Below are 123,152 nucleotides of genomic sequence, written 5' to 3'. Positions count from 1 at the left end.
TTAATGGTGAATGATACTCGTAGCAACAACCAGCAAATCAATGATCAATTGCCTTACTTGAATGGCAAAATGGATCCTATCGATGACATTCAGTTCGAGTGAAAATTTCATGGTTTCCTTTGGGATCAATATCAGTTGTTGCATGTTTAGAAACTTTAGTAATGCAAGTTCTCCTTTCTTGCTAGTATAACTTTTACTAGTGGTTTTATATGAAATGAAGATGTTTTCTTCTTTCATTGTTGTAATAGCTATCAACTAATAACTTAATAGTTTTCCCTTTTGCACCGAGTGCATCAACTTTCTTTAAAGCTTAGGTCTTTTTGTTTTCCAGTTCTCTATTATTATAGTACTTCGTATTTTAAGTCCAAAATGTGGATATTATTAGGTCTATGATTATCACAATGTATAAATTACTATAATTACATAATAATAATATTTAACTCAAGTTGGAGCATGAGGAATACGAATGGTAAATTCAACATCTAGGAGGGTAAAGACTATCAAATAACAAGTTCAAGGGGTAATCAACACTATTGATAGTTTTGAGGGATCTGAATGAGACACACCAAACATAAGATGATCATTAGGTATTTTGCCTTAAATTTATACTTGTTTGGTTGAAGATATATGATAAGTTCTTATGTTCCTTGATGTTTTGATGATCTCTTCACAAGTGCAGGGACCTGGTCCTCTGCAGAGTATGAATACTCATCCAGTGGTCAAAGTGCTGTACAACTGAAAAGTTGTTTGCGTCAGAAAGTTGGTGAAGCTGCAGAGTGCTCCACCAATCAGAAGCGACGAGGTTGCTTGTTTATTGGATAATAACTTTTCATGTCTAAATATCTCCAAGGAAAAACAACAAACTAATTCATTCATTCAAAAGGTGAGAGCCAATGTCACGCCCCGAGCCCACACCCTGGGCGGGACCGGCACCCGGAGACCATTCCTGGCCCCAAGCGAACCTTTGGCCTGGCTTTCTTAACTCAGCAGAAACCTAACTCAACAGAATAACTCAATGCGATGCAATAATGCAAAACAACTTAACGTAAAAAGTACAGCCATGAGGCAACCCGAGTCTCAAAATAGGATATTTACATATATATATATATATAAGAGACTCAAACTAGCTGACTGACTGTCTGTCTATGAAGCCTCTAAAATACTGAGATGGATGTTGGGACAGACCCCGCAACACCCTAATAAAACCAAAAACTAAGAACACAAAATAATTGAGTCCTCCGGAATGCAAGGAGGCTCACCACTGACTCTGGAGTGCTCAGCTGGATCAACGACGTGCCGGAAGCTGATCTGGGGTACCTGAATCTGCATCATCAAACGATGCAGGCCAACTGGCATCAGTACGTGGAATGTACGAGTATGCGAGCTGGAAAACTAAGCAACAAAGGCTAGAATGAAATCTGGAAGAAACTGAATAGCTTACCTGGCTCAACTCAACTCAACTCAACCTGGCTGACTTCTTTCAATATAAGGCAATTCAAATCAAGTGCGATATAAAGAAAGACTGTTTAAAACATGCTATAAACTCTGTGTATGAAAATACAAATACTGCTGTGGGAGTTTCTCTAACCGACAACCATCACATAAGAGCTATAGTGATGATACATCGATCGACCTCACGCTGCCAGAGCATCTTATACCCGGCCAAAGGTATAAGACCTGAACTGCCTAATGGATCCACTAGTCTAATATGAAAAGGATTCATCTAAAAAGTATGATCCTTTTCTACCCATGGTGGCTAACATGGTTCTATGGGGGCTGTGGGTTCTTTGAACGCTCCCCCAATTCGGTGCTCGATACTACTCCCAAAATGGACTGGCTCTTATGTTTTTAAAACATATTTATTCCTGCTGATTTGAGGTAATTACTCAAAACTAGCCCGAAGGCCCCTTTGGAAATCTCAGTCTCCAACCTTATTCAAATGTAAAGACATTTCTTTAAAATTTCTTTGGGAATACATAGTTCCCTAATAACTTGAGGAACGAACTCAACTTTAAACTCATGGCTTAACTTGAAACTGAGGCTCTTACTCGACTTGAAACTTGAGACTCTTTTTCTTGACTTCTAACTTCACTTGACTTGGAACTATCTTTCCTTGAATCGGAATTTATGAATTCAAGGTGTTTGATCACATGTTATGGAGGGATTCTTAAACGCTTAGACGTACTTTGGAGTGTCGGAAACAACTGTAAAACATAGGCATAATACTTTGGAACATGCATGAGAAAGGGATGAGGAAACTTGGCTGAGACTTCAGATTTCTGGGGACACAGGTGGAACCTACGGGCGCCATCGACGGACCGTAGATGGACTTACGGTCCGTCCTGCAGGTTCGTAGATCGCGTCAGAGACTTTCCCCAGAATTCATTTAAGAAAAAAAATGACTAAGTGTTGACCTACGGTTCTGACTTACGGTCCGTAGGTCAGGTCACGGACCGTAGGTCGCGACCGTAGATCGAAGCCCCAAAACCCAACTCCTGATCCGATTGACGGTTGACCAGCATGGACCGTCAATCGATCTACGGTCCGTAGGTCAGGCCCGTAGATGGGTATCGACAGCCCAGAAATTTCTGCGAATTGATGGTGGATCAACTTTAAAAGGGGCATACCTCTTAGAATCAAAAATTCCTCAACATACAATAGGTTTCAACTAAATTACACGACTCAATCATGTCTCACAACGAACAATAACCTCAACCACACCACCAACAACATCAACAGCAACTAACAACTTCAATAGTTCAACAACAATTTCCAATCCTTTCTCAAACCATAGAATAGACTTGGTGCGTGTGAGGGAAAGAATAACCCACACAAAAACTCACATACCTAATAGGGATCACCCCCGACGATAATCCACGACGGAAGCTTGTTGATCTCCTTTCTCCTCTTTCTTCTCTTCTTCTTCTTCTCCTTCTTCTCTTCTTCACTCTCAAGAACCCTAACTCTTTCTCTTCAAAAAGGGGCAAAAATGATCCAAGGATCATTCTAAAACAACAATATGAGCTCAAAATAAATAATTTGTGAAAGGACCAAAATGCCCTTAAATTTCCGGATGGATTTCCCTTCCAACTGCCCAACTGCCCAACTTCTACAGGGTATAACTCCCTCATACGAACTCAGAATTGAGCAAACTCAGTGGCGTTGGAAAGATTGTTCCAAGGGATTCGCAACCATAACTGGAATTACTCCTAACTCATCCTGAGCTAGGAGTTACGACTACTCAAAATTGGCCAAAAACTCATTGATTTCCACACTTGGCCAAATTTCCAGATTCGTCATTTTTTTCAAAAATGACTATTCCCGAATTTCAAGCTCCTTCTAAGCCACTTCAAATTGTCGGATGTTACAGCCAACACGTATTCTCAAGAACTTCTAAGAGAAGTTTGCAAAGGACCTAGTCCCTGCAAGACTGCGATGTGAAAGGACGACAAGACAGTTGTCAGAAAAGCTGTCACTTCTGATGTGGTAGGTGCACGTCCTTCTAGGGAGGCAGGCTCTCAGCCAATGGGCGGTCCCAAGGAGTTTGTGTTCATTTTGATATATTATCTCTTTCTAACAAACACAAACTTAAGATTTTGGCAAACAAAAACTTACAAGCTTAGAAGGAAAAAGTCATCTTTAAGGTAGAACAATACTCACACTCAACAAAAGGATCTGATAAAGTGCTGAAGCATCTTTGTTGAGTTTGAGTTTTGTGTCTATCATTTTATAGGTCTTTGCATCTTGAAATTTCTCAAGCATAACTATCTTGATGAAGTATTCTCAGGCAAGCACATTAAGGGATCTGATCAATTTCTTCAAGAGCCTCTTGTACCAGTTTTTACCTTGATTGTTTGTATTGAGCTTAACTTGTAAGATTCGTTTCACTCTTGTTAGAAACGTTTCAAAGTGTTGTTTGAGTCTTTGTAAGAACATTGTTAGTGTTAACTTTGTGTCTTACGGTTAAAGTCTATATTAATCAGTGAGGGTTAGTATAGTGGGCAATGGATGCATTGTTTTGTTGAAGTCTAAGTTATCTAGAGTTAGGTAGCTTAGTGGGCAGTGTGGTATCTGCTCTGGCCCATCTAAGTAATAGGAGGTATTGCTTAGAGTTGGGAGTAGCAGGCTAATCTCAGTTTGTAAACTTGCTTTTGCTTGAAGAAGATTAGTGAAAGAAGTTTGAAAAGTCATGGCAGGCCAGGTCGTGGTTTTACTCCCTTGAGCAAGGAGGTTTCCACGTAAAGTTGTTGTACAATCTTTACTTTCAGCACTTTGTTTATTTTCTGTTATTGTAACTGTGCTGAGGACCTGGTCCCATCTAGACTAGTGGACGCATATATTCCAACAAGTGGTATCAGAGCAGGACTTTTCAGTTTGGTTAACACCAAGAAAAGGAACAATCCTGAAGGAATGACTGCTCCACCCAATCTGGAAGAAGGTCAGTCTTCCACCAGGCCACCGCATTTTAATGGGCAATACTATAGCTGGTGGAAGAATCGAATGCATGACTACATCAACACTGATGACACTGAGCTGTGGGACATCATTCTTGATGGACCATATATTCCTACAAAGGAGGTGAAGGATGGAGAGCTCACCACTACAGTTGTCAAAACTAGAAAGGAGTACAATGAGATGGATAGGAAAAAGATAGAGAAGAACTATAAAGCAAAGAAGATTCTAGTGTGTGGGATTGGATCCGATGAGTACAACATAATTTCTGCCTGTGAATCAGCCAAAGAGATATGGGACTGTCTCCAAATAGCTCATGAGGGAGCGCAACGAGTAGAAGAGTCTAAGGTCGATATGATTACGACTCAATACGAGAATTTTTGTATGAAGGAAGGTGAAACTATCTTTGAAATGAACTCAAGATTCACTCCCATCACCAATGAACTAAGGTGCTTAGGTGAGCCCATTCCCTTAAGCAAACAAGTTCGCAAGATTCTCAAGGTTCTCCTTGAGTCATGGGAAAGCAAAGTTGATGATATATCAGAGGCAAAAGATCTGAAGACACTTTTCATGGATGAGCTGATTGGAAATCTCCAAACCTACGAGCTGAAGAAAAAGCAGGGAACAAACATGAAGGAGAAATTTGTTGTTCTGAAAATGTCTCAAGGTGAGGTGACTAAGGAAGAGGATGAGATGGCGTATGTCACTCAAAGATTTCATAAGATCATCAAGAAGCATGAAGGCTTCCAAAAGAAAACCTCTGCTAGCAGAACTGCTACTGCAAATGATCTCTGCCATAAATGTGGCAAGCTTGGTCACTTTATGAGGGACTGTCCTAGTCAAAAGAAGGAAACTCATGACACCAGACCGTGCAAAAGGGACCTAGTCCCAGACCATGCTCGAATGAAGGCCCATGCTGATCAGTTAGTGAGAAAAGCCTTTGCTGTGTGGGGAGATGATTCAAGTGGGTCAGAAGAAGATGCAGAAAGTTATGAAGATGTTTCAATGATGGCTATTGAAGATGATGAAAATGTCTTCAACTCCATTTTCTCTTTAATGGCTAAATTTGATGATAAAGAGGATCAAAATGAGGTAACTCTTCTCAATCTTAAAGATGATTTTGATTCTCTTCCCATTAAAAAATTGAGAAAACTTGTTGCTTTATTAATGACTCAGTTGATGAACTGACCTCTGAAAATTTGATGATAAGTGAAAAGTTGAGTCTGTGCGAAGATGAAAACTCAGTTCTCAATGCTCAAATGTCTAAACTGAGTATCAGGATAGGTATCCTTGAGACTGATAGTCTGGAACCCAGTGAGGGACCTGGTACCTCAGTATGTGGAAATAGAAAGCTTAGCATTCTTGAGGAAGAATTGGAAGAAAAGCTTAAAATCCTTGAGTCCAAGTTAGTTGCTTCTCTTGAAACAAATTCTCAACTGAGAAAGGATCTGAGTAAGGTCAAGGAGGAGTTAAGCCACTCTCTAAAATGGACTGACTCCTCTAAGATACTCTCTAATCTGTCTAATCAGAGTTTCAATGGAAAGAAAGGGTTGGGACGCAGACCAATAGAACCCCCATATAATCCTCATAGCAAATATGTGTCTGTATCTGACAACCTTTTGTGCACTCACTGTGGTTGAAATGGTCATTTGAAAGAGAAATGTGAAAGTCTGAGAAAAGCTAAAGAAAGGCATGTGAAATTTGTTAGATCTGAAAATGATGTTAAAAAGGGGCATAAGGGACCTGGTCCCCGTTATCGTTTTAGCAAGAATACTTTACCTCCATGGACAGGAAGGTTTCTCATTAAACCTTTTGACAGTTTTTGGGAACTCCATTTGAAGTGGGTTCCTAAGTCTAATAAGTGATTCTTGTGCAAAAAAGAGGGATCAGTCAACGTTGGTACATGTATAGTGGATGCTCAAGGCATATGACTGGAAATACTCTAAACTTTCTCTCTTTAGAAGCACACCAAGGTGGTGGTGTGTCATTTGGCGGTGGAAAGAAAGGTTTTATTCTTGGTATTGGGAAGATAGGAAGAACTACAGACCATTCCTTAGACAGTGTACACTATGTGGATGGTTTGAAGTTTAATCTCTTAAGTGTGTTTCAAATTTGCGACAAGGGAAATGAAGTCAAGTTCATGTCTGAAGGGTGTGTGGTTACAAACTGTGCAACTAAGAAAATTGTAATGTCTGCAAAAAGAGTCAAGAATGTTTATGTTGCTGATCTTGATTCTATTGAAGGAGACAACTTGTCATGTCTGAGTGCTCAAACTGATGATGCAAATCCTTAGCATAGACGACTGGGTCATGTAAGTACCTCTTTACTTAACAAGCTTGTTGCAGGGGACCTGGTCCGCGGACTACCAAAACTGAAGTTCTCAAATTAAATGACAAAGTCTGTGACGCCTGTGCAAAAGGCAAACAAACAAGATCTTCTTTCAAGGCAAATAAGGGTGTGAGCACTACCAGACCTTTGGAACTTCTCCACATGGATTTGTGTAGACCTGTCAAAATTCAAAGCAGATGAGGTAAAAAATATATTCTTGTGATTATTGATGATTTCTCCAGGTACACCTGGAATATGTTTCTGTGGAAAAATGATGAGACTGTTGGAGTTCTGATTACTTTTGCCAAAGCTATCCAACTAAATGTGTCTTGTTAGATTGTTGATCAAGAAAACTCCCTACGAGTTGTTGAATGGCAGAAAATCCTCAATTGCCCATCTTAAGCCATTTGGGTGCAAATGCTTTGTACTAAATAATGGAAATGATGACTTGGGTCAGTTTGATGCCAGGAGTGATGAATGTGTGTTTGTAGGATACTCTTCTACCAGCAAGGCCTACAGAGTATCTAACAAAAAAAAAAACTCTATGTGTCGAAGAGAGCATTTATGTGACATTCGATGAATCTGAGAAAATTGATGATCAAAGGGAAACCATGAGATGGAAGAGCTGATCTAGGAATGGGAATACAAGGATATCCAAAACCCTGGAAACAAACAGGTTGCAAAGGAAATTGCTGCAGATCTCACATGAGCACCTAGTCCTCTTGATACTACCCAGAAGGTTCCATCTCAAAATCATGAAGATAATGATGCTGAATCTGATGCTGAAATTGAAGAAGAGTTGATCAGAAAGTCCGGATAGAAACATCAATGCAAGAAGAACTCCATCAGTTTGAGAGAAGCAAAGTGTGGCACTTGGTCCCCCAACCTATCAACAGAACAGTTATAGGAACAAGACGGGTCTTCAGAAACAAACTTGATGAGCATGGGATCATTACTAGAAATAAGTCAAGACTTGTGGTACAGGGTTACAACCAAGAAGAGAGAATTGATTATGATGAGACCTTTGATCCTGTAGCCAGAATGGAAGCCATTAGAATCTTGATAGCTTTTGCTGCTCACATGGAATTCAAATTGGTTCAAATAGATCTCAAGAGTTCTTTCTAGAATGGGAACCTGAAGGAAGAAGTATATGTCAAGCAGCCTCTAGGCTTTGAAGATGCAAATCTGCCAAATCATGTGCTGAAATTAGACAAGGCTTTGTATGGGTTAAAACAGGCTTTCAGAGCTTGGTATGAACGCCTGTCAAAGTTTCTTCTCACCAATGGGTTCAAGAGAGGTAAAATTGATAATACCCTGTTCTTAAAATCCAGAGGTAAGGAATTGTTAATTGTGCAGGTAGATGTGGATGATATCATATTTGGAGCCACTTCAGACTCACTTTGCAAAGAGTTTGTTGATTTGATAAGTAGTGAGTTCGAAATGAGCATAATGGGGGAACTCACATTCTTTCTAGGCTTGCAGATCAAATAGTCCTCTCAAGGCACTTCAATATGCCAAGAGAAGTTCATAAAAGAGCTGCTCAAGAAATTCAATTTCCTCGACGCAAAGGTGTTGGATACTCTCATGAGCACAAGTGTGAAGCTTGACTTGTATAAAGGAATCAATGGGTCACTCTTGTATCTCACTGCAAGCGTACCAGACATAGTCTTCAGTGTACGGATGTGTGCAAGGTTTCAAGCTGCACCAAAAGAGTCACATCCAAAAGCTACTAAACGAATACTGAGATACCTGAAAAAGAACTCAGGACCTGGTCCTCTTCCTACTCAACAGGTGACTCACTTGATCTAATTGGTTTTGCAGATGCTGACTATGCAGGCTTTCATGTAGATCGAAAGAGTACATCAGGCATGGCACATTTTCTTGGATCATCACTGATTTCTTGAGGGACAATGTTGAGAAGCAAAATGTGGTGATGAAGTTTTGTAAGACTGAAGACCAGCTGGCTGATATCTTTACAAAGGCATTGAGTAAAGAATGTTTCATTAAAAAAAGGATGAGGTTGGGGATGCACAAGATTACCTGATTCCTTGACAAGTTTGCACAAAAAATCTTTTATTTTGACTATGCTACAGAGGGCAGGTATCTATACTTGTTTCAATGTTGGTCTTAAAAGAATTCACTTTTTGTACCTTAATGCAGATATACACTCATGGTGTGTCAAGCTGAAGGGACGATTTAATCACACTAGGCAGTGTTGCAGATTGAAATGAGGACCTGGTCCTCATAAGGTTAGTATCACTTATACTATACTGTCTAACTGTCAACATCACTGCCACGTGTCCCTTGCCCATTCATCGTGTCAGTTTCAGATGTCTTTTCGCTTTTAAACCAAAGGTTGCTACTGTTGGGGACCCGATGTCTTTTTGGTTTTATATACTACTTCTCTTAGTGAATCAAATTACAAAATCTCATCAAACAATTCTTGTTGAAATTCACTAATCCCCTTTCCAAAGCTTTTCTCTCTTTCTCAAAATGCCTAACTCTAATTCTTCTTCAAAGATCCCTAACTCCCAAGAAGTTGAAAACCTTAGTTCATTCAATTTCTCCTTTTCTACTCCAGAAGGCTGCAAAGAAATCTCCTATGAAAAGGGAGAAAGTTAGAAAACAGGTGGCTGAAAATTAAAACTCATAAATGGACCAGGTTCTAGGGTGCAAAATCAAAGTGAAGAAAAGGAAATGAAAAGGGAGGAGCGGATAACGACAATGGAGAACCAAAAGGTTTTGAATGGCAGAGTCTTTGACCCTGACATCCTAACCAAATTTGGCATGTCAAATATTTTTTATGCTTTCTCCATTCAAGGTTGGAACCATCTCTTTGAACCACTAGTTCTGTATTTGCACGAACATGAGGTGTGTGAATTTTTCTACAAAATGGAACTTCTGGAAAGTGGTAGAATCGCGACTACTGTCAAGAATGTTGAAACATGTCTGGATGAAGAAATATTGGGGATCATTTTAGGGGTTCCTGTGGAAGGAATTCGAACGATCGAAGGTTGTAAACCATCCAGTGACTTCACAAAACTTACCACAAAACGTGGAGATGTCAAGAATGCAGGGTTACCAAAAAGGTTTCTCAAAGGGGAATATCAGTTGCTTTTTGAGTTCATCAACAAGGTGTTAGTGCCCAGAACTGAAAAGAGAACAATGACATTTGCTGCTGATCTTTTTCTCATGGAGAAGCTTGATGAACTTGAAGAGATCAACCTCCCTGCCAATATGCTGGAATGTGAGTGTGTTGAAGAAAAATCTAGGGGCAGATCTCAAGTGGCAGATGTTCTAAAGCAGCAGGCTGCTCTTAAACGGGAAGTGACTGATCTTACTGAGATTCTGAATAACAAGGAGATTGAAATCGCTTCACTGAGATCTGAATTACAGAAGGCGGTTTCGAGGGGACCTGGTACCAACGATGGAAATGAGCAGGTGTTGCAAAAGTTAAGGGATGAAAATGAAAGGCTGCTGAAGACAAATGCCTCACCCAGTGAGGAAGTTAAGGCTCTCAATATGCAACTTATCAAGGCTCATGAGGATGCAAATGAGTGTCTGTCTCTGTTTATGCGCACCCTCAATCCCCTTCCCCTCCGTCCTAAAAGTGTCTTGTTTCCCTAGTTTCCCCCTTTGTTCTTCAATCCTGATTAAAACTTTTGTGGCTTTGTGTTTGTTTTGACTGACTACAATGGTCAGTATTTGTGATCTAACGCTATTTATGTTTCTGCCCTGTTTATGTGTGGCTTAACATTCTCTTTATGCTTACATACACATGTTCTGTGTGGCCCAAGGCCCTGAATTCTTTATTGCCTTGCATTTAACTTGAATATGTTTACTGCTTCACCTTTTCAATGATGTCAAAAGGGGGATTTGTTGTAAAGTTGGTTGTGGAATTGTTGTAAAGAAACCTGTGGTTGTTAGGGGCATTGAACTAAGGGGGAACTGTGGTTGTTACTGGTGCACTAACAAAGGGCGAATTTGTTATGTATTTGAATGAATGTTTGTTCACTCACGTGAGGAGTTATGCAAGTTGTTTGTCATCATCAAAAAGGGGAAAATTGATAAGTTCTTATGTTCCTTGATGTTTTGATGATCTCCTCACAAGTGCAGGGACCTGGTCCTCTGCAGAGTATGAATACTCATCTAGTGGTCAAAGTGCTGTACAGCTGGAAAGTTGTCTGCATCAGAAAGTTGGTGAAGTTGCAGAGTGCTCCACCAATTAGAAGCGATGAGGTTGCTTGTTCATTGGATAATAACTTTTCATGTCTAAATATATCCAAGGAAAAACAACAAACTAATTCATTCATTCAAAAGGTGAGAGCCAACACGAATTCTCAAGAACTTCTAAGAGAAGTTTGCAAGGGACCTGGTCCCTGCAAGACTGCGATGTGAAAGGACGACAAGACAGTTGTCAGAAAAGCTGTCACTTCTGATGTGGTAGGTGCACGTCCTTTCTAGGGAGGCAGACTCTCAGCCAATGGGCGGTCCCAAGGAGTTTGTGTTCATTTTGATATATTATCTCTTTCCAACAAACACAAACTTCAGATTTTGGCAAACAAAAACTTACAAGCTTAGAAGGAAAAAGTCATCTTCAAGGTAGAACAATACTCACACTCAACAAAAGGATCTGATAAAGTGCTGAAACATCTTTGTTGAGTTTGAGTTTTGTGTCTATCATTTTATAGGTCTTTGCATCTTGAAATTTCTCAAGTATACAAGCAAAGACTATCTTATTGTAACTGTGTTGAGGACCTGGTCCCATCTAGACTAGTGGACGCATATATTCCAACAGTATATTTTATGTTACTATTTCCATTGTGCAAAAAAAATGAATGTAAGAAATTCTGCACATTTTTCTTTCAGAAACTAATTGTGTCATGATCATATACAGAAGGAGACTTTGTTCCAATCGTGTATTTTTTCTTTATTTCTCGCATTTACTTGATTCCTTTTTTGTCTAGAATGTTGGATCTGACCCAAAAGAAATAGAGTGGCGTCCAAGCTGGTTACATGAGCAATTATAACAAAGGAGTATACATCTTGTGCTATAGTATTCTGAAACTATAAATAGACAAAGAAATTTTATATTCTACTGACCAAAGAACAGAAGGCTTGATAAGGAATCTTGAACAATGGTGTGGGAGTCATTATCTTCTGCTTTGCCAAAAAAGATACAACAGATTGTTTGTTGTGTGATGATAACAACTAAGCTCACTTGTGCTTCTTCCCACCAGCAAGAATACGTTGAATTTGAAGCCCTCTGCTGAAGGCCTGGTTGAAGAGCAGCCTTGTCTGGAACTCGGAGACAAAAGGGAACCAAGCAAGAACAGCAACCGGTGTGAAGATCACAAGCCCCATTAAATAATCATATCCTCTAGCTAGAGCCTTCACAGATCCCCACATTCCTATGCCCTTCACTACTGGCCTACATGCCTGTGCAATCTGCAGACGACAAAAGTTTACACACAATTATTTGAAGTCTAGGGATAAAATTGAAGATGTGAAAAATATTTACCGAAAGAAGAGCCCATCCAGTTGGCAAGAAGGCCAATAAGCTGGCAAAAATATCTCCAACGGTAAGGCTTAGGAATTTGAACAGCATGACAAATGTGACTATGAAGCCAATGAAAAGGAACAATTTCAGCAGCCTGAACATCAGCTGGAAATCAGCACTGAACTTCTTCCTGCCCAAGGATACAATCTGCAGATAGGAAGTACAGTTTCAGAACACTATGTATGGAAAGACAACCTTCTGCAACCAGAGTTTAAATTAATCTTTTTCTAAATAATGGTATCATGATGAAAAAAGAGGTTCCACCAGTACTAACCTTCAAGACGACCATGACAAACACAATGACCAACCAGGACAAACCATAAACCTGTGATCATATCAAAATGAGGATTAGCATATAAATGGGATGAAAATTACACCTTCCATATATTGTATTGAAGCTGAAAATTCAAGATGTACTAACCATGATACTTTTATCACCATTGGACACATTTAGCTGATAAACAATTCCATACTGGAAAAGTAAGAAGCGCATAGAAAGAAGAACTTCACAGAAACGGCCAATTAGACCAGAGCACTGCAGATGTTCTTGCTCTTCATCCCACCAAGACTCCCAACTCTTGGTTGCCGGAACACCAATGCCTCCATGGTTGCTTATCCACTTGCCCCAATCTTCCCAATCATCAACTATCTTTTGCCACTCAAAGCCTGAAGGATTAAAGAGGAAGGGAGCAAACAACCATGAAACCACAAGGAACCACATTGAGCCACTGAGAAGCAAGAAAGCTACATTATCAGTAACTGCCACACCGAAAATTTGATAAGCTATGAGGCAAATCATAATTTCCAGTGCTTTGGTGAAATGGCTCCTCGAGTACATCCTGTAGTTCTCAGCAAACTTCTCATGTCTCACGACAAAACCACGCCCAGTTGCTCTGTATTTCGCGCCACCATGTAAAATTGTGCGGCCAAAGTAGTGGAGTTTTGTTCCAAGAGAGAAGGTAAAGAAAACAGCAGCCAACTGCAGGTTCATTATGATAATGTCACCTAAAGCAGTCCTGAAGCCTCTTTCGAGCCCAATCTCCATAACCATGGGAAGGGCCATCAATAAACCAAGTTGAACGACAGACTGTGAGGCCATTGCAGCTTTAAGAGCATTGTCACCCTTGGATCTTGCAACTTTGACGATGGACTGTTCCAGTCCACTCAATGCAAGGTAGAGTTTACCATATAAAAATGCATAAACTGTGAGGACTACCAGCTGCAAGGAGTAAATAAAATTGTATCATAGGTATATCTTCCTTTAAATCATCTCGCAAAAGCAAAGTGATTGACGCACATGCTTTATAATTGAATTAATTGGGATACATTGTAATTCTGAAGTAATGAAAGTCCATACCATATGAATTGAAATTTTATATATTAATGTCATCAAATGTTAAACAGGAATTACCATTGAGCTGATATAAAATCCAGTAGTTGTGAAATAACAGGACAGCATACGGAAGAAATCAAATCGATGTCCTAATCTGTATAGATCTCGGCTAAGAGTCTGCTCTCCATTACCACATGCCACTTTTGCCTCAAAGAGAGAGATTTGGTTAAGACCAACATCTCGCCCTTTTCCAACTTGAATGTATTCATGGTGAGTAATATTTCCACGTCGCAATGTTGAATTGAAACCTATAGAGCCAAACGTTATTGAACAATAAAAGTGCTCTGTCTATGCATCAATAGACATATTTCTAAAAGCTACCTGCAAATATGTCCTCACTGAGATTGATACCCCTTGAAGCTTTGCTAATTCCACCACGAGTGATGTGGAAAATTCTGTCAAATACATCTGGATGTCCATAATGGAAGCGGACCCTAAAATCATCAAGGTACAATAGAAAATAAATCTCATGGTCTCGTCCGAAATGAGAATATATCATACATGTAAATCAGTTGGATATAGCAGGTGAACACTAACTGCAAGCAAACCACCAAAAGAGGAAAATGTGTGTTTGTTCAAGAAATGGTCTTGCTCAACTTCACACTAACAATCCAGTATACTAGTTTTTCTACTCTCCATTTCCATTTTGGAGAAGGAGAGCAAGTAACTAACACTATGTTTAGTTCTTAGAAGATTTAAGGCTACGGGGAAATAATGAAACTAACTGGTTATTTGCCCTTTTGCTTTGATATTGGTGATTACTTCCAGTTGGTAGGCCGGAATTTGAGAACGGTCCATCCCACCATAATAGATCTCTCCTACCGCTACCTACGAGTGGACCGGGTCGCTTCCAATGTCAGTAATTGACGATTACACAATTCGAACAATTTCGAATTTACCTCAAATAAACAATGAATAAACCATTACAATTAGGAGGGAAGTAAAACAGATATAATCGCTCTTCCTATCAAGTTTTGGATGGATTGATAAAGCTGACCTGGAATGTTATTCAATTCGTCCATTTTTACTTGACCAATTTATTACTACTTCTTTACCAAATAAGGGAAATGACTTGTACCCCTCCACTTCTCCTTCTACTCCTCCAACCCCTTCCCCCTCTTTTGATCCAACCACAGATAGATGAATAATGCAGGAAAAATAAAATAAAAGTTTAATAGCGCAGCGCTGCAATTGTTTTGCCAAAAAATGATTGATATGGAAATACAGGACTGTCTGTTCAGTAGTTTTATGCATTAAGGAAGAGAATAACATACCTTAAAGGCCTTGCAAGAACTCTCTGACCAATGGTGACAAAACTTGTCTCTTGATTAGACATAAACCAAGCTAATGAAGACACACTGTAATTGAAAGATGTGAGGCCTTATCAGATATGTCAAAAACCTGGATTAGATGAAACTAGGCAGGCTGAAAGAGAAATTATTAGGCAACCTTCCAGTGAAGATATGCTCACGAACACCCAATATTGTAGGTGGACGCACTCCGTGATCTTCATTAAATTCCTCAAGAAGGTTACGCATTTTTAAAGCTTCTTCCAAGTAATTGTCCTGCAAGAGAAAACATTAAGTTATTATTTTCTGATTACCTATCTTTATTTATTTGAACTCTGTCTCTTTTCACCTGATTCATGTCAATGGTTTGAAGAGCTTCCCCACGAGAGAAGATAATGGCATGATTCTGATTTTCAGGCTTTCCTTCTCCTATCTTTGCTGCACCAGGCAACTTTATTCGGTATATTTCCTTCAAACGTAGATCATAGAAGAAATAAGGACTTGTAGCGCAAAGAATCAATTACAGTCAATATTTAATATAAAAGAACTGTGATAACCTGATCAAGATTATCAACTGCTTTCACCAACACTGAATAATAAACCTTCTGAGTTTTTCCACCTTCCCGTTCTTCAACTTCATCAATATATGCTACACGGAGAGAGGGGTTGCTGCACGGAAAAAGGAGAAAGAATGTTTCAGCAGAATTCTAAATACAGTCGAGTATGGGAGAATACAACTTCTTTTGGTTTTTCCTTGTTTCTTTGGAGAAACAGAAACTTACTTGACCATCAAATTCAGAATATCAGTTGCATGCCGATCTCCATTTCGCTTTTGAATTCCATAATTCTGGCAGGTGGCGACATAGGTGAATTTCATATCAGCCACAGCTTCTAATTGAGCATACAACGATCTTTGGCTTTTCTTATCCTCCTCGGATGGTACTGTAACAGCTTTGTATCCTTCGAGAATCGCTGTGTACAAATAGTCACAATGTAGTGCTTTACCAGAAAGGAATTCAACACTTGATACCCTACTTTATGCACCATAGCTGACGTATTGGTAAAGCAAACTAAGCAGCTAAAAATTGTCGTTAGTTTAACAATGTATGTGTTCTCTTCATGTTTCTCAATATAACTCGCTATAATCTTAAACATAACAGATTAGAGTGTTAGTATAAAAAATAGTTTTCTTTCCATTCATCATTGATAGCTCCCATTACCATGCAACAGATCCAACCACCATAAAAAGTTCTGGTATGACAAATTAAGTGATACTCCTGTAAACTAGTATAGAATTCAGCTCTCACACCACACCTGTATCATGATCAGAAGGAAAATACATGTACATAACACTTATGTGGGTCCTTTTGTTGGTTCATATGGCTACTTGTAGGCCATAGCATGCCTGAATAAACTTCAGCTGCCAATTATGTCAAGCACATATCATATGCAAGGGAAAATACTCAGAGCAGATAGAAATTATTTCTTACTAAAGAAAGCTCAGCAGATGTCACTCATTATTCTTTTTATTACAAGAACTGTCAAGGTTCTTAGCCCAAAGATAAAATCTCTGAACAGGAAAATGGCATTAAAAATATTATGGTTTACCTCCTTCTGAAGCCATGTCAAGAAATGCTTGAAGCTTCAAAGCCCTTCTGTAGTACATCATTCCTCTTACTGAAAAGAATAAACAGTAACGATGAATAGTCTATAGGAAACTGTTATGTCCAAAAGTATATTATAAGAAAAAAGTATTTTAAGGTGCCTGTTCTGCAGAGAGTCTGTCCCCTTAATGAGGCCCAATGACGTAGCTGCAAGATGTTTTCTTCATTTTCCCAGACCTCTGGCTCCTTTTTACATCCAAGACGTTCCATGAAGTTCATCCATTCATCTAGAAGGATATAAAGTGGTGTCAATAAAATAGGGAGAGGAACATCACACTGAACGGAAGTTCATTTTCAAGTAGTTGATAATAGAATGAAACCTGGATAAATCTTTTGGAGATAGTAAATGATTGATATGCCGTCTTCATTTTCCATCTCAAGATCACCTTTTGAGTAGACAGTTTCCTCACTGTAGTATGGGGTCATGACACTGCATATGAAAAATTATTATTGCACAACTGAATTTGGGATAATAGTACAATGGATCCATGTGACAAATGAGATAGTTTGAAAATTAATAATAAACAAAAGCATTGGTATTTCTGCCGCTATTTACATATTAATAGTGTGTTCTCATGACTTTAATAATGCAATGTTACTTATTAACTTCATATAATTGATTGTTGACTGACTATAAATCTTATGCTCACTCCAATATTAGCTGCATGCCATAGGTAAGTCATATTTTCAAAGGAGAAAGCTCAAACGCATCAGATAATTCATCTATAAACTTGAGGATGTATGCTGTCGTGAATTATGAGAAGCACCTGAATGAAAGCATTTTGCGCACTCGAGGTGCACGTGGCATTTCCATGAACAATGAATTTGTGAAAAAGGAAACCCTTCTCCGTGCTTCGAGGTTAGTTGGAACTTCAACTGCTGATTCTTTCACAGTCAAGAGAAGATAAAGACGCCGAAGCTGAGAAATAAATCAACATGATGATTGTTTTTCTGTTTATCGATTAATTGAAGATAAATCGTATGATCATATAGATATTAAAAGACCTGTTCTTCCCACTGTGCTGTTACTGGAGGAGGGAATGCAATAGCTGTTCTTGAGTCAGTATTAGCAAAGAGCTGTTTCCCAGAATCCCTTCCACTATGACCAAGTTCTACAAGTTCCCTGAAATAATTATACATGACCAGAACAAATATAAAATTGAATATTTTAAATAACATCAATGCTATGCATTTATTATCTGAAAAGCTCATCCAAAAATGGCACAGAATTCACTAACCCGATTTCATTGACCATCATGTCACGGGTCACTATTTCTAACATATCCTGCAGTGCTATGACAACGTTGTTCCTTTTAGATGGATCGCCATCTCTCTGCAACAAGAAAGAAAGTGAAATATCTGACATATGAAGTTCCACTGCTACAGACATCAGCTAGTGCACTTACCAGTATCTCAAGTAGGTCTACAAATTTCTTGCAAAGGTTTTGCAAAGGTCCTGTTCTGAAACTCGAAAGGAACGTGTTCTTTGAAATGCTGTTTTCAACTTCTTTTATGATGATTCCTATGATCCTAGACACACAAATTAGACAGGATCAAGAACATATGCATGTAATGAAGAAGTATGAAGTGTTACTTGATGCAGCAATTGGAAGGACCACATTAAACAGCTGAAATGGTGCATGAAGGTTGCAACTACTGTAGGTATGTTGAATCACCACTTTATACAAGGTCGCTGATATGAGCTTCCACAGAGGTAACAAAACAATGGTTCAACAGCAAAAATTAAATTGAAGAACAGGTAGAGGAGAAGTGAAGATTAGAGAGAATGCAACTTATTTTTCAAAAGACAAAGAACACAGGTTAAATCAGACAGTTTAATGGATAAAAAGAAAACTCAAAAAATGACAAGAATTAGAAATCTGATTACCCAATTTAAGGACTTAAACGAAGCAAAAAATGTAATAAAAAGACCATTCTTATGAAACCAAAACACCAGTGATATAAACCTAAGGTGATTCAACAAACAATATCACTTTATCTGAAAACCAAGCATTACGGCGTACTACAGCTAGAAGAAGTGCTGCCTGTCTAAATGAACAAAAAAGGGGGTAGCGGAGGGGAAAGAAAAAAGTTCCAAATCATCCTGATGGGTATTCAAGAATATATTTGAATTCAGATGCACGTGTTCATGAAGTTGAATGATGATGAAGTTAATATAATGATTCATAGATCTATGAATCAGCTGAATAAGCAACCTTTTCTCAGTTTCTCCAACAACCAGGGCATTAAGAACAAGTTTAAAAGACTCATAGCATTCAATAACGGCACACTTCATGTATTCATCAGCACATATGCGCTTCCAAAGGTCAGCATCTTTGGAACGAAATTGTAAAGCCATGTCCAATGCAATTGGAATCTGCAAACGGAAGACAATCAATCAGTGTAGAAGAAGAAATTAAAACAGTGGTGCATCAGCTGACAGTCTTTACCTTGCTAGCAAGTAAAAAGGGTGGCCATTGAATAACTTTCAGACTTGGATCCGAGGAATAAGGAACAAGTAATAGGTCCATCTCTCTGAAATAATGTGCACACAGTTCAATTCTTTATGTCAGATGAACCAACTAGAAAGCAAAAAGATAAGTTAAGGGACTATTCCTGTCACTTATAAGATCCTCTTCGCGAAAACTGCATATAAATTCATTCCATAACTGAGCGAACTTTGCAGCTTCACTTCTCTTGCTGGGCGAAACCTAGACATCCAAAAATAATATGTTTTATACGATTTTCACTTTTATAAGTCTTTGGCAATCTATTTCTCTTCATGGCCTGAAGAATGAAAAGCATATACACGACGGAATAGGTGAGGACAAAATAAACCTCATTAGAACTCTTGGAGAGTGAAAATCTTTTTTTGTCAGCTTTATCATTAGGCACCAAGTAAGTGTTGAATGCACCAGGCAGAGACTGAAATCTTGACCTTAACATTCCTAAAGTTCTTATCTGTTTGAGAAGCAACAAAAAGCGCAGATCCATATGTTAATAAAGATTGACAAACTCAACAAATTAACAATAAAAATTTAATAAGATGAAAGCATAGTTTTCAGGAAAGCATAATTTAATTACTTCCAACCTAAAATATCTCAATCAACTCTGATCTTAGATGTAGCAGATTCCAGTAGTGACTAATTTAGTGATGGAACCACAGCTATGCTACCAGAAAAGGAACTACCACTTATAAAAAATTTATACATGGATAATTAGTTACAACAATAATAATAGTAATGCAGCTCACTGACTTTCTAACCAATCTTTATCACTGTCCACAAACATTAAAGTTTGGTCTAAATTTTGCTTCTGTGATTAAAAGAGGACACACTTCAGATATCCATCTGCAATCTACTTATGATCGCTGCTCCTAATACTCTACAACATCCTTCTTTAAATTGGAATTTTTCCAGATCAAAAAGAAACACATTGAAGAAATAAAGTTAACTAACAACACAAAGGTTGTCTCACTTTCAACTATGCTCATTTCTGTCTCCAGCTTACCTGATGTTGGATTGAAATCAGGAAATTATAATTATTGTACAAACACCGATTTCCATTTTTTAATATTTTCCAAGGACCATCACTACTATTGTAATGATGCTCTACCCCAGACGTCATAACGAGCAGCAATAATCAAGTTCTCTCTAAACTAAATTTCAGTAAGATCTATTGACAAGTGATAAGACATCAACCATATATATTGACGGCAAAGTAAATGACAATCAAGATGCATTCTGAAAGTCCTTACCTCACCCAGACGATCAAAGGCACCTATAACACCACCACACAAAGTTGAGAAAATAGCATACCATATTTGAGCATCCATAAAGTAAACCTGTATAAATTTGGAATACAATATTTACAGGTAAAAGATAACCATGAAACATCTACAAATGAAAACAAAGACAAGACATACCATGACAACTGGTGCCCACAGGGCAAGCACAGCCCCATAGTTGCTCCTAGCTGCACAGATAGGATAGATTCATTAGCATCAATTCGCAGATAGAGAATCTGAAAAAAGAGAGCAAAATTTGGAATATATACCATCGGGGAAAAACTCATGCCAAGCATACTGAACGTGATTGATGTCCATTATCATTTTCGTGGGTTTTATAAGAGGTTTTATCTGAAAACACAAATATACCATGATTAGAAGATAAATATAACTACCACGTCTCATTCCAAAGTAGAGCAATGGTATGTACATCCAATTACCTGAATAAAGTAGCTGAATGCAAATTTTGCACAAAGAAGTAGCACCCAGAAGAGAGTATACCTGATACAAAAAGCGGAGCATGCGATAGAGCAAGCGTCGAACACAAATAAGAGAAAGTTGGAAGTAAAAGACTTGTAAACGTACTTTATAAGTGCAAATTGACTTTCATGCATTCCCCTCCCAACATATATTCTTGGCTGCAGAAAAACAAGTAGGCCCAGACAGTTAATAATGTTTGTTATAGAAAATAAAATATTGGCATATCAATACAAAGTAGACAGATGAATGGACAATATGAGCTGTTGTCTTATGGAAACAGATAAATGGATGAACTCTATCCTATTTTTGCAAATGCTAAACCATATGATCAGAGTACACAAGCTTAGTTCACCTAAAATTCGAAAACTTATGAAGTTTCGCATAGATTCATCTTGATATCTAAACTATTTTACCTCTGTTCTTTTCCCAGGATTTTTGTTCTTTCAGCCATCGTTTTTTAAAAGCATGGGATACGTTAGTGTAAATCTTAAAATACTGTGCATTATTTCATATGTAGAAGATCTTCACAATTCGTAAAGGGACTCAAAACCCAAAAGTCTGATGTATTATCGGTGGTTATAACCCAAAAAAAAAAAAAAAACACAATTAAGTCCAGATTTGGTGAAAGAAGAAGCAGAAGCATAGAATATCAATAAAATATTTGCTTTCAGCTCAAGAGATTGATTAACTGGAGATAGCACGTAAGCCTTCTAGACTAACAACAATGGAAAATAAAATGTTCGTAAGAAACTAAGCGAATGCGTTTTCGTGGATCAGAAGGCATATTGTTATTACCTGTGACCACCACAGAAGGAACCTTACAACAAGCCAATCCGAGTTCTCAATCCATCGACGGAGCATTGGGAAGATAAACAAAGCTGTAGTAAGTAAATTGGGTAGTAGATACACAGCCACGGCCATTAGGTACATAGGAGGAATGCCCTTCATCTTGTCTAGAAATGTCAGGGAACTTCGGATCTTCGTAAGTATCTCTGAGTTGCTTTCTTGGAGATAAAATAATGGGAGGATGACACACCATGCAAGACTGACAACTACCTTCAGAACATTCCTCAGTACATCTGTGAACTTCCATCTATGATAACCCGGAAAGTTAAGAAAAAGGTCCAGGATACCTAATGTAAAAATAAGGGATGGTTATTTTTCTACTAAGCTGCTACTAATTAATATGTAAAATGGGAATAATAAGAGTAGAAAATCTTACGAGATATTAATACATCAAAGAAATTCATAGATTTACGTACTTTGGAGGAAGCGAAGCATAGCTGCCGTTATGAAAATACTGGACAGGTTGTATAAAGAATCCTTCTTAAATATATCCAACACAGGAATCCCACTCCATGCAAATATGACCATGGCCTGAAAAAGTAAATTCCAAAAATGGCCCAAAACGGAACAAGTAAGCTATAAGGAGCAAAGAAACAATAGTATATAGTAATATTCACAGTTCGAAATTTCCACCTGCAAAGACAGGAGAAAAAAGGTCCAAAGACGGTCATAGCTTCGGAAGATATGCCAAAATGACCGTGTCTCAACAAAGTATGATTTTCCCATTTTTCCAGGCTTTTTATTAGCAACTCCTTTTCCCTGTAATAGCAGTCATTAGGTAAACAACTCTTCTGCTGATAGAAGCAGAAGCTTTCGATGAAAGTACAAGTCATACTTGTGTGGTGTCACGTGTTGATTTAAAGAAGTCACCATCATCGCGCATTGGCCAACCTAAAGAAAAGCAATCTTGCGACCTGTCAACGTATGTCAAATTCAAAGATTACATATGAAACCATTTGTCATGTTGTTATTTCTCTTATCACAGCACTGAAGTTATTGTTCTAATTAAACAAGTACCAGAAATATTCATTCAGATCATCATAATTGCACCAATTTGAGTACGGTGCTTTTCCATTTTTGCTTTTTTTGGCTTCCTGGAAGAGCAAATCATCGTTACAAACATTCATAAAAAGGAAAATTGAAGTGGAAGAAAATGCAGATATATGAGACATATTACCTTATCAATCACACGGTAAATGGGAGTAATGACCTTTCGCAGGAATGATTCGTCATCCCCACCATAAGAAGGCTTGATATTTTCTCCAGTGACAATGCTCACATTTCCTGCTAAGAGGCCATGGAGTTCATATGCCATCTGCATCAACAATGTAGAAGTTACTTTCGCATTGAAGGAAGGATTCCTCAGCAAATCTGTGTTATTGGAGGAGTACAATTTTGACATCTATAGACTAGAAGTGGTGATATAAAAGAAGATTAATGAACCACTCACATTATGGAAGATGTAACATAGACACTCTGGCATGAAGCGGAGATTAGCTGCTTCACCCCATATTAGAAGGTAAAGGCCCATGTAAAGTATCTTTCTTTGTTGTGCTTCTTGTTGGGCTTGAGGGAGCCTAAATGCAATAAGTTTGTTGCGTGAAAATGTTACTCAATATTTATGGTTTATACACTTCTAAAAGCCAAAAGAGCAAAAGCATAATGTCCGCTTGAAAGAAAGTCTATGTATTGCCAATATCTTACCGCAAACTGTGTTTTTTTCCCAAGTACTTACACCATGTTTTGTAGTTTTTGAACAACTTGTTCATTAGAGCATCCACAGCTCGATCGTCAAGCTACATTGGAAACAATGGTTTATAAGAACAGATTTTGATTTTGTCACTGTCTTGTATAGCCTTGCTTTCTTGCTATTAATACATCCAGACAAATAAAAAAATGCATTTACTCAAGATTCTGGAGTAATCAATTCAGAAGAGATTGATAAGAAAATTAAGTAATACAAAGCATGCGGTTGAGGACTAAACTAGAAGGTCTATTTTAAACCAAGGTAAAATGAATAAGAAAGCCTAGGAGCATCAGATATTAGATATTGAGTATAATGGGGAATAGAGAACACATAGCCTAGCTATATGTGATACATGCCTTGTTAAGTGGCTCAGCCTTGGGGATTAGCCTTATATGAATATTCGCAAGGAGCAAACTCAGATTCTCCCGCTGGTTTCTTACGTTGTCCCTCTGCAGAGAGCACACAGAGGTTAACAAATTCTCATTCTGACCAAAGACCTGAGTAGAGTTCAAGCAATTATAATCTCATTCTTTGAAGTAGGAACTGTTACCTGAAACCCAAACATTGCCCTTAACCAATCCAGCACATCCAGTTCCCCTGTTTTCTGCCTCTGCTGTTCAAATGAAGCTGGCCAATTCAACCCACGTGTATTTGAGAGAGCAGAAACGGCTGCTTTAACCTGGTGAGGAGTTTCAAAGGAAAAGCTAAAGATCTTGACATAATGACATACTATTTCAAACTACATGTGCCTATATTTCCGTATGTATGAGTTTATGTAGTACCTCCTCAAGTTGCATAATGGACTGAGATGCTCCAGCCGAATCCAGGGGAAGAATATTATAGGGGGCATATATTTCCTTTTTGGCCTGAACATCATTTGCTGCAGCAATGATCTGTTCAATAATTCATGCCATTAAGTTCTTGCATAGAATCCTCCAGTGAATGCTAGAAAAATTGAGGACATTTAAGTGGAAGATTCGTAATTGTGAACCTAAGTTTTAATATAAGTACTGACCTCAGGAGCAACTTCTTCAACTTTTTCAGACTTATTAACGGCACAAAGAACTTCAAAAAGCACCCCAGCAGTCTGATATGCTTTACCGAGCTGAGCTCTGTTTTCAAAAGATTCAAAAACCTTGCACCAATTAGTACCAAACCACGGTAACGAATTTATAAAGAGGATATTTATGATACCACGAGAGTTACAGTTACCTGTCTGCTTGTTCTCCCTTGTTAAGAGACACGACATACTGCTCATAGTATTGCTTGTAAAAGCTCTCAATTTCCCGTGCATCAGTCTTTTTCACACGAGAAGCAAGACTCGACGCATTGTCCTGAATGAAAGCAATTCGTTTAGCTAACCCCTATATTTAACGATCGGGCACAAAGGAACTTTGTTGGGAATATTGAGGATCTCCTAAGCAATTGACTCAACCGTACTCTACCGGAAATTGATGGTTATAAAACACCCGAGAAATTCTGGAAAAATAATACCACAATGCTTTGAATCTGAAAAAATATGCTTTGTTGCATACTTTAACTGACAAATTCCATTGAAAATTATCTGTACTAAGTAAAAATTTCCCCATCAAACTGAGGAAGTTATTAAAAACTGAACTGAACCGGTTTAATCTCTCTCTTTCCCAATAATAGTGAAGTAATCCTATTAGATTTCCCAATGTCTAACGCTTGATTTACCCCCTCGAGTTTAAATAATTCTAATTTAAAAACAAATACAAGTAATAAGGGGAAAACAATATATAAAGAGAAAAATAAAAAAATCAAATCAAATCATACGTACACGCTCTAAACGTTGGAAGAGATTGGTTTTGAATTGCCGAACACCACGTCCACCTGAGGTGGGGTCCAATCTATGCGCCTTCTCAAACGCATAGAACCGACCTGTAACAACGACACCAAACAGGAAAAAGAGGGGAAAATAAGAAATTGCAGAGATGAATGTGTATGTAGAGGTTGAATGTAATGGTAGGAGGAGACAAAGACATACAAAGATAAGCAACGCGAGGGCGTTCATTTTGGATCTCTCTGGCGACGCGAAGGATTGGTGCAATGGACTGGAGAGAAGAGGGAACAACCTCGTTGTCAAACACCTCCATAGAGAAGGTAGTGGTGGCGGCACTTCGTGACGGTCGCCGAGTCAGTGACGAGGGCCCTGCGCCCCCGACCGGTGTTTGGGGGGGGTCCATTCCCTCCGCCGGTCTCGCCGGATTCGTCATCCTATTTTTTGTCCTCTCCTAATCAGTGCTGTCGGTAGCTTAGCTAACTAAATGTAGCTCTGGCTTCGACACCACCGCTCTCTTCCAGCTCCTCCAGCTCCTTTCCGTTTCTCCCTCTCTTCCGTTCAATTTCTGTTCAAAAATATCTCCAATTATACATCCATAAGGGCCATAATCATCATCAGAATATACTTCACGATCAAACACGCACCATATAAATCCACATACATACATAATTATCATACATTCACAATCACCATTAAACACATAACACAGGTTATGCAGATGCATACACATGTAGATTCAAGTATTACTAGTCTTAACATTTACAATTGAACCTGTATAATGAAGATCTTCTCTGGTATATAATGCTACATCTATCTATATCATGCTAATCAAACATATGCATAAACCTTCTCCTAAATCCATAATCAAAATCACTCGAATAAACATGCTAGTTCGTTCCTCTCCAGAAAGTAACATACATATACATCCAAATTCATAATTACACACATGCACACTCACTCTACCACACATTCATTATATACATTATCATGTACAAAAACTCATGCATACATTCATACAATTCCAAAAGACTAGAAAACTTACAGCCTAGCATCTTAATTAACCGATTTAAACTTCATCTTTTGTGTACGTATAGTTCTACAGCTATACACATAAATCGTCAAACAGGCTCGTTTCCAATTGACATACATATTACTATACAAGCCAAAACGGATCAATTAATTCACTCCACAATCTGAAAGCTTCTACATAAACTACAGCTATACACATAAACCTTCTCATAAATCCAAAATCATAATCAAACAAGCTCACATTTCGGAAATTAACACATCTATATACACGAATCAATTACGTAATTGATACAATATGAAAAAGTGAAAGCTAAGTACGTACTTACGGTTGAAACTTGACAATGATGAAGAAGAGAATGAGCTTGTGCTGCCTGAAAATAACCAGCAAGTAGGCAGGGAGGAGGAAAAAAAACAAACCGATCAATTAAACTACAAGAGAAATGAAACTAGTTTTAGCTGAGAGAAGAGAAAAAATGATTGTTATGAAAAATGTAATGTAAAGGAAAACGTACCAAGCGGAGACCCAAAAAAGAAGAAAGAGAGAGGAGAAGTGAACGGATAGTGGGAGAGGAGGGAATGGAGGGAAGGATTTAAAACGGAGGGAGAAAGACAGTTGATAGGTTCAGAGCCAACGGACACGTGGAAGGTAGACCGTCATTTACGCTAATTCTGTTACAATTCTCAAACCGGTGGTCCCCATAATTTTCACCTCTCTTTCTTATTCTTCTTGTTGCATGGTTCACCAAATTCTAAAATCCGATAATACATCATATTTATACATAAATATTCCAAAATATTTTTATTATATTTATACGTTAAAGATCAAGTGAAACCAAAGCTTATACATTAAGAATCATTTAAATAATTATTAATAGAAGTACATAAGGGAAGTTCAATGTTTAATCTTTTTGGAAACGGTCTATCCACCTACATGCATGATGTATTAATAAAGTTTGCATACATTTTACTTTTTTCAGGTCCCTTTTAGTACGATTTCACTGACTATGTTGTTTGATAAGTCTAATTGTTTCTAGAATGTTTTGATGATCCTCACAAATGTAGGGACCCGGTCCTTTGCAGAGTGTTCTCGTCCAAGGCAATGTGCTATACAACTGGAAAACTGTCTTGTCAGAGGTTGGTGAGGTCGTCAACGTACTACACCAATTAGAATGGACGAGGTTGTTTGTCCAACGGTTAATAATTCTTTATGCTTGATATATTCAACAAGACAAATAACACATCACTCATTCATTCAAAGAAAGAAAATTCAAGCTTCGAAAAACAGCAAGGGACCTCATTGACTGAAGATTGCTTCATGAACATGTTGTTATTTTGATTGCTTGTATTTGTGCTTACATTGTAGGATTCGTTTCACTTGTGTTAGAAACGTATCAAAACCTTGTGTGAATCACGGTAAGAACATAGTTGAGTGCAACTTTGTGTCTTACGTTAAAAGTCTATATTAATCAGCGAGGGTTAGTATAGTGGGCAATGCAGGCATTGTTTTGGCTCATTAAGTAATAGGTTGTATTACTTAGAATAGAGATTAGGAGGTTAATCTTTTGTGTGGTTGTAAACTGTGTTTTACTTTTGCTTGAGAAGATTAGTAAAAATAGTTTGGAAATCTTGTGAGACAGGTCGTGGTTTTACTCCCTTGAGCAAGGAGGTTTCCACGTAAAGTTGCGTGTGCTATCTTTACTTTCAGCATTTTCTTTTGTGTATCATAACTGTGCTAAGGACCTGGTCCTATCGTAGTTAGTGGACGCATACACTCCAACATTGTTGTTGAGGTATGTTCAATAGTTACTACTTTTATTTAGGTCTTATTTGTTTTTATCAAGATTAAGATGTTTGAATCCTATTATTAAGATTAAGATATTTGAATTGAAATATTAAAATGTGTGTTAGGACTTAATGCAGTAATAAATTAAGATGGTTGTTTACTTGTTTTTATTATTTGATGGTATATAATCTATTTTTATTTATGAACTTTATATAAATCACTAATATTAACATAATAATTATTTTCAATAAATATGATGGTGGGTGGTTGCTGTGATGATGGCTAACGGTGATGGAGTTGGTTGATGGTGATTGTTGAGGGTGGTAGCTAGTAGTTATGGTGGCGATTATGATGGCTAGTGTTGATGGATGATGGTGGTAATCAAGTCTGATAACTAGTAATTGTGGTAGATGATAGTAATAACTAAAGTTGATAGTAACTTCATGTCAATATGCAAAAATGTTTCGGCTTATTCAATAACAGATTGTTGCACATCTTGGGATGCCTATAGGAGAATTACCTATTAGATACCTAGGTGTTCCTCTTAGCACCAAAAAGTTATCTATTATGCGATGTTAGACCCTATTGGACAAAATGCTAGTCAAAGTGACCTCCTCACATCAAAGTTTATTTCTTATGTTGGCCGGTTGCAACTTTTAAAATCAATATTATTCTTAATTTAGATTTATTGGTCGAGTTTATTTTGTTATCCGGAAAAATCATTAAGCTGATAGAAATTGTATGTCAGAATTTCTTGAGGATGGGTGGAGTAGACATATCCATAAAGGCACTCATTGCTTGGGAGAAATTGTGTTTACCAAAAACCGCATGGGGGTTACACTTGTTGAACGTGGCAATCTGAAATAAAGCAGCATTTTATAAACTTCTTTGGAACCTATGTAGAAAAAAAAAAGTGTTTTGGATACAATGGTTCATATATACTATGGAAAAAGTGAACCACTAAGGAGTGCAAGGACAAAGCAAGCATGCTGGATAGTTCAAAAGCTATTAAAGACACAAAAATACATTGAGGAGGTAAATATGATTGAAATTGATTTGCTATAGATACGTACACACATTCTCAATCAAAGTGATGTACCAGAAGTTGATATGTTTCCACCCTAGTGTGCCATGGAGGAGAATAATGTGCAACAATTCAGGCTTACCAAAGTGGTTATTCATCTAATTATACGTGACTATTCATGGTAGACTATATACTAAAGATAGGATGTTAAAATAGGGAATGCAGGTCTGCCATCTATGTCCTCTCTGTGATATCAAATCAGAAAATATAGAACACTTGTTTTTTGAGTGCTCTGTAGCTTCTTACGTGTGGAGAAGAGTATTGCATTAGCAAGGAATCTGTCGACAAGCTATGAATTGAACTAGAGAAATACAGTGATATGAAACTATGCGCAAAGGCAATGACAATATTGCTATTTTTTTCATAATGGTATTTGCGGCATATGTCTATAAATTGTGCATGAATGGAAAGAAATCATAGAATTTTTCAAAATACATATCGTCGCAAGGATAGGATTATGTTTGAGCAAGCATGCATGGAGAGATAACTCGATTTTTAAATCAGCTAAATTACTATCCAGTCCAACAAATTGCATTTAGGATATAGGGAAATATTACATAGTGATTTACTAGGCCTGTCCACAGAGTTGGAGTAAACCTGTTGTACTTTAGTAATAAAATGTGTTTAATTACAAAAAATAACTTATATGATTAGCGATATGTAAGTTGTAACTGTGGTCAATATATCACAGTGGTTGAGAATGGTAATTGATGGTACATAATATTTGATGATAGTATGGTAATAATAATTACGGTGTGTCAAAGTTAAATTATTTCTAATTATAGTAAGTTTACATTATTTTAGGATAAATCATATACACCATTCGTGTACTTTTACTTGTCACTTGTCCCTAAAATAAATTTTCATTTTTACTTTTCACTTTTGACATATAAAGAAAAGACAATAATTATTTTTCATGTTTCACCCTCAACATTAAATACTTATTTTTCAAATTATTTTCTAAGACAGGGAGATAGTTTAGTAAAATACATATATCAATAATTATTTTCTTAATGAATATATCAAGTCAAACTATGACAAGTAAAAGTGAACCGAAAGAGTAAAATGGGACAGGGTTAGTAATTACAAATGTTCTTTTGGTACTCAAGAAATTAATTTTTGAAACTATTACTTCCCTAAAGCTAATAGTATGTCATTTTCCCATTTGCAACTCAGACGCAGTTAAGCTAATAGCTGCTGGTAGGAGAGATGACAAAGGCTATACACGTGAAAAATTGCGCGACAAATCCATCAATTTCCAATTCAATCATCTCCATAGCTCGGCAATTTTTCTCTACAACATGTGCAGTATCAGGCTTAGAATCAGAACCAGAAGGAGTACGCAAACTATTTGGTTCACCTATTGGTGTTTTACAAGATAAAGATCTTCTCAAGAAGGCTCCAAATGGGGAGCTTTTAGTACTATATCTTATTGACAGTGGGGCAATGGATGCAGATGCTAGTTTATACAACCAGCTTCTGAAGAAATGTACAGAATGGAAACGGCTGAAAGAAGGCAGAGTGGTTCATGAACACTTCTTGAGTTCGAGGTTTAGTCATTATACTGTTCCGAATAACACGTTGATTAATATGTATGCGAAGTGTGAGAGTATGGGTGATGCTCGCAAGGTGTTTGATGAAATGCCTGAAAGAGATATGGTTTCTTGGACTGCGTTGATTACTGGGTATTCGCAGAATGAGGATGCTAAGGAGGGGTTGGTTTTGTTTACTGAGATGTTGAGGTTTGGGTTTATGCCGAATCAGTTTACGTTTGGGAGTGTTCTTAAGGCTGCTGGAGCGTTGGAGAGTGGCGGTACGGGTAGGCAATTACATGGGGGATGTGTGAAGTGTGGATATGAAGAGAATGTTTATGTTGGGAGTGCTCTTGTGGATATGTATGCAAGGTGTGGACTAATGGATGAAGGGAAGATTGTGTTTGACAAGTTAAGTTGCAAGAATGAGGTTTCGTGGAATGGTTTGATTGCTGGGCATGCGAGGAAAGGTGAAGGAGAAATTGCTCTGATACTTTTCTGTGAGATGAAAAGAGGCGGTTTTCAGCCGACCCACTTTACATTTTCTAGTGTTTATGCAGCCTGTGCAAACATTGGAGCTCTAGAGCCCGGGAAATGGGTGCATGTTCATATGATCAAATCAGGTTTGGAACTTATTGCTTTTATTGGTAATACTCTGCTTGATATGTATGCTAAGTCTGGTAGCATTGATGATGCCCGAAAGGTTTTTGATCGGTTAGTGAAAAAGGATGTGGTCTCTTGGAACTCGATGCTTACCGCCTATGCTCAGCATGGACTTGGAAAAGAAACCGTAGAGTGCTTTGAGGAAATGCGTAGGATAGGACCTGAACCTAATGAAGTGACTTTTCTTTGTGCTCTTACAGCTTGCAGTCATGCTGGGCTTCTAGACAATGGAATGCATTATTTTGAATTGATGAAGAAATTTAAAATAGAACCTAATATTTCACATTATGTGACCATTGTTGATCTACTTGGTCGATCAGGTCAACTTGACCGTGCTGAAAAGTTCATTAATGAAATGCTAATTGAACCAAATGCAGCCGTTTGGAAAGCTTTGCTTGGAGCTTGTAGGATGCATAAAAATTTAGAGTTGGGTGTTTATGCAGCTGAACGTGTGTTTGAACTTGATCCACATGATTCAGGGCCACATATTTTGCTTTCCAACATCTATGCCTCTGCTGGTAGGAGAAGTGATGCTGCAAGAGTTAGAAAAATGATGAACCAGAGTGGAGTTAAGAAAGAACCTGCTTGTAGTTGGGTGGAGATTGAGAATGCTGTTCATATGTTTGTAGCAAATGATGATGCCCATCCACAGAGAGAGGAGATCCGTAACATGTGGGAGAAGATAACTGATAAAATTAAGGAAATTGGCTATGTTCCAGACACTAGCCACGTGCTTTGGTTTATGGATCAGCAGGAGAGGGAAGAGAGGTTGCAATACCATAGTGAACGACTTGCTTTAGCATTTGCACTTCTCAATTCTCCACCTGGGTCCCCTATCCGCATAAAGAAGAATATCAGAGTTTGTGGTGATTGCCATACTGCATTTAAGTTTGTTTCAAAGGTGGTAGACAGGGAAATCATCTTGAGAGACACTAATCGGTTCCATCATTTTCGCAATGGTTCTTGTTCCTGTGGAGACTACTGGTAGTGCTTAAATAATTCCCATATATGCAATGGTTAACTATCAAAGACTCATTTAAATTATCTGTGGTAACGTGAAATCATTCTGGACTTGACTATTATGTTGGACATTGTTGCAATTGGATGATGCATGTTTTCCTACCAAAATTGGTTGTTGGCTTATACACAAGCATCTTTTATATATGCAGTCATCCATCAAATGGATTAGAGGGCTTTTTTGCCTTATAAGGCTGGTTTTGACTACTTCATTGCTTTCTAGCACATGGTTAGAATCAGGCTACTCTCATGGTCTCTGCCACTCTGAATAGCACAGGAATGATAGCATAATGGCTAGAGGTTCTGGAAAATACTGGTGCCAATTGACGATGATTTTTGCACTTGTAGAAAATCAAGACCATCTTGCAGATTCTCTAGGGAAGCATCTAGGTATGAACTGAAGGGACCTTTATGCAGAAAAACAGTAAGTCTTTGATATTTTATCTACATTTCATGTTCTGAAACTGCAAATATTCATGTACTGACTGTGTACGTAGTTCCTACCATATGAAAGAAAATTTGTTTTGTCCCTAAATTTTAAGTACCTTGAGTTCTACCTTCTGTGTTTTAAGAGCTTGTTACATTTTCTCTTCATGCTCAGGACAGCTACACATATCTTGTTATGTACAATCTTTTAGGTAATAGTGGATGTGATTGCTTCATGTTCAAATTTCTAATAACATGGGTCGAACTACAGTTCTTAAAAAGCGTATATTTGCTCAGAGATCAATCAGAAACTTAAAGTGAAAAGGCCACTTCATTTTTCTGTCTTGTGTATATCCGGGTTTTATGCTGGGTTAGTTCCACATTAATGACGTAAAAATAATGTTACTTGATGCCGCATTCTGACATTTATGGTTTTACCTGTCAAAATAAACAGAAATGAGTTAATGCTTCTCTCTTGAACTTCAGGAACAATACAGTTGAAGAACTTGATAATGGGGTAGCAGTGTAGCAATGCAACTCAGAAATGCTGAAAACCTTCTCAAATTCCTCTGGGATGTGTAGGTAGTCAAAGCCTTGAGAATGGTACAAGAGCATGGATCCATGAAGAAACTATGGCAGAGGCCAAAAGGTTCTGGAAATAATTCCATAGCACTTGGTGAAGCAAACGAAAGTTGAGAATCTTGATAAAAAATGTGAGACTGCAGCGTAATGAGGGTAAGACAATCATCTTGGACCCTGAACTTCGAATTAGGTCAAAGATTGCTAGTTCATTTAACCCTTGTTACTAGGCTGAATGTCACAGAGAACTTAAGATTCTAATGTCAGCAAGTAGAAAGCACCAGTAAGTTCTCAATTCTGTCTTTAATCATTGTACTTTCCAATTACTTTCCCTCGAATGAAAACAAAAACATCGAGATCTATTCTGTGAGAACTTCTTTTATATATTCCTTCTCCTTCCACCTCTCCATTTCCTTCACATTCAATTAGTTTACTCCGCTCGATAAGTTCCAGATCATCTTTGTTAGTCATTATAATAGCATTTTTATCAAATGAAAACAGGACAGCTTGGATTCAGAGAACTATAGTTACAGGTGTAAACTAATGCAACTATGATTTGATCATTTCAATTATGTTTTCCTGGATTATATCTTATGCATTTTGAACGGGGACTGTATTTTGTTGATCGAGATGCAGAGCAGATGGAAGGATGTGGTGAAGAAGATAAGATCTTTCACCTGATCGTGTCAAAGAAGCTTATAACTGAAGTACTTGCAGTGAGAAAGCAAGAAATGTTGTAGACCAACTCAGTCAAGGGATGTCCTTCCTCTCTCCAGCCAGAAATCGCTGAAACCTAGCATGCTCCTGTGAAGTTTTCCAATAAGAACCTTTATTGTTGCTTGAATTCGACGTGGTAGCCAAAGGGGCAAAGCAATCCTTACCCCAGGGGTGTCACGCGACACTCCTTCACTAGAAAATTATATTGTATAGATAGTTCAATATTTTGTTCGTAGTTCTGATAACATGATGATTTAGTATAATTTAAGAGTAATCCAACATGAAAAATTTGTTGAATGTAGGATGAAGTCATACAATTCTATCATGACATTTCTAAAATATAATTCTTCCTTTTATAGCTTTGAATAGTATAAATAGGTTTCATTAGTGAATGAAATGAAATAAATACAAAGAGATGCATAGAAAAGAAAAAAAAAGGGTATTTTGTGAATAATCCAATTTACATTTGATATAACATAAAGTTTGATTAAACTTAATCACAACACCAAGGGACCTGATCTGTTCTCTACAGAGAACTCCTAAGCTCCATGAATGCAAGACAAGCTCAAACTCTGCGTGTATTCGATAGCCTTACGCCCAACACCATTTTAAGCCTCATTTCAAGATCATCAACGCTCTCCCAAACGCAGCAAGTTCAGGCTCATATCCTTAAAACTGGCCATTCCAATGATACCCATTTCACCAACAAGCTCCTTTCCCTCTACGCCAACTTCAACTGCTTTGCTAATGCAGAATCTCTTCTTCACTCGCTTCCCAACCCCAATATCTTCTCTTTCAAATCTCTCATTCACGCTTCTTCAAAATCTAATCTTTTTAGTTACACCCTTGTTTTATTTTCTCGGTTACTATCAGCGTGTATTTTACCTGATGTACATGTACTTCCTAGTGCTATTAAAGCGTGTGCTGGGTTATCGGCGTCGGAAGTTGGGAAACAAGTTCATGGGTATGGTTTAACAACTGGGTTGGCGTTGGATTCTTTTGTTGAAGCTTCTTTAGTTCATATGTATGTGAAATGTGATCAGTTGAAATGTGCACGTAACGTGTTTGATAAAATGCTTGAACCGGATGTGGTTTCGTGGAGTGCTTTAACTGGTGGTTATGCGAAGAAAGGGGATGTTGTTAATGCTAAAATGGTTTTTGATGAAGGTGGGAAGTTGGGTATTGAGCCGAATCTTGTTTCGTGGAATGGGATGATTGCGGGGTTTAATCAGAGTGGATGTTATTTGGAGGCGGTTTTGATGTTTCAGAGGATGAATTCGGACGGGTTTAGGAGTGATGGGACGAGTATTTCGAGTGTTCTTCCTGCAATTAGTGATTTGGAGGATCTCAAGATGGGTGTTCAAGTTCATAGTCATGTGATTAAAATGGGTTTTGAGTCTGATAACTGTATTATCAGCGCATTAATTGATATGTATGGGAAGTGTAGGTGTACTTCGGAGATGTCACGAGTGTTTGAAGGGGCGGAGGAAATAGATTTGGGTGGTTTTAATGCTTTGGTTGCTGGGCTATCGCGGAATGGTCTTGTTGATGAGGCTTTTAAAGTTTTCAAAAAGTTTAAGCTCAAAGTGAAGGAATTGAATGTGGTCTCGTGGACTTCAATGATTTCTTCCTGCTCACAACATGGCAAAGACCTTGAAGCGCTAGAAATTTTTAGAGAAATGCAGTTGGCCAGGGTGAGGCCAAACTCCGTAACAATTTCTTGTTTGCTTCCCGCCTGTGGAAATATTGCAGCACTAGTACATGGAAAGGCAACACATTGCTTCTCTTTGAGAAATTGGTTTTCAGATGATGTCTATGTCAGTAGTGCATTAATTGATATGTATGCCAATTGTGGAAGGATTCAGTTGGCTCGCATCATTTTTGACAGGATGCCAGTACGTAATTTGGTTTGTTGGAATGCAATGACCAGTGGATACGCAATGCATGGAAAGGCTAAGGAAGCTATTGAAATCTTTGACTTAATGCAAAGAAGTGGGCAGAAACCTGACTTCATTAGTTTCACGAGCGTTTTATCTGCTTGCAGTCAAGCAGGCCTTACAGAACAAGGGCAACATTACTTCGATTCTATGTCTAGAATTCACGGACTTGAGGCCAGAGTGGAGCACTATGCTTGTATGGTCAGCCTTCTTGGTCGCACAGGAAAGCTTAAAGAAGCCTATGATATGATTTCCACAATGCCAATTGAACCAGATGCATGTGTCTGGGGTGCTTTACTGAGTTCTTGTAGAACACATCGTAATATGAGTTTGGGTGAGATAGCTTCTAATAAACTATTTGAACTTGAACCCAAGAATCCTGGAAACTACATTTTACTATCCAATATTTATGCTTCTAACAACAGATGGAATGAAGTAGACAAGGTAAGGGACATGATGAAACATGTGGGCTTGAGTAAAAATCCTGGATGTAGTTGGATTGAAATGAAAAACAAAGTGCACATGCTATTAGCAGGAGATGATTTACATCCTCAGATGCCACAGATTATGGAAAAGTTGCGAAAATTAAGCATGGACATGAAGAATTCAGGTGTTTCACATGATACAGAATTTGTTTTGCAAGATGTTGAAGAACAGGACAAGGAGTTGATCTTGTGTGGGCATAGTGAGAAGTTGGCTGTAGTTTTAGGAATTTTGAACACTAACCCAGGGACTCCTCTAAGAGTCATTAAGAACCTTAGAATTTGTGGGGACTGCCATACCTTTATCAAATTCATCTCCAGCTTTGAAGGGAGAGAAATTTATGTTAGAGACGCAAACCGTTATCATCATTTCAATGAAGGTGTCTGCTCATGTGGAGATTATTGGTGATTGAGATTTGTAATCTTGAGAAGTTCCTCAAGCACTGAGAGTACCCGAAGCAGGATGTTAGTGAATCCAGTTGCGGCAGGATGCAACAGAACCAGTTGCATTTGTACAAAAATGGAACTGAGCAGCCAAGTTCAACCCTGGTATCTAAATCTAACAATCCAAGCAGTTGTAATCAACTCTACTTTCATAATCTCATCCAAATTGGCTTGGTTAATCTCTGATGCCCAGAGTCCTTTCCTTTCATAGCAATTGTCGCCTTGGTGTTGTCCCATAAAATGTGGTCTGAGAAGGGTAGAGTGACAGTAATTTGAGCATTTGACAGAACCTGGAAGCTGGATCTGTGAATCCAAAATGTGGGGTGGATACACCAGGACTGTCGCGTTTATGAGAGATTGGAACTCATCAGCCAAGTCTTATTCCAAATGCGAAAATCTAACATCCAAGCACTTGTAACCAGCCTACTTTTAAATGATATTATTTGTAAGTTCTTATCAGCCATTTTTAATAATATCAAGCACTTCTAATGCCATTTTTCTTATAAAAACAAGAAATTTACTTGTTTAACCCCTGATGCATAAAGTTTAATGACCTTCATTCTTCTGAATTGTTTGTTGAGAAAGTTGACAGCTTAAACATTCTTCTTATTAATCTAGTCTTCTGTGCTTCTTAGGGATGATTTACAGGGTTGCAAGTCATTTCTCCCTCTGTGTAGATTCTTTGCAAGGTGCAACACACTCCCTCCTTTTTCTTTTTGATTTTTAACAAGGACTAGCTTTAAAAGAATACAAGTCATTATTAAAGATTACATAAATGGGAAGGCTTTTAAAAGCTAAACCATTCAGTTAGTAAAGTAGTCAAAAGTCTCAAAATCAAACAATGAAGGGCTTTATCTGCAAATAATCAGAAGAAAAAAAAAACTAACAAGTGTACTCATGAAGAATTTTAGGCATCTAAGGGTAGTGATCAATAAAGCGGGCAAGAATTATAAGATCGTTAGGCGAAACAATACTTGGTGATTTATTCTCATAGATAGCATGTACCACATAGAATTAGTCAATGTTGGTGGGAGATAACAAAGTACTTGTAAATAAGTCGAGATGCGTGCAAGCTAGCTTGACCACTACCATTATTAAAAAAGAAAGATGGTGAGCTTTTTGCACGAGTAAATGCACGGAAACTTTAACTTGATACTGTTGGTCGAATAACTTCCACTGTATGGTAGATTGGATTTGAAGTAAAGAAACAATGTGCATGAGAATCTTTCAAAGTAAAATCGACATAACGTCTCAAATAAAACACATTACACGTGATTCACAGCAATGATAAGAGAAACAAAAACTAGCCAGTATTTCAATTTTTAGTTTTCTCTAAATTCTCAAAGATATCTACCTATCTATCCAATTCAACTTTTTAAGTTCCGGTCCCAAGCCCGCACAAAAGACGTGCAATTTTATCTCGTGATTGAAATCATGAGATAAAATCAGCATTTGAATATGAAGTCCATTACAAAAGTACTGTTTAAATGTTAGATCAATACAAACTTAGCTAAGAAGAAACACAATAGAACAAAAGGGAACCATAGACAATACCAATATTGAGACAAGATTTAGGCATTGGTGTTACACTTGCATTAAGTTTTGATAGATGTCCTTAAACTTGTCCATGATTATATGTATATATACAATACTCTTATGTATTTATGCTTGAAGGAAGTAGATACTCTATTATGGTAAAAACATCATATATACTGAATTGGATTCCATTTCCTCTCACAACAATTAGTAAATCTACAGTGTTAATCTACATTATTGACTTCCCAAGTGTTTCAGATTGCCCAAGTTACAGCATTCCCACTAGAAAGAAAACAGGACTAAAAATACAAACATTCTACCTAGATTCACTAGCATGAGTTTCAGAGCCTCTCAAGAACGATCGTCGCCACCATATCTGGAATGATTTGCTAAGGTTAGGGCATTCAGTACCATCCTTTGAGAAACACTTGAACCAATCCATAAACAGAACATATTGTTCCTTCAAAGGAAGAGTAAGGAGTGATTGACCCATCGCTTCCTCCAGTGCCTTCATGTCTAGGCCTTTTTTACATCTCTGTAACCATCCAAAGTCCAATAGCATCGGTCTAAACCATGTCTGAAGAAGCCCCGACCTTGCTTCAGAGCGGCAATGCATTTTCCCAGTGCCCATTGCTATGAATAGCATAGCTGTCACCCGGCTAAGCTCGTATCTGACCAATGGAGATGCGCATTTATGCATTGCAAGCAACTGACTTTGTTTGGTCCATATATCCACCAAGTCCTCCGCCATCTGGTGATCGAGCAAAATTTCAAGCAGCCATATGATGTTGTCAACCTGCTTAGATATGCGGTCAATCAGAGTCCGGTCTTCTTTCTTAGCCAATTTTACAGATGGACTCGTAGCAGTTGCCTCCTCAAGCAAACTAACAAGTGAACTTATACAAGATAGGCATATTGCAAATATATCCACCTTGTTCAGATCAGAGCAGTCCTTTTCATAGACTGAGCTTTTGCACAGGAGACCCTTGACTAAGGACTTTAGCTCGTTTCTTGAATTGGCATCAACGCAGGTGGTCACAGACCAAACAAGCTGCTTAGACAAAGTCTGTTGGGAATCTGTCATATCTAGAGCATAGAGTCTGGCCGAAATGTCTCTAGCTGTTTCATGATCAAACTTCATTTTATTAAACAATCTTCTCAATTTCTCTTCCTCTTCCTCAGTCCAAGGAACAGCTTCAAGGTACTTCAAACATGATAAAACACTCCGGTTGAATTTGATTCCAGCTGATACCTAAACATTAACCAGGGATAGCATGAAACCACCAAGACAAGTTGAAGATAGGGGAGAGAGAGAAGTCAAATACTAGCCAAACAACAAGGGGTGTATTTTATTGGTAGTGTGTATAAGAATAGTGTTGAATAGGCCAATAGGGTGTATTAGTAATACTAGAATTTTCTTATCCACTGTTTGGTTTCGTGTATTACGAGTAGTTCTGTCTTTACCCATGTTTATCCAAGTATTAATAATAGCCCATGTATTGCTAGTACCATGGTTTGCTATGTATTAGTTATACACCCTATAATACTGAATAGTGTGTGTGTATACCTAATATATATATTAGTTATACATAGGCACAAAATCGTACCAAACAAAAGATCAAATAATACCATAACTAATACATATGGTTAGACTTTCTAATGCATCCTGCCATTGATCCCATAGAGTTCATCACACAGTGAACATTTTTCCTTTCATGGAAGATGTAAGGTCAAATTTCTCGATTAAATAAAAGAGGATCTTCAATATATGCACAACAATTCAGTACCCTTGGAAGATGGGGACGAAAAAGCTTAAACTGGCACAACCCAGCCGCCGTGTAAAACCAATGGTGGAACAAGGAAAAAGAGACCCGAAACTCCATGCAGATAAGAACAATTACAAAACAAAGACACTCAGTAGAAGCGGACCCTCTTTCACATTAAATTCAGTAACAGAAATAGCAACCTGCAGCAGTTTTTAATACTTAAAACTAATTCAGCAGAAAAATTAGTAGAATGCAAAACTTGACCAGAGGACTGATTTGATAGGCATTTAGAAGACTAAAGAAACAAAAGGATGCACATGCATTCTGGGAAAACATACCAACCAAAAGTGTTTACAGGTTTTATTGGCCACAAGGCAAAGCTTTTTCCTACATGACATAACTTAGCAGTTCCATTATAACTAATACTTAGAAATTAGAGAAAATTATTACAATTTTTTTCTCCAAGTTAGAGAAAAGTTGAATAAGTTTTTGCTTCCACAATTAGGAAAACGGAGATTCACTCACTTCCAATCCTTTTCTTTATTTTTCATTCCTAGATGAACAACATTACCAGATTTTGCATAACTAAAACTGAAAATAATGCTAATTTCTATTTCATTGCAGTTAATCTTTTCTGAATTTATTCGATAATTAATCTTCCTTGGTCCATTTATTCTTTATCTCCTTGTGGGGGATGGATGGGAGGTTTTGGTGTTTATCCTCTGACCAATTTGTATATATTTGGTCTACTCCATTTCTTGGTAAATTTAAGTGAATGAACAGTACACAGACACAATTGAGACTGCATTTAACACGACATAAATCAGAATCCAATAGCATCATTCTCTTTGTACAATAATGGTCCCTATATCAGATAAATTTCACCTCTTGCAAAGATAATAGAGGTCCATTATAGCTCTCTCTAAGTTGTACCAAGAAAGTCAACAGTGCAAGTTGGTTTGAAGCAACTTGATAAAAAACTTGGAGATGAATAAGAAGATAGGAAATATGGGTAGTAACCAAGCCACAGCAAAGAAAAAAGAGTCATCCAAGAAATGAAGTGAAACTTTTATACTTGTATACCAGGGCATAATAGAAAAGTAACATTGGGAAGAGCAGGAGGTTCTTGGAGTTCTGGGAGTAGAAAGTTAGAAAGATCCACATCAAATACAAAAGTTAAGGGTTTTTTTGCAGGCATCTTACGGAGAACAAACTTGTTCCACTGTTTGTTAAAGCTCTGGCCATTTCAGGCACCTTAGTATGCATCCTGAAAGCTACGGAACTATAGAGCTTCATGAGATTTTGAAAGGTTGGAGATATCAGGAAGAATTTAACTGGATGATGAAAAGAATACAGCAAAGCAGACATGTTAGACGGCAGCATTATATCACACTGAGTAACTGAGGTTGCACCACCTTAAGAGCTTTGCAACTTTCATTGGGCAATTAGAAATTTGTTCAAGAATAAAGAAGAGGAAGTTCACTATAGAACTTTCCCTATAAGAGAATGGTCCCAGCCAAACACTAGACTTAAGGAAATAGTCAGACTTCTATTAAGAACACTGAATTAACCTTGTACCATAAATACGCCGGAAAGAAGCCTTTGGGGTTTCAAGGGACCAGCAGTGCAAGAATTAACCTCGGTAAACTGAACCAACCATGCAATTTCTAATGAGTCTATGTGGTTGTTCCAACCTTAGCAGCTTATCTAATAAGCCTTCAAGCATGGAATATAAGATGCCAACTTCTTCAAGTTCTCTACATATTCTTCTATATTTGATAAAACATATGGGATGTTCCATATTCTTAGATGAACAAGTAATTATTTATGAATAACCGTGCTATTTCCAATTGTTCTGCTAAGGTCTGTGTGCCTAATTAGTGTTCAAACATGGAATATATGTCGCCAATTTCATCACGAATTCTCTACATACTATTCACATTGCTTAAGCCTTAAAAACATGTGAGAAGTTCCACAGTCTCAAATAAACAAGTACTAATTCATTCAGGAATCACCATCAATGCACCCCAATACCTAATAGTCAATTGACAAATTTTCAGTTTTTAAAGTAACTCAACTACCTCCTCTGTCCCAAATTAACTAACCTATATTGACTTGCCAAATTTGATAACCAAATTATCCATATTCTATTTCACCTTTTCGGAAACAAAGCTTAATTAATTCACAGCATTTTCATCTTAGTGTAATAAGAACCTATTAATGCTTTCCAAATAAAAAAAGTTGGGACACTTGAAATGATTGATGAAGTAGTAAAAATTATAGATCTTCAGAAGATTACCTCGAGAACATCAATGGCGCGATAAGCACCGACCCTGAGAAGTTTCCGAGGAATATCATCCTCAAACATAAGCTCAATTGTATCGCGAAAAACACCTAAATTCTCCACATCAGGCACCTCTATCCTACACAAACCCCTCGAATTTTTCCGATAGTCAGCAATCAAATCAGCAAAAACAGAACTATTGGTACTAAGAACCTCAGAGCTAAGCTCCAACACTAAACCACCACCATTCTTTCCCTTCAGATTCAACCTCACATCAAAGATCCCCAAACTACAATCATCCCTAACCCCAACCCCACCACTAGCTTGCTGCTCACAATCAACCGGAGTCGGCGACTTGGGTATCTCAGGGAAACTAACCGGGCCGGTCGGGTTTAGGGTTTCATCGATAGAATCAATCGGAGAGACCCGACCCGGTGAGAGGATCCGACGTGGGTCAATTCGGGTCAGTCTGGAGGGGTTTTGAGGAGAATTAGGGAAAGAAGATAAGGAATTGGAAGAAGACTTCGTGGGTACTTCCGGTTTTAGAAAAGATTGGGTCTTCTTGGGATTTTGAGCCGGAACTACAGCTGGGTTCTCCGGACTATGTGGTGGTACAGTAAATGAGCAACACCAAGCCCGGCGATGATGTGACGGCGGTTCACGGCGGCGATTGTGGTGGTGAGGTTGAGATTTCAGGCGCGTTGGGTCGTGCATTTCGAGGGTAAAAAGCTTAAAAGATACAGAAGTACAGTATGTATGTTTGAAACTTTGAATGGTTCAAGAACTACACAGTCTACAGAGTACTCAGTTTGATCCGATATGTAGAAATGTGGAAACTTTACATTTCTTGGGAAATGGGCGTAACCATGTTCTTCTCTAGGGCGAAGAATTGGTGGAGAAGAGATTCTGATGCTTTGTGAAGCTGACGGCAAAAGCAACAGTATAGATACTGGCAAAGTGAGCTGTGAAATTGAATTTATTTTTTTCCTTTTTTTTTAATGCACTAAGCCTTCACTATGTGCAGAATCCGAAGAAGAATCAAACCAACAACAAATTATTGTATATCATCTTATCTTGCATTTACAAGAGCTATTTTATAGTTACAATATATGACCTCTTGATTACGTGATAATAACTTTATAGTTAAAAAATTTCCTTCCAGCTTATTCAAAATAAGTTGGAAGAGATGTTTAAGTCGTACGGAGTTCAAAAAAATCCAAATTATTAAGAAATTATTGTATACAATCTTATCTTACATTTACGAGAGCTGTTTTTATAACTTAAGCGCATGACCTCTTTAATTAGATGATAATAATTTTACGCTAAAAGTCTCCTTCCAACTTGGCAATAAAGTTTAAAAGTAAAATGAAAATTTTGATCTTAAATATTTTTTAATCATTCATGTAATTATAAATCATATTATTAAAGATATAAAAAAAAATCATGTTAAGTCATTTGAAAAATAATATTTTTTTAAAAAATGAACTAAAAAAGAAGAAGTGCAAAAAAATTGAGATAAAAGGAAGCAAGTATTTATTTCTTTCATCTTCTAATAGAAAAAAAGGGGAAAAGAAGATTTTGAATATTTATTTAATAAAGTAATTGACAGATCCACTTGTTGCCTTTTTGATTTTAAAGCCTAGTGGGTGCATAATGAGTGGGAAGAAGACTATATTCTATTTTAGATTGGATGACAAATGAAATATTTCTAAGAAATAAATTAACAAAATACAATGAATATTATTTAAATAAATTAAAAAGAAAATTGTGTTTTCTTAATAATTATGATGTATAAATTAATTTATGTACATCTTAATTAATTTGATAAGATATTTGTTATCTACTCCAACAAAATGTTAGCTTATATGTCCAAAGGGAAACATTCTCTTCAAAAAAGGGTGGCTTGGATGAATTTTCAAAAAAATAAATGTTCCATACATTTGAATTATAATAAACTTTTGGTAAGTATAACCTTCATAAGTAGTGGTTTAACTTATTCACATAATCACGTTAGTATTTGGTCCTTTTGGAAGTAACTTTCATAAGTAGTGGTTTAACTTATTCACATTAGTATTTGATCCTTTTGAAGAGACTTCAAGGGCTTGGAGAGAACAAGCAAAATTCAACATGTATTCCTTGAAAGGATCAAGGAAGAGACTAATGATTCATGATGTTATATCATAGTTAAATGTTATGGATTTGATTCCTTTAAAAATGTGATCGATCACTCTTTTCGATTGTGATAAGTCAATTTTGACCTATCCTATCATTCACATACCATTTTCTGATTCGCTCATATATCTAATTCGATTTTTAGCTCATAAAATTCATCAAACTCCTTTTTTTAGTTTTTTAGTTTTTTATTGTTTTATTTTTGTCATTATATGTTAATTAAAGAAGAAAAAGAAGCCGTGGAATCTTTAAAGTTATTCAAAATTAGTTAAATTTCTAAGGGATAATTATCTAACGAGACAAGATTATATATCATACTTATCTTTTTTTATCAAACAAAGATATTGTATATATTATATAATATTAAGGAGATATTACATTAGTAGTATATGCACCTGATCCTACAAGGTATGGGGACATAGGATCTCCTTGACATTATACTTATCGTTATAAATATAACTTTTTAAAATTACCAAACATAATTATTTTATGGATTTTCTAGCAAATACTCAATACTCACATTCAATTCATCCTCAACTGGTCCCATATGTTCCTCTCTCTCATTTTCTTCTAACTACAACTTAAGCCCTTATTCAAACGAGTGACAACCGACAATATGTTTGATGAGACTTCAAGAAGAAACTTAGGAGTCGTTTGGTAGAGTATATAAAAATAATGCAAAATATAGTGTATTCGTTATGTTGAGATTTTTCTTATGTAGTGTTTAGTCTAATGTACTAAAAATATCATGCATTGCATAATTATTTCTTAAAAAATATTTGTTTATGAAAATACCCTCCACAAATATAGTGGAAAAGGACGTGAAAAAGTTTTTGAGGGACAATTGTGTCTTTAATCATGCTAATGCATACTGTCACGCCCCGAGCCTACACACTGGACGTGGCCGGCATTCGAAGACCATTGTTGGCCTCAAGCAAACCCTTGGCTTGGCTTACTAACTCAGCGGAAGACTATATGCATATTTATAAAGATCAATAGCACACTACTCAACTTAACTAATGAAATAACTTAGAATGTTTAATAGTCAACATTCAACTTGGCCAAAATGGCAACTTAAATCTTAACATATGAAATGAAAAGTAAAGAAAATTGAATTCACTAATTGACTGTCTGATTATCTATGAAGCCTCTAAACAACTGAGATGGATGTCGGGGCAGGCCCGCGACATCCTAATGAACTAATACTAAAACTGAAAAACAATGTGAAGGAGTCCTCTAGAATGCAAAGAGGCTCACCAACAGACTCTGAACTGCTCACTGGATCAACGAATGCGCCGGATGTCGATCCTAGTTACCTGTGTCTGCATCATAAGATGATGCAGGTCAACTGACATCAGTACATTGAATGTACGAGTATGCGAGTTGGAATGCTAAAACAACATAGGCTCGAAAGAGATTATGAAAGAAACACCTACATTGGCTCTTCTCAACTCTTGAATACTTAAATAAACTCATTTCATTATAAAGCATTTTAAAACAAGTGCAATATAAAGAAAAACTGTTGAAAACATGTTGTCAATTCATAATCATAATATCATAAAAAGACAAATCATGCTCCATCTCAAAGTCTACTTGTGCAATGCATGAATGAAGTCTCATACCCCCATTCACAGTAAGCAGAACCCCTTGAGGAACCATGCTACTATTGTTGTGGGAGTTTCTCTAACCGACAACCATCACTTAAGAACTATAGTGATGACACAACGTTTTACCTCACGCTGCCGAGGCCCATCATATACCTTGCCGTGATATAAGAAGCTAACTCACTAAGTGGATCCACTAGTCTATGCCAAAGGATTCATATAAAAAGTATAACCCTTGTATACCCATGATGACTACATGGTTTATGGGGGCTGTGAGTTATCTGAACTCTCCCCCATATCGGTGCTCAATACTACTCCCAAAATATACTAGCTCTTTATGTTTTAAAAACATACTTCTTCTGTGATTTGAGATTAGTGCTAAAAACTTAGCTCAAAGGCCATCTCAAATATCTCAGTTTCCATGTTTGCTTCATTTAGAAAGCTATTTCTCTTTTCTAAAAACTAGCTCGAAGGCTCTTTGAAAATCTCAGTTTCCGTTCTTATTTAAATGTGAAAACATTTTAAATCTTTTTGGGAATACTTAGTCCCCATATACTTTTGAAGAAATGAACTTCAATCTTTACTCTTTACTCTTTACTCAACTTGAACTGTAAGTCTTAAAACAAAGTTAAAAGCATTTGCAAAAGACTTCTCGAAAAGACTCGAAAAACTTCCTAAATTTGGCTCTTAACTTTCCTTGAATTTGAATTTATGGATTCAAGGTTATGATTCATGTTTTTGGACGATTTCTAGATGTTTAGAAGTTATTTAGAGTAGTTAGAATCAATAGGAAGTGTTAATACACTTTAGAAGGACTTAAATAGTCTAAACGACGAAAACTGGTGAAAAACGACGATTTGGGTGCATTCCGAGTGCGTCGCGCCAACCCCAACTTACTGGGGCTCAAATCTAGCGCACTGCTGGCGCGCCGCCCCTGCCTGCCTGGTGCTATGGGGGCGCGTCGCGCCAGCCTCCCTTCAGGCAAAATTCTGACGAAGTATGATCTTGTTTTCTGATCCTAAATCGTTTTAATTCGATTCTTTTTCTCAAATTCACTTTAGATTCATGTACCCAAATCATATACACAAAATCTAACCCAACAACTTAAAGAAACAACACTTAATCATCAAGAAATTCCTTAATCCCAACTCATGTTCAAGAACGAAATCAATTCAAGAACAACTATCAAGAACATCAAATTCTCAATCTTTTTAGGACGAAAATACGCTGAATTAAACATGCTTGGCGCGTGGTGAACTAAACCAGCGCTATGTGATCTCACATACCTCTTAGGGATCAAACCCATGGCGAAAATCCGCTACAACACGCAAGGATCTCGACGGACGCTTGATCCTCTCTTCTTTTCTCTTTTTTCTCTTATTTTCTCTTCTTTTCTCTTCTTTTCTCTTCTTGAACTCTCAACTAAAACCTTAGGCTAATTTTAGGACTACAAAACTGAACCGAATAGGATTAGACCCTAAAATATTACTAAAAACGAATTAAATCTGATTGGGTAAGGAAAAGACCAAAATACCCCTCACTATTTTCGGCTTAACTTTCCTTAACTTGACAACCTAACTTCAAAAGGTCATATCTCACTCATCCGAACTCGAAACTTAGCAAACTCGGTGGCGTTGGAAAGATAATTCAAAGATCTTTCCTAAGGTACCTGGTAGCACACGTAACACACCCTGATCTAGGAGTTATGGTCGTTTGAAGTTGACCCAAAACTCATACTTAGCTTAACTTGCAAAATTTCAGATTTTGCTATTTCTAATTTAGTTCTTTTTCGAACTCAAGGTGCTACATCTAGTGAACTTAACACTTAAGAAATTTTAATTCCTCGGTAAAATCCTACTCACAACGAAGGATGGTTCAAGTCTTAGCTCAAAAATTTTCTGGGGTGTTACACATACATTAGAACTCATTGCATTGCTAATTAATGTGTAGAAATATATGGTATTGCATATTAATACACTCCTCAATACGCAATAGAAGAGTCTTTGAAGCATAAGTTCAAATAACAAATTTTCGAAATTGTTACTAGTTTTAATGAGTGATGTTTTTAAAAAATTAGTGTATTATTGAGAAGTTCATATCTTGAATTTGAGGATATATTTGTGCCGATTTGAAGTGAATTTGATGGATTTTTCAAAGAAAATTTAAAGGCGAAAGTTGAAGAATTTATTGAAACTGCCTAGTGACGGTATGTGTTGATACAATTAGGTTGAGCAAATAGATACAATTGATATAAAGCGAAAAGATACAAAACAAACAGATACAACACTATGAATCGTAATTACACAAACTATCACTATATCTGATAATTAGACCTCAAACTATCATTGTTGCTAACTTTTAAATATTTTCAAGACTACAACATTTCTTGGCCCAATTTATATTCTTAGCCCAAAACAACCTCAACATTGGGCCTAGTTTGACTTTTCTTTCATCAGCCCAAAAGCTCCCCAATTGTCTGCGGTCTCCGATCAAACTACCAAGGCAAAAACCCTGTGAGTTAAACTCCCTCTTCGTGGCCTTTCTTCTTCCCTACACACATGGCTTCATCGCCACCATTTCTACTTCCATCTCTGTCATAAACCCATTTTTCTTCTCTTACACATGCATACAATATTGATAGATGGACGTAAGAAGATTGAAAATTCCCAAAACCATAGCTATATTTTCACATATCAAACGCCCTTTAACTTGTGTGATTTATACTGCTTCTTCAGATCAAATCAGTGAACCATTACAGAAAGCGCAGTCAAATAAGCCTAACCCCATCTCAGAAAAGAAACAGAAAAACGGATTAGATTTGAATTTGCGGAAGTGGGTTGTTTCAGTTCTTTCAAACCCACCTGTAGATTCGTTAAAGATTAAAGATTTACTGACCCTTTTGACTCCTCAGCAGTTTGATGCTATTTTCTTGGAAATTTATTCGTCTTTGAAACCATTGAATGTTTTGAAATTCTTTCACGTAGCGTCTGGTACTTGTGGTTTTAGTTTTAGTGTTAGATCTTATTGTACTTTGCTTCGTTTGCTTGTTGCTTCGAATCATGATGTTCCAGCTAGGTTGCTTTTGATTAGGTTAATTGATGGGAAACTACCTGCATTGTTTGATACTTCACAACAAAAGCATGTAGAGGTTGCTGTTTCGTTGGCGGAGTTGAGTGGTGTGTCGGATTTTGGTGTTGCTGTTAGGACTTTTGATCTTTTGCTTCATTTGTGTTGTACTCAATTCAAAAATGTCGGTTTTGATGCTGCATTGGATGTGTTCAGGTCGTTGGCAAGTAGGGGGGTGTATCCTTCTTTGAAAACTTGCAACTTTCTGTTGAGTTCTCTTGTGAAAGAGAATGAGCTTTGGAAGAGTTATGAGGTTTTTGGGATTCTGAAGGATGGTGTTGAACCAGATGTTTACTTGTTTAGCACCGCGATCAATGCGTTCTGTAAAGGGGGGGAGGTGGAGGAGGCAAAGGAGTTATTTCGGAAGATGGAAAACATGGGTATTGTGCCAAATGTTGTCACTTATAATAACCTTATTCACGGTCTTTGCAAGAATTGTAATTTAGAAGATGCATTCCTTCTGAAGGAAGAAATGATATTAAATGGTGTAAACCCAAGTATTGTCACGTATAGCATGCTTATTAATTGTCTGATGAAACTTGAGAAATTTGATGAAGCTGATTGTGTGTTGAAAGAAATGTCAAACAAGGGGATTGTTCCGAACGATGTGTTGTATAATACCATCATTAATGGTTATTGCTCAGCAGGAGATATTCAGAAAGCTCTAAAGGTAAGGAATGAAATGCTAACAAAAGGAATTCTCCCCAACTCAGCTACTTACAATTCACTGATCAAAGGTTTCTGCAAGGTAAATCAAGCTAGTCAAGCTGAAGAATTCTTAAAAGAGATGTTATTACATGGATTGGGTGTAAATCCTGGTTCATTCAGTAATGTTATCCTTGTACTGTGCATGAATTCTAGGTTTGTTGCTGCACTACGGTTTGTTAAGGAAATGATATTAAGGCATTTGAGGCCAAATGATGGGTTGCTGACCACATTAATTAGTGGGCTTTGCAAGGAAGGAAAGCATTCAGAGGCAGTTGAGCTCTGGCATAAGCTACTAATGAAAGGGCTCACTGCCAATACAGTGACCTCAAATGCTCTAATTCACGGTCTTTGTGAAGCTGGTAACATACAAGAGGCTGTTCGGCTGTTGAAAACAATGCTAGAAAGTGGTGTTAAAATAGATAGCATGACTTATAACACTCTTATATGTGCATTTTGCAAAGAAGGAAACTTGGATGGCGCCTTTATGTTGAGAGAAGAAATGGTGAAGCAAGGAATCGCGCCTGATGTTTCAACTTACAATGTGCTGCTACATGGGCTTGGTGAGAAGGGTAAAATAGATGAAGCTCTGTTGCTCTGGGATGAATGTCGAAGCAAGGGACTTGTCTGCGATATTTATACCTATGGGGCCTTAATTAATGGTTTGTGCAAAGCTGACCAACTTGAAAAGGGCAGGGACCTTTTCCATGAGATGCTCAGACAAGGCTTAGTCCCAAATTTAATTGTTTATAACACTCTTATTGGAGCTTTTTGTAGAAATGGAAATGTGAAAGAAGCCCTTAAACTTCGTGATGACATTAGAAGCAGAGGCATTCTACCAAATGTTGTCACTTATTCCTCTCTTATACATGGCATGAGCAAAATCGGGCTTATTGAAGATGCTGAGAACCTTATTGATGGGATGCGTAAGGAGGGAGTTCTACCTGATGTTGTTTGTTATACTGCATTGATAGGTGGATATTGTAAGTTAGGTCAGATGGATAAAGTGAGGAGCATTTTGCAGGAAATGTCATCACACAATATACAGCCTAATAAAATAACTTATACAGTCATTATTGATGGGTATTGTCAAGCTGGTAAAGTTAAAGAAGCTAAGGAGTATTTCGCCGAGATGGTACAGAAGGGAAATACTCCTGATTCGGTCACCTATAACGTTTTGACAAAGGGGCTTTTAAAGGAAGGGGAAATAGAAGAAGCCTTTTCACTTTTAGATCATATTTCCCATACAGGAGTTGATTTAGATGAAGTTACATATACTTCTTTAGTGAATTTACTTCCCCAGAGATCAGCAAGTGCAAACCAAGAATGAACTGACCTGGCACAAAGTTCACACTCATCTGGTTGGACTTTTTGCTACCTCACGTTTTTAACGCAACACAGCTATATACTTGCTTGAGTACAGTTGGACATTTGAAAAGCACGTATATCTGCCTGATTTTCTAATGACACAATGGAGTCAAGGCAAAGTCTGCACATTGGGTTAGATTATCATCTTTGAAACTTAATGATTCTTCTCATTATAGCCTGTTTTTGCTGATTCCTTCATGTTTTTGGAAAAAAAGGGTTGCATCAAAATGCTAAAACTCTTATATGTGATTTCTAAGAGATAGGGGCGTCATCCTAGTATTGGAGATTGAAATAATAGGTGCTTGCATTATCATCTTCAACCAGTTTCAGCATGTTGCCACAACCATCTGTTGTTGCTTTTTTGAACTTCTTGTGTCATCTTCTTGCATTGCCTTCAGTATTTATCTTTGATCGTATGATTTTACTTTTTCAATATACATTAGACAACCATGTCTCTTTATCTTTTTCATGTTTTCTTTCTGATCCATTTATCTGGGTAGTGATTTAGTGCTCTTGCATTGTCCTCAATATTAAGCAGTTGTCTTGGAACTTCAATGCTGATAGATTTGTGTCACACCTCAAACCAGCATATACATATAATATCATGCCATGCAATATTTTCCTCGTCCGTGGTCAGCCTTGACATGTAAAACGATGGCCAAATTAATAATTTGTGCGTCATATAGTCTTTTAAAGTTGTATGAGTTTTGATGGGGCTTTACAATTTGTTTCACAGTTCCAGTACCTGTCCTAAAAAGTCCCATTGTTTCATATTCTCGTGACTGATCTGTATTATACTTTCTCTTGAAATTTCTCATTGTCTATATCACTCTCATTCCCTCTTGGAGCTAACATGTACTGAATTTTCTTTTTTTGCCTTTTCTTTTGATTTCTAGAAACTGGTTCGTTATTGTGGGTCCAGATTTCTTCCTTGTGCTTTGAGTTAGTTGCAAATGCTGGGAAGATCAAGGATCCAAGCAGCTGGTGGATGGTTTTATGGTAATGTTTGTATGGTTGTCTAATACATGTAGTGTATTTTTTTCTGTGGCACCTCCTTAATTGTGTTTGTTTCTGTCATATGTTTTAGCTTTTCCTTACTGTTCTAGGAAAAGAATGACTTTCTAATTGAACCGATTTTCTAACAGTTCCTCCTCGTTTATGGAGCCAGTTTAACCCATTCAAGAATTAAGCTAAATAAACAGGAAACGTTCCATGTTTTATATTCTTAAACTATTTGTAGCTTGGACAAATTTTTGCTGGATTGGAAATTCCTGATAGATTATGTGCAATAGATTATGTTCCTTTTGGCTTTTTATTGGAAAGAAAGAAGATGTCCTTAAATTACTAAAATTCTGCTTTTTCACTTTGAGAAATTGACCAAAGACCAAATTGCTTAGAGAAAAGTTGGTTTTCTTAGATATGCAAACAAATTAGATGAAGGACGTGATAGGAAAGCACACCTCGACTAATTCCACAGGATACTTGCCACCTCCCACCAGCAACAAGTACCTGGTAACTTTGTTCACCAAGGCTAGGACAGATGGGAAGAATCACCTATTTATTTTTTTTTGTCTCCACTGAGAATTGAACTTGAGACCGCATGGTTTTCAACCACTTCATTGACCACTAGGCCACAACCTTGGGATTTGGGTGCTCTTAATTAATATAAGGAGTTTTAGGAGTTGGGAACTTATTTTGCAGCTCCATAAATGGAAGCACATAGCTTTAAACAGGGGTGAAGATGGTATATATTAGGTTTTGAAAGGAAGGTAGTGTCAGCTTATAGGTTCTGTTCCAGATGCTGTGAATACCCAAGATGGATAAGGATTCTTGAGCTCTTTTCATCTATCATTTATATACTGGTATGGAAAAGGTCAACTTATGAAATTAAGGACAAATTGAATGTGGTGGCATATAATTTTCAAAATATAGGACATTCTAAAATTGTAGCCAACTATATTTTGCTTTCAATTATTTCCATATAGTTGATTTGCAAGGGATCGCGAGTCTTTTTTCGTTTAACTGTAAATCCTTAGTTTTTTTAAAAAACATCATTAAGATTCATAAGAGGTTTAAAATTGAAAGCTACTCGTGTTGGTGGAAGGTAGCAGATACCCTGTGGAATTAGTTGAAGTGCGTGGAAGCAGATCTGAACACCACGGTAATAAAAAAAAATTGAGAGCTACAGATTCCATATAAAGAACAACAAAGAATTTGAAAGCTACAGTATCGTCCCTTATAGATGACAATTTTTTTCAGCAGAACTCCTTTATTTTCTAATATTGAATTTTAGTTAAATTACTTGGACTAAGTAGTTCTTAAGCACCACTACTGGACATCTAGAGCACCACACAAGATAGCCGTCTTCACTTGGTTGTGTTTGCAAGGGGAATTATCTTGATAGCAGATAACTTAAGAAGGAGAAGATGCATTGTTGTGTGTTAGTGGTGCATGTGCAAGAAGCACGGAGAGGATGAGGACCTCCTTTTATTGCATGGTAATTTTGCATTAGAACTATTTATTGATGTATGCAACATTCTGCATCTTATGGGCGCTTCCTAGAACAGTAGCCAAGACAATGGTGAGGCAGAGATTAACAGAGTGGAAGTCAGCCCCTTTCTGTTTTCTTGTCTCAGGAAGCAAGAAAGCGCAGAACCTTTATAGGGATCAAGAACCGATGTTGAGTGTCAAATGTTCTCTTTGTGATTTTCTTACAAGGATCTATATACAATACACATAAAAGGATTTCTCTCCAAAAAAGAGAAGACTGCCCCTTGCTTTCTTTTGCTTTTTGGCGTAAAATGGAAATGCCAACTTGCTGAGGGTTGGCTAGATTTTCGGGAGTCCTAGTATTATGATACCTTTATAAACTTATCATACTATCATGGTGAAGTATCAATGAATTCTCTAATTATCAGGAAAAAAAAAGATATAAAGGTTATGCAATTGAATGAAAGACTTCTGTGTATCCACTTTGACTAAAAGTGATATTTGATTTTGATTTGTAGACTAATAAAAATTTAGAAGTAGTGCAACCATGATCTCATGGTCTGAAAGTAAAGATAGGTCTATCAAATTGAAACTCAATGGAGATTTGCACTCAAAATTTCATTGAAAAACATAACCCACAATTTTCTCTTGATAATTGTTTTTCGTGTGTTGTCTTCACATCCTTGTTGATTGGTATTGGAAGGAAAATAACTAGTTTTTTTTTTCTTTTTTCCATAGGTTTGTATATTCCTCAAGCACTGCTTCTGATATACTTTTGTTTGTAGTGGAAGTTATTTTTTAAAATAGTTTTTCTTACTTAGACAAGCAACTACCTAAATCTCTAGATGTCCTGTTGTCAATTGTCATAGGTTGAAAACACATTGTGTGATCTGATCCTAATGCCTCAAACTTCTCCTGCCACAGGATAGCAGATAAGTCCAAGATTGCGCTGGCCCCCTAACAGTGACCTTTGGTTGCTCTAACCAACTCCATGCCCTTGTATGATGGAGCAGACTGTACTTGGAACTGCACTTGAAAAGCCAAAACCTACTTCAGCCACGGGGAGTGTTCGTGCAGATAAGACAATAATGGTAGGGCCACCTTGGCCTAGGACCATCTTGTGGAGAGCATCAAATGGTACTATAAATTCGTTCAGTTAAATCAAAGAAGTGTGCTGTTTTAGTCACCTAAGAGATTGCTTCGTGTATGTTCTGCACATCATCTGCTATAGATGTCTGCTTCTGTTCGTTCACAATTGCTTCTCGGTTCTTCCACAGCTATAGGTAATGCATTTCGTATGTAGGTGTCCATTAGTTCCTCACTTTGTATTTTCGTGTTTTCTGTTGACCAACCATCCCATCTTGCTGCTCTTGTGGTTCTTTTCAATTACATTAAGAGTAATTTCTTATATATAAGCTTGAGGAAGTTTAAATATTTGTCCTGATACCATGAGAGGATGTCACTTTTTGCAGGCTCTCAACACATGATGCATCAGTAGTGTAATCACTGAAGCAATTTAGTCAGGATTGCCATGTTACTTATGTGTTGAAGGGAGCATGACATGAACCGGGGTAGTCGCAGCAGGAGAAGTACCCCTAAACCCCTGAGATCACTCAATCCCGACCTGTCAATCTCTTGTCATTACTATCTGGTGCGCGAAGGGCTACTCATGCTTCCCAGACATCACACATTCTCAGGTTGAGTCAACAGCTCCCTAGAAAGTGAAATAGGTTCAAGGGAGGGTTGTAAATAGGCTGAAGTGGGAGCGCAGAACAGTTTCATTGATGATCTTGATTTTCGTGGTTTTAGTTGAGGTGTACAAAAACTGGCTCGAACACCACTAATAAAAAAAAATGTTTACACTTCAATGATAATACTTCTGTTTTCTAGGAACTGTTTATCCCTTTAAAATTTTATATGCTCAAAAAATATTTTTTTTAAATGTATTTTTTTAATGTCACATGATTGGACATTAGATGAGTTCATCTTGGATGTTCAATGCCTATGGCTCAAACAGGTCAAAATCAGACATCATTTTTACATCTCAAGTCCGTTTATATCAAATATATATTTTATATAAAATACAAGGTCAATGTCACATATAAATATATATATAATCCTCAAATTAAAATTTTATAATTATAATTCCAACATAACTAATTTCAACCGAACGACCTCTTAACATATTCTGTATAAAACATTAAATATGTACTTTGTAAAAAACAAAAAAGAGTTACAAAGAATGAAAGAACTCCCAAAGCCTCTTAAGAACAAAAAGCCCTTATTACACAACTTTCTTGTGATACATATCACAAAATCTAAAACAAAATTTTAATTTATACAATCGAACGTAACGTAGCATAACAGAAGTTTTAAAACAACGATAAAAAACACCCTATAGATTATAGTTTCAAACTTTTGAAACTAATGCTCCCATCTTCATGTACGATTTTTTCATCCAGAATGCTTTATATATCGAGTTGTTTAAACTAAAATGGAGCAGTAGCAATGTCTCTAGTTTCTGGATTAATCCTTAAAGGATTTGATAAACTCTCTAATTCCTCAGCATATTCCATTATAACATCATCTTCTTTGTCATGTACACATTGAGAAACTGGTTCTAATCCCTATTAAACACAAAATTAAAATAAAAGGTTAGACAATTATACAAAAATGACATGATAATATAAAATTATTTATATTTCACCAATGCATACAAGCTAAGCTAAACTCATACTTTCTGTCTCAGTTAATGTAACACACTTTTAATTTTTAATAATATGTCCAAACACAAAATATCACCATTCTAAAATTAAAACAACCCTTAAAAAAACATTTCACACATAAATTCCAAAAAATTATTTAAGACAAAAATTTCAAGATATTTCTTCTTTCTTACGACTCTACACCTAATAAAAGAAATTCACATAAATTTACTGTTCACCAACTTTATATCAACCAATAGATACGATCAGATTTAGAATTTAAATTTTATAAATTTAATTTTTTTAAATGTTAATTTTCATTATATCTTAAAAATCTGAATTCATATCTATTATTTATCATACTTTTACTGAATTTTTAAACATAAATTATATTTAAAAAATTATGACTTTAATTAAATCCGTATTTATAATGATAGGTCCAACACAGTTACACAAAGGTGGTACAGCTAATTAATTAATTTCACCGGGGCAATTCAATTGCGCCATGCAACTATACACTACGTACAATAAATAAAGACCCTTAATTAATTTGCATAATCGACTACCACTAATTATGGGAAAATAAAAATAGTACACGTAAACCAAAGTTAGGTATTCATGAATATTAAAATTCTTTCACTTTTTTTAATAAATAAATTTATTAATTACCTTTTCATCACGTAACCAACTAATATACTTCTTGTTATTATTTTTTTACACGTAGTTAGTTTTAAAAAGAGTTATTTTGCAACAATTTTTTGTTAGTAATTAAAGACTTGAGATTTTAGAAAATAATTACCTCAGTGAAAATTCTCATAGCTTCTTCTAAACCTCTTGTATTAATTACGTAAAGTGCCGCATCCTGCAATTCAAAAAAAAAAAAAACCATTAATTAAGACTTAATTTAAAATAAATAAATAAATATATATATATATATAAAGGTGATAAAAATGAAAGTAAAATTTATCAATTTTGTATTGAAAAGAAGAAAATGAAACTATATAAGTCGAAGGGTGATTAGTTGAACGTAAGAATAATTAAATTTGAGGGGGGAAACTATGTTAAGCCTATCAAAGGGTGATCGATTCAACATCCTTTTCTTTATAATATACTTATATTTGATCAAATATTACAATACATATATTATTAATTCTTTAAAAAAATTCTTAATTTGTCCGCTATTATATTAAAGAAAAACGAAAATTAACATATAATTAACACCCTTAGGCAAAAACTTATTAAATTAAATATTTATATTAAATTTTGAATATCGTTAACGAAATATATAGAAGGAAAGAGAATAACTTACTCTAGCAAACTGAATTTGGTTGAGATTAAGAGTTCTAGGCTCATTCTCAATTGATGATGTTCTGTTTAATGGAACCATTGATGAACCTCCCATTTTGTAATTTTTGCTCTATTTGATTTGTTTCCAAACAGAAATATATATAATATGGTTGAATAATATTGTTTGTCCACAAAAAATAATATTCCAAACTTTATTTTTTTTCGAAAGATTTGATATTCTTATAGCTTTTCATGGTATCCATAGACACCTTTATATAGTACTAGTAAGTTTTCATACAAGCCGCCAAAGGGGGGGTGGGGTGGGGGGTTGGTGGGGGGCGGTGGAATAATTATAGTTAAGAAAAAGAAAACACATTGATTCGTAAAATCTATAGAAAATGATGTTTTTATATTAATGAGGCTTCTAGTTTGTCATTGTTACATAAGTTCCCCCTATACAATCTTAAATTACAACAACTTCCAGTATTTTATATATATATATATATATATATATATATATATATATATATATATATATATTAGGAGTATTCTTTTCATTTCAATTTTGTCTGTTTTATTTTACACAAAGTTTAAAAAAGTAAAAAAAGATATCTAGAATGTGTCAAAATTATTCTTTAATTTTGTGGTCTTAAGCATGTGAAAAGTTAAAACTAAAGAGCTGACAAAAAAGAAAAGAGACATTCTTTTTAAAATGAACTGAAACAGAAAAAATATGAACTATAAAATGATAGATGCGTGACAGTGGGGGTTGGATGGGTTGGGAGGGTGAAGAGGCAAAAGAGGGGAAGAAGATAATTAATATGAAATGTTAACGTGAATCTTACTTAGTTACGTGCATATTGAACATCCTAATTAATATATTTTGACACAAATTTAAAATGAGACATGGAGAATCATTCTAATTGAGTTGCTTCAATTTATTGTAGCATTATTTTTTATTATTTCAAAAATGAATTATTTATTATTTATTAAAAAATAATTTTTCATTCGAGATACTTAAAGCCACATAAATCTCTCTATGTTTTAATTTTTATGTTCAATCAAATACCAAGTTAAAATAAAAAAGTATCTTTTTAGGTAAAATCCACTTCGAAGTGGTAGTGCATATCTACGTAAAAACATGGGACGTTAGCATAATTTCTGAAACAAGAAGGTAAAATTTGAAGTTCTACAAACTAAGAGGGATCACCTATAAAATAAAAATTAAAAAATTAAAAAAATAAAAATAAATGAATCATATTTTTTTATTAATATTTTTATAATAAAAAATATATGAGGCTTGGATAAATTAGAACACCACAAAGTGCAACGTGGCAAAAACAAATCTTCCACATTTTAGGCTACGTGGAATTTCATGACGGATAATATTGGACACGTGTATGCTATATTTATTCACCTAATCATATGTTCAGTTATAGAAAGTTCTATAAATAAAATCAAATTGTTATTCAGGTCTCAGTTTATATTACTTATTTTTCTTTTCAGTCCATCTCAAAAATGAAATAAAATGATTTATAATCATATAATCATAAAAATATCTAACTCTTATTTTAAATCACAAATTTCAAAAGTCTTCATTTTTTTTTTATTCTGTATAAAGTCAAACTAACTCGTATAAAAGGAGACAAAAAAAATATTATTTTCTAAATAGTCGAAATATAAGAAGTGCTTACGTGTCAATTGCAATTTACAACCAATAACATAACTACACGAATGTTAAACCTTAATTGGACAACATGGACGGACAAGATCTGATAGTGGACACGTGTTGGATGTGTAATAAAGTTTGTTTTAATTTTTTTGAGATTGATTTTTATGTTCGTAAAATATTAGTACAAGGTTGGTAGATTTCATAAATTATGTAGCGTCACGATTGACAATTAGGTTAGACAAAAGACTTAGAAAAATGAGTTGAATCGTTATCGATATCACACCATCTCACATGCATTTAGATTAGATTGACTTAGAAAGATGATTTAAATCGTTATCAATATCATATGCGACTATTGATAAGGATGTATTTCATCTGTCTCCGTTTATGAAATATTTTTTTCTTTTTTAAATTTCGTGTTAACGTTAAACTAAGATGAGACGAAAGGAATAATATCGGTTAATTTGGTGGAAGGAAGAAATTTTAGTTCTATTGTTTGGTAGAATTTTAGTTTGACCCGATTCGATGTGACAATTGACAAACAATTATTGGCAGTGATTAATTTTCTTTTTTCAAAACCTATTTATTATATTATAGAATAACAAGGAAGACGTATGATTTTTCAGACCTAACATGTTTACGTGATATGTTTTAGTACTAAAACTTGTAATATTTTTACTTCATGTGTTTGGTTATTTTGGGTTGTTATTAAGGTTTTATATAGATGGCTAGTGCACGCAAACAAATTCAATGTTTAAAATTTATGAATTTTAATATTTGATATTGACGAACATGTTTTTCAAAAAATATATAGTTTCCTTGATGAGCTGAGATTAACAATGAGAAGTTCAAATAAATCTAACCCTAGATCTCAAACAATCATTTTTTATGGTGGATAGTATGACAACAATGACGACAACAACATAAGTCATAATATCCACTATGATCCGGCTAGTGACCAAAGCCGAGTCAATTCATATTAAAATCAGAAGAGGGAATTCAATGTCAATTGCCATCTCCTTGGCACACGTGACATTTATCACCTCTACCACGTCCTCCTTAACGTCCCTTGTTATCTCGTAGGGTCTAGAAAAGGTGGGGTATATGCAGACCTAACCCTGCCTTGTTGTGATAGAGAAGTTCCCGATAGACCCTCATGAAATACAAATCTAGAGTTAAATGGATGCAACTAGGTGACTCAAATACTGAATATTTTTCTGTTGTGTTGAAAGAAAGCAAACTGTAGAGCTTTACCTAAATGGAGTTCAGTTGACTGATCCTAGAGTTATTAGAGAAGAGATTCTACAATTCTATAAAATTTTGAAGGCCCAATATATTATATTACAACTTGTGGGGGATTTGGGGAGGGTGAGGTGTACGCACTAACACAGACCTTACTCCTACTTCATGTCGTAGAGAAAATATCTCCGATAGAACCTCGGCTCAAGATATGCTATGCAGTGGTTTGCTAGAATATACAGACAGAATACAACTGGTGCAAAATGTATAGTTATGTATCTAGGACTATTACAACATCATACCAAGTGATATTCCACAAGTGAGGTCTGGAGAAGGTAGAATGTACACAACCTTACCACTACCTCATGGAGGTAGAGAGGCTGTTTCTGAAAGACGCACAGCTCAAGTGCCGGATCTAGAGCACACAAATCTAAAAATCACAGATTACAGAAACTGATTTTAGTCTGCATACACTTAATCAGCCTCTCTACTGATCTCAATTATTTGGCATACCTGCTAAAACCTTCCCAAGCTAAGGATGTGTAGAAGTTACATGTATCCTTGAAGTGATTGTTATCAAGAAAGATATAGAATGTGTTCTCTCAAGTCCATAGGAAGATTAAACCTAAGCAATTTGAAGTTATGGATCAGGTGGACAACAATTTTGAAAAAACTTTGGTTCAATCACAGGCCAACTGGTAGGAACACACTTAGAAGTGGAAGAGTTCTGGTGCAGATACAATACATTACCAGAGTTCGGAAACATGATAGCCTGAGGCGAAATTCACAATATGGCAGCATCTTCATAGAAGTATAGACTGCAAATGAACTTATCAAGAGATGTATGAATACAGGTTAGCTCATGTCAAACTCATGACGAGTGAGAAGAGCATCCATTTGTGGAATGTGCATCTGCTAAAAGGCCTAAGTACTACGATACTTACAAAGACAACTTAACACAACAAACTACCTGGGAGGCTGGGACATGGAGTGGTCTATCAAGGACTAGAAAGAAACTCAAATGGCACGCAGATGTCAGATCCTTAGAATCTTAGCATTATATGTATCCATGTAGATCAGAGATTTCACAACCATATGACATAACCCACCCAAATATGCGGGGTGAGAATCAAGTCTATCAGAATCAAACAGAATTCGAAACCAAGAGAAAAGTTGTACCTTCGTATTCTTTCTTGTTACAAAAGATTAAAATCATGCATGGATAAATGGAGATAGAAGCACCTTAGGTTCAGGAGTAGAGATTTTGTTGATGAATCAAGTTCCAACAATGTTTTTGGTTAAAAGAAAGATGACAAACTTACCTGAACACCTGAAAGGAAAATTGGATTAAACATCATGACTGTAATGCATTTATGACCATTCAAGGAAGGTGTCAGTTACTAAACTCAGAGCACTAGTTGGCTTTATAGCTGAGATGAAATGAAGATGAAAAGGTGTTCCACTTGAATTAAATTGAAGTTGGTTTAGCAATATCTTAAAGACAATAAATTGATACAATTCCCATAATGAATTGAACCATAACATCTCCACATGTGAAAAGCAAATGAAAGCCAAACTAAACCCAGAACAGAAGGCTCCATGCGTTTTCTTAGAAAAATCTGCCTTTTCAACATTTGACACACGGGTAAAAGAAAAAAAGGGGTTTCCCAGTATAACTGACAAGGCGTCGTTAGTGCATCCATCAACCCCAAGAGTCACCTCAGCCTTGACAAGTATGAAGGAGCCACCACAAAGAGCAAATATGCTCAAATACAGCTTTCTTTGCTCTCCCAGTATAACTGACAAGGCGTCGTTAGTGCATCCATCAACCCCAAGAGTCACCTCAGCCTTGACAAGTATGAAGGAGCCACCACAAAGAGCAAATATGCTCGAATAAAACTTTCTTTGCTCTCCCAGTACAACTGACAAGGCGTCGTCAGTGCATCCATCAACCCCAAAGGTCACCTCAGCCTTGACAAGTAAGAAGGAACCATCACAAAGAGCAAATATGCTCAAATAAAACTTTCGTTGCTGCACCCCTGAAGACAAGTTAACAAAACAAACAAGAAAATGAGACACCATGTCAAACAATCGAGAACACATCAAAGACTGCAGCGAGTACCTGCAGCCCCACTGACCATAAATTAGAGGTTTATGTAACCTCGTCATAGATGCTGCACAGTGTCTACATTGTAAGAAGATCAAATCACCTAAAATAGAAAATACAGAGAAAAGGAATCTTTTCCCCTACCCTCTAACAGCCAAGACAGGCCACATGGCTACATAAGATTACATGGTCTGACGACCAGTCACAATATTTATATCCTATATCTCATTTTTGTTGTCCACAATCGCATTTGTGTAGACAATCAGATCTAACATGAATGCTTTACCACCAAGCAGAATTGTCATCAGAAAAATGAGATCTACCTCTTTCCAGGTTTTGGGTATCGAGTCGACTCTCCTCTGGTTGCTTGTAAGAGCTAACACTGAAATTAGTCGCAGCATTATAACCCTGATCTGCGTTATTCTGAAAATTGTAAGCCTGCAGTTGACATCAATTAGTAAAGATATGAGAAACCAAAGAAAAGATAAGTTCCATTCCACACAAAAAAGAAGAACAAGGTTTCACCATGTCAGGATGATTCACTTGTTGAGTGTAACTTTCAGGGAGCATCGGGAGATGATGTTCGCCAATATCTTGAACTATGCCCAAGGAATTGCTTCCAAAACAAAGCTGCTGCATGCCAATATCGGAGTTATATGGCATACAGAAATGGCCCGGCACCAATTGTCCAGTTCCAATGGTTTCAGCAGGGTGATTTAAAGGGATATCAAGATCATTGAGCTCCATATAGGCAGCGTCTTGTGGAGCTTCTTGTGGCAGGATCACGGGGTTAAGACTATAATTAGCTCCACTACTTGCAGTGAGATCAGGTTCCAGCTGCCCTACTCTTGCCCAGAATTCGATGTCTCCAAGGCCGTCAAATATATCATTCCCATCAGTAAAAGCAGTAGGTGGAGCATTTACATCTTGGTGAAAGTTCTCTAGCTTCTGCTAAAGGAGGAATCTTAATCAATAATCATATAATTAAACAAGTTCCAAACATACAATAAATGTCATACGATTAGCTATGGTATAATATCTTGAAGTAAAAAGCAAGCAACTGAAACAAAACAGGCAATAAAACTATAGTTCCTAAACCCTCTGATAAAGCCATTTAATAGATGAGTTTTGACTACAGGCAGAACCTTGTTGAAAACCCTTAACCTCTTGTCATTTAACTTAAAAGCAGCCATACCAAGAATAGTCCAAACAGTATCAAGCTGTTGATATTGTCACAAACCAATCACTAACAACAAGCAAACTTCCATTTAACTGTACTTAGTCAAGCTCTGATTTAAAGCAAAACGGAGAGAAGAAACTAATGCAAACAGTAGAATAGACAACAAGGGAAGACTTAGCAAAATATTAGGAGGTGTATGTCCATGAAATTTTCACCTTTTTCCGGAGTTAAACGCCCACTAAAATGACATTCTATGACAAACATGCATTTGAATGTTAAAGCTCATCTCAATAGATTTATAAACACTACAGCATACGCACCTGATTAGTCTCATTACCACCAGAAAGCAAGGAAGTATCTTCTGTGAATTGGGTAAATAGACCAATCATCTCGTCATCTAGCTCATCAAGAGCCATCTCATTAGTACACATCTGATCATTAGATGGACCTGGACCAGGGTTGACCAGGCTGGTATCTACTGAACAACTCTGTTTCTTAGGCAGTATAGGCAGAGCAGAAAAAATATTGGACGATATCGCTTTTAGCTGATCTGAAGGCATCCAATTGATAGAAGATACATTGGACAGCTTCGGTTCACTAGGTAACTCCTCATCATCTGGTTCATCCAAAGGCAGTTCTTGAACAGAAGGCTGAATAGGAGATGGACTCAGTTCACTTGAAGGCCAGACAGATGTGCTTCCTGGGCCAACCACTCTGGTTGCATTTGAGTCGCTGGGTTTATCAGGCCTACCAGGTGGAGCTGGAAAAACATCTGAAGTACAAGGTTCAGCAGGAATCTTGTCATCTTCCCAATCTTCCTCCTTAAAAGGTGCTCCGTACTGTGCACCATTTTTTGGACCTGGCCCACTCTTCTGGAATACTTTACAAAGCACATATGAATCCTACAAAAACAGGTATTTTGATGAATGATAAGATTGGCTAACAATAAAACCATAGAATTTAAGGAACAAGAGATATCAATGTCTTTTTTTATGAAGTTGAAAAATTGATGACGAAAACAAAATGCTTGATGTAGGGACAATCTACAAACAAGGAACACAATATGCAATAGTTTTTCTGTTTATTAGATGTTTTCACCTGAGTTACACTAACTTTTCCCAATGCCAAATATATTGCTCAAGCATAGGCACCATGTGACATGACAAAACTTGAGAAAGCATCAAGAAAAAAGAAACAAAAGGTTCAAAAAAAATATGAGAATGACTTGGTAATGCTGAACTACGGACCTACCTACCAACTCATTGCTTTTTCTAATCCAAATCAATCCTGCAAGCACAGTACCATAGACATTGCAAGTCATGATCACCAAGGGAAGGATCAATGAGAAATAGATGCAATCTTTAGGAAGCTAAAGCTCTCTAAACAATGTAGGAGAGTTTGTCTCAGTACACTTCCATTCAAGGAAAATCAAAGATCTACTCACCAAGAAGAATTCAAAATTAAGAAACCCCAGAAGAGATAGTAGGGGACAACATATTAGGGAATGTCTCATCTTAATATTATCCCCACAATATTAAATTCCAAGAATGAGAAAACAACACACTTAACACGATGGTCCAGTCAAAATTCTTCACATATGGAAACTACAATAGCGCCATAAAGTTCTAATCAGGTTCTCGCGGATGGAAACTAACTAAATCCCATTTCGGTAAACCAAGTGCAAACAGAAAAAAGGGGAGAGAGAATACTCCAAGGAACTATCATTGGCTATGTGTACCTACTCTTACAAGAAAAAAGAACATAAAAAATGATAATAAGAGTTAGGTAGTAATTTAGCCAAGGTAGGATAAAAGTACCTGAGCAAATCCTGCATCAATTGATTCTTTATCTTCAAACTTGTATTCGTGAATTACCCAATCAGTTCTCTTCCCTTGCGGGGGATGACCTAGGTGAAAAACAAGTGTTTTAACTGATCCAACAATCTTTTCATCGTAAGTAACAGGCCTATCTTTCCCAGTAGTTTTCCAGTATCCAGTATCAGTAGCGCGATTCATTCTGCCTCCACTTGCATACTTTCTCTCCCTTGGGCAATAGAAGTACCACTCTAGATCTTTACTTTTATAGCAACATTTGTCTGGCAGAAGATATTAAAACATTACACAAAGTTGAAGAAAAACAAGTAGAATCCGCCCAACTTGAAAAGAAGGGTAAGCTTTTGGTGGAAGTTTGTTAAAAAAATTGATTTTGCTAAGCTTGGTTTTCCTAACAAAATAGAAATTTGAAGGAAAAGTATGCCAGAGGTAAGGGGTTCCTATATTGTTAGAAAAACCAAGCTTAGCAAAATGAAATTTTTTAACAACCTTCCCATATAAACTATAGACTGATACCTGGAAGGTCCCATGGGGAGAACTTGTAGATGTTTAGTTCTGTTATGCCTTCAAAATGAAGTTTTTTTCCCGTGATCTTTCGTTTGAGATAGTACATAATCAGCTCAACATCAGTAGGGTGAAAACGAAACCCAGGCGGAAGCCTAGCCATTGAAATGATCCAAAAAAAAGAGAACTAAATTCAAAGCAGCCCAAAAGGACACGCAGGTGAAATCTAGACTAAAAGAGCTATCTGCACAAAACACCAGAGCCTCCAAACCCACCCCTAAAACAATAAAAATCTCAACAGCTGTCAAGTCCAATGCCGAAACAATATCTTCCCTGAGCACCACAACCTTCTGCGATTCATGAAAAGGAATGCACTCCAAACAAAGAAATGATGCTTCTTGCTGGAGCCAACAGACATCTGGTGCACAATCAAAAACCTGTTATTCATGAAATCATCAGCCTCAGGTATCAAGACCTAATTATAAGAATTCAAAAGAAGCTCCACTAGATCACTGCGTGCAAAGTAGACATCTCCATAACCAACACAAATAACAAAACAATCACAGATTGACAAACACCAAATTGACAATAAAACAAATAAACAAACTTTATCTAGGAATAACTTAAGCCCTAATCGCTAAATTTGAACACCGATTCACCTGGATGAGCACAACTAAAATCAATTACAGACACATTCTCCCCATTTAAACTTCACATGGTAAAAATAGGAAGAGCCCAAAAGACAAAGAAAAGAATCGGTAGTGAGGGAAAAAAGCAGAAGAACTACACCACAGGATATCAGAAAATAACCACTGTGATCAAACCCTTAAAAAGCCCCATATACAAATTTCGAAAAAAAAAGAGAATAAAATTTGACAAAACAATCATCAAAAGAGAACAAAATCAAATCAAGAATTGCTGACGAGTAACTTACCCAGATAGGAACCAAATCGGAGAAAGCAAAAAACAGCCTAAGGGAACAGAATCGGAAGGCAGAGGAGATATATAACACAACAAAAAGGCAAAAAAGATCAAAAAATTGACTAAATTAAAATAGCAATAATCAACTTCCAATAGAATCAAATATCCTAAATATTAGACCTTGATAATAAAGCAATAGAAGTACAAAATATATCAGTTCAAGGTAACAACAAAATACACAGAAATGGGCAACACAAGAACCACCCCACCTCCCTTTACTACCCATCAATACAAGTTCTAAAAAAAACAATAAAAAGGGGGGAAAAAAAAACTTCACAAAATAACCATTAAAAGAGAACAGAATCAATTGACTAAATTACCATCACACTAATCAACCAGTAGAATCAAAAACCCCTAAATAGAGATTTCAACAATAAAACCAGTTCAAATGCAACAACAGAAACACAGAAATGGGAAAAACAATAAAGAATCGCAGTGATCAATCAATCCCTCAAACCCCACATACAAATTTCAAAAACAAAACACAATAAAAAGGAAAAAGATCATTTTTTGACTAAATAACAATCAATGGAGAACAGAATCAATTGCCTAAATTACAATCGCAGTGATCAACAAGTAGAACCCAAAAAAAAAAAAACCTAAATACACATTCCAACAATAACGACATATAGAGAAGAAAACTAAACCAGTTCAATATATCAACAAAAACACAGCAATGAGCAACACAATAAAGAATCGCAGTAATCAATCAAACCCTTCAAACCCCACATACAAATTCCCAAAAAAACACAATAAAAAGGAAAAAGATCAAATTTTTACTACATAATCATCAAAACAGAACTGAATCAAATCAAGAAAAGTCGAAAAGTAGCTTACCCAGATACGGACCGAACCGGAGAAGGCGAAAAAACGATGGTGGGGTGGTGGAGGAAGTGAAGGGGAAGGCGGAGGAGAGCTACAAGTGAATCAAAATTGCAGTGTTAGTAGGGTTTATATAGGCAGAGGGTTTTTTAAGCAAAGAGCCTTCTATGGTAATCTACAGTTTTTGATTGGTTCACTACATTCATACTCTATTGGAGGGCATTTTAGGGAAAAGAATAAACTTAATCAACATTTACATTTCTATAATTAATAAGTTTAATTATGTAATTCGCTCCGTTCATTTTTATTCGTTCAATATTTGATTTGACACCCCTTCTTTAAAAATTATATAATTATATCCTATTAACATTTGAATATTATAAATTTTAATATTTCAAAAAATTACTATAGGTAATAATAAAAATAAATTAGAAACTGAATGATAAATTTTTCTCAATTTTTTAAAGTGGGCATGAGTTTTTAGTTTGTTAAATAAGTACAAGTGAACAGATCGAGTAATTGTGTAGGTTGCGTTTCTTAAATATATGTTATTATCTTTTTGTTATTATATTTCTTTGTTTGCTTAGTATCTTGCAATTTTGTTATCATATTTACTATCATGCTTTAAATTATGATAAAATATACGTATATTTTATTCTTTTGTTACTCAATTACGAAATTATATTATATATATTACTCCTTGTAAGTTGTTTGTATTTTGCTTAAATAATTGACCCCTCCACTAATGAATTCTGATAAATGTAGAAATTATCTCTAAAATTTATTAAACCACTACAGCTCATTACTTTCACTAATTTTTTATATTATTTTACGAAACTAGAAGTATTATTTTTATTTTTTATCGTATATACTTATTGACCTGGTCAAAGACACATAAGCAATGACATAGTTGTGATACTTCATCAACTCATCATCATCTCTCATTATGTCACCAATCCACCATACTATAATCTTTTATTTTCTCTAGTCAATTGTATGAATTATATGTATTAATTGAAAAGAGAGTTGCTCGAATGGTAAGCACTCCTTACTTCCAATTTTAAGGTGGTGACTGTGAGTTCGAGTCACCAAGAGATAAAAAGGTGAAGGCTCTTGAAAGGAGTTAAAAGAAAAGTTATGTATACTAAGATTTTTAAAGTATTCTTAAAGGTTTGTAGTCCGATAAGTACAAGAACATGACAAAATTGTTGTAACTACATAGCCATGGCAATGTATTTTCGAACTGCTTTTCAACCATAAAGAGATTTTGGTACCAAAACTTGAATATATGATAAAGTCCTTCCATTTCAAATAGTTCAGAAGCAAAAATTAGCCATTTCTCTTTTTTTTTTTTAAATATAAAGGAATTCAAATGCCAAAATGAAAATGAAACAAATTATTCTATCATTCACATTGAAATGAAAATACATTAACAATTCTTGTCATCGGTATTTGATGATATTAGTACTAGAGTGCATTAAATCGAAATTCTATATTGCTTCTTTAGTTCTCGATCATACTCCTATCCTTGTGAGACCAAAAAATTATTTTCGATAGACCCTAAGCTCAATCAGGACAATTTGAGCATTTAGCAACCTATCGTGAGAATTCGTCGATCAAAGATTGCAGTAAAAAAAGGTGTGGTGGACAAATTGCACTATGAAGAGGTGTGGTGGACAAAAAATATTATACATTACAACTCTGCTGTTTCAGATATCTCCTGGTGAACACAAAGAATCAAAGACTTGAAAATCAAGAAATAGCCGGCAGCAATTTTCCTACTGCTAATCTAAATAATGCTTTTGACAGAATAAAAGGAAAAATGAAGAACAAAATTAAAGCAAAGAAGCTATTGTACAAACCAAATATCATGTTGCACCAGCAAACTCATGATTCAATTCAAACAGCCGTCTCTCGCGTTCTGTCAGCTAGCCACCACTGTTGCATTCTCTTACACACAGCTCTGTACAGTATGTACCCACGGGTGGGTATACTCGACAAATCTCTTCACTGAATCTTGAGACAACCCATGCCTTTTGTCCAATAATCTTGAAAATTGAGTGAAACTAGAAATTAAAGCTCTTCTTGAAGAGAGCTTGCACCTGGTACATTTCAATACAACATTCGCAGGTACAACTACAAATTCCTCAGAAAGAGAAGCAAACTGCAAGGACAAGCAATCCTTTAACCTCGACTGAATCAGACGAACACATCCATATAATGAATTGCTCTTTCCCAACCAAGCCCCTCTCAGCAAACTAGTTAAAGATCGGTTCTCTTCACACGTATAGTCAGGTTTCGGTGTGGATAACTCACTTTGACCTCATAATATCCCATTTAAGACCCTCTGATAATAATCATATTGACGAGTACGCCACGCATCCAAGCTACTGCTAATCAAAGAAAGTACCAAGGAAACACATTGCTGGCAAAGACAAACAGAGCATAATGATCAGGTAGATGATAAAAATAAGGAATTAATTAAGTGCAGGACCAGTAAACAAACCTCTTCTGTTAAACTAAGATGAAATCTCTTTCTTAGGTTCTGAATTGTTCGGGGACCACCCTTGAAACAAGGGTAACCAGAATCCTGATATAAAGATCAAAGTGAAACAAATTATGCGTTATTAGGAGATCAATGTTTAAATTCAATAAAGACGAAACAGTGTTTGACGAAGCAAGTATGCTTAGTAACTCAATCACATGATACAACAGTCCAGCTAAATAGGATTGAGAACAGGAATACAAATTGTGTAAGCCAATCCAGGGAAACAACATGGCCCCCCATATGCCAATCAAGGGAAATAACATGACCGTGCCCAGATAGTAAACAAGAAAATAGCTCATCTCAGAAGTGCCCTTAGACTATCGCTCATCCAACCTTCACAAACAACATTCAAACTGTCATTTCCAGTACTAACCCTGAAGACAAAGATTGGGAAGAAGCTACAGATTCATTAAGACATGCAAGATCAATCATAGAGTTTCTTCTTTCATTCTATATAGCCTGTTTAACTCTAAAGTAAGCACTTCTTAAATAGTAAGCTTTTGGCTTCCTAGAAGTTTGGCTAAACAAACTATTTATCTCACTTGTGGATGTATGATGTTTAAGAGGTTCTGAGATTCTCTGTGATGATTTTGCTTTCTCTTATGATGGATCATTCTGTTTAACTTTGGATTAAATTGTGTTCCTTTCTGATACTTCACAATTAAAAAAAAAAAAAAAGATAAAGAAAAGGTTAAGAAAAAGATGAGATGAAATGAACTGAAAGGGAACCTCCTCAACCCATTTGTAAGCCCAACCAAGTTACACACCCAAGAGGATTTTTAAGTATCCCCTTTTCTTTTTCTGAAATAGGTAACTTAGGATTTTAAAGTATTCCTTGTCTTCTTACTTTGTAAAGTGGCTGGCCAGCTGTGGAAATTGTTTACTAGCTTCAGAGGTATAAGTTGGACTGTTCCAGGGAGAACAGGACAGGCTCTAGAAAGCTGGAATATGGAGGGCAGTGGCAGCACAGACGAGTAGATGGAAAATTGTCCCAGCTGTTATTTGGTGGACCATATGGAAAGAAAGGAATTCTAGGAATTTTGATAACAAGAGCAGCCCTCTGCACAAGATTAAAATGAACTGCATTATCACTTTTTGCTATTGGTGTAGTTCAGAGTATATAGATGACCCTGTGGCTATTGTAGACATTCTAGGGTCCTTATAAAGATGAAAGGAGGATCTAGGGATAGCTTCTCTTTTTTCTTCTTTTCTTTTCTTTATCTTTTGTTTATGCCCGACACACATGTGTGGAGGGACGATATGATGTAAATTTTGGATACCAGCTTTGAGCTGATGATTGATATACAAATGTTACCTTTATCAAAAAAAAAAAAAAGTATTCCTTGTCTGTCATCGGCTGTGCAAGGTTTCTAATGAAGTTTATAACGGTCCTGAACTACTTATTACCCAAAAATTTATAATGATACTGAACAAGTTTCAAGGTTTAGATGCTCGGGTTACTTCATAGTACTGTTCCATACAACTTACCTTCCACTTCGTTTGGCATCACTTAGCCTATAATGACACTCCTCCAATTCAACCATCTTATTTTTTTTATGATACTCTTCTTCTGGAGGACTAATCTAGATATATGATTCTTCCGTGTTTTGACACCAAAATCTCATCCAATATGACTTCGCCGTTTTCTTATAATTGCAACTACACTTGCAGTGCTTATATTATCTTAATTAATGAAACCATCCTAAAACCGAACATACTTTTTTCTGCAAATAGAATGCCATGAAACGTCATCCTAAATACTATTGGTTAGCTCATTCATAAACAAGCACAAGTTTAGGCAGTTACTTCATCTAAAGCAACAGTTACAGGAACTGCCTCTAAATCTCCTCCCTGTGTTGTCACACTTGTGAATAATCCCTCATACATATCCTATACTACACTTAAATGGATTTCTTTCTTTTCAAGCACCATCAAAAGGCTTCTCTGCACTCCATCATATCCTTTCTCTTAAGTTAATGAATACTATATGGAGATCCTTCTTCCTTCCCAGTAAATTTCAATCAATTTTCCTTAGGAAAATATACATTCTTTGTTGTAAATCCTTGGTCTTCTCCAAATAGATCAACTCTACCAGTATAAAGGAATTTGAAGATTCAGAACCAAAGCCTTATGATGAAATGGCTATGGAGACTAGCATCCAGTGAACAAGCACTATGGAAAGAACTTATCAAGCAGAAGTATGAAATGGAGAATCACTGGTCTACCAAAATGGTCACTAGTACTTATGGAACTAGCAGAAGTATGAAATGGAGAATCACTGGTCTACCAAAATGGTCACTAGTACTTATGGAACTAGCATCTGGATGGCCATCAGAAACTTTTGGCCAAAATTAAGAGAAAATTGCAGCATTAGAATAGGAAATGGCATGAAGGTCTCCTACTGGGAGGACAGCTGGTTAGAACAAGGCTCCCTAAAAACCCTCTTCCCAGATATCTACATTCTGAACCAACAACAAAAAGACACTGTGGCAGAAGTTTGGTCAAATCAGGGATGGAATTTGAGTTTTAGAAGGCCCCTAAATGATTGGGAGATCCAAAGACTAGTAGATTTCTTTGGAATCCTTGAACAATTCAAAGGAACCTCTACCTCCCAAGATGGATTGTTTTGGAATCATAACTGCAACGGAAATTTTAGTGTGAAGGAAGCTTACAAAAAGTTCAACTCTTTCACCCATCAGATTACTGTCTGGCCATGGGAACTTATCTGGAAAGTTAAAATACCTCCTAAAGTGTCCTGCTTCACTTGGCTACTAGCAAAGCAGGCTGTTTTGACTCGGGAGAACCTCATGAAAAGGGGTATCCAACTGAGTCCTAGGTGTTTCCTGTGTGGAGAAGAGGCTGAAACAGTTAATCACCTCTTTCTTCACTGTAGGATCACTAATATTTTGTGGAGCATTTTCATCAATTCGAAGGGCCTACTTTGGGTGATGCCAAGAAATATTGTCCAGGCCCTGAAGATATGGAGTAGCTTTGCCTACATTTCTGGTCATAAAGAAAGATGGAAGATCATCCCCACCTGTATCTGGTGGTCTGTGTGGAAAGAGAGGAACCTCAGATGCTTCCAGAACAAAAGTAACAGCATCGAGAAGATGAAGATGAATTGCTTGGTTTTATTTCAATTTTGGTGTAAACAGGAGTATATGGAAGATCTAGAATCAGTATTGAATGCTTTAGGCACCTTGTAATTTTTGTTATTTAGGATTGAAGATCTTCCTGATACTCTCCTTTTATTTGTAATTAGTAAACCTGTAACAAATTGTGGCAGGTTTGATTTTTTGGAATATAATACAAGACTGTTACCTTCTCAAAAAAATAAAATTCTCTATGGGTAGAAAATACAAAATGAATGAGGTAAATTTTTCTCCTCTACTGCCAATTTATGAGACACAAATGGTAGATTCTTGATTCTGTTTATGACAGCTATATGATCTTTATAAATTCAGAAGAAGACAAAAGTGATGCTCCCAAACACATACCCCCTTAAATAAGAAGTAACTAACATCTTCAGATCTTCTCTTGATACCGTGACAAGTCAAAGAAGTATATTTTAATTTGGGATATCGAGGAGCAGTACCGTAATTTTGTACTGCATCTTTGACAGTTCTTTTTCTTGATAGGTGCATCTTTGATGGTATTTTAGAGATTAAAAAGATTAAAGTTGGAGAAAAGTCTTCCTTTGTAAAGGCTTAGCCTGCCAAATATGGAAGTCTAAGATACTGAAAAATGGGAAGTTTGCAGCATTAGAACTACAGGACATTTCTAATCCTTTCCCAGTTTTACAAAATTCCCCCAGTCCCCATTCCACCCTCCATGGTAAGTGAGATTCATATATCAGAAACCAAGGTTTTACATAGTATTAAATATATAATGAAATTATCAATGGGAACTGTGTATCAGGGTCTACCTGTAGCATCTCGACAAGAAGAATTATACGCTCTGCGTGCTTCCGACATGTGAGAAACCCTTGGATGCATAGAACCTGAAGACAGGAAAAAAGGCTTAAAGCACAAAAAATACAAAAAGAAGTCCAGATACAAAATACAACTCAGTAAACAATAAATTACTTTGAAATAATCAAAGAACTCGCTTGGAACTCCTTCAGCATCAGAATCCATGATCTAGCACAAATCAACCACAACATATGCTGAGAAACTGTATCAAACACCTCCAGAAGATAAAATAAAGGGTAGAACTAAAAAGTTAGACACGAGATTCTTCAGCAGCACATACCTCAAGAAGTTCACGTGTCAATTTAAATGGTGCACTTTCAAAATTTACACCTCCAGGTGAATTAGATAGCATGAAACCAAAGTCAATGTGTATGATATGTCCTTCTTCATCCAATAGAAGATTTCCGTTGTGTCGATCCTTTATCTAGCAACAGAAGCAAAAAGACTGGTAATCATTGCAATACCTACTGTACTAGAAAAGTTAATTTTGCAGAGATTCATAGTAGCCACATTAAGAAAAATCAAAGAAAAAAAGGACAGATTTCAATCATGCAAAAACATTTCTGGAACCCTTGACACAACAAACATTTGACACTGAGAAACAAGTGAACATTTGAGTGAGTGTGTCAAACGGGAGTACAAAATAACGCACTACACAAACTCATGCTGTTACATCACAAATAGCACACAGCCATTACTTTTCTTTATAGCTAAGTGAACAGCATATTAAAACAAAAAAAGCACAATAATTGTGTTGTGACTTGTCAGTAACATTATGATATCCTTACATGTGTATCTATTTCCATATCCAGGAACCTTAGAAACAACTAGTTCCGACTAATCAAATGTGAGAGGAAACTGAGGAAGTCTAAAAGCTGGATATCCACACCGTATACAGAGGTAACTGAGGAAATCTAAAAGCTGGATATCCACACCATATGCATTCTTCATGCTGCACCTGATGCTAAGAGGGATAAGACAATGGACTTCAGTTTGTGAATTCTCTCTTTTGCCTTCGAAACATCTGAGATCCCTTTCTTTTCAGATGGCTCACCAATAGCATGCAACCATTATGATTGTCATAAATCACAATTAGTTGATTAATTGAATCTGAACTAGAGACGGAATCCATGAAGACTTTTCCTAAGGAAACAGGAAAACCAACTTTTGGGCAACCCACCCATGGAAAACTAACATTTAGCATTTCTCTACACATTGCGACATGTCATACTCTTTATCCTTGAATAACAACAGCACCACTTTTTCTACCATTGTGACACATACTACCATGAAACATTCTCATTTCTTAATGGAGAGTCTGGTGTAGTATAATTGTAAATGTGACAGATAAGTCTTTGTGACAAATATACAACTTGAAGAAGAAACCTAACTGTTTCTGGCTTTGCAAGGCCATATCTCCCTGCTTGTCCATTTTCTGCTATTTGATTGTGTTCTAGCTCTTCCATTCCATCCCTTTAGAATTAAATTTTGCCCAATGCTTTTTAGCTCTATTTCTTGCATTCAGTGCAAAGTGCAAATTTTATTGTCTAATCAGCAGTTCCATTTTCATCTTTGAATTACAATGGAAGTTGCAGACAATGACAGTTGTCGTCAAAGATATGATGGACTGTACAGAACCTGTTTAGTTGAGCTAGGCCTTCAAGGGGGGGAGAAGAAGCAAAGAAAGGAATGTAGCTCCTTTGCACTAATGTGGTAGTGCAGAGAGGGAAACAAGAGAGCCTTGGGGAGGAGAGCAGTAGAAATTACTATTGTATAGATGGAGGGGATAGTCTATGTTTCTTCGTAATATTCAGCGCCACGTAATCCCTGCTAGCTTAGATGTCTGGTAAAATGTAAAAATCATAGTTTCGAATAGGTTCTCAACTTCTTGTTTACTACTTGAATACCAGGTGTTCCCATTTGATCAATACAAGTGTTACTTCATCAGAAAAATCCAATCACTTTTAAGACAAGCGTTGGCATACAGATTTAGTTGTTTTTTACCTTTCAAACACATCTTTTTCCAATTTTCATCTCTTCTTTTCAATTTTATGGGTATTGGGGCGCAAGAAGAGACTAAGATGTGCAATAAATAATCAAAGGATATGGCTAGCATGTAGCCCATGTAAAATGGATCTATTTTGGTGAAACATATTAGAGAAAAAAGCATCTGCTGACAACAGAAATATATGATCTGTGTTTAATGCTTCTTTATGCAATCATAAAATTATACAGAGATAAGTCATTCAATTCACCTGCAAAAGGTAGCAAACCAGAGAATATCCAGCCATGCTTTCAACGAAATTTCTCTGCATGTAGAAAAATAAAGGAGGACAAAAATGAGTCTTTTTATTTTACAAGTCCCAAGCCCAAGTGAAATTACGAAAAGGAAATTGAAATGCGAGCTAAGCAAACCATAAGAGAGAAACCCTTAACTATTCAACTAGAATTATACAATGAAACAGGTTAAAATTGTTGGAAGCATTAACTTATCATCCAAACAATCTCCCAAGAGAAAATCCCTTCGAAAATGAAGGCTCAACAACAAAGATACAACTTAATTTAGTAAAACTAATTGCAGTCATTGACTAGAGCACATCAGTCCATAATTTTCTTCTCTACACTTATTACCCAAAAAATAAGGAACATAAATGACAACTAGTCGATAAGGAGTGCTTCCCTCATCATATACGCACTTTTATTATGCTTCAAAGTGAAGCGCACAGGAGTCCCCAAACTTCCGACACTTCTGGCATTCCAAATATATTTTAAAGCGAGAAGCAAGAAAGTAATATGCCTCCCGGAGAACAAGAAATGAGAAACAAAGCACACCCTTGTTTGAAGTAATGTGCACAATTCTCATATACAAAATTACAAATGTTAATTTTGTAATAAACATAATTAAATTCAATATCCAATATCGCAAAATGACTACACTAGACCCAACCCAAACCAAAAGTAGGGCCGTCTGCTATTGAGTAGCAGTACCTGAATAGTCCTACATGAGGGGGGTGACAATGCAAGGTAGGGGAAAGAGGAGAGGCCTAATACCAAGGTCAGCAAGAAGGCCAATATATATGGTAGAGGAAGGTGGTAGAAATTAAACGGAGAGGGTTGTAAGGACTGCCCTGGAGGGTAGGGGGTAGGTGGAGAAAGTGATGAGTTAATAAAAAATAAGAGGCTAAAAGTGGAGAAGATCAAGAAAGAGGATAAGCAAGGACTATAATGGTTTCCTCCATCTCCAATATGACAAGGCACAATGTGAGAAAAGACTCATCAGAGTGGGAACTTCAACAATTGCAAAGGCTAGTGTAGGGTGAAAAAACACTTTAACCAAAACAGAGCCAACAACATATTCAGCCTTGGTGGCCAGGGTTACTCGGTACATGTGCTGGTAGGAGGTAGCATGCACCTGGTGGAAGCGCAATCTGACCCAAACACTACCATCACTACAAAAATATTTTTTTCCCTTTTTCCTTGGTTCAGTAAGGCTTTCATTCCAACAAGCTCTATCATGCTTCAACTAGACACAGAAGATAATTATCTAAAAGATCAACACAGAACATAAGCACTTAGTGGGTTGCTTTACTACAATTACCTCCAATAGAAACAGGGGAAGTATAAAACGAAGGCACCTTTGAGAAATTCAAGACAGTAGTAAATCACAAAGGCTACAAACTTTTTTCATTACGACGTTTACCTGAGCAAGCTTAAAGGTAGGAGAATTCTCCTGATACTTGGCAACATAAAATTCACGTAGACTTGTGATGTCAGGAAATCTACTTTTGATAGAATGAATTGAGGCCTGCAGAACAATGATTAAAACCGCTGTCACGAATATTCACAACAAATAAAGAACACTCAGGTTATCAAGAAAAAAGCAACAATTTACCGTATCTGGAATTGTTTCAATTAGAGCAGTATAAGAGGATGTAACTAAGACTTCATAAGGACGCAACCAAAGCGGCAGACCAGCTTCCTGGAAGATATCTACCATTTCAAAATACTCAAACAATATGAGCAAGTAACTTGAGAGCATAAAACATAATTCAAGGTCAACAGTAAAAACATTAATCTCCACTGACATTGGCATATCTAGGAATGAAACCCTAGCTATAGACCTAACAAATGCAGGAGGATGGGGAGAAAAGGTCAATCTTTCGGTAGAAAGTTTATCGGGAAAGAACAGAAGCCTTCTTGTGAGCTAGTAAAGATGTAAAAATACCGAAGAAATGACTCCCATAATGAATTAAGGTAATTGACAAATAAGCATAGTATTTACCAAAATCATTTCCTGAAGTTTATTCATTAATGATGACAATCATTGTCTTATTTCATTTTTATCTTTACATGTGCTCAATACTATTCTTCACTTTATACAACTCTGTTGTCACATTAGTTCAAGGTGAGTTAAATATGATTTTCACTAGAATATTAAGAGTTCTAATTGCTTTTGTATTCACCGAGTATTTTAAACATTTTTCAAATTACGAAAGACGGTGATCACAAAGACAGGAATACACAGAAGAGGACTGTGTGCCTTATACCAATAAAAAGCTCAAAACAAATAAATGTGAGTCCCAAATCGACTTGTTGGATATCATAAAGCCAACTATTTTACATATTTTACACCAGACAAGAAAATATGTACATGATGATTATCTATGTGAATAATACCAATTAAGTAATATATCCCTGCTTAAGGAACCAACCTTGCAACCCAAATCCCAATTCAACCTGTGAGGCCTATAAACAAGGTTGAATATCTACTAAAAATAGGCTAACTTATAGCGGTGGTGTTCGGACCAACTTGTGCACACCCTCAACTATTCCATGCGGATATGTACTACTTATCACCAATATAAGTATTGGGTAATTTTTCTCACCAAACAGAGAAAGATCGACAGAACTCATCCAGCAATTTTTTTCTGTTGGGATTGAAACTCTTGAGTGCACAATCATCATGTTGAAGAAAATAGAGAAAACCTCAATATGATAAAAGATCGCCTAGCTAGATAAGCCCTCATATAATTTGACCTCCTCTTTCAAAATTCACTTGCTTAAGGAACAAATGTTACTCGCACATATAGCTCTGCTAACCAAATGTTTCAGTACTTCGTATCATAGTACTATATAAGTGTGATGAGCAAGATTTGACTTACTTGAATTCCTCATTCATTTCTCTAGGCAAAGTTTGTAGTCATCAAATTTTTCAGAATATTTCCTTTCCTAAGCTTCTTACGAATTACTAGATTACCATATTTATTATGCCATGTTCTACATCTGTTTCGTGACCATATGCAAGAACTTCGCCTATATTACCTTGAGTGCTAGTTTTTATCAAATTGATTTCTTTTTAAAAATTTCCTGCATCCAAATGCATTTCAACCTTTAAATTTTAAGATCTTCGTACTGAATATATTTTAGAGCAAAAGCAAAAAGATATTACCACAAAAAACATTCTGCAGAAGGCACGAAAAAAGATTAAGAAAGCAGATATGAGTTACATGACAACTGGTCCCATGCTCTCTTATTTATAACAGTTCATGTTAAGGGAAGAGTTCTAGACCTCTACTAAACTCAATTCAATAACTCAGTAATAACTCGGGGTCAGGGAACATTTATAATGAGCTACCCCCACCCCACCCCTACCCCCACCCCCACCCCCTCCCACCCCACAGTAATATAATATCAGATCCTCCTTACATATCCCCTCATCCAAAAGTTGCATTGGCTTCGTTAAGACAAAAAAATTAAAGCAAACAAAGCCAAAGCTATCTAAAAGCAAAAAGGTACCGCAAAATAAAATAGCAAAAAACATAACCTATAAAGAATACCAATAATTACACAACAATGGAAGATCTTTGAATCCAAGATACTTACCGTAGAAGTGGGAGATAAGTTGTACAGCAAGATGCTCCTGTCTGCAATCATCACCACTCTTCACGATGAACTATATGAACGCCAGAAATTAAGCATGTTAGCTGCTATTCAAAGAAAAACATAATATGATATTGAGAAACAATTGTATATACCCCAAAGTATAGAATAAAAGGAAGCAGCAAAGATAATGGAGAAAATTTTGTGGACTCAGAAAATTCTTTAAACAATCAATTATCAACTTAATTTTGTCTCACTTCATCCCTGTTTTTCTGGTGACAAAAGGAATGAAAAAATAACAAAGATAAAAAGGCACAAGGGAAAACAAAAAACTTGTGGGAGAAATGCTTGAAATTTTTGAGGTTCTCATGGGAGTTTGACAAGAATACTCAGCCTAATTATGTGGGTTCTCTCCCTTACACCTGAGTGAAAATCCAAATGTGTATTCAACCTGACTTGAAAGAATTATATAAAGATAGAGCACAAGTATTTTTGGACTGGGAAACATACTTCAGGTTTTATGATTTAGCTAGGCTAAGATCTTACTGGACTTCTTTGTAATTATAAGAAATCTATCCTTTGGACATAGGTTAGTACTAACCAACAGTGTGCTAGACCCTTAACCCCCCGCCCCCCTTTTACCATGTCTTTGTTCCCTCTGCTGACTCAGGTGGCAAAAGGATGAATAGATTCCTATGACAAGGCAAGAGGGAAAAAATAAGACATTTAATTTGGTAGAACAGGAACCGTCTCAACTGAAAAGAGCACAGGAAGTCTGAATATCAAAGACTTGAGAGCTCAAAGTACCAGTTTGCAGCATAAATGGCTTTGGAGATTTAACAATGGGAGGGGGCTTTATGGAGGAAGGTTATTGTAACCAAATATGGCTCAACTCTTGAATTAAGGAGCAATCATAATACATGTGGCATCTGGAGACATAGGAGCACACTGGGACTCCTTCCAATCCAAGACCTCAATAGTATTTGGAGACAGCAGGAAAATGCAAATTCTGGCTAGACACTTGGCTTGACCAGTAACCCCTAAAGGAATAGTACCATCTTTGTACAATGTGGCACGAAATTCTGAAGCTCTCTAGTCAGATTACTGGATTGAACAAGGCTGAAACATCAAGTCTACGAACAATACCAATGACTGCGAAATGGACAGCTTATGTCCTGATGTCCATCGCTTCTCAGATGTCATAAGATCCCTCTCAGTTTGCGGACAGATACTATACAGTGGAAATCCAATGCTAAAGAAATGTTTACTGTCAAATCTTGCAACCAGCAGCCAAAGCCCACTGTTGCTGATAACTGGCCTTCGAAATGCATCAGTAGAAACAGAGCACCACTGGAAGTTGAATGATGTGCCTGGTTGTTAGCCAAGGAAGCCAACCTTACGCACAAGAATCTACAGAAAAATGGGAATAAACATCTGCAGTAGGTGCTGCCTTTGTCAGAAACAAAATGAGGATGACAAGCTTTTTTTTTTCTTCATTGCTCTTTCACCTCCCAGATCTGGATCTTCTTTTTTAACATTCTGAGTGTTGCTTGGACCATGCCAAAGACCACAAAGGAGCTATTACAATGCTAGCACTTGAAAGGATTCCAAAAGACGGGAAAACATGGATGGTCAGTAATAGGTGGACTGTTTGGAAGGAAAGAACACGAGTTTTCGAGGCAAATGGAATCTGTAATTAGCATTAAGCATAGATATACATCTTCACTGTTTTTGGTGCAACCTAGCTATTTCAAATTATGTAATGTGTAACTGAATATCAATGAGTTACATTTACCAATGAAAAGATCGCTAGAAAAAGCTGAAACCCATTATGTGTACATTATGTCTATTATTTTTAACAGGGAATATGTATATGATACATATCATAAGTAGATTTATATGTGTATGTCCGCATGTCCTAATCATTAGCAGCTAATTACGAGCATTAAGTAGAGAAACAAACAATTTTACCAAGGATCAACCTTTCTCTTTATACATAAGGCAAGCACACATGTCATACTAACTTATCAAAAATTACGAAGAAAATATTAAGGAGACAACAATAAAAATCAGATGGTGGGACTCACAGATCTCAAGTCCCACCCAGGTAATTTCCCATAACCAGAGCATTTGCGTATTCTTTCCTTCTTGACTTCCCAGAGTTCTCCAGAAAGTGCATCACTAACCTTGGGAAGACCACCATTTGTGACCTGTTTTCAATGAGATTATCATGCACATGGAATAATAGGTTCTATTTAGAAGAGGAACAACATCTGACAACGTCTCTACCTTAGGTTGTGCATCAGATGAATCCTGACCAGCACCTTTCAAAGGGAGTCCAGGAGGTGCTTCGCCTTTTAATGCAGCTAACTGTAAAGAGAACCATGTTTGTGATTTCTTCATGTATGGAGAGGTATCAAAGGAACAAGTAGGACACATGAACAAAATTATCATGAATGGTGATATTTATAGAGCACCATCTATCCCAAAAGATGAAAATATCAAAGAAACAACGGTAATCATCTTTCAAAAGAAAATCCCAGGAAGGAGTTAGAACTTAGAAGACATCACATGAGATCTCAGACTCAACGAGCAACAAGATGCCTAACTTAACAGAAGATTATGACCTGTCTTTTGCTTGACAAAGAATAACAGTGCATCAACACCTACTCATCCAGCACTCAGTGACATTAATGTCTCCACTAGAAAACAGCATAGAAGAAGATAATGTTGAACTAATACATTCAACATAAAAAGCTCCTCAATTTCATAAAAAAATTCAGTTTCAGTTCTCACCAGAGCAGTTAAAACTAACAAATTTGCAACGATGGATCAGAACTCCAAGCTCTGTGACTTTGGGGGCGTGGTTCATCCTTATCTAATGGCTCCCAACAAGCACCATATTATCCATTATCTTTCTCCACTAACCCTAGATTTCTAAGAAAATGCAACTGCTTAGCAGTGTGATCCTACTACTAAAACTGATGGGGGTGGATGTCCACCTGATCCCCTCTTAATAGATCAAAACAGCAGCATATCTAGCTATAACGTCCCGGTGACTTAAACATACTTCTTTAATGTCTTGATGCATAAATATGAAGGACAATTGATCATATAGAGGCTAGACCAGAAGCATTGATGAAAAGACAAATAAAGAAAGGCATTCACGTAATTCACGAAGATCAGATATTACACTTGATCTTATCCAAAAGGCAGTACTGCATCTCATGAAGATCCAATAAGTATACAGAAACTTCACGCAACGAGTGTAAAAGAATTTTCACATATGCAGCAGAGATGAAGATTACCTTAACTTCCTCGATGGCTACTGTACTGGGAACCCTTCGATGCTCTTTCTTTCTTGGTGGTTCTTGGTCCACTATATCCTCCATCCTAACACCAGGATCTACAGTCAAGACAACCCGTACCCATTCTGAATCAATAGCATCTGACTTCAATGGAAGAGATGGGACCTCTCTGCATTTACTATAACTTTCTGAAGCAGAACCAAGGCTGCAATGATCTATTGCAGACTCTGATTGCATCTCTACCGAAAAATTCACTCGCACAAATTTCACTTTAGCATCCCATAATTGAGCCATTGCTTGGTCTATGGCCTGAGATGCAGACCTTGACATTCTGTCATTGTGGTTATCCTGTCCTATCCAAAGAGGATAAGCCCAAGGAGGAGGCTTTGGCAATAGAACATCTCCATTTGCCAGAGGGATCCCTCCCTTAGATAGCTTTTGAGAGTTGGATGTGTCTTTTAAACTGTCATTTGCATGAAAGTGAAAAGGAAGGAACAAAAATGAGGCAGTGGTAAACAGAAACAAGCCTGTTAAAAGTAAGTCTGTCTTTGGGTCATAAACGTTATCAACTTACTTGGGGCTTTCACATTTTAAAACTTCAACACATATCAAATAAGGAGCCTTTTCTCTTGAATTCAAGAGAACAGCTTCATCTTCAGGAATATGAAGAACACGATGCATCCCCTTTCCCATCGGAAAGCACACTCCTGTAGCATATCCAAGAAATTAAGACAACAGAATTGAAACTAAAGCTGCAAAGGAGATATATCTTGATTGAACTGAGAGTGGCAAAGGGGATATATTTTGGCCAAATTTGCGTCCACGTGAACTGAAATATAAAAGTAGGACAACTGTCATAGCCCACATTACATTATATCGTACAATCTTAATATACGAGACTCGCTGCCAAATCGAAAACTCTGCCTATCTGTTAAATGTCTTCAGAACCTGATTTTTTTATAACCTGCTTTTACAGGTAGATCCTCCATTTCATTAATACTTGATCAGCCTTCACACTCAATCTGCCTGAATTCACGCGACCAATTTAAATGGTAAGACATTCTAACTTCAAATATTAAGACTAATACTCCTGATTTCCCACTTTTTTTTGACCCACCAGCAATACACAAGGTGAATAAAACTGCTTTGACCTCATACAACAACAACGATGCCTCAATCTAAACTAGCTAGGGTTGACTTAGGCTATATGAGTTCTCCATATCTATACCACTCCATTTCGACAATCTTCATTCTGACACTCAATAGTATATATTAGGTCTCTCAGACACTAGTAAGTTTTTTAATTTTCAGTTGACGTGCAATTCTCTAAAAAACTCTGGACAAATAATAAACCTAACGCAAGTGGCTCAAAAGGTTTAAGTCTTAATCCCAACAAATTGACTATGTAGATCTTTCACTTTCATTGTGTTCTATTCTTCGCTAACTCAATACGAATTCCAAGAGGCTGCGTATGTGAGTCTATAGACAAGTTCCCTCCACGTGCGTTGACCTCATGAGCTAATTATATTTTAGGTAAAGGATTGGTGGTCAAAAATAAAGTTCTCTATAGTTTCTAAATGTATAATGTTTATATCCAGAAGACATATATATCAATCTGAAGCTCAACAGAAAGTTGATCAAATAAACAACAACAACTACATACCCAGTGAAATCCCACAAGTGGGGCCTGGGGAGGGTAGAGTGTACGCAGACCTTACCACTACCTCGTGAAGGTCGATTGTTTCCGGAAGACCTTCCGTTCGAGTACAACTAATCAAAGTATGAATGAAAAGGGAAAATGACAGTGAAGAAAATATAGCAACTAATGCAGAAACAGTAACAACAACACAATAGTGCAATAACTGAAACACCATAAAAAACACATGGTGGTAGAAAGCAAAAACACAACTCTACAAAAATAAAGTTAATATTGATCTTTATCATTTTCAAAAATAAGGTTAATACTATGACAAACACCACTAAGCCTAAACCCTTCAGGAAGCAAGACAACACTCCACTACCCACTAACCTTCTACCCTACTCCAACCTCCACACCCTCCTATCTAAGGTCATATCCTCAGTAAGATGAAGTTGCATCAAGTCTTGTCTAATAACCTCCCCCCGTACTTTTTCGGCCTACGTCTACTTCTACTTCTCTTCGCACCCACTATATCCAACCTCTATGCTTTTTTTATCAAATCAGCCTTTTTTAAACGAATTTGCAGTTTCTTATTGCTAAAAGGTGACCTCATCTGAACTAACAGCTCTGTAAGCACACGTTTTGAGAATTTGAGCATGTGTACCAACCTTTTTTTTATATAGAACCATTTAACCTACATTTCATTGACCTCCACACAATTCAAAGGGGTGAACCATTAAGGGAAGGATGATGTTTCAGACAAGGAATGCATTTTCTAGTAGAACAGTAGAAAGAAAGCGGACATGACAGGAAACAAGATCCTCAAATAGGGAAGTTCTTAAGTGAATAAAAATGTTGGTCTAACTGATTTACACAAACAGAAGCAATTATAGCCAAATAACTGCTTTGCACCAAATAATAACTTTACACACCAATGGATGCTTCACATTTAACAAAGGGAGCGTAGGAAAAGGAGAGGACAGGGGTGAGGAACAGGCAGAGACAGTCAACCATCTCTTTTTGCATTGCAAATGGACAGATCAATTATGGAGAATATTCAGCAGCCTTAGGAAGATCACTTGGGTGAAACCAAGAAACATAGTACAACTTCTAAATTGTTGGATCAATGTGGGCAATACTACAATCAAGGAGGAGAGATGGAAGATTGTCCTAGCTTGTATATGGTGGACAGTGTGGAAAGAAAGGAATCAAAGATGTTTTGAGGGCAAGAAGAACAATTTGCAGAATTTCAAGATGAATTGTATAGCTCTTTATTATTTTTGGTGTAAACAGAAAGTTTTAGTACAGGCAGAAGAACTTCTTGATGTTTTAGACTATTTGTGACAAACAGCACAGATGGAGTCTGTTTAGTTTGTAATACTTTTGGAAGGGGGGCTACTTTGATGTAGTATACCTGTGGATAAATAGAAGAAAAAGTTACCATTCTCAAAAAAAAAAAAAAAGGAGAGGACAGGAGCAAGTTCAATAATTTTTACGAAAGGAACGTGTAGTCCCCCTCTTACAACTTAATCATCACTTGAGTGGAGTGGGACCACTGTTCAGAGAAACCGCCTACCTGCCTTTGCAGGGAAGGAAGTAGGATGCACCAATGGTCAAAAAGACATCTCTTGTTTTCCCAAAGAGTAGGAATTAATTCAAGGTGAAAAAGTTAAATAGAAAAGAAAAAGAGATTAAAAGAGAAAAAGAAACTGAGAAATTATGAAAGTTAATTTTCTTATTTCAAACTAAGTTTCTTGAAGCATTAGTGATGCCAAAGAAGAGGCTTGTTAACAAGATAAATACTTCCACTGTGGTAGCAGATCACACTTGCAATGACTTTAATCTCTCAAACCTCTCTTTAGACCAAACAGAAATGATTGTGCAATAAGGAAATGCACCTTATTGACACACTAACCATTCTCAACACATAACAAAGGATTGAAGCAAGACAATGGCATGGAAGCTACAAGACGACAAATCCCAACAGTTGCATAAAAGAACCATGTTAAAACCGACTGCTCTTCCAATATATGATATAATTACATCTGCAGGAAGTATTCCTCAAAAAAATTTATGCCTTTAGGTGGAAATCCATCTCAAAAACCTCTCAAGACCAAAAGGGCAACTGAGATAATAGATAGAAGAAATCAACACTAACACATTTGTATTGTAACCTATAAGGAAATGCAAACAGTTGACTCATGCATTAATTTCTCAGTACACGTATACCTCCACTGTTTTGAACATCCGCTAGATGTGCATTGATCTCCACTAATGACTGGAAGCAGAAAAGCGAATGTCAGTGAGGGGAAGTGTTAACAAAGGTACCATACCAAAGGAAATGTGAATATAACAAGTTAAAAGTAGAGCCACCTCACAAAGAGCACTTTTGCGATCCTCGACTGGAAACACATCTACTAATCCATAAGAAGTATCGCACAGTGACTGCACAAAATCAAGTGATTGGTGATAGGCCCCTTTCCGAAATTGTGACAACCCATTATCTGGAAGTGGAGGTTTTGCATTTAACCTCTCGTGCTGCTTTGGGGAGCCAGGACGTTTCTGCGGAATAAACATTACTTGAGATTTAAGTTACAATTACCAGCATACTATATATGTCTTTTTTTATGATAAGGTACCATCATACTAAATATATCAACTCCTCAATTACAACTAGATTCTGCATGATTGCAGAGGAGGCTGGTGCAAAGAGCCTCACATGAAATATATGTGCATCCATAATTTAACAAACAATGCTTCATCAAAAAAAAAAAAAACAACTAACAAACACTGCATCACATTTCCATCATGTCATCACAACTCAAAGCACTGTAGATTATTGCAACTAAAGAACCATGGCATTCAAATGACTTTCTACAAAGCTTAACAGTACTGATAATTTAGCCAATATTGAGGTGTTACGGTCATGAAAGAAAAACTAAATGGAATGTCTATATCTGGTAGCAGTAGCACAGTAAGGTCATGTGAGAAAAATTATAATGGAATGTCGATATCTGGCAGCACTATCACACAGTGGCCTAGGAAGATTCAGTTAAAAGCAAAACTCGCAATGTTACTTCCGCTGTTGGATTGAAACATATGAAGCCTATCTGGCTTGGTTTAGCCCACAGAGGAGGGGTACGGTGAATTGCAACAGGTGTTATACGTGTGAAATGGATATTGAAGACACAATCACCAGTTTTTGCCGCCGTCTTCTGTTAGCAGTTGTAAAGCTTGTTTTAATACATTTTTGGTCTGTTAAGTAGGCAATGCCTGTTACACTCAACGATATTCTTTTGCATGGGAAAGCAAGGAAGATGATCACAGAAAGCAGTAGATTGTGTGGGCGCATAATACCTCCGGACACCCCTGTACTTGACACCATTTACTCAGTGCATACCTGAACTATTTTTTGTCCAAATTACCCCCCCCCCCATGCGGGGCTAGTTGATAGCCTCAACCTCCCTAACCAATCTCACCTGTGGTTAGTGAGAGTCACGGGCTGCCACATGGAATTTTTGAGTTGTAGCCAAATCAAAAAGGTTTTAGCCTTAATAATGGGAGTTGTAGCCATGTTTAAACTCATTAATTTTTGGAATCATCTATTTTGGCCAACTTTGTATTTAAACATGACTACAACTCCCATCATTAAGGCTAAAAACTTTTTGATTTGGCTATAAATAGTGGAGCTTTAGCCAAGTTTTTTAATAGATTTGGCCCCAACAAAAGAAGAAAAATATAGTCATTGCATCTAAGGAAGTAATAAAAAGGAATACACAATTGGGGTAAAATATAAATTGTATATTAAGAAGCAAGAAGAAATACACAATTAGAACAAAAAACATTTGTATATGAAAATTCACTTGGAAGCTGATTTTTTTTCTTTTTCTTCTCCCACACGCCTAAAACAGAGTGTATCCATGCTCTTTTCCACAACAACATCCAGCGATTAAGTCTATTAAAGTTTTCAACTACAGTTCTTGGGTATTCATGACTAATAAATAGTCCAGGGGCGCGCTGAATAAACATTGAGGGGTCCCGTTGCATTATGCCATTATGGAGGAGGCTGGAAGGGCAGGAACCTAAGATGATGATTTGAAGACAAAATTGAAGCTAAACATAGACTAAAATTTAGGTACTTCTATCTTTTTTACTTTTTGGTTTTACATGCAAAATGTGTATGAACAGTACATGTACTTGACTTTTTACGCTTCCTCTTGGTTAAAAGGGAATTATATTTATTTATTTTTTAAATAATTAAAAGGGAACTATATTTTTAACTACTTTTTCGATAAATCAAATTTCATTAATATCAACAAGTCTGTATTATAAAATATCTAGCTTATCCGTCCTCACAAAACTATCCTGGTCATTATATCAATTAAAAAACTAGGGTATTTTCACGTTAATCCAAAAGAATCCATGAAATAGCAACATTCTTTCTCATATTCTGGAACATTCTCTTATTTCTGCCATTCCAAATTAGCAAGAAGATGCACAACGGTATAATTCTCCATACTAACTCCCTTTTCTACCCACCCTCTGAAATCACCAACTGTGATTTCCTCCTCCACAGTTCTTAGTAACTTCCATGAGATATTAAAGAAAACCAGCAATTCTTCATGCTAACTCCCTCTGTCTTTCCCCGGTTCTTGATTGACCAAAACCATGGTGTTTAGCTAACAAGTTATGACAAGGAACATCTCTCCAATCATAAAAAACATCAACAGAGATCTGCAGTTTGCGAGTAATGGTCTACATGTTGAAACTAATAGCAGTAGCATACAAGGCATAATAACATAACCAATAATTTGTATATCACACTAACAAATTCTACTTCAGGGCTGCAGTGACAACTACACTTTGCAGGTGCGCAACACCATTTATCATGTCAAGGCAGAATTATGATTTGTTTTTTAAGGTGATAAAATGATTATAGTACAACCAGGCATAGATTCTCAAGATAGAAAATTAGTATGCGGCTGGGTCAAGGGGACAGGTAAAATTAGTTTCATCCTTCTTTTATGATGTATTATCACTAAATTTTTGAAACTCAACATACCCAGAGTAATCCCACAAGTGGGTTCTGGGAAGGGTAGGATGTACATAGGCCTTAACCCTACCTTTGTGGGGGTAGGGAGGTTGTCTCTAATAGACCCTCGGCTCCAAAGAGATGTAAAGTTGAAGAACGGATGCAAGAAAATACGACAGCAAAATAGCACAATTGAATAATATAGAAAGCATAATTGAATTTTGGGAAACATGCAAATGAACACCATACTCCCTGGAGAAATATCCAAAACAAGAACCTTTATACAAGACTTATGTCTGTTGTTATATCCTTAAAACCACCAACAATCTGGTGTGTTGATGGTGGAACGGATTCTATATAGTCTAACATCAAGTGCCATAAAGTTAGTGAGGTGATCAAGTCCAATGAAACTTTAGCCTGTAACACTACCACGCTAAGACTTGGAGCCAAAATCAAGGACAGAATTTTCCTATGAAATACATTTTTTTTTAAATAAAAATGTATTTCGAAATACATTTAAGAGACGCATTTAGTTTAAAAAGAGAGAGAGAGAGAGACGCATTTAGTCTTTACTGATAAAATTCACAAGAAACACGAGGGAGGGCACGGATATACCAGACTTGAAATAATTATATTCGTGAGGATACATGAGGGGGGTGATAACTGAGATGCCAAGCCTCGTGAAAGTGAGTAGACACTAGACAGATTTACATATGGCATTATAAATATACAGACTTGGTCCTTTCCTTGATTTAATTACTGAGGGAGTTATCAGCAACTGACAAAAGTGCAAGCGATTTTAGTGTACTTACCTCTTTGTTCCCCTTTGAAGCAAAGAGCTCTGAATCTTCAACTGAACGGTCACGATCCTTAAACAGCTTGCGGAAAAAGTTCTCAGTTCCAGGACTGCTCTCAAGAAAACTGCCACCATTACTGCTTTCATTTGATGCTGACAGTTTTGAATCCTCTGGATGCACTCGAAAGAGTCGACGAAACAATGGAAAATCTGAAGGCTCTTCTTCCTCACCATTTGCATGCCTCCTAAGATTGTCATCAGCTCTGTCATTACCATCTTTCTTATCCTCAAATTTTTCCTTAAAAAACTTTTTGAAGAACCCTTCCTTTTCATCATCTTCAGAACTCCTTGTTGATTTTTCAGCTGTTTCGTTCCTTTCTCTTACATCCTTCTTCTCCTCAAATTTTTTGTCCTTCAAAAACTTCCGGAAAAACCCGTCTTTTTCATCATCTTCAACAGGTTTGGAACCTACTTTATCCTCCAAATCATTTTTATTATCACGAAACATACGTTTGAAAAATCCATCTGTACTTGAGTGCACATCCTCATCATCATCCTTGTTGGTACTCAAAAGCCTCTTGAAGAAACCATCCTTCTCTGATTCCTCTGCATCCTTATCCACAGATTTCCTAGCATAATCATCTTTACTATTACTAAGAAGTCTGCGAAAAAATCCATCTTTTTCTGACTCCTCTTCATCTTTGTCCACTGATTTCCTACTATCATCATCCCGACTCTCTCTTAAAAACCTCTTAAAAAAACCATCCCTCTCCGGTTCTGCATCATCCTTTTCCGCTGATTTCCTCACGTCGTCATCCCTACTATCCCTCAAAAGTCTCTTCAAAAAACTATCTTTTTCTGGTTCTTCATCATCCTTCTCCACGGATTTCCTGAATAGCAATGCATCTCTTACTTTTGGACCCGGAATCAACTTCTTAAAAATCTTATTTTCCTCAGGCGACGATATTTTACTTCCAAGACCATCATCCTGTGGCAATGAACTCCCTGAGGGTGAAAATGACAGAGACCGCTGTACAGCTGGTGGTGAAGATGTCAAGGATAATAGCTTCTGTTTTGAAGACAATAACTTATTAAGCATCTGATTCTTTCCCAAGAGATTAGATGAAGTGTTTGGGGGTTTTATCAAAGGTGGCCACTCACCCATCAAAGTAGCAGCAATCTGACACTTCTCCTGAAGCCTACTTATCCCCTCATTATCATCTGTATCCTCCAACTCCGCCATCAAAAACCAGTGCACTTTTAGGGCAATATGTAATGACTTCGAACACACATCGATCACAAACTTATCCAACGAGGGGCTCGGTTTATGAACCATCATATACGATATCTGAAACAAGTAACTCTCAATGCCAGAAAGTGGAAGTGTGTACATTCTATTACACAAATAGTCCCTAACACCAGGATGATCATGCTTATAAAGGTAGCTGACAGCGATCCACTCACAGAAGAACGCAGAATCAAAGAATCTAATAAGCCAGCCACTCTCTCCAATATCCTCACTTGTTGGGATTATCCGAGTTACCTCCCGAGGTGACTCGGCCGGCTCTCCTCTCGTCAATCCCAATAACCTCACCATTGTCAAATCATCATAACAATCATAAAACCCTAAAACTCAAACCCTAACCCTAGATATTTCTTTCCAATTAACAGCTCCTTTAAATCATATGCACTTACTATATACAGTAACCAATTCAAAATTCGAAATCGTAGCAACTTCAATCAGTGGAAATTCAAAGACCTTCAAGCTACTGAATTAACTAAATTCCGATCAAATCACTAAGGAGAAAATCAACCGAACTTCTTTAAGAAGAAGCAGAGAGATATTTTGAATTTTTTTCTTAATAAATGAAAGGGATCCGACGAAGATATCCAAATATATACCGTCCGACGACGGTGGAACGACGTCGTATCACCTCGATGAAGCTCTGCGGTCGTCGGCGAAACCAACCCAAGGGAGGAGGTTGGGGTTGGGGGGAGGGGAGCGAGGTGGGGGACGTGATCAGAGGCGTATTATAAAAATTAGGTGTGGAAGAATGCAGGGTTGGTGCTAACGTGCACTGAGGGTGTTGGGTGAAGTTTCAACTTTCAACCTCTAGTGAATAGAGAGTGAGAGGGTACGTCATTGACGGGAAAAGAGAGCAATATAGCAAAAGCGAAATTCAAAATACTAATTTATTAATTAGTGGGTGTTTGGACGTAAAAATTGTGAAATTACAAAAATAAATAGTATTTATTTTAAGTTGACAATAATATTTAAAATTTGAAATTGTATTTTTATATCATAAATTGGTGTTGTTTTTGTATTTTTGTGAATAATTTAGAGTGAAATTTGGGAATGGGGTTCTCGAGTTTTGAAAATTCAACTTCTAGGTTGAATTTTGAAAATTTGTACTATGTTTAAATAGTTTTTCAAAAAAAATTGAAAAATACAACAAATAATATTTTCAATGAAATCTCACAAAGTGATTTGAAGAGGGTATAGAGTGTACGTAGATCTACTACTACCTATCCGACGTATAGAGGTTGTTTCTGAAAAAATTTCGGCTTAATCAAATCAAAATAATAATTGAAGAAAAATAATTGTGGAGAGAAACATGACGACTAATAATAAAACAGTGCGGAGTATATATGCAAGGAACTGTAACAAGTGTAATCACCTAGACACGTGAATAGGTGGTATCAGATACCAAAAGCCCAAAACTACATGAATGGGTTGATACTACAATCGACATGGTGTTTTATATTACCACCAAGTCAATTACATGAAAAGGCTAGTAATAAGACAACTCTTAATTGTCTATAAATCTTATACCCTTATTAGTGACCTCCATATCCTTATATCTAAAGTCATGTGCTCAGTAAGCTCAAGATGTGTCATATCATGTCTAATCACCTCTCCCCAATATTTCTTCGGCCTACTTTTGTGTGTCATCGGCTCCACTATAACATCTCACCTATACGATATTCACACATTTCATTTGCACATGTCCAAATCATCTTAATCTTTTTTCCCTCGTCTTGTCTACTGTGGAGGTCACTTCTACTTTGTTCCGGATCCTCATTCCTAATCTTATCGTTTCTAGTATGCTCACACATTCATCTCATCATCCTCATTTCAACCACTTGCATTTTCTAAACTTTAAAATCCTTGGTTGGTCAATACCCTGCCTCGTACAACAAGTTGGTTTAATCACAATTCTATATAACTTACCTCTAAGTTTTGGTAGTATCTTCTTGTCACACAAAAAACTCTGACCGCAAGCAAACCTTCACTTCATCTATGTCGCGCCAATACGATGTATGACATTTTCGTCGTTCTCTTATTTTCTTGGATAAAAACCCCAAATACTTATTTTGTTTCTCTATTGAGACAACTTTTGTATCAAATCTCACCTATATGCTTGCTTCATGCGCCAAATTACTGTATTTACAATTCAAATATTATATCTTGATTCTGCTTAACCTGAACCTTTTAGACTCCAGATTTTGTTCCATACCTCCAACCTATCGTTAACTCCATCTCGAATCTCTTCAATCTAAACAATTTCATGTGCAAATACCATATATCATAGCACCTTTCTCTGAATATGTCGCGTCAATTCATTCATCACCAAGTTAAATAAAAATAGACTAAGCATTGATCCCTTGTGTAATTCCATCTCAAATTATCCATGATTAAATAAATACTTAATTTTTTTATATGAAGTGAAAAATAAAATAAGTTGAAAATGAATCAATGTAGCTTTTAGCAATTTGAATTAAAGAAATGCGAGTGCAAACTAAAAAGTTATATCATTATCTAAGGTGAAAAGGCTTAAAACTAAAAATAAATTTGTGAAAAAGGGTTATTTTAGCTTACAATTATATAAGGTGCAACCCCAATGATGCAAAGAAAAAAAATTATTAAACCTTTCGGGGTGTATAATTATACGAGCTAAATTGTATAATTTGTGTTTTATTTTTGATTAATTAAAATAAACGTCATTCATAAAGAATCTTTTAAAATTCGTGTAAGTTCATATAGATAATATTAATTTTTTATATGAAATAGTTTTTATTTTAAAAAATAGATAAATTATCTTACGTCAGAAATAATATATATTTTTGTTCAAATTATCAATAGAATTATGTTTATAACTTTTCTAATCGTTGAAATTTAGCAAACAATTGCCATGCAACATATTGCATTAGGTCACTATGCATAGAATACCAAAGCAAACTTCAATTGATATAACGTTAACTTGTTGACTTTATACCATAATTGGTATCAAAATTAGTTAAAAACAAATAAGCCTAATAATATTGACTAATACTAATAGGTTCGTTGTATCCACCTTGAGATGATGAAACTATAAGCCAAATCATGCAAATAAATACAAAAAATTAAGAAAAAAAAGGTGTTCTTTCATATTATATCAATTTTTTTCATGGCATTTGAAAATTAACAAGAAATTTTATACGTGTCTAAATTATAAATGGCAGGTCAAAATTACTTTTTTTTAAGCAAAAGTTAGGTCAAAACATAAAAAGTGATTGTAATGACATGATTAATAAAATTGACATAAATTAACAATTAAGTGCATATGACCTGCTTAGATGATTCCATTATTAATAACAGTGACAAATATCAACAATAACGCTATATATACACTTTTTTTAAAGGTAAAAAGGATAAATATACCTTCGAATTATCATAAATGGTATGCAAATACCCTCCGTCATACTTTTGGGACATTGGTGCTCGTGCAATTCAAAAACTAGAGCATATACACCCTTTATATTAACGGACATACACATGTCACAATTTTATCAACCGATCCGACATTTATTAAATATGAAATCGATAGATAAGATTGTGTCACGTGTCCCTATGTAGTATTCCGTTAGAGTGAATGACATATATGTTCTAGTTTTTGGATGACAGGGGAATCAATGTCCCAAAAATATAATGGAGGGTATCTGCATACCATTTACGATAGTTCGGGGTATATTTACCCTTTTTCCCTTTTTTAAATGAGAGTATATCCGTTCTAAATCACAATATTGAAGGGTATATTTGTCCTTTGCCCTAATTTTTCGAAAAGATAAGAGACATAATTTAAGAAGTGGCCTGAAAAATGCTTGAGAAAACCGGCGAAGCTGACATGCCCCGACGGCTGACCCAAAACAAAGCCATTCAAAGATTGCAATATAAGACTGAAATTTGGGAATTGTGATTTTGGATAAACCCTAGACTGGAATCGAAAGATTCTCTATCCATTTACGTAAATTCAAGCTCAATTTCTACAGTAACGCCCAAATTCACTGCATTTTCTCTCTCATCCCCTATAAACTCGATGCAATTTCGCAGGTTCTACACCTCTCTAGCAAATTCTAATCGCAACCCATTTCTCCTTTATCGAAATATCACAAACCCTTTTGCTGTTTTCGACCCGAACCCACAATTTCTCTCTACACAAAGAATCTTGAAATACCGGGTTCAAAGGCCAATTTGTGTGTCCAAACGTTTTGTCTCATCATTTCCTGCTATGGCAGAAGGAAGAAGACCTACCCATGTGCCTATACCACCCCCAGAAACTGCTGATAAGGCGGAATTGTATCGAGCTCTTGAGGCTGCGGTGGGGTCGCAGTTTAGTTCAGAGCCATTGGCACCGGAGCCTCATCCTTTGATTATTGTGGTTAGTGGTCCAAGTGGGGTTGGTAAAGATGCTGTGATCAAAAGGCTTAGAGAAGTTAGGGAGAATATTCATTTTGTTGTGACTGCGACGACTAGGGGGAAAAGGCCGGGTGAGGTTGATGGAAAAGATTACTTTTTTACGAGTAAAGAAGAGTTTTTATCAATGATTGAGAGACATGAGTTGTTGGAGTATGCATTGGTGTATGGGGATTATAAGGGTATACCAAAGCAACAAATTAGGGATCATATGGCTAAAGGATTGGATATAGTGTTGAGAGTTGATATACAAGGTGCAGCAACACTGAGGAGGATTTTGAGAAATTCTGCAGTGTTTGTGTTCTTGGTGGCGGAGAGTGAAGATGCACTGGTTAAGAGGTTGATTGATAGGAAGACTGAGACTAAAGAGACTTTGCTAGTGAGAATTGCCACTTCCCGAGAGGAAGTTAGGCATATGGGGGAGTTTGATTATGTGGTAGTGAATAGAGAAGGGGAGTTAGAGAATTCTGTTAAGTTGGTGGAGTCTATTATTGATGCTGAAAAAGCTAAAGTGAGGCAAAGAACAGTAACGATTTAGAGAGTGTCTGTTTTCGAGTTTTTTGATCTGTTTTTGATTAAGTTGAGCTAACACTCTTAATGTTTTCATGTATTCTATTTATGCAAAATTGTTTTTCCTGCTTGTGTTAACCGTGTTGTGCTCTTGGTTGGTTAAAGTAGATGAAATGTTACTTCTTGCCTTTGACTGATGACATAGTTGTTTTGTTATAGTTTACTTTTGCGTTCTAATTTGATACTTGCTGGAAATTTGTTATGCTTGTTCTTTGGAGGTAGTCAGATTTTGTCCTGAAAGAGAAAGGGAAATACTTTTCTTAAAAAAAGCTTTCTTGATTGGTGTAGTGAAGCCCACATAAGTTTAGTCTCAACATGGGTGGTACTCTATACCTAGTTCTCGTCATACTACTGAAGTCGTCCTTCAGATCAGAGGGAAACTACTTTTTTTTTTCTTTTGACATCATCAGTTTTTCCTATGGTTACTGTACTGACTGCCTTATCATGAACCGGTAATGGAGTGTTGAAGGTGCAATTTGTTAGCGTCAAGAGGTTGCTTTTCTTGTCTTATTAAGCCAAGCATATTACCGTCTTGATTATGATATTGTGTGAAACGAAAGGCAATTCTTTCCTATGTTAATAGTTTCATTAGTTTGCATCTCTGCCCATTGTGCCCCGTCTGGAACTTGATGCATCTGTTTATGTTCATTTTGAGTAGTATGTTATGTGTTGCCAATTCTGTTAAGCCTATTAATCATTGTTCTGCATAAAGATAGAGGATGATCCTCTTAGTCTGTCTATTCATCTGAACCAGAACAGCTCAATTAAGATTTAATCTGCTCTTTTCATTCAATTGTTGGAAAAGAAAGATAAATCATATTCAGTGTATGCATGAGACTCTCTCTTTCAGTAGTCTTCTCAGCATGGGATGAAAAGCAAGGTACAATTATCTCTTTGAATTAGCATTAGAAAAGAAGATGGGAGACTGAAGTACCATTTAACCTTCTTGTAGCATGGGTGCCAGTAGATAATATTATACAAATTTTAGAAAATATCTAGTTTGCTGCTACTAGAGTAGCCTGCAGAGTTTATTAGAACTACTATAGGATCAGAAGAAATCTTGCTATCATCCTGTAGTTGCTGAATGATTCTAGCTATATATGGGCTTATGAACCTTTAAATATGCATATTTTTTACTCTACAGGGTGTTATTGAGGCATTAGAAGCTCTGTGATTGCTTTCCAATTTGTCTGTGAGACAATAATACCTTGGAAGATTGAGATTTGTTCTAATTTGCTAGCATTCTAATTTTGTTTGCTCCATGCTACTCTAATAATGGTCAATGAATTGGATTGAGAATTACGACTCAGATTTCCATTTGTTCTAATTTTGGTGAATAGAGTTACCTGATATTTATTGTTGGTGGGAGGTGACATGTATCCCGTAATCATAATCCAGATGCGCAAAAGTTGACTCGGACACAAGAATATTTTCAAATTCATGCATAGAATAACCTTTATCTTTATGATAATTTATTTATGATATTACACTATCTTTGAGCAAGAATCATATTCTTCTAGCTAGGGAGAATAAAGAAAGAATATTTCAGATATTGGATAGGAACCTTCGTTAGATGTTTGATGGGAACCTTCGTTATGAAGGAAGGTCAACTCTGTTATTATGAATTACATGTGCATTTACAGGGGAAGCTTCGTTGTGGATACAAAGCATCCAAGGTCGTGGCTTAGTAGCGCATCAACACGCTAAAGTTGTTTAGAAAATTTAAAATTACGATATGATATTCCAAATCTTTTTTTTTTTGAAGAATTTGAGATTTATTTCAACTTAAGAATCTAAATCATATACTCATATATATTCAAATGCGATTTCATATTGCATGTTCAAACGCAGGCAAACGGCTAATTACTTGTTGTTAATCTAATTATTATATACATTAAACTTGACTATCAGTTAAACCTTTTTACCAAAGCTTTCTTGTGATTTCCAAAACCGGCAATTAGCATAGTACCCTTGTAACAAGGAAAATTTTTAGCCTCACATTGTTAGCCTTAAACTATTTTATTTTTTTTGGTAATAAAATTTTATTTATAATATGTAGAAAGATCTTAGCCGGCTTTTATTTTTATTAATTATTAATTTTAGTTTAGGAGTCTATAATATTGAAAGAGGAAGGGTTTTCTTAATATTTTTTTTTTTATGAATGAACCACAAGACAATTATGGCTAAAATTCTCTTCATTTTCCTTCATCTCTTTGCTTTATTATTCAGCTTTCAACAATTCTGTGGTAAGCCATAGATTGCCTTTTTTCTTCTTTAATTTTGTATTTTTTTCTCAAGCAAAATTTATGTCAAATTCACAATAAAAAAATTATATGCTGGATTTGGTGTTCTAGGATAAATTTTACATACCTCATAATTATTATATTCATAGTAACTTACATCTCATATTAATGTATAACTTTTGTAATTTTTTATTCCAAGTTTTGTGCTTCTTCATATATGCTTAAACCAAAAACAACATATGCTACCTAATGATCACTAATTAATATATGTATATTATACATATTAATATTAATATACAGTACATATATATTTTTGGGCTAATAGTTCGGTAAGCTATTGCCTCACCAACTAGCTAATCAGATGCGAGCCCTTCGTGAGCCAGATTCCTCCTTTTGCTCCTCGCCTAGGAGTTATTAATAAGTGTTATTATCTACACGTTATTCACTCATACGCTACTTTTATCTTTTAAATAACCTGATAATATAAAAATAAAATAAAAATAAAAATTAGAACCTCTTCTCATATTTTAGCTTATGTCCCATTTTTATTTTTATTTTCAGATGGGAAGGTAATGATGGAGTATATTGGAGCAACAGGCAAACCAATAACATTTGATGATGTTCCAATTGATGAGGGAATTGACTTTCATTTCATTCTTAGTTTTGCTATTGATGCTGACTCTTTAGGGAACCCACAAAATGGCAAATTCTCACCTTATTGGGCATCAACCCTAACGCCAGAATCAGTTGCATCAATTAAATCCAAATACCCTAATGTCAAAGTCTTGGCTAGCCTGTCTGGTTGGAGTATAGGTTCAAAAGTCCTTAACTGGTATTGTTGAATTATGTGACCGTCTCATCTTATTAAAATTATTAGTTATTGCATGTTTGACTAATTTTATACATGGTTCAAACTAACTTATAAGTACCTCATAACTTATCTACGCGTCTGATAAACACTAAAACTACTTGGATAGTGGATACTATTTTTGTCATTAGAAAAAAAAAGTATTTTTGAGGTCTTGATGCTTATCAACTGTTTTTAATCAACTAACTCAAACGGACTCTTAATTATATTATGTCTAAACAGGTACAAGCCTATTGACACTCAACAATGGCTATCAAATGCATTCACTTCCCTCAAATCAATTGTCAACACATATCACCTTGATGGCATTGACATTGACTATGAGAGATTCCCAAAACACAATGAAACTTTCTCTTATTGCATAGGAGAATTAATAACTTTCCTGAAGAACCAAAGTGTTATATCTATAGCAACTATTGCACCATATTATAGAACAATTTTGCCATACATAGAGTTATACAAAAACTATGGAGATTCAATTGACTATGTAAATCATCAATTTTATACAGATAAAGTTACTACACCAAAAGGTTATTTGAAGGCTTTTGTTCTAAGGAGTGAACAATTTGATAAAGAGAAAGTAATTCCTAGCTATGAAGTGGATGGAAGAGGAATTCAAGGTGATGCATTTTTTGATGCTTTGAAATTATTGGAAAGTAATGGATTTCATGTTAATGGTGCAATGATATACTCTGCTGATGCTTCCTCTGAGGATAATTACATTTACGAGAGGAAAATTCAAGCATTCTTGTTAAATTCTACTAGTGTATGAAGTATATTAGTGCGATTTGTTATTTTGTAATTTGTAATATTGAAGCGAAAATAATAAGGAGATTTCAAGAGCCCCACCCTAGAAATGTGGGGCTTGTATTTATATGGATTTTCATGTTACATATTATTTAGAGCCGGCAATATGGGCTAGGCCTGTTGGGCCGGCCTGGCCTAACCTGGAATTTAATAGAGCTGAGCTAAAATTTTTGGAGCCCATTTAAGAAAATGACTTTTTAGCCCGGCTTGAATAAGCCTGTTGATTTGTGGGGCTTGAGAAATATAGGTAGGGCCGGCCCGTGGGCCGATAAAAATTAATTAAAAAATATAATATAATATTAAAATTTAAAATTAAAGAGATCCAAACTCAAAATCTATTTAAAGTTTTTTAGAAAATCACTAAGTATAGAAGTTGCATCCACCATGAAGATGTCCAAACACTTGTTGCTAGTCGAAACTGGTTACATGGTTTTTCTCAAACTGGTAATATATTTTTGTGTACATTTAAATATTATAATTCTCAATTTAGTTATTTTTTAATATTTAACTAATTGAAACCGCATATAAATTGCAAATGAAAATGAAGATGTTAAGACAACCTTCCCACAAGTTGATTCAGATATGCTTGATGAAGATGATCATGAAGTGTTAGATACGCCATAGGTTTCATGAAGTGTTAGATATGCCATAAATTTCATGATTTTGTAAGGAGTTTATTTTTTACTTTTTTATGGTTGGAATATTGCCATATTTTTTGTGTTTTATTGTGATCATTGCAAAACAATTAGATTAATATTTCTATTTAGATATTTATACTTTTACTTGAAAAAAAACTTAATAAATATTATAAAGATAATTTTATTTGTAGATTTAATTAACAAGTAGTAACATTAACACCATCTAATACTGTTTTGTCGATATTTATGATAATATTTTTAAATTATAATTTATAATTTAATTTAATAATTATAAAAATATATATAACTTTTAAAAAAGTGGGTTGGCCCAACAAGCCTGTAGCCCACGTACTTGTGGGTTGGGCCGATCGTTTTCTAGCCCACACCAAAAATGGGCTAGCCTGGCCTGACCCGTAAAATATCAAAGCCTGTATGGGTTTAGCCCAAATAGGGTGGGCTAGCCCATATTGACAGCTCTAAATTTTTATTAGATATAAATATACTATTGTTAAATTAGTACTTTAGATTATAATCTACATTAGTTATGTATGTCTCTAGAAGTATCATTGTTTGACATTACATGAGAAGACCATATGTCTTTCTTTGTGAAGGAGTGATTCGAAATTATGTTAGGTAATGATACCTTCTGGGAAGGGGGGGGGGGGGGGGCTGAAGGCCTAACAAGTTCAATTCTTCTTTTCCATCAAAGGCGGTCCTTTTTCTTTCCTCAAAGAAGTTCCATGAGTTATGAAAGAAACTTTGAACTCATATTGGTTATGAATTGGGGAACGAAAATTGAATTTTATTAGATGGGCTTCTTGTCTTGCCATCTATCAACTTTTTTGTAGATGTTCACTTACATCATATTCACAATAGGCCTAGTCAGTGAAAAAGCCTACAAGTGGTAATCGTTCTATGTCCAATCCACCTATGAACAATTATCGCCTACATAACCTACCTCAGGGACAAGAAAATAATCAAAACAACTTCAATATTTGCACAAAGAAACCAGAAGAAGAAAATAAAATAAAAGATTATATATATTTAACTTTCATTTTTTTCTCGAGTTTGAATTTAAAATTTAAAAGTAGTACTTTATACTGAAATTTCAATTGTAGAAACTTTATACAAATATTTTTGTTTCAAAAGTGATTATTTTTCAATTATTTCAAATAATGGATAAATATTAACAAGTGGCCTAAAAAATCCAAATTATTTTTTACGTTTAATAGTGAGGGTTAGAGTCACGTCATTATCTTAGAGCTTCAATTTCTATAAGTAAAACTCCATGATAACATCATAAATTTATAATTACAACATGACAATAACTATTTATCATTTTTTTTTCAATTTTAATAAGGATTTGTTACATTACATATCCACCACCAGGATAATAACCGAAAAATGATAATTTGGTATATTATTTTATAGTTTACACATAATAACGTAGATTTATTTTCTTAAATATATTTGACCAACGAATGTAATTATTTTTGGCCAATGGTCAAGACAAGTGAAACTTGCCTTGTGTACAAAAATTTGGGCCTGAATTTGTAGAAGATGTTGGGTCTTGGCCCAAATGTGGATCCGCTTTAGCCCTTAACATCCGATTCTGATCACAATTCACCAATTTCCATAGCAGAGGAAGAAGAAATAGTTTACTCCAATGGCGTCTGGATGGGGAATTACAGGGAACAAAGGGCGATGTTATGATTTCTGGATGGATTTCAGTGAGTGTATGTCTCGATGCAGGGAGCCCAAGGACTGTGTCCTTCTTAGAGAAGACTACTTCGAGTGTCTTCATCATTCCAAAGAGGTAAGCATTTCGATTCATTTGATTCCGATCTTTTGAATATTTTCACCTTTGCTTAAATTGCCCTTATCCTGAAGATCTAAACAAGTCAGCATTTTGTTTAGGCAACTTGTCCTCAGCTGTATTTAGGAAAGTTAGGGTTTTTTTGAGATTTGATACCGGTGTGTAAATATTTCAAGTGATTGAACATCCTATTCTGTGGAGTTTCCAATAAAAGCTTCTCAGATTTAAATTCCCTCAAAGTATGGGTTTTTTCATTCCTCCAACTTTAAATATATGTGATTCTAAGCTGAATTTGGTGTGCTTACAAGTGTGGGAGCTGTAGGAGGAGATAAAGAGGGCTTATGCATTACACCAGAAAGCTGACTTGATATCTTAGTAGTCACTATAGTTATTGATGAATTACCGCATTTTGTAAATTGACAATGTAAGTGACAGTGTTAATGATTAGCTGGAACTATGGAGAAACAATTTTGGAATGCAAGGTTTGTTGAAGTAATATAGTATACATGCTGACAATACTGTAAGTTTTGTCCTCATAAGAAGAACCAAAGTAAAGTGGGATTGGGCGAGATTATATTTTCTAAATGTAAATAATTTAGATATTTGAGTCTAGCCTTACATGAGAACGACATGATAGATGAAGATATATCACATATGATGAAACTAGGATGGTTGAAGTGGAGGAGGTGCTACATGATTACAATGTGATAGAAAGATACCTAATAAAGTCAAGGTAACTTCTGTGGAATGGTTGAGACTAACAATTTATATCATATATGGTAGTGAATATTGGTCCTTGAAGTGTCAACATATCAATAAAACAAGTAACATAGAAATGTTCATGTTAAGATGGATATGGAGTCAGCAAGATCATACAAGATTTCATCAAAAAGATCATACAAGATTAGAAACAACACACCAGAAAGATAGTTCAAGTAGCACACATAGACATAAAATAAGAAAGATTGCTGAGATTGCTTGGCCATGTAGAGTGGAGGACCTCCAGATATAGTATTCATTTATACTTGTACTGCATATCTTGGAATACCAAGGAATAGATATATTTATAAAGATTATGTTTTTATGTCAAGAAAAATCCTACATCTGATGAATCATATGGGAAATGGAGAAAGTGGGTATTTGTTAGTCAACCTATTGGAAAATTGACCGAATATGCATATGGCTGATGTCAAGTGGCCAGGCATCATGACTGATATACCAAGTATGCATGGATATGATTTCAAATGTTTAAATTTTAATTACAAATAAAGGTCTGTTTATCAGTCTGCTTCATTATTTCAAACTTGAAATAGAGATCTCGAAGTTTGAGGAGAGTATTCACTTACAAAATATCAACTTTTTTCCAAGTGAATTTCATGTCCAAACACTACTTCAGCTTCCAAATATCCTTTTTCAATTTCAACTTACTCTTCTTTCCCTTTCAAATTTCAACCAAATCATGTCCAAATGCCAATTGATCTTGTACTTGGTTTATATCAGTATAGCTGTTACTTTGAACTAGTTATAATGGAGTAGTTTCACTGGTTCCCTTTAAGCTTTATTTGGGGGAAATTGATGGTTACCGTCGATGATAAAATTTGGCCTACCAGCATGCCACATTATATATCTGCTAGATCTTTTCATTTTTTGGATCATATCAAACGCATTATGCAGCTAAGCAGCTGAGCAGGACTTAAATGCAAGTAGGTGCTCTGAAGTCTTGTCATGTGATAAGAGATCTATAAATGATATACTGTGCTGATTGAAGGTCTTAAAATAAGACGAGATAGACCTAAATTAATGGAGGGAAATTGTCTCAAAAGACCTTTAGATTCTTTAGATTACAGATATTTTCTCAATATTTGTAGAACAGATGTGGATTTCCATCCTTTGTCCATTTTAGAGTTATACCTGGACTTATTAATTTGATAAAAAAGTTATACCTGGACATACCTCTTTGATCTGTCTTATTTAGGGTCTCTCATTCTTATAGAAAATAAAAATAAAAATTTAGGGTCTTTCAAGTGATTTGTTAGAGAAGCCATGAAAGCAAAGACATTGCTGTAAGTAGGAAATGAGAGCATTCATTTTTCAAGGATTGAACTGGAACAGCTGTAGTTAAGCGCCTTGTGTTCATTGACTCTTGTCCTATATCAGTAGAAAACATCACAGCAGCTAATTTTTTATGGAGTCTTAGAAAGAGCCGAATCTTGATTTATACTGCTATTTTCTCCTCTTATTTGATTTTGGCTCTTTCATTAATTGATCTCCTTGTCACTATCAGCATTACTATCTACTCTTCTTAGAAGCATTATTATTTTTTCTCTTGGGAGTGCCTCAAGCTGCTGCTGAGATTTTTCTCATAAGTTGGGGGCTTGAGGCTAGGTGTTTTATGGTCCTGAGGAGATGTATAAACCTCATTAGTTGATGGAGGAATTATATTATAAATTGATGAAGTAGTAGGACAGAAGCTGCAATAGCTGTTTATAGATGTCACCCAGTGAAGTAGCAAACCCTCTTTCCATTTTCCGTGTTGGGAGTACACATTTCAGTTTGTGTAGCTCATATACTACTTGTTGTATTAATAGATGCTTAATTATCTAATATGTTGATAAGTGAAGTAAATGATGGAAGCCTTTTCCAAGTTTAGCTACTGCAAGAATTTACCTACATCTAGGAAACTGTGCTTTCTTAGACTTAATTGCATTAGTTGAGTGAGGAAGGTACCTTCTACTGTGATGGTGCCAAATTAATTATAACTTCTGTTCTCAAAGTCAGGATTTGCTAATCCCTGACCTTGAGCAATCACATATTTGTATATAGAAAAACTCTGGCATTTAATTCGACCCCCCCACCCCCCGCCCCCAAAAAAAAAAAAGAAAAGAAAAGAATGTGATGGAAGTATTTAATAATCTCAATGGACAGTACTTTTCTCTGCTCAACTAAAAGTGATATCTTTCCTCCCTGTTTATACAATCATCCTCTGCTCATCTTAATCATTAATTTCAATGGGCAATACTTCTCTCTGCTCAACTGAGTGTGATGGAAGTATTTAATAATCTCAATGGACAGTACTTCTCTCTTCTCAACTAAAAGTGATATCTTTCCTCCCTGTTTATACAATCATCCTCTGCTCATCTTTTCTCAAAAACATTTAGAAAATGATTGCTCAAATATATTCATAAATCGTTCTGGTACTTTTCATTGTACTCTTTAGTTACACGGTTGTTGTTTCCTTCACTGCAGTATCAACGTAGGAACCGAATCTACAAAGAGGAGCAGCGCCAATTGAGAGCTGCTTCACAAAAGAAAAAGGAAGGTGTAGACGGTGGTGGTGGTGGTCATCACTGACCTTTATTCTTGATCAATCATGGTTTTATCAACCAAAAGACATTGAAGTAAACTGTATGTTGTTTTGAATTTTTGAAATAAAGAATTAAATCAGTTGCATTTGATGTGAGCTGCATCATTGAAATGACTCAGTTCAGTTTCTTTCTCATATGGCCTTCGTTTTGTTGGTGATATGCAACATATGTTTTAAGGGCACATTTACTTCTCACCGTTGGCACTGGACTTATGTTATCAGTTCTTTCTTTGAAATCTGTGACTCTTAAATAGAGCAATCATTTTCCTCAAGTATATTATGTACAAAATGAAATTCGCGGTGATCCAATCTGGAAGCCTGCATCGTAGAATGAAAAGAGCTAGGATTTTGCTAAATGATATGTAACATCCTCAGTTTCTTTACCTATTTTGATAAATCCATAACTTGTTATATGTAGATAACCTGATACAATATAGAGTGATGCACCTCAGTCTCATAAAAATATAGAGTGATGTACCCTTTTACCTAAATAATGAATATTGACTCTAAGTTCAATATAGTAAATGGTTATTCATTAGTCTAAACTCCAAGTTATTGGTAGAAAATTAATGGGTGCAACAAAAGCTACCAAACCTAGTATACAGCAACTACCGTAGTTGAACTACTCAGGAAACTCTAACATGATGTTGTAATCATTTACTTATATATAAACTTTAAATACAAACAAATTAAACACACATACACACACAGTGTATTCCTTTCCATGCATGAACAATATGGCTAATTGGATGAGCACTTGCAATTCAATTCATAGTACAAGAGTCTCCCCAATTTTCCCTTCTGATTTTGTGAAGAGTGAAAGCTTTAGATCAATCAATGGAGTTTACTATAATATCGGAGATTATGAATATTCACAGTCTAGAAGGGTATTTCTCAATAGCTACCATTTTACCAGAAGGAACATGAGTTTCAAGGATTTGTTGAAGAAGTTTTTCAAAAAAATTAGTAAGATGGCCATGTCTGTATCTCTTGGAGTTGGTGAGAGATTTTCAAAGAGGAAGATTAATGTTAAGGTTTACAAGTTGACATTGGTTTGGTCAAGATTTTTTGTTGCTAAATGCTACGTACCTTGTCCCTATAAATACTAAATACTCATCACTTGATCTTATTCAAAAGGATCACAAAGGTATCTATATAGACATTGTATTATGTCATATATGTTTGATATATATATATCATTCCTTTTTACTTCTCGTGTGGGGTGATTTTTTTTTATAGGGGAAAAGATTGATATTTTTCTGAACTTTATCATTTACTGTTTGATATATCCTTCGTTATAGAAATGGCTCATAGATACCTTTACTGTTACACAAATGACTTATATATATATATACTAGATATGAGACCCCGTGCCAGCACGGGGCCCAATATATGTTACTGTTTCTGTTTTAATTTATGTGGTACATATGAAATTTGAAATTAATCAATTTTTTAGTATGTTTTTATATATTTTAAGTTGCTAATTATTTGTATTTAGAGTATGTTTTACGTAAATATATTAGAAATCACAATAATTAACAAGTTAATATAAAAAAAAACTTATAAAAAATTCATTGACTTTTGAAATTTCATTTGTATCACATAAATCAGGACCGAGTAATATATATGAAAATTACATAAAACGTACTATAACTCATAATAATTAGCAACTTAAAATATCTATATATCTATATTTCTCCCAATTTATGCGGTATAGATGAAATTTTGAAAGTTAACAAAAACTTTTTATATGTTTTGAAATATTTTAAGCTATTAATTATTATGATTTATAATACTTTTTACATAAAAAAATTATTTATATAAAGTATAAAAGAAAAAATTTAGAAAAAGGAAACATAAATGTCAGCAGGAGTCCAATCTATGTTAATTTCTATGTTTTAATTATTGTAATACCGATTGAATTTGGAGAGCCAACTAAAAAATTTTGAAAGGATTTTTTTTATAAATTTTAAGTTGTTAATTATTATAATTTATAATATTTTTATTAATTTTAAACCAATATATGTTTTTCTCTGTCTCAATTACATGAGACATATGGAATTTGGAGAGTCAACTAAAATTTTTAAATATGTTAAGTTGTTAATTATTATATCTTATAGTACTATTACGTGATTTTCAAATAAAATATGTATTTTTTAATTTCAATTTATATGTCATTGATATAATTACATATATTAAGTAATGATGAATTAATGTGTAAATTATGTGACACCTATGAATTTTGGAGTGTAAATCAAATTAGTTATATGATTTAAAAAAAAACGGTTAATTATTACAATTCATAATACTTTTTATATATTTTTTAAATGATATATATATATATATCTTTATGATATTGATATTAGTATTATAATAAATTAAATTTTATTATTTTAAATTTATGATCTGAATTGTCAGCCTATGCCACATTATAAAATGTTCCAAAGTAGATATCAGATTTACAAAAATGTCGATGCCAGCTAAAGTAATAAAATAACATCTAAGGGCATGAACCTATATATGTATATATAAAGTTGAATATTGACAATTTGATGTGGCATCTCTCTTTGACCAGTATTTGTATTCATATTTTTTTCCTTTTTTTGACATTTTATCTTTGTTTTGTATTTTTTATTTGTACTTAAAAAAATGTATTTATGTCATACCCGATTAATTATGCCCTTTATAACATCCATTACACTAATATAAATTTAAGTAAATGAAAATGGAAGATGAAAAGATAAAAACTATTCATTTTTTATAACTGTTTATAATTATTTAGCCTATAAAATAAAAACAAAATAGTTGAGCATTTGTAACAAATAAGAACAAATTTCTTCACTTTGGTTCTTCTTCTTCTGATGATAATGATCAATATATGGTATCAACTTTTGTCGCTAAGATGTCCATCAAATTTCTAGGTCATGTGACTTTTTTAACAAAAGAGAAAGAAAGAATATCTCATTATTCTTGTGAAGACATTGATGTAAAGAAAGAGATTATGAAACAAAAAATTCTTTTCAAAATAAAAGACATTTTGAAAAAATGTTTATTCCTCCTACAAGGAGAGAAAATTCATTGTGATTGAGAAATTTATAAGAAGCCTGATTAGTGTTTCAAAGGGTAAGAAAAATTATTTGGAGAAAAAATTATTCTATTTATGGAATTCGTATCAAATTAGGAGGAGAACAAGCAAAAATTTATTTTGTGACTTGAAAAGAGAGAAAATTAGATATTATTTCTTTCAACCTCATTATTCTTCTAATTTCTTTCTTCTTTTATTTTGTCTTGATTTTTTGTATCTTTAATTAAAGTTTTTTTTTCTTATTTATCTTTAATTAAAGTTTATATATATTTTCTTAAAAAAGAATTTAAAAAGATGATCATATTTAGTTCCTTTCCTCATCAATGCTATTAATCTCATAATTAGTGTTATTTATATTATTTTCTTAATTACTTTTTTTCTTTCATTTAATTATTTATTTGAAGAAATTAGTTATTATAACTTTATAAGAATTACACATGTATTTTACATAATTGATTTGTTATTTTTAAAATTTTTGGATCATTCTTCATCTTAAAGTTTCTATCTATATGTAATAATAAAGCTAAAATAGAAAATGTGGGGGTGACACCTTCTTAGCAATAGATACTTATTTATTCTGATCAATGTTTCTGACATTTTTTGTTATTTTTTCCTTAAAATAATTGTTGCCTCGATTTTTAGTTTTAGTTTTATTTTTGTAGCATTTTCTAATTTTAAAAGATTGAAAAATTTATATTGAAAATTTACAAAATATAAAAAATGATTTATTTAACTCCTATCATCATCAATATTATTATTAATTTGTTTTACTTCTTTTCTTAATCTTCATTTCATCATTAATGTAATTTATATCATTTTCTTAGATATATATATATATATATATATATATATATATTTGTGACATTTCTTAGAAGTTAGGATTACTATTTCTATAATTTTTAAAATTTTTGAATTCTTTTGTCATACTAAATACAACATGTTTTATTATAATTACATTTAATATATTAATCAATATGTTGTACGAATGAAAAGAAAATTATCATTTCACAAAAACAAAGGTTAAAATATAATTTATTATGATTAAGGAAAGATAAAATTATTATTCCAATATCCATAAGCATATATAATACATTAAAAATTAATTGAAAAGCTGTAAATGGAAAAGGAATCACCATTTAAGGAATCATTATTATTAATTTTTTGGATCATTTCTTCATGTAAAAGTTTCTATCCATACGTAACAATAAAGTTAAAATAGAAAATGTAGTGACACCATTCTTACTAATAGATAGTTACTTATTTTTATATTTTTTTTTTGACAATTTTGGTTATATTTTCTTTAAAATAATTATTGCCTCGATTTTTTTTTAAGCTTTATTTTTAATTTTAAAAGATTGGAAATTTTATGTTAAAAATTTTAATAATAGAAAAAATGATTTATTTAACTTTTATCATCATCAATACTACTAATTTTTTGACGTTTTTTCTTAATCTTCATCTTATCATTAATGTTATTTATATAATTTTGTTTAATCACTTATTTTTTCTTTTTTAACTCTTTTATATATATAAAGTTGGATATGTAAATGATGATGTGACATTTCTTAGAAGTTAAGATTACTATTTATCTAATTTTTCCATTTTTTGAGTTCTTTTGTCATACTAAATACAATATGTTTTATTATAATTACATTCAATATAGTAAACAACATGTTCTAGGAATTAAAACAAAATTATCATATCAGAAAAATAAATGTTAAATTATAATTTTATTATGATTAAGGAAAAATAAAGATATTATTTCAATATCCCATAACCACATTCAATACATTAGAAATTAATTGGATATAACTGTAAATGGAAAATGAATCACGATTTAAGGAAAATAAATGTTTGCAATACCATAATAATTAAGGAGAGAGTAAGATATTATTTTAATATCCTAATTCGGAACTTTTAATCTACTACTCAATTAAAAATAGAATGCATTTAATAACATCAAAAAGTTATTAGTTTAATAGTTTTTGTCATTGTACTAATTCAATTCAATGAAACTTAATTTTAAAGATAAAATAACAGCTTCATTTTAATTGTTGTCAATATATTTGAAAAAATTATTGTGAAAAGGCTTTTCTTGCACCTTATTTTAATTTTCATATACTATTATTATTTTTTCTGTCATTTTTCAATGAATTTTATTTCAATTTAAAATTTAATGTTTATTCTTAAAACTCTGACGGTACAAATGAAGGTGGAGTAAAATATAATAAATGATGATTCTTTTACTAAATAATAAGATATAACGAAATTGAAAGGGTGACGTTTTTTTTTTTTTTGTAAATGGATAGGAAATTCTATTAAGGTATCTTTATGTCATTATTCAATATATTTTTAATATAAATTTCATTTGTTGATGCATTTGTTTAGTACTCCCTCTATCCCTAATTACTTGTTTACTTTTCCTTTTATAGTTGTCTCTAATTACTTGTCCATTTTGACAAATCAAGAAATAATATTTTTTTACCTATTATACCCTCAATTAAATGAGCAATTACTTTGAAAATTGCAGAACTTTTCATCTACTTCATAATTAATAGGGGTAAAATGATAAACTGACTATTTCATTAATTGATTTCTTAATAAATGCGTAAATTTAAAAGTGGAGAAGTAATTAGGGACAGAGAGAGTATTACAGTCTTATTTGACATTATGAGATATTCTTAGACATTTAAGGAGAATGGTAGACCGAAATATATATTATATATTAAAGGATGAACTTCATGCAATGGAAGAATTTGTTATTAGCAAATATATTTTAACTTATTTGATAAAAAATATATTCTTCCTCATTTAATAGATGTAAAATTTGTGAAGCTTTATTTTTTTTCACAATCTTCATATTATTAAGACAAATAATAATATTACAATTAAACAACAAAGTAAATATAAAATTAAAAAAAATTATTTAATTTAAATGATCGCGCGAAGTGCGGTCAAGTTCTCTAATTTAAAACAAAAAAGTAAAATTTAAATGGGTCTACTATAGAATTCCTAGAAATCCAACTTGAAAAATTATGCTAAAAATGGAAAATAAAAAGTGAAATAAATTTAATTGAGAGTTATCCTTCGTCTGTCCCATTTTATGTGAGACTTTTTATTTTTCGAGAATCAAATAGTTTAAGTTTAACCATAAATTTGCGTATGATATCTTCATTTTTTTTTTAAATTTGGACAAATTAGATAAATAGTAATGTTAGCTTCTAAGAAATGTGACATCATCATTTACATATCCAACTTTTATATATATAAAAAAAGAGTTAAAAAAGAAAAAATAAGTGATTTAAGAAAATTATATAAATAACATTAATGATGAGATGAAGATTAAGAAAAAACGTCAAATAAATTAGTTGTATCAATGATGATAAAAGTTAAATAAATCATTTTTTCTATTATTTAAATTTTTAACATAAAATTTCCAATGTTTTAAAATTAAAAATAAATGTTAAAAATTTAAAAAAAAATGGAGGCAATAATTATTTTATTAAAGAAAAATATGTGTAGAAAAAGTAGAAGTAGATGAAGCCAAATGAGTAATAATAATAATTCTAATAAGGACTAATGAGTAATAATAATAATTCTAATAAGGACTAATGAGTAATAATAATAATTGCAATGTTAGTCCTTGGTGTTAGTCATTCTATTAATGTACAATTGTTTTTGCACATTGTACAACTAATTAATGCATTGAAAAGTTAATGTACAAAATTGTATGCATGTTGTACAAGAGTATTAATGCAATGTTGGTCCTTTCCAACTCTCACTTCTAAATAAGAGTAATATATATATATCATTTTCCATTAACGAAAGTGAAAAAATTAATTTTAAATTTATTTTTTAAGCTTTCGAGAGAAATTTTCTCTTCATTTTTCTATTATTTAGTATTCACAATATCACATCCATATATAGAATTCATAGCCACTATAGGGCTTCCCCTTTCCATGTCCGAATAGGTGTAATGATCTCAAACGTATTTGAACTAACAAAGTATTATTCGGGATGATTTTTTATTATATTGGTAACTAAATTGAAATACAAGCTAAGCTAATAACAAGAATAACAGAAAATGGGAAAGTTGAATAGTAGCTCCATAGCTCGATAGATCTACAGAAATGGAAGAAGAATAGAAGAGATTGCGAAAGAATAAATTGGGAAGAAGGAGAAGAACTTTGGAGAAGAAGATAACATGCAAATTCAATGTATTTTTTGTTCTCTTAGTTGGTTACATATACCGTGTATAATCAAACTGGCTGACTAAACTTAACCTTTGAAGCTCAATAACTCGCGATCAATCTTGACTCTCCACGTGACAAATATTATAACTAAATTAATTAAGACACATCCCAATAGAAATCTTATAACAATTTTTGCGAAATCAAAATACCAATTTCAGTGTTCAATATTTCATAAAGTCTTTAATGGAGATGTGGATTAATGGACATGGGTTGGATTCTTTTTTAAGAATATTTGCCTCAAAATTTAGTCATTTCTTTTTTTGAGATAAGGGTAACTTTGTATTCACAAAAAAATCATCATCCAAGGGATGATGAATTGGAAACTTACATCCCACAGGGTGGTGGGCACACCCTCAACAAGTCATATGGAATTACAAGTTTCCTTTAAAATTGACCATCTCTATGCTTTCCCCTACCAACTCTTGCTTACACCAAAAAAACAAAAGACTTAAGCATTTCATTTCTATCTTCTGAAAACTATCATTTTGTCCTTCAAAACACCTAGCATTCCTTTCTTTCCATAGAGTTCACCATATACAGGCTGGAATAGTCTTCCACCAATTTTCACTTTTCCCTCTGTTGCCAATTCTTGTCCAGCTATTAAGGAGCTCTATGGTTGTCTTTGGCATCACCCAGCTAACCCCTAGTATACACAAAAACATATTCCACAATTTTGAAGTTGCTTTATAGTGAATGAACAAATGATTATTTACTTCTGCTTTCTGCTCACACATAAAACATCTTGAGCAAAACTGCATCCCCCTTTTTTGTAATGCCTCATATGTAAGGCACGCTTTTCTTATGACCAACTAGACAAAACATGCTATTTTTAATGGGCTTCTTGTCTTCCACACTAGCTTCCAAGGCCATTTTTTAGTCACTGACTGATTGACATTTATTCTCCAGTAGCATGATTTGACTGTGAACATTCCTTTGCTATGTAACTTCCAAATTGGTTTATCCTTTCTTTGAGATATGGTTGGAGGGGTGTTTAGCACCTCTAGTAGCCTGGCCACATCCTCAATTTCCCAGTCATTCAAAGCCTTCATGAACACTAAGTTCCACGGTTCCACCCTTGTTGGCTCCATACTTGAGCAACAGTAGCAGATCTTTGTAAGCTCAAGGTGTAGAGGTTTGGGAATAAGTTCCTCAGGCTATTATCCCCTTTCCAGATTTCATTCCAGAAATTTGTTTTCAGACCATTGCCCACACTAATATAAATATTGTTATTGAACTGTGGCCACAACTTTCTGATGGTCTTCCACACACAGCATCCAAATGACCCCATCACCTCTTCAGTGGTCCATTGGCTAAACAAGCCATATTTCCCTGCTATGAATCTTCTCTATAGGGCTCCATCTTTAGTACAAAATCTCCATAGCCATTTTTGTAGCCAGCAATTATTCTAGATGCTAAGATTTCTCATCCCAAGGCCACCTTGTTTTCTGCTCAAAGTGAGTGTCGCCCATTTCACCAGGTTGTAGCCTTTCTTATCTTTGTTCCTTTGCCAAATGAAGGATCTTCTCATTCTGTTGATTTTCTTCAAAATGCTCTTGGGTATTGGAAATAGACTCATCATGTAGGTAGGTAACCCATCTAAAACTGACTTGATGAGATTCAACCTACCCTCTAGTGATAGGTACTGACTTTTTCATCTTGAGAGTCTTTTATCACATCTGTCTATCACCTCATTTCATACCTCCAATTCCTTATTTTTGGCCCCTAAAGGCAACCCCAGGTACTTCGTGAGCAGATAAGCTATTTGACATCCCAAATTCTCAGCTAGACTTTGTATATTGTCTACCTGATTAATTGGGAAGAGAAAACTTTTCGACCAGTTAACATGAAGCCCTGAAATGCCCTCAAATATTGTAAGGATTGCTCTCAAGTGTCTGATTTGTGCCACTTCTGCTTCACAAAAAACCAGGGCATCATCTGCATAGAAAAGATGTGTAATTTCCAGATCATCACCTCTCCCTATTTGAGCATTGAACCCTTTTATCCAGCCATTTACCTTTGTTGTTCTGAACATGTGGTTCAGACCCTCCATAGTTAGTAGGAACAAAAAAGGCAACATAGGATCTCCCTGTCTAAGACCTCTATGCGATTGAAAAAATCTTTCAGGCTTACCATTTATAATGAGTGAGAATCTTACATTTGAGATGCAATACTGTATCCAGCCAATCCATTTCTCTCCAAAATCCATGTCTTTCAGAATTTTTAGCAAGAAATTCCAATTAACATGATTATAAGCCTTTTCAATATCTAGCTTGCATAGGATGCCTGGTTTCTTCTGTTTTACCCTAGAGTCAACCATTTCATTAGCCAGCAGAGCAACATCCATGGTTTGCCTTCCTTTTAAGAATGCCATTTGATGTCCATTAACCAGCTTCCCTATAACTATTTTCAATCTTTCGGTGATTAGCTTAGAAATGATCTTATACACCACTCCAATTAAGCTGATAGGTCTGAAATCCTTTGATTCCATTGCCTCAAGTTTCTTTGGGATCAAAGCTATGAAAGTAGCATTAAATGATTTCTCAAAGAAGCTCCTCATGTGGAAATTGTGGATAATATGCATGAGATCTTCTTTAAGAATATCCCAACACTCCTTGAAGAAAGATATGGTGAAACCATCAGGACCTGGAGCTTTGTCACCATCACACTGCTTAATGGTCTGTAGTACTTCTTCTTTTGTGAAAGGCCTTTGCAACCACTCATTTTCTTCAGCTGAGACTGTTGGGCATCCTCTAAATTCAAAGGAAGGTCTTCATGGTTCAGGTTCTGTGTAGAGCTTGGAGTAAAATTCAATCATGGCTTCCTTAATTTCTTTAGGATCCTGGGTTTCCTCACCTCTCACCAATAGTTTGTCAATTGTGTTATATCTTCTGCGGGCTGTAGCTACTCTTTGAAAAAATTTAGTAATATTGTCTCCTTGTTTCAACCACAAAGCTCTGGATTTCTGCCTCCAGTTGGCTTCTTCTTGCTTTGCTAATACTTCTAGCTCCACAAGTATTGTTGCTCTTATTAACACTTCATCTTCAAACAGTTCTCTTTCTTCTTGGATTTTGTCCAACTCAGACAATTCTTCTAGTAGGCTATTTTTCCTTCTGGTTCTTTCATTGAAGGTTTGTTTGCTCCATTCTTTCAAGTTTTGTTTCAACGTCTTTAGCTTATTGCTAAGTTTGTAGTCAAGGCACCCTTCTACCACAAAACCACTCCACCACCCCTGCACCATCTCCTTGAAACAATCTACTTTGAGCCACCAGTTTTCAAATTTAAAATAGGATTGCCTATGTTCCCAGTTCCCACATTCTAATAGTACTGGGTTGTGATCAGAGACTGTTCTGGGCAGGATGCTCTATTTGATATTTTTGAAACACTCCTCCCACTCCATAGAGTATAAGAATCTGTCAAGTCTTGCAACACTTTGGTGATAGGATCCTCTGAACCAAGTGTATTTCCCCCCAAATAGTTCTGGATCATGTAATTCCAAGTCTTCAATCCACTTGGAGAAATCAGTCATGATATTGGTGACTCTAGTGCACCCTCTTCTTTCTTCCATGTGTCTGACTGTGTTAAAGTCCCCGCTGGTGACCTAGGGGCCTTCACTCAGTTTCTTCATTGCTGCCATTTCCTCCCAACACTCTAACTTCTCACTTCTGTTATGTTCGTATACTCCAGTAAAGAACCGTGCGAAAGTGTTTTGTATTGATTCAAACTTGTAAGTAATTGAGTAGTTCCCCTCCTCCACCTTTGTGCCTGCCCATATTCTACTATCCCACATGATTAAGATTCCCCCCTTGCTTCCATCTGCTTCTATGTAGCCGCATCTCATCCATCTACATGCTCATAACTATTTAGCAATCTCCTATATTCCTTTATTTAACTTTGTCTCCTGAAGACAAACCACATCCACTTTCCATTTCTGCAAATATGTCTTAACAATATTCTTGCTGGAGATGTTGTTAAGACCTCTTACGTTCCATGAGAGAAGTTTTATATTCATTTAAATGTTAAACTGAGCACCCTCCCCCTGTTTCTGATCCCATCCACTTCTTTGTTTAGGCTAGATTGAAGGTTCTTAAGTTCATTTTTCCCTATCCCCCTGCTCTTTGGAGTTGTTGTGGTTATTTCTTTCCCTTTGTTGTCTAACATCGATTTCCTCTCATCAATTCTCATGAGCAATGCTAGTGTTTCCTTCGCACACCCCTTAAAGGCTACCCCATAAGTGTTGCTCAGTTCTAGTATGTGTGAGTTCACCCAGCTTGGTGCTTCAGTCTCAGTTGTTTCTGATTCAGCCAAATTTTGCATGGCCACTGGTTCTGCATCTAATAATTGCTGAATCTGCAAGTCTGTCTCCCTTGTTTCTGGTGGAGTCTGATCCATAGATATATACTCATTCTCAGCTCTTCTGCTCATGTCGTTATTTATGTTGGATTCTATCATTTCCTTAACTTGCATGAGAGAATTTTCCTCTGGTGTTACTTGTGATGCCATGTTCTCCTCACATTTAAATCTGGAGAGAACTCCCAAGCTCTGAGGGCTTCTAAGAACTGTGAAGCCAGTTCTTTTATGTTTTTAAGTCCACTAAGTGAATCCTCATGTGCCTCACGTGACTTTTCCTTTAAAATAAGTGGGGTTAAATTCACTTCAGTAGGGTTATGGCCCAATGATTCTTTTGGTCCCAATATTTCTCTTTCAACAGATTGAATTTGTGCTTTATTAGTTAAAGACAAAAGTTGTTGGACCCCACTAGTGCCAGCAATTGCACATGGCCTAGGGTTTGACTCAACCCTAGCCCTGTCCCCCTGTACTATATTTGTAGCCTCATCAGACCTTTTACCCATTAGATTATCCCCCAATATCTGTTGGTTAAAAGACCTATTTTGCTTATCTTCTCCGGCCTCCACTTTCACCGGAGTTTCGACCCAGATTTGCATCGTGAAGACCAGTCCACCATTTTTGATCTTTATCTCCCTCGGGAAGTTACTGCCGTCACCACAGATCCTGAGTCTTGCCCATTTCAGATGATTGCGAATACTTGTTTCCTCCTCTGTTTCGACCCATCCCCCGCAGTGGTCACCTATTGATTTGAAGACCTTGTGAGTCCATAGGTGGAGTAGGAGCCCCACTATCTTGACCCAGGTTGTGTCAGGCCCATTCGTCTTCTCAATGGTTCCACTTAAGGGATTCCACCATTGTAGCCTTATTGGAGTTTTCAACCAGTGCCGATCCCCCTCCATGACATGTTCTGCAGTGCAGTTGTAATATTTTGGGTTGTATCGATGTATTCAATAATAAAATTGAGGAAATGTATCCAACAAAATTGTTCAAGCAAATGTTATATTTGATTAAAAAAACTTACCTTAAAATAATTGTATCAAAATAAATAAGAATGTGTTTGATACAACTAGATTCAGCAAATAGATACCGTATAGCCAAATAAATTAGGGAAAATTATATAAAATAGCAAACTATTAATTCAAATTAAATGCTATGACCACGGTACCCGTAGCAAACAGTTGTCATTCGCCTCTCTCCCCAACGAATATCGCTCGCCACTCTCGCCAGTCTCTCCCTCACCTCTCTCACTTTATACAAACACAAATGTATAAATTGTGTTTCTGTTTGTATAAATCGAGAGAAAATTATATATACACATGCAAATACATATATCTTAGTCCTATACACTTATAATTATACAATACAAATTTTTCCCTGCCCAGTTCTCTTTTGCCTCTCTCTCTTTCTCGCTTTATACAAACACAGATTATACAAAATACAATGTATAATCTGTGTTTGTATAAAGCGAGAGAGATTTGTAGACAAATCTATCTGTATACAAAAATACAGTTATATATACATGTACAAATTTATATTTAAATACATATGATACACATATACATATACGACTGAAAATCACAACAAAACAACATATATACAAAATACAGTTACATATACATATACAATTTTTTATGTATATGTATACCGAAATATACAGATTAATAGCCATATCAAACATAAAGTTTGTTATGGAGCGCAATTATGCAAACTATAACTATAACATACAAATATGATTTTTATGTTTGCTAAACCTAAAATTTACTCAATAAATTAAGCTAGCATATACAATGATATTATTGTATATTTTCATTAGGCTATATGTGGGATACAACGACAATTTTAGAAGGCTTTATCAGATATAAAATACGAATTTTAGAATTGTTGTCACACATCGTAACTATGAAAAGTATCGTTGTGTATATATATATTAAATAGGCTCCAAAATCTCACTAATTATGAAAAAAATTCTTTTATTTCACTTTAAACAATGTTGAAAATTGTAAAAAGAGGTAAACAATTACATATATATATATATATATATTTTTTTTATATATATATATATATATTTTTCATCAAAATATTTTAGAACTTTGAATTAAACCACTCAAATCTTCATATTAATAAATAAAACTTTACAACAACATCTAAGACAATATATTGCAAACACATGTCTAACATCATATTGACTAGAGCTAATTCTATGTTTTATAAATGATAATGGTTAATTAAAAATATTATGTCATTTAAGAATATTAAATAATTATTTTTCTCTGTGTATTTGTATATACTGAAGGTCTCTTATAAAAAAATTGCTTATTGAAATGTCTTTGGTTGGATAAAAAATGAGACGTTGGTTTTAGTTAAATATATTTTCTTAATAAGCTCTTTCTTTCAAATTCTAAAAGAAATGGATACTGCTTTTTTCTTTTGGTTAATTATTTTTGTTTTTCTTCTGATTATTGTGTTTGTGTTTTTAAATCAGGCATAGTGTGTTGTCGTAATCCAGATGGTATTTTGACGGACACTATTTCATTACAAAGAACTGATGGAACATTTTGTGGGGGGTTAATGGCTACGCACGTGTTGTGGCTCATTTATTATTTATATTTCATTTTTAATACTTAGTAAACAAAATTACTTAAAGATTAAGGCATAGATTTTTATTACAATTTGTAATTTTTGTTATAGTAGGTTTTTTATCAAAATATATCTCAAATTTTCTTCAAAGTAAATCATTATTTTTATTTTTTTTATCATTTAAAAATGACCGTTTGAGACTGCGTGGGTGTATGAAAGTTATACTCTTTAGTTGTACAAAAAGCATAGTGAATTGTACGCCTATTTTATTGGTGAACTAACACGTAGACTACACATTTAGTTTGGTGTTTACTTAACTATTAGTTCGTGAGTTGTCACATTATTCAAATTTTAATTTTTGTGATATCTGATTAATTACTTTTGATCTTCAATTTATGAGGCTTCAAATTACAAATTGGGAATGTTGAGACAAAAACTCGCAATTTGTTGTGACGGTAGTTATAGCTTGTGTAAATGTGGTTTTTGTTGGGTTTCTTTAAGGGTAAGCCTTATAAGAAGAGGATGTAGTGTGAATTGGAAAATAAAGTGCATTTCTCGCTCATTGGTGGTGAAGAAGTGATTTCTTGTGCATATAATAAGAAACACTTCTTCTAAATTCTAACTATTAAAGAACTCAGAATGGGTCTTCCCTCGCGTCGTTGTCGTCTTGTCTATGAGAATTGGAAAATGGAGGGAAATAAAGTGGCTACAAAAAGTGAGGTTTTTCCATCATTTTCTGTATCGAATTTTGAGTTATTGAAATTTGAGGTACCGTAATTTTATTAACATGTATACCTATTTTTATCTTGGGACAAAGTAATCCATAACATCATATATAGTGAGATAATTTCTTTTTATTTGCTAGTTTCTAATTTACTATTTTAAACCCATATTACCAACATTAGCTGCAATCAGTTTTAGGTCGTTGTATTACAACGAATATATTACACTAAAACTAACTCTCACATCAATAACGTCTATTAATATCAAAATAAACATTAACGTCTACTACAACATTTACTGAGTTGACTACGCCAAAAATAATCTTTGGTGACAATTAAGTAATGACAATAGTTTAATTACCGCTAAAAATGTATTTTTAATGGCAATTAGCATTTTTTGTAAATGTCCCCTAAACTTATAGCGACATTAAATCCAATGACAATATGTATATTTATTACCACTAAAAAATATTTTTGCTATACTTATCTTCTTCAAGTATATTATGTATGATGGAAGCGTTAGAATTTTGC

At 35.4% G+C, this 123,152-nt stretch overlaps 12 protein-coding genes across 12 annotated transcripts in view; 7 read left to right on the top strand and 5 right to left on the bottom strand.

Moving 5' to 3' along the window:
• The window catches only part of LOC125835779 (transcriptional corepressor SEUSS-like), a 5,410-nt gene extending 5,308 nt beyond the window's left edge, over window positions 1-102 (top strand). Inside the window, exon 9 of the mRNA XM_049514879.1 lies at window positions 1-102. This exon is cut by the window's left edge and continues 674 nt beyond it. Within this exon, the coding sequence (XP_049370836.1) occupies window positions 1-102 (102 nt within the window).
• Window positions 103-11,777: 11,675 nt separating this feature from the next.
• On the bottom strand, window positions 11,778-26,963 carry LOC125835772 (callose synthase 5). The gene is made up of 44 exons (XM_049514871.1): window positions 26,892-26,963; window positions 26,706-26,750; window positions 25,555-25,915; window positions 25,348-25,448; window positions 24,759-24,880; window positions 24,562-24,658; window positions 24,329-24,439; window positions 24,097-24,225; window positions 23,903-23,995; window positions 23,504-23,595; window positions 23,250-23,376; window positions 22,977-23,114; window positions 22,817-22,893; window positions 22,635-22,713; window positions 22,433-22,558; window positions 22,216-22,330; window positions 21,749-22,086; window positions 21,059-21,111; window positions 20,914-20,974; window positions 20,743-20,824; window positions 20,612-20,661; window positions 20,444-20,530; window positions 19,525-19,647; window positions 19,302-19,397; window positions 19,137-19,220; window positions 18,903-19,063; window positions 18,093-18,216; window positions 17,925-18,019; window positions 17,692-17,809; window positions 17,454-17,605; window positions 17,007-17,116; window positions 16,788-16,913; window positions 16,631-16,699; window positions 15,805-15,994; window positions 15,580-15,691; window positions 15,372-15,491; window positions 15,183-15,298; window positions 15,008-15,091; window positions 14,055-14,167; window positions 13,752-13,981; window positions 12,762-13,559; window positions 12,615-12,665; window positions 12,302-12,487; window positions 11,778-12,228 (listed from the first exon to the last, which is right to left on the bottom strand). The coding sequence occupies exons 3-44, from the start codon at window positions 25,781-25,783 to the stop codon at window positions 11,998-12,000; spliced, it is 5,796 nt and encodes a 1,931-aa protein (XP_049370828.1). The 5' UTR covers window positions 25,784-25,915; window positions 26,706-26,750; window positions 26,892-26,963; the 3' UTR covers window positions 11,778-11,997.
• A 3,492-nt stretch (window positions 26,964-30,455) lies between these two features.
• On the top strand, window positions 30,456-32,599 carry LOC125835780 (pentatricopeptide repeat-containing protein At3g24000, mitochondrial). The gene has a single exon (XM_049514880.1). It carries the CDS (start codon window positions 30,456-30,458, stop codon window positions 32,427-32,429), a length of 1,974 nt encoding a protein of 657 aa, XP_049370837.1. The 3' UTR covers window positions 32,430-32,599.
• Window positions 32,600-34,728: 2,129 nt separating this feature from the next.
• LOC125835778 (pentatricopeptide repeat-containing protein At1g20230) lies at window positions 34,729-37,105 on the top strand. The gene has a single exon (XM_049514878.1). The coding sequence runs from the start codon at window positions 34,729-34,731 to the stop codon at window positions 37,006-37,008; it is 2,280 nt and encodes a 759-aa protein (XP_049370835.1). The 3' UTR covers window positions 37,009-37,105.
• Window positions 37,106-38,802: 1,697 nt separating this feature from the next.
• Window positions 38,803-43,595, bottom strand: LOC125835786 (BTB/POZ domain-containing protein At2g13690). The gene is made up of 2 exons (XM_049514886.1): window positions 42,645-43,595; window positions 38,803-39,831 (listed from the first exon to the last, which is right to left on the bottom strand). Exons 1-2 carry the CDS (start codon window positions 43,341-43,343, stop codon window positions 38,896-38,898), a joined length of 1,635 nt encoding a protein of 544 aa, XP_049370843.1. The 5' UTR covers window positions 43,344-43,595; the 3' UTR covers window positions 38,803-38,895.
• A 5,283-nt stretch (window positions 43,596-48,878) lies between these two features.
• Window positions 48,879-55,983, top strand: LOC125835916 (pentatricopeptide repeat-containing protein At4g19440, chloroplastic). Its single transcript, XM_049515022.1, has 4 exons — window positions 48,879-51,736; window positions 52,501-52,603; window positions 55,019-55,377; window positions 55,567-55,983. Exon 1 carries the CDS (start codon window positions 49,047-49,049, stop codon window positions 51,564-51,566), a length of 2,520 nt encoding a protein of 839 aa, XP_049370979.1. The 5' UTR covers window positions 48,879-49,046; the 3' UTR covers window positions 51,567-51,736; window positions 52,501-52,603; window positions 55,019-55,377; window positions 55,567-55,983.
• Window positions 55,984-61,637: 5,654 nt separating this feature from the next.
• LOC125835722 (uncharacterized) lies at window positions 61,638-63,270 on the bottom strand. Its single transcript, XM_049514826.1, has 5 exons — window positions 63,120-63,270; window positions 62,963-63,036; window positions 62,413-62,839; window positions 62,320-62,327; window positions 61,638-61,769 (listed from the first exon to the last, which is right to left on the bottom strand). Exons 1-5 carry the CDS (start codon window positions 63,136-63,138, stop codon window positions 61,638-61,640), a joined length of 660 nt encoding a protein of 219 aa, XP_049370783.1. The 5' UTR covers window positions 63,139-63,270.
• LOC125835929 (NAC domain-containing protein 82-like) lies at window positions 63,098-68,570 on the bottom strand. Its single transcript, XM_049515038.1, has 6 exons — window positions 68,439-68,570; window positions 66,633-67,057; window positions 66,102-66,379; window positions 64,605-65,186; window positions 63,630-64,052; window positions 63,098-63,542 (listed from the first exon to the last, which is right to left on the bottom strand). Exons 2-6 carry the CDS (start codon window positions 66,781-66,783, stop codon window positions 63,387-63,389), a joined length of 1,590 nt encoding a protein of 529 aa, XP_049370995.1. The 5' UTR covers window positions 66,784-67,057; window positions 68,439-68,570; the 3' UTR covers window positions 63,098-63,386.
• A 1,497-nt stretch (window positions 68,571-70,067) lies between these two features.
• On the bottom strand, window positions 70,068-93,587 carry LOC125835914 (phosphatidylinositol 4-kinase beta 1-like). The gene is made up of 16 exons (XM_049515020.1): window positions 91,614-93,587; window positions 88,143-88,331; window positions 87,999-88,047; window positions 84,705-84,837; window positions 84,131-84,593; window positions 83,112-83,192; window positions 82,910-83,032; window positions 80,826-80,895; window positions 78,835-78,932; window positions 78,643-78,747; window positions 77,198-77,251; window positions 75,223-75,366; window positions 75,057-75,110; window positions 74,897-74,971; window positions 70,930-71,013; window positions 70,068-70,848 (listed from the first exon to the last, which is right to left on the bottom strand). The coding sequence occupies exons 1-16, from the start codon at window positions 93,192-93,194 to the stop codon at window positions 70,747-70,749; spliced, it is 3,405 nt and encodes a 1,134-aa protein (XP_049370977.1). The 5' UTR covers window positions 93,195-93,587; the 3' UTR covers window positions 70,068-70,746.
• Window positions 93,588-96,801: 3,214 nt separating this feature from the next.
• Window positions 96,802-97,968, top strand: LOC125835943 (guanylate kinase 2, chloroplastic/mitochondrial). Its single transcript, XM_049515052.1, has one exon. The coding sequence runs from the start codon at window positions 96,955-96,957 to the stop codon at window positions 97,867-97,869; it is 915 nt and encodes a 304-aa protein (XP_049371009.1). The 5' UTR covers window positions 96,802-96,954; the 3' UTR covers window positions 97,870-97,968.
• A 2,739-nt stretch (window positions 97,969-100,707) lies between these two features.
• Window positions 100,708-101,784, top strand: LOC125835721 (chitinase 2-like). The gene is made up of 2 exons (XM_049514824.1): window positions 100,708-100,976; window positions 101,235-101,784. Exons 1-2 carry the CDS (start codon window positions 100,717-100,719, stop codon window positions 101,782-101,784), a joined length of 810 nt encoding a protein of 269 aa, XP_049370781.1. The 5' UTR covers window positions 100,708-100,716.
• A 2,257-nt stretch (window positions 101,785-104,041) lies between these two features.
• On the top strand, window positions 104,042-107,772 carry LOC125835957 (NADH dehydrogenase [ubiquinone] iron-sulfur protein 5-B). The gene is made up of 2 exons (XM_049515062.1): window positions 104,042-104,273; window positions 107,520-107,772. Exons 1-2 carry the CDS (start codon window positions 104,124-104,126, stop codon window positions 107,622-107,624), a joined length of 255 nt encoding a protein of 84 aa, XP_049371019.1. The 5' UTR covers window positions 104,042-104,123; the 3' UTR covers window positions 107,625-107,772.
• The last annotated feature ends 15,380 nt before the right edge of the window (window positions 107,773-123,152 follow it).

This window comes from Solanum verrucosum, unplaced genomic scaffold, assembly GCF_900185275.1.
Source record: "Solanum verrucosum unplaced genomic scaffold, falcon-dt-bn FXZP01000128.1, whole genome shotgun sequence".
NCBI lineage: Eukaryota > Viridiplantae > Streptophyta > Magnoliopsida > Solanales > Solanaceae > Solanum > Solanum verrucosum.
This window is presented reverse-complemented; position numbering and strand designations above follow the sequence as displayed.

Coding starts and splice junctions, on each gene's coding strand:
- LOC125835772 (XM_049514871.1), bottom strand. CDS start 25,783: ATGACGAATCCGGCGAGACCGGCGGAGGGAATGGACCCCCCCCAAACA. Junction 15,092..15,182: donor GAGCATATCTTCACTGGAAG/GTTGCCTAATAA, acceptor TTTCAATTACAG/TGTGTCTTCATTAGCTTGGT. Junction 12,229..12,301: donor CTGGATGGGCTCTTCTTTCG/GTAAATATTTTT, acceptor TGTCGTCTGCAG/ATTGCACAGGCATGTAGGCC.
- LOC125835780 (XM_049514880.1), top strand. CDS start 30,456: ATGACAAAGGCTATACACGTGAAAAATTGCGCGACAAATCCATCAATT.
- LOC125835778 (XM_049514878.1), top strand. CDS start 34,729: ATGAATGCAAGACAAGCTCAAACTCTGCGTGTATTCGATAGCCTTACG.
- LOC125835786 (XM_049514886.1), bottom strand. CDS start 43,343: ATGCACGACCCAACGCGCCTGAAATCTCAACCTCACCACCACAATCGC. Junction 39,832..42,644: donor GCGCCATTGATGTTCTCGAG/GTAATCTTCTGA, acceptor GTTAATGTTTAG/GTATCAGCTGGAATCAAATT.
- LOC125835916 (XM_049515022.1), top strand. CDS start 49,047: ATGGACGTAAGAAGATTGAAAATTCCCAAAACCATAGCTATATTTTCA.
- LOC125835722 (XM_049514826.1), bottom strand. Junction 62,840..62,962: donor TCTTACTTGTCAAGGCTGAG/GTGACCTTTGGG, acceptor GTCAAGGCTGAG/GTGACTCTTGGGGTTGATGG.
- LOC125835929 (XM_049515038.1), bottom strand. CDS start 66,783: ATGGCTAGGCTTCCGCCTGGGTTTCGTTTTCACCCTACTGATGTTGAG. Junction 66,380..66,632: donor CTCCCCATGGGACCTTCCAG/GTATCAGTCTAT, acceptor ATCTTCTGCCAG/ACAAATGTTGCTATAAAAGT. Junction 63,543..63,629: donor AAGTGAATCATCCTGACATG/GTGAAACCTTGT, acceptor TGTCAACTGCAG/GCTTACAATTTTCAGAATAA.
- LOC125835914 (XM_049515020.1), bottom strand. CDS start 93,194: ATGGTGAGGTTATTGGGATTGACGAGAGGAGAGCCGGCCGAGTCACCT. Junction 83,033..83,111: donor CATCTGATGCACAACCTAAG/GTAGAGACGTTG, acceptor CATTGAAAACAG/GTCACAAATGGTGGTCTTCC. Junction 70,849..70,929: donor ATCTTAGTTTAACAGAAGAG/GTTTGTTTACTG, acceptor TGTCTTTGCCAG/CAATGTGTTTCCTTGGTACT.
- LOC125835943 (XM_049515052.1), top strand. CDS start 96,955: ATGCAATTTCGCAGGTTCTACACCTCTCTAGCAAATTCTAATCGCAAC.
- LOC125835721 (XM_049514824.1), top strand. CDS start 100,717: ATGATGGAGTATATTGGAGCAACAGGCAAACCAATAACATTTGATGAT. Junction 100,977..101,234: donor GGTTCAAAAGTCCTTAACTG/GTATTGTTGAAT, acceptor ATGTCTAAACAG/GTACAAGCCTATTGACACTC.
- LOC125835957 (XM_049515062.1), top strand. CDS start 104,124: ATGGCGTCTGGATGGGGAATTACAGGGAACAAAGGGCGATGTTATGAT. Junction 104,274..107,519: donor GTCTTCATCATTCCAAAGAG/GTAAGCATTTCG, acceptor CCTTCACTGCAG/TATCAACGTAGGAACCGAAT.